A 108816-nucleotide genomic window follows, 5' to 3' on the forward strand; every position below is an offset into this window, starting at 1 on the left:
TCCTGCATTGTGGTCTGGAAGCAGGACATAAATCCTAGGAAAAATAACATACATACCTTGACTAAAGCCAGCTGTTCATGCTAGAGACTGGGATTTTTTCCACTTACAGCCTGAGACTAATGCTGACTGGAAATTCCTTCAATTTTTTTAAGTTAAATAACTTGTTTCTTGTGTTTAGTATTGGAGGGTGTGAACCCAGACCCTTGTACACGTGAGTCATGAGTTTCACCCCAATCTTTCTGCCCTTTTTTATTATAAACATTAAAATCGAACCAAACAATAGCCGCATGTGGGGCTGAGATGGGAGACCGCTGGGTTTTTGGACCTTTCTTTCTGGTTCTCAGCTAGTAAAGTTTACCACCAAATATTTAGTAAAGCGACCCTTTGGTCCTGTGCCTGAAATTTACCTGTTAGCTTGAACGCACTTAAAAAGTACCCACAAGCCGGGCGGTGGTGGCGCACGCCTTTAATCCCAGCACTTGGGAGGCAGAGGCAGGCGGATCTCTGTGAATTCGAGACCAGCCTGGTCTACAAGAGCTAGTTCCAGGACAGGCTCCAAAGCCACAGAGAAACCCTGTCTCGAAAAACCAAAAAAATATATAAAATAAAAAGTACCCACAATTCCTAGTGAGAAAGCATCCGCTGACGTTATGGCTGCGGATTGGTTGGTGTTGGGGGGCGGGGGCAGTAGTTGAGTGGGAAGCTGAGACCAAGGCGGTAGCCATGATTGTCTCTAGGGCTGCTGCAACCCAAAGCTTTAGGCACCTTTTCTGCTTGACCCCACACCACCTCTTCCTGTTTTTAGTTGGGACCTTGGCCAACAAACTCAATGTGCCGCAAGTGTTACTGCCGTTCAGCCGGGAGCCAGGCCGGGTGCCCTTCTTGCTGGAAGCGCAGCGCGGCTGCTACACTTGGTGAGGGGCGCCAGAGGTTCCCAGGATCTTGTCCCCCCACAGTGAAGAGGGACAGGCTTACAGGAATGAGGTGTGGTCCCACAGTGTGCAGGGGCCTGGATGTGGCATCCTTGGAAGGAATAGACCCTAAATTGGAGGCTCTTTAAGTAAGAAAAGTACTAGGATGCGAGTCTGCCTCCCTGCTGAGACAGCCCGTGTAAGCAATGTCGGCACAGGCAAGCCCTATGCCAGACACTGCTGCCATTTATTTCCCCCAATTTGAAGGATTTATGATGGAAACAAAGACAGGTGAAGTGAGAGCCACATTAGAAGACCCTGAGCAACGACAAAACTAGAGTAACAACGATCATCATGCCTGAAAATGAGATCCGCCCGTGAGCAGAGCTCCCTTCCCCTGGTGCAACGGAAGAGGGAAGAAAGCAGGGTAGTTTGTCCTGGGTTAATGACCTTCCTGACTCTAAGAGAACCCAGGTCATGCGGCTACCAGAATTGTAAGGGAGTTTAACTAAAATAATCCTAAATGAAAGAGATTTCCCCATTCTGTATCTTTGCAGACGGAGGGTTGGACTATGGCTCTGCACACGCTAGGCAAGCCCTCTGCCGAGGAACTGCTTCCCCAGCCCCCTTTCCTGCCTTCCATGAGAAGCAGTGAGGTTTTTATCTCAGAGTACAAGAATTTCAAGTCTCATTTCATGAGGAAGGATAAGGAACTTAGGCTTGTAGAGGACCTGTGTGATGGCCATCATTCAGGAATCTGAGAGCTTTTCATCCAGAAGAGGTTTTTTTTTTTTTTTTTTTTTTTTTTTTTATTTTCGAGACAGGGTTTCTCCATAGCTTTTTGGTTCCTGTCCTGGAACTAGCTCTTCTAGACCAGGCTGGCCTCGAACTCACAGAGATCCGCCTGCCTCTGCCTCCCGAGTGCTGGGATTAAAGGCGTGCGCCACCACCGCCCAGCGGAGAGTTGTATTTTTGTTTGGTCTCAGGAAGTAGGCAACCTTTCCATCTTAGATAGCGCCTCAATTTTGGGACTTACAGGAAATCTTTTCTCAAGAGAAGTCCTATCGTGTTGCAAACATAGACCCAGTGTTATTTCCCACTGTGTGAGTCTTTTTGTTTTGTTTTGTTTTGAGACAGGGTGTAGCCCTGGACATCTAGGAACACACTCTATAGACTAGGCTGGTCTCATCTGCCTCTGTCTCCTAAGTGCTGGAGATTAATTGTGTGTGCCTCCACTGACTGGCGAGTCTTTTTATTAGCCATCCTGGGAGGAATATAGCATTTTAGATCTTTGCAGGAGAAACCACCTGTTTTAATCTTGTGTCCTCTGACAGTTTTCAAGAGTATCTTTAGGCATACCTAGTCATATGTAGCATGGGAGAAGTGCGGACCTTTCTTCCAGATGTTGCCTTGACCCAAGCATTTCATGCTCTTTTTTTTCCTTTGGTTTTTCAAGACAGGGTTAGCTGTCCTGGAACTAGCTGTCTTGGAACTAGCTCTTGTACACCAGGCTGGCCTCGAACACACAGAAATCCACCCGCCTCTGCCTCCCAAGTGTATTCAATATTCTGCCTCCATGCATGCCCACATGCCAGAAGAGGGCACGAGATCTCAGTACAGATGGTTGTGAGCCACCATGTGGTTGGTGGGAATTGAACTCAGGACCTCTGGAAGAGCAGCCAGTGCTCTTAACCTCTGAGCCATCTCTCCAGCCCCTGAGTGCTAGGATTAGAGACCTGTGCCATCATTGCTTGGCTCGCATTTCATGCTCTAAACCGTTTGCTTTGGCAGGCATTCCACTCACCACGATGTAGTAACCATTGAGCCTTCTTATGAAAACGGCACCTCTTGTTCCCAAAGAGCTGTTCTTGTTGCTGAATCCACCCAACCAATCCACCTCAGCAGCATTATTCTTGCTCGAGAAGTAGGTATGTTATGGGATTTGTTTGTTTGGTTTTGTGACTGTTGTTTCCTTCAGACAGGGTCTCACTATCTAGCCCTGGCTGGCCTGGAGTTCAGTATGTAGACCAGGCTGGCCTCTGCCTATTGAGTGCTAAGATCAAAGGTGGGTACCACCATGTCCAGCCATTTATTTGGAGTTTTGAAATGGCCTGCCTAGCCCTGGTACACACTGTGTAATCCAGGCTGGCCTTGAACTCACAGGTGCTCATTCATTGCCCTCAGATACGCAGAGATTAAAGATGTACATCACCATGCCAGGCAAGAAAAGGCTATGTTAAAAGCAAAGGTGAGTAAGATAATGTTTTAAGCTGGCCGGTGGTGGCGCACGCCTTTAATCCCAGCACTCGGGAGGCAGAGGCAGGCGGATCTCTGGGAGTTCGAGGCCAGCCTGGTCTACAAGAGCTAGTTCCGGGACAGGCACCAAAGCTACAGAGAAACCCTGTCTCGATAAAAACCAAAAAAAAAAAAAAAAAAAAAAAAAAAGGATAATGTCTTATATAAATGATTGACACAGGGCTGGAGAGATGGCTCAGCAGTTAAGAGCATTGCCTGCTCTTCCAAAGGTCCTGAGTTCAATTCCCAGCAACCGCATGGTGGCTCACAACCATCTGTAATGAGGTCTGGTGCCCTCTTCTGGTCTGCAGACATACACACAGACAGAATATTGTATAATAAATAAATAAATAAATATTTTAAAAAAATGATTGACACAATTGTGCTTCAAGTATTAAGAACCTAAAGAAAAGAGATTTCTGATATAAATCATAATACTGTGGGCCAGTAGATGCTTGCTGTCCATCCTGACAACCTGAGGGAGAAGGAAAAGAACCAAATCCTAAAGGTTGTGCTCTGATCTCTGAAGGGAGCAGGCGAAAACACCTTGGCTTTGACAGGAGACTCCATTTTACCTGTAGGGTGAAACAAAGTTCAGGTTCCCAAGCCCTAGGGGAACTGGGAGCTTTCCAATGACTGATCAACCCCTCCTTAGACACTAGAAACCGTCTGTTATGCCTCTAGTTCTCTAAAACATTACAGCTGTTTCTAACAACAGGAAGAAGAAATGACGCTGATTGGCTGGGCACTGTGTTGGTTGACAGTGATGGAACACAGGGAAAGTCCCCAGTCTTTGGTTCCTGAGGGCGAAAGCTGTGACTGTAACTTGGCAACAAATGTTTGTGGCTTTTCTGCTTATAAACCCCACTTCTGTCCCTGCCCGGGCTGTCAGGGGAAGTGAGGCTCCTGAGTCCTTGTCCTGACTGGTCAGGGCTGCAAGGATCAGAGAGCACTGATGTGGCGAGTTATTAACGTCTTTGAAGCCACAAGTGTCGCTCTCCTTCCTCGTGGACAACAGACATGACATGTGCCCCTGTACACGCTCGTGTGTGCACACACATGTAAAATGAATATGGTTTTAAAACTTCATGGCATAATTTTTCCATTCTATTTATTTTGGCTGTTTTTTTTTTTTGTGTGTGTGTATGTATGTTTGTTTGATTTTTTAAAAATATTTATTTATTTATTTATTTATTATGTATACAATATTCTGTTTGTGTGTATGCCTGCAGGCCAGAAGAGGGCACCAGACCCCTTTACAGATGGTTGTGAGCCACCATGTGGTTGGTGGGAATTGAACTCAGGACCTTTGGAAGAGCAGGCAACGCTCTTAACCTCTGAGCCATCTCTCCAGCCCTGTTTGTTTGAGGTTTCTCCCAAACTCATAGAGATCTACCTATCTCTGACTCCCAGGTGCTGGAATAAAGACATGTGTCATACTTTGCCTAAAAGCATTTTTAGTTACATTTATGTGTGTGGGGAGGTGGTGTGTAGGAAATGACATGCGTGTGGAGGTTAGAGGACAGCTTTAGGAGTTGGTTCTTGCCTTGTACCATGTGAGCCCCCAGACTTGAGCTCAGATTGTCAAGTTGGGGAGCAAGCTTACCTATGGTTTTGTGTGTGTGTGTGTATTGTGGTTTTTGTTTTTTGTTTTTAGACAAGGTTTCACTACATAGCCCTGACTAGTCGAAAACTCCCTATGTAGACCAGGCTGGCCTCAAATTCACAGAGATCTTCTTGCCTCTGCATCCCAAGTGCTAAATTTGAAGGCATGCACACCCACACCTGGGTTTCTTTTGTTTGCTTGGCTTTCGAAGCAGGGTTTCTCTGTGTGTTCCTTTTTTTCCTGGAACTCACTCTGTAGACCAAGCTGGTCTTGAACTCACAAGATCCACCTGCCTCTGTCTCTTGGGACTCGAGGCATGCACCACTACTTTCTGGTTCTTGGGTTTCTTTTTTTTTTAAGTTATGAATACTCAGCCTTGGTTTATGCTTGTTCCACTAGCTCCTTTTTTAATTTTTATTTTTTATACATTTTTTATTGATATTTATTGAGCTCTACATTTTTCTCTGCTCCCCTCCCTGCCATTCCCCTCCCTCCTTCAGTCCTCCCCCAAGGTCCCCATGCTACCAATTTACTCAGGAGATCTTGTCTTTTTCTACTTTCTACTTCCCATGTAGATTAGATCTTTGTAAGTCTCTCTTAGTGTCCGCATTGTTGTCTAAGTTCTCTGGGATTGTGGTTTGTAGGCTGGCTTTCTTTGCTTTATGTTTAAAGACCACCTATGCGTGAGTACATGTGATAATTGTCTTTCTGTGTCTGGGTTACCTCACTCAAAATAATGTTTTCTAGCTCCATCCATTTTTCTGCAAAATTCAAGTTGCTGTTATTTTTTTCTGCTGTGTAGTACTCCATTGTGCAAATATACCACATTTTCCTTATCCATTTTTCGGTCGAGGGGCATTTAGATTGTTTCCAGGTTCTGGCTATGACAAACAGAGGTGCTATGAACATAGTTGAGCACATGTCCTTGTGACATGATTGAGCATCTTTTGGATATATACCCAAAAGTGGTATTACTGGGTCTTGAGGAAGGTTGTTTCCTAATTTTCTGAGAAATCGCCACACTGACATCCAAATGGGTTGTACCAGCTTGCATTCCCACAAGCAATGCAGGAGTGTTCCCTTTTCCCCACAACCTCTTCAGCATAAGTTGTCATCAGTGTTTTTGATCTTGGCCATTCTTACAGGTGTAAGATGGAATCCCAGTGTTGTTTTGATTTGCATTTCTCTGATGACTAAGGATGTTGAACATTTCCTTAAGTGTCTTTTAGCCATTTTAGATTCCTTTGTTGAGAGTTCTCTCTTTAGGTCTGCACTCCATTTTTTTTTTATTGGATTATGTGATTTTTTTTTTTTTTTTTTTTATTTTCGAGACAGGGTTTCTCTGTAGTTTTTGGTGCCTGTCCTGGAACTAGCTCTTGTAGACCAGGCTGGCCTCGAACTCACAGAGATCCGCCTGCCTCTGCCTCCGGAGTGCTGGGATGAAAGGCGTGCACCACTACCGCCCGGCATTGGATTATATTTTGGAGCTCAGACCTCTGTCTGATGTGGGGTTAGTGAAGATCTTTTCCCATTCTGTAGGCTGTCGTTTTGTCTTGTTGACCATGTTTTTTGCTTTACAGAAGCTTTTCAGTTTCAGGAGGTCCCATTTATTAGTTGTTTCTCTCAGTGTCTGTGCTGCTAGGGTTCTATTTAGGAAGTGGTTCCCTGTGCCAATGCGTTCAAGTGTACTTCCCACATTCTCTTCTATAAAGTCAGTGTGGCTGGCTTTATGTTGAGATTTTTGATCCATTTGGACTTGAGTTTTGTGCATGGTGATAGATATGGGTCTATTTTCATTCTTCTACATGTTGATATCCAATTATACCAGCACCACTTGTTAAATATGCTTTCTTTTTTCCATTTGATATTTTTTGCTTCTTTATCAAAGATCAGGTGTTCGAAGATGTGTGGATTGATATCGAGGTCTTCTATTCGGTTCCATTGATCCTCCTGTCTGTTCTTATGCCAGTACCAGGCTGTTTTCAGTACTGTAGCTCTGTAGTAGAGTTTGAAGTCAGGGATTGTGATGCCTCCAGAAGTTCTTTTATAGCTGGGTGGTGGTGGTGCATGCCTTTAATCCCAGCACTCGGGAGGCAGAGGCAGGTGGATCTCTGTGAGTTCGAGGCCAGCCTGGTCTATAAGAGCTAGTGCCAGGACAGGTTCTAAAAGCTACACTGAGAAACCCTGTCTTAAAAAACAAAAACAACAACAAAAAGAAGTTTTATTTTATTGTACAGGATTGTTTTGGCTATCCTGGGTTTATTGCTTTCCCATATGAAGTTGAGTACTGTTCTTTTGAGGTCTTTGAGGAATTTTGCTGGGATTTTGATGGGCATTGCGTTGACTCTGTTCTTGGGTTTTCTTTTTGTTTCAGTTTTGTTTATTTGTTTGTTTTTGAGACAGGGTCTCTTAGTCTTGGCTAGCCTTGAACTACTGATGATACTCTTGCCTCAACCTTTTAAACACAAAGATTGCAGAGTGCATAATGTGTTTGTGTGTGTGTGTGGTATATGCATCTTCATTGGAGGCCAGAGCTTACCTTCTTGTGTCTTTTTCAATTGCTCTTCATTTTATTTTTGAGACAGGGTCTCTCCTTGGATCAGGAACTCAGTGTGTAGGAGCTGCCAAAGACCATCAGAAAACACAAATACATTACAATTCATAACCATAGCAAAATTACAGTTATGAAGTAGTAACAAATAATTTTATAATTGGGGATTACAGGGCTGGAGAGATGGCTCAGTGGTTAAGAGCATTGCCTGCTCTTCCAAAGGTCCTGAGTTCAATTCCCAGCAACCACATGGTGGCTCACAACCATCTGTAATAAGGTCTGGTGCCCTCTTCTGGCCTGCAGGCATACACACAGATAGACTATTGTATACATAACAAATAAATAAATAAATATTTAAAAAAAAAATTGGGGATTACAACATGAGGAACCATATTGAAAGTTTACAGCTTCAGGGAGGTTGAGAACCACTGCTCCAGGTGGATCTTTTTGTTTGTTCAGTTGGTTTTTGAAACAGGTTATCTCACTGTGTAGCCCAGGTCTACCTAGAACTTGTGATGGAGGTGGGTCTTGTATCTTCTCTGTTGCTTCCATTGGTTAATTAATAAAGAAACTGTCTAGGCCCATTTATAGGCCAGCCCTTAGGTGGGTGGAGTAAACAGAACAGAATGCTGGGAGAAAGAAGCCGAGTCAGTGAGTCGCCATGATTCTCCCACTCCAGACAGACGCAGGTTAAGATCTTTCCTGGTAAGCCAGCTCGTGGTACTACACAGAATATTAGAAATGGGTTAGATCAATATGTAAGAGCTAGCCAATAAGAGGCTGGAACTAATGGGCCAGGCAGTGATTAAAAGAATACAGTTTCCGTGTAATTATTTCGGGGCATAAGCTAGCCATGTGGGCGGCTGGGTGCCGGGGACGCAGCCCAGCCGCTCCTATTACAACAAACTTGTAGCAATCCTCCTGCCTCTGTCTCCCAAATACTGAGATTACAGTTGTATACCACCATACCTGTCCTCCATGCATCTTTGTGCTATGCCGTTCAGATGGTCACTTCCTTTCCCTCATCTCTTCTATGTTTAGTGGTTAGTATAATGAAAGAAAGAAGTCTTACATCTTCCATATAGCATCTCCCCATTGAGTACCTTTCTCGGCTGCTTACATCAGTGTGGATTTAGCTATGTGGGGACAGGGTTATAATTCTCCGTTAACTGTCAGCTTGACACGGCTTAAGCGAGTCACCTGAGAAGGGAATCTCAACTGAAGGACTGCCTAGTCAGATTGTTCTGTCTAGGTTGTTAATTGATGTCTGAGGGACCAGACCTCTGTGGGTGACACCATCCCCTGGGCAGTGGTCCCATCCTCTATATGAGCCTGTGAGTCAATGTTCCTTCATGATTTCTGGTTTCAGATTCCTACTTAGGTTCCTGTTTAGACTGCTCTCAATGATGGATTATAGTCTATAAGATGAAAAAGTCTTTCCTGCGCTTTAGTTGCTTTTGGTCTTGGTGATTTGTCACAGCCTTGGAAAGAAAACTAATACTGTGGGAATTCATATTTTCTACTTGTGGTGTCCTGCAGGTTAGCTTCTGTGTGCTTTGAATGTGCCCTTATTTTTGGTATTTTTTTTTTTTATGGAACTGCCCCCCCCCCTTTTTTAAAGATAAGGTCTCATATAGCCACTTCTGGCTTCTGGTTTACTATATAGGGAAACTTGACCTTGAACTTCTGGTCCTTTTGCCTCCCTCTCCCCAGCCCTAGGATTCCAAGTGTGCACCACCGGGCTGTACTTTTGCAGTGCTGGAGATCAAGCCCTTGGCTTCTTTTTTTTTTTTTTTTTTTTTGGTTTTGCGAGACAGGGTTTCTCTGTGGTTTTGGAGCCTGTCCTGGAACTAGCTCTTGTAGACCAGGCTGGTCTCGAACTCACAGAGATCCGCCTGCCTCTGCCTCCCGAGTGCTGGGATTAAAGGCGTGCGCCACCATCGCCCGGCTCCTTGGCTTCTTTCATGCTAGTCAAAAACTCTAGCAACTAAGCTATATTCCTAGCACAGCACTTCCTTGCTTTTGAGCTCTAGAGTTATATTTAGACAGCAAGTTCTAGATGCTAGTGTGCTTGTTGCTAAGGGAGTGTCCCAGTTTCTAGGTTCTCTTATAAGACAGAGTTAAGAGAGAAACATGCACATGCCAGCCTGTGTGTACACGTCTCTATATTTATTTCTGCATGTGTCTAGCTGCATATATATGATTAAAATGCATGTGAACTCATGCTGATAGCTTCAGCTCCAGTCTGGACTCATTCGAGACATCTCTCCTTGTTTATTTGTAACTTTGCTGTCAGAAGGACAGACCTGGGCTGGTGAGACGACTTGGTGAGTAGAGGCACTCGTCACCAAGCCTGACGGCCTAAGATTGATCTCTGGAACCCATGTTAAGGTGGAAGGAGAGAACCAAGTCACAGAATTGTCCACTAACATCTACACGGCTACTATGACACACATGTCCACGCACGTAGGAATAGTTTTCGTCAAAGCCTGACCTTCATCATCTTTTGCATGTCCTCTTGTTGTCCAGCCCCGTCCACATGAAAAGCTGTTATAGGGCTGGAGAGGCAGCTAAGAAGCCAGAGCATTGGCTGCTCTTTTGGAGGCTCAAGATTCAATTCACAGCACTCACAGGGCACTTCAGAGCCTTTCATGACTCCAGTTCCAGGGGCCTTTGTCCTTTTTCGGCCTCCAAGGGTAGTGCTTGCCCATGGCACAAAGCATTTATACGGGCAAAACATCCAAACACATAAAGTAGTTTCAATATGGCAAATTCAATTTCTTTTTTGCACTGAGGTCTTAGTTTATGTCACCAGGGTGACCTAGGATTTATTGTGTGTGTGTAACTCAGGGTACCCTTTAACTTGAGGTCCACCTGCTTCTACTTCCTTGGGTGCTGGAGTTACAGTTAAATTCAGTTCTTAATGTCACTTGTGTTAAAAAAAAAATACATATATATATATATATATATATATATATATATATATATATATATATAGTGTTTTCTGAAGTAAAAGTCTGTTACTGGGCATGGCATCATGGGCCTGTAATCCCAGCACTCAGGAAACAGAGGCAGGAGGATCCTAAATGGAAGCCATCCTGGACCCCATGGTGAGACTGTCTGGAGACCTAAACAACACACGGGGCTCTGAATTCCCAGCCAGCCGGGGCTGCACAATGAGACCCTGTCTTTCTGTTTGTTTTGTTTTGTTTTTCGAGACAGGGTTTCTCTGTGTTGCTTTGGAGCCTGTCCTGAAAGTAGCTCTTGTACCAGGCTGGCCTTGAACTCACAGAGATCCTCCTACCTCTTCCTCCCAAGTGCTGGGATTAAAGCCATGCACCACCACTGCCCAGCGTTGAGACCCTGTCTTAAGGAAATAAAGTAACTAAAAACAAAACAAAATCAGAGTTCAGAGTCCAAAGAGGTGGGAACAACAAACAAACAAACCCAGAGGGCTGGTCAGATGGTGCATTCGGCAGAGGTCTTTGCTGCCAAGCCTGACAGCTTGAGTTTGATCTCAGGCATGCACGTGTGGGAAGGAACCCACGCTCTCAAGTTGTCCTCTGACCACTACACACAGATTAGAGGCTCATAAGTTCAGTTCCCATACAGTATCACAATTTTACTTATCTAAATAAATAAATTAAAAAAAAAACAACCATTGGGTGGTGGTGGTCACCTTTAATCCCAGCACTCTGGAGGCAGAGACAGGTGGATCTCTGTGAGTTCGAGGCCATCCTGGACTACAGGGCGAGTTCCAGGACAGGCTCCATAGCTACTAGGTAACCCTACCTCAAAAAACAAACAAACCCAACCAAAAACCTGTTACTCTCATTTTCTAAAATATTTTTTTTAAATTTCACTTAAGCCAGGCGGTGGTGGCGCACGCCTTTAATCCCAGCACTCGGAAGGCAGAGGCGGGCAGATCTCTGTGAGTTTGAGGTCAGCCTGGTCTACAAGAGCTAGTTCCAGGACAGGCTCCAAAAGCTATGGAGAGGGGAGCTGGAGAGATGGCTCAGTGATTAAGAACACTGACTGCTCTTCCAGAGGACCTGGGTTCAATTCGCAGCACCCACATGACAGTTCACAACTGTCTGTAACTCCAGTTTCAGGGGATTTGAAGCCCTTACACCAATGTCCATAAAATTAAATAAATTATTTAAAAAAAAAAAAGAAATAAGCAAAAGCTATGGAGAAACCCTGTCTCAAAAACCAAAAAAAAAAAAAAAAAGTCGGGCAGTGGTGGCGCACGCCTTTAATCCCAGCACTTGGGAGCCAGAGGCAGGCGGATCTCTGTGTGTTCGAGGCCAGCCTGGTCTGCAAGAGCTAGGAGAAACCCTGTCTCGAAAATCAAAACAAAACAAAACAAAACAAAAAAATTCCACTTAAAAAGACAAGGAATAGGGGGCTGGGGAGATGACTCAGCGGTTAAGAGCATTGCCTGCTCTTCCAAAGGTCCTGAGTTCAATTCCCAGCAACCATATGGTGGCTCACAACCATCTGAAATGAGGTCTGATGCCCTCTTCTGGCCTGCAGGCAGACACACAGACAGAATATTGTATACATAATAAAATAAATAAATATTAAAAAAAAGACAAGGAATATCAAACATTGCTTCTCAGTTCTACCCATCCTCAATCCCTCTACCCATGAGGCTGGCATCTCTTCCCTTCAGATGCTTCACACCCCAACAGGAATCTCAATTTCATAACTATTCTGCATTGCTACGGTCCCCCTAGTCCATCCCTGTGCCTCTTAGCAAATCCTCCTGACAGACCTCGCTGCACTTGCCCACTGCCCCACGTGGGTGACCTAAGTCGCAGTCCTTCCACTAGAAACACTGCAATGACTTTATAAGATAAGATGTCTTTCCCGGGGCGGGGGAGTTGTTTGGTTGGTTTGGGTTTGGTTTAGGCTTGGTTTTTGGTTTTTTTTTTTTTTTTTGAAGCAGGGTTTCTCTGTGTAGCCCTGACTGTCCTGGGAACTCACTCTGTAGACCAGGCTGGCCTCAGACTCAAGAGATCCGCATGATTGAGTGCTGGGATTCGGATAAGATGTCTAATTAGTGGAGCTGCTCCCTTTGATCCCTGCAGCCTGGCAGGTTTGTTTTCAGCTCCAGACCTCTCTAGATCTCAGCTCGGTGGCCTTGCTTTCCCCACCAGGGTCACTCTTGGGTCACTCTTGCTCCCTCTGCTCGTTCCTAAGTCCCCTCGAGCTGGCACCTTGTGGGAAGGTCTGTGTGATCTGTTGTCCGTGCTTCTTCAGTGCCACTAGGAATTCAGTTTTCTACATTATGATTCCATGACATCTTAAGCTTCCAGAAGACTGTATATCCAAACTAGGGAGACCTGACCCCAGAGACAACTGTGTAGACTTAAGCCCCTCAGGAAAGAAGCCACTGCTGCCCCTCCCCCTTACTATTCACGTAGTCCACACCATTGTTAACTGTCACTTCCAAGAGCCCACCTTACCTGGTACATACTGCCCAAAGCCTGCTGCACCACTCTCCACAACCTTGACTCTTCTCCCTCTCTCTCCCAGGACCAGGATCTGGCCCAGGCATTGGTACGGGAGCCTGAACTCAGAAGGAACTCTTGTAAAAATCAGGAACTGTACGGAAACTTCAAAGTCTGGTTTCCTTCAAAACTTATATATATAATTTTTATATATTAGTTTTGACAAACACAAAAGTGATAATAAAGAGCCCCCCTCAACCCAAAATGTGAGCCACCTGTGGCATCCCCTCCCCATTAACAAACCAACAGACAAAATCTGTTGAGTCCTTTGTCTCTTTTAATAATGTGTTATTAAATGTGTGCTTGGGGTTCTGAGGTGTGTGGGATTGAGTTCTCTGCTTTTTTTCTAAGATGTTATATGTAAATGTAAAGTTATTTAAATATATGTTTTTTTTTGTTTTGTTTTTTTGGGTTTTTTTTGGGTTTTTTTTTTTGGTTTTTCGAGACAGGGTTTCTCTGTGGCTTTGGAGCCTGTCCTGGAACTAGCTCTATAGACCAGGCTGGTCTCAAACTCACAGAGATCCGCCTGCCTCTGTCTCCCGAGTGCTGGGATTAAAGGCGTGCGCCACCATCGCCCGGCTAAATATATGTTTTAAAGAACCCTCACCACCAACTTTTGTTGCAAAAGAAAAAAATCACTACTGCATTAAATGAACCACATCATGTGTTGAAGAAAAAAAAGACAAGGAGTAAAACAGGTCCCTCAGTGACACACACTGTGGGATTTTCTGTGACAGGGCCTTGCTGTATAGCAGCTCAGGCTGGTTGAACGGGCAGCAATCTTCCTGCCTTAGCCTCTAAGATGCCAGGATTCTAGGTGTTAGTCACTGCAACCAGTATATCTTTCAGGCCTTTTTGGATTGGTTAGGAACTTGGCATACAAGAAACATTAGCATATAATTCTGCAGGAATTCAGGGATGGGCCTGACACACAGCTCTTAGCAGAGAAGCATCCCTCTCTCTCTCTTTAATATATATTTATTTATTATATATACTGTCTTTCTGACTGCATGTATGCTTGCATGCCAGAAGAGAGCACTAGATCTCATTAGAGACGTTTGGGAGCCATCATGTGGTTTGCTGGAAATTGAACTCAGGACCTCTGGAAGAACAGCCACCTGCACTCCAATTCCAGGGGATCCAAAATCTCCTTCTGGCCTCCTGAGGCACTGCATTAACATAGTACATAGACTTACATGCAGCCAAAACACCTATCCACATAAAATTTAAAATAAAAAAAAATTCAGTTCTCTCGTCCTCAGGCTCGGCAGGACATTTCCCCACACAGCCCTGTCATGAAACGGAGCTTCCTTTTTTTGACTTTTTGAGCCAGTCTCTCTACATAGCTCTGGCTGCTGACCTTGTATAATCTTTAAACTCTGAGTATTTTGAGACATTTAATAGATTGGTGACAAATTTCCTTAAATAGTCAGCTCTTTGTCCCTTGCAGTGACCGACCATGAGCTGCGCTGTGATGTTAAGGTCGATGTTATAGACAGCATAGAAATTGTATCTCGCACCCGGGAGCTGTATGTGGACGATGCACCCCTGGAGCTGATGGTGAGGGCTCTGGATGCTCAAGGTAAGGAGCCAGAGGAGGGCTGAGCTCGGAAACTGCTAGCAGATTGTGGATGTGACCTGTTTTCTCATCTGGGGCTCACATGCAGGAGGGTTGGCAGTGCAGAACATAGTTCAATGTATCAGCTGCCTTCTTGCAAAAACAAAAAACAAAAAACAAAAACAAAACTACTGCTATTATTTCTAGTTATTTCTGGACTTTAAAAGAAATTAGTCAGACTGGGCAGTGGTGGTACACACCTTTAATACCAGCACTCGAGAGGCAGAGGCAGACAGATTTTTTTTAAAAAAAATATTTATTTATTATGTATACAATATTCTGTCTGTATGCCTGAAGGCCAGAAGAGGGCGCCAGACCTCTTTGCAGATGGTTGTGAGCCACAGGACCTTTGGAAGAGCAGGCAATGCTCTTAACCACTGAGCCTCTCTCCAGCCCCCCAGACAGATCTCTTTAAGTTCGAGGTCAGCCTGGTCTACAAGAGCTAGTTCCAGGACAGGCTTAAAGCTACAGTGAAACCCTGTCTTGAAAAACCAAAAAAAAAAAAAAAAAAAAAAAAATTGGTCGGGTCTGTGAAGGCATAAGTCACAAACAATCCCACACCAGTATGGAATTATGATTAATAGAATGGTTATTTATTTAAGTGGGAAAAACTTACAGATCACCGTCCCAGACAACAGCCCTCTGCTCAGTCAGGAAGGGAGCCTATTCGCTGAAGCCAGGGAGCAAGCGGAGGGCAGTGGCAGCTTTTTTAAAGAGAGAGAGACCACGCCCCAATGGGCTGGTATCTCAGCAGCTATTGGCTGAACTGACTACACAGCCAGGCTGTCCTCCAATGCACAGAGATCAGCCCAGTACTGCTTCCTGAGTGCTGAGATTAAATGCCTGTGCCACCACCGCCTGATATGTTGCCTTAAATATGCTATACTGATGTTGTAAAACGATATTTAAAAAGTCATCACCCTTATACTTGTAAATTATTTAGTAAACAGGTTTTAAGATTTCTTTTACTGTGTTGTCTGTGTGAGTGCACATAGGCGCATGTATGCTATGGCATGCACGTGCAGATCAGAGGACAGCCCTCTCCTTTCACCATTACTAGATGGCGCTCAGGCGGTCAGGCTCCCACTGTGAGTTGCCTTCCCACCACCTCATAGCCCAAGACTGGTCTAATTTTTAAGACATGAAAAAATAACTTTTGGAATCTAGTTTTATGACAACTTGTTTTGAAGGAACCAGGGTTAAGTGTGCCTGCAGCTGGCAGTGAGTCTACATGGGTCCATTCTACTTTAGAAAGCCTGTTGGAGCCGGGCCATGGGGTGCACACCTTTATTCCAACACTCAGGGGGCAGAGGCAGGTGGGTCTGTGAGTTTGAGGCCAGCCTGGTCTACACAGCTAGTTCCAGGACAGCCAGGGCTACACAGAGAAACCCTGTCTGGAAAACCTAAATAAATAATTAAATGCCAGTCTGTTGGAAGCCGCACTCACGTTGTCTTGTAAGGGTCTTCATGTGTGTGTTTCCGTCGAGTCATCACTGGAATGTTTTGGATATATGACTCTATCTCACTGCTTTTGGCTTGCTCTGCAGGGAACACGTTCAGCACTCTGGCAGGCATGGTGTTTGAGTGGAGCATTGCCCAGGACGAGTCAGCAAGAGAAGAGCTGTTTAGCAAAATTAGGTAAAGCTGAACCCTGACATAGACCACCTGGCTCTGACGACGACGCGTCCCTGTGAAACCCTGGGCACAGCAGCCGTCTGTGTGGACCTTGATAAGCCTGCTGTCTGGAAATTTTTAAACAGATACATTCACTAGGGCAAATATCTTTGGTAGAAAGACAGAGGGGATGAATGTGAGAACCTACGTGAGAGTTCCTTTGAGCCTCTGTTGGGAAACCCGTGAGCTCAAGCTGTTGGCACAGGCTGAAACTGAGTGAGATCATTAGCCCATCGATTTAGCAAGCACCTTTAGTCCCAGCATTCAGAAGGCAGAGGCAAGCTGATCTCTGTGAGTTCAAAACTAACTTGGCTTACATAGTGAGTTCCAGACCAGCCAGGGCTACATAGTCGGGACACCTTAAGAAAAATTAAAACAACAACAACAAGCATTCTGTTTTCAGTACCAAAGAACAGATCACAGACAGCCTAAATTATAGTTCAATAGCAGTCTTAACCATAGGCTAGCCCTTCTGGAAATCAGAAATTAAAAACTCAAATCAGGCTCGGTGGCACAGAACTATAATCCTAATACTGGGAGTTGGGGGTAGAGGTGCTGAAGCAGGGGGACTGGAAGTTCAGGGTGAGCTGGGCAAGTAGTGGGCACTTTTAATTTTACCACTCAGGAGGCAAAGGCAGGTGAATCTCTGAGTTTGGTCTATAGATCAAGTTCCAGGACAGCCAGGGCTACACAGAGAAAACCTGTCTTGAAAAAAGAAAACAGTAGTCGTTCAGGGCGAGCCTCTGCTACATAGCAAATCCCAGTTCGAGGCCAACCTGGGTTGCATTGTTTCAAATCCAAGTTCGAGGCCAGCGTGGGTTATACTGTTTCAAAAAGCCCACAAGCAAGCAAAGGTATTTCAGAACTATTTACATGAACAGACCTCATAGAAACTAAAGTTTAGAAGACTGACTCCTACTAGAGACAAATCTTACTTTGTGTCTAGGATCCTGAAATTCTCGGAAGCAGAATATTCTCCCCCTGACTATATAGCTGAGATGGAAAAAGAGGAGCGACAAGGAGACGTGGTTCTGGTGTCTGGGATGAGAACTGGAGCTGCTGTTGTGAAAGTCCGAATTCATGAGCCGTTCTACAAGGTAAACAGCTGCGTTAGAAACAGCCTTCCGAAGTCTTCCCGTGGGGAATAGAGTAGACACCGCTAACTCGCTGTTATCTGGGCCGATGGGCATCATTTTGAAAAAGCCGTTTCTCACCTCCTGTGGTGTCACACCCCTTTAATCCCAGCGCTCAGGAGACAAAGCCTGGATCTCTATGAGTTTGAGGCCAGTCTGGTCTACGGAGTGAATTCCAGGCCAGCCGGGGCTACACAGTGTGACTCTGATGCTGAGGATCAAATCCATGCCTTGTACATGGTAGGCAGTGCCTCACCACTGAGCCGCCCCATGTACTGACATTCTCCGTTAAAAATAGCTAACTGCTCCGGGCAGTGGTGGCGCACGCCTTTGATCCCAGCACTATGGGAGGCAGAGGCAGGCGGATCTCTGTGAGTTTGAGGCCAGCCTGATCTACAGAGAGAGTTCCAGGACAGTTCCAAAGCTACACAAGCTGGTCTCCAACTTACAGATCTTTTAGCTTTTGCCTCCTGAGTACTGGGATTAAAGGTATGCACTACCAGGGCTGGAGAAATGGCTCAGTAGTTAGGAGTACTGGCTGCTCTTCCAGACGGCCCAGGTTCAGTTCTCAGCACCCACGTGACAGCTCACAATTGTCTGCAGCTCCTGTTGCAGAGGATTCAATGCCCTCACACAGGCAAACCAGTGGGCGTGAAAAAATTTTTTAAAAAGGTGTGCACTACTATGCCCAGTCCAAAGCTTTTGTTATTTAAATTTTTAAAAATTATTTTAAAGTGTCTTTAGTTTAAAGTTACGGGTGTTTGCATGCACATGTGTGTGCACCACATGTGTGCCTGATGTTCTTGGAAGCAGGAAGATGCCAGCGACTGGAGTTACAGAGGATTCTGGGAATTGAACCCAGGTCCCCTGCATGAGCGACTAGTGTTCTTAACACTAGACATCAATCCGGTCCCCTTTTATTTTTCAGAATAGGAAACATAATTGTTTTGGTCACTAATTGGTTTTAGTCTCCAATCAGCTGGAGAATCCACATTTCTATAGCCTGTGTTGGGGCAGAAGCCGCGACTGGAGGAGAATGTAGTCGGGGGCCTGCCACTCAGCTTCCCAGATAAATACACGGAGACTTATTCTTACTTATGATGCTTGACCTTAGCTTATTCCTAGCCAGTTTTTCTTAAATCACCCCATCTATCTTTTGATTTCTTTTCTTTTTTGAGTCAGGGTTTCTCTGTGTAGCCCAGGCTGTCCTGGAACTCACTCTGTAGACCAGGTTGGCCTCAAACTCAGAGATCCGCCTGCCTCTGCCTCCCGAGTGCTGGGATTAAAAGTGTGCACCACCATGGTCCAGCTCCCATCTACCTTTTGTCTCTGGGTTTTTTACCTTTCTTTGTTCTATATATCTTTCTTCCCTTCTTACTCTGGCTGGTTGTGTGGTTGGGTGGCTGGCCCCTGCCTAGCATTCTCTTTCTCTTCTCCTTTTCTTTAGAGCCTAGTATAGTGTGATGTCTTACTCTTTTGGCAGGGGCCACTACATAGCTCCTGAATAAATCACACACTGAGCTTATTCTTAGTTATGAATGCCTGGCTTTAGCTTGGTTTGTTTATAGCCAGCTTTTCTCATTATCCCAGCTACCTCTTGCCTCTGCACATTTTCCTTTTCTTACTTCTGTATATTTTACTTCACTCTCACTCCGTGGCTGACGGGTCTCTTCAACTTGTTCTCTCCTTGCTCCTCCTCTTCCTTGTTTTTCCTTCTGCTTAGCCTCTCTGTCTTCCAGCCCCGCCCATCCTTGCTCCTGCCTTGCCAGTGGCCGGTCAGCTCTTTATTAGGACCATCAGCTCTTTTAGACGGGCAAAGAATCACAGTTTTACCAAGTCAAACAAATGAAGCATTAACAAAAGTCACACAGCTTAAAATAATATTGCCCAGCAGCCTAGATTGCTCCTCCTATTTATTCTCTGCCTGCCAACCCTGCCTATCCTCTCTCCTGCCTAGCTCTTTATTAGATCAGTCAGGTGTTTAGACAGGCCAAGTGACATAGCTTCAGAGTTAAACAAATGCAACAGAAAATAATGCAGCACATCTTTGCATCATTAAACAAATGTTCTACAGCATAAACAAATGAACACATCTTAAAATAATATCCCACAACAAGAGAGCTGCTTGCTTATGGCATCTGGGGACATTATGAGAGGGAGATGGTAGCCAGCGTTCTACCTTATGTTTTGAGACAGGCTCTCTCACTGAACCTGGGGCTCTTCTGCTCAGCTAGCTGGTGAATTACAGGGAAACTCCTTTCTCCATCTCCCCAGACTGGGATTACAGGAGTGTGCCACTGAACCCAACGTTTATGTAGGGGCTGGGGTTCAAATTTAGGTCCTAATGGTTGTACATCAGCACTCTGCTGAGCTATCTCCTCCAACAGTGTTTTAACCTTGGATGCAGCTTAGAAATCCAGATGATCGTGCCTGGAGAGATGGCTCAGAGGTTAAGAGCACTGGCTGCTCTTCCAGAGGAGCTGAGCTCAATTCCCAGCAACCACATGGTGGTTTGTAACCATCTGTTAGGAAGATCTGGTGCCCTCTTCTGGTGTGTAGGCAAATATGCACACAGATAAATCTTAAAATAATAAATAAATAAAATAAACAACAAATAAACCTTAAATAAATAAATAAATCTTTTAAAAAATAAATAAATATTTATTTATTTATTTATTATGTATACAATATTCTGTCTGTGTGTATGCCTGCAGGCCAAAAGAGGGCACCCATTACAGATGGTTGTGAGCCACCATGTGGTTGCTGGGAATTGAACTCAGGACCTTTAGAAGAGCAGGCAATGCTCTTAACCTCTGAGCCATCTTTCCAGCCCAAATAATAAATCTTTTTTTTTTTTTTTTTTTTTTTTGGATTTTTCGAGACAGACAAGGTTTCTCCATAGCTTTTGGTTCCTATCCTGGAACTAGCTCTTGTAGACCAGGCTGGTCTCGAACTCACAGAGATCCGCCTGCCTCTGCCTCCCGAGTGCTGGGATTAAAGGTGTGCACCACCACCGCCCGGCCCAAATAAATAAATCTTAAAAAAAAAAAACAAATTCCAGATGGTCGACTGCATAGTGAGTTTGAAGTCTGGGCCACATAAGTGAGAGCCTATCCAAAACAAAAGACACAGAAGGGACGTAGACACGCTGTCTCACATGAGTCGCCATCTGGAACTTCATCTTTTCTGGTCAAATGAGAGGACTTGGAACACGGGGCGCTGCATCTTCCAAGAACCCCGTGTTTGCCTGTCTCACCTTTATTTGGTTTGCTGGCATTTATTAGTGACTTGCCGTTAACTTCATTTTTCTTTCTTTTTTTTTAAATTTATATATTTATTATGTATTCAGTATTCTGTCTGCATGTATGCCTGCAGGCCAGAAGAGGCCACCAGGCCCCACTGTAGATGGTTGTGAGCCACCATGTGGTTGCAGGGAATTGAACTCAGCACCTCTGCAAGAGCAGCCAGTGCTCTGAACCCCTGAGCCATCTCTCTAGCACAACTTTATTTTTCTCTAAACTTCTGTTTTAAACATTTTAAAATGTCCTAATTTGTTTGTTTGTTAGTAGCACTTGTGTGAAGGTCGGAGGACAGTGTTGTGGCGTCTGTCCCCTTCTGCCCATCTTTATGTGGGTTGAAAGGCTCAAATTTAGATCCTGCAGGCTTGCTCGACAAGAGCCTTTACTCACTGGGTCAGCTCATAGCTTCATGAGCCTCTTTTGAGTCCTTAGTTTCGGTGCAATGTACTTATATTTACCCAAAGATTGACTAATTGATTTAATGTAGGTGTGTTTGTGCTGACGTGTGTGGATGCCAGTGGTGGATGTTAGGGTGTCTTTCCGCAGTCATTTCTCCACCGTAGTTTTTGAGACAGAGTCTCTCTCACTGAGACTAGAGCTCACTGGGTTGGCTAGACTGGCTGGGTCCTGCAAGGCCCAGACATCCTCCTGACTTTCTACCTCCCTAGCTCTGCAATCCACTGTGCCCAACTGTTTTACATGGGTACTGGGAACTGAGCTTAGATCTTCAAGTTTGCACAGCAAGCATATAACAACTGAGCCATTTCTCAGCCAGTTTTTAGTTTTTCGTTTGTTTTTCTTTTGAGACTGGGTCTCTCTGTAGCTCTGGTTGTTCTGAGCTCACTATGTAGACCAGGCTAGCCTTGAACTCACAGAGAGCCTCATGCCTCTGCCTCCCAAGTGTTAGAATTAAAGGCGTGTGCCTCTGTGTCCATAGGTTTTCCAGACAGTAGTCCAGACTAGCTTGGAATTCACTTTGTAGCCCAGGCTGGCCTCAGACTTAGAGTGATCCTTCAAGCTCAGCCACCTAGTACTGGGATTGCATGCATGTACTCTACTACTAAGCTATACCCTCAGCTCTTTCTTACTTACTTGTTTTAGTGCGGGTTTTCCTCTGGTGTGTTTCTAAAGACCAGAGGCCGTCCTTAGACTTCAAGAGCCACTCCCCTTCTTTCTGAACTCAGAATCTCGGTGACCTGAGGCTCACTGATCAGGTTGTACCTGGGGATCCAGCTGTTCACTCCCTCGAGCTTGGATGACAAATGCACCAGCATGCCCTCGGCTCCTCATGCTTGTCTGCAAGGGCTGTACTGGCTGAGCCATCTCCCCAGCTCTGGGTCTGTTTTGGTTTTTAAGGTAGAGTCCCTCTTTGTAGCCAAACTGGCCTCAAACTTCTGTTCCTCCTGTCTCAGGATCTTAAATCGTGGAATTATAGCCTTGTAGGATCATACCCAGATTCCTGTTGTAATGTATTTATAAATTATAACTAACAGCTAGGCAGTGGTGCTGCACGCCTTCAATCCCAGCACTCAGGAGGCAGAGGCAGGTGGATCTCTGTGAGTTCCAGGAGTGCCTGGCCTACAGAGCAAGTTCCAGGACAGAGAAACCCTGTCTCAAAAGACTATATATATATATATATATATATATATATATATATATATATGAAAATACATTAAGAAATGTATTAGATACATTTAACTTAGATAAGCATTTAATTTCCATGACCAAAGAACAACTGTGTGTGCATCCTACTAAACAACCCAATAAACTGATGCTGGGGTAGAACAATGCTGGCTTTTAATAAGAATCAGGCTGGAGAGCTGGCTCAGCAGTTAAAAGCATTAGCTGTTCTTCCAAAGGACCCAGGTTCAATTCCCAGCACCCACATGGCAGCTCACAACCATCTATGATTTCGTTCTCAGGGGATCCAACACCCTCTTCTCACCTCCAAAGGACTCAGGCACACACATAGTTCACAGACATACATGCAAGTAAAATACCCATGCACATTAAAACTCACCCCCTCCCAGACAGAATTTCTCTGTGTAGCCCTGACTGTCCTGGAACTCATTCTGTACGTGAGGCTGGCCTCAAACTCAGAGATCCCCCTGCTTCTGCCTCTGGAGTGCTGAGATTAGAGGTGTGCACCACTGCTTGGCTAAAATAAACAGTAAACTCTTTAAGAAAGGAAAGGGGCTGAGGGGATGCTGCATTTGCCTTTTGCACCTGCTTCCCTTTTGCTTTAACCTGCACAGCAGGGTCTGTCAGCGGGGTGGGGGGGTGACTGAAGAGAGGGAGAGAGGAAGAGGGAGAAAGAGACAGACAGAGCTAGAGCTGGAGAACTCTGGATTAACAGACTGCATCTCTGTTAGATGGTTTCATGGCCACTTTCAGGTTAACCTGAAATGATTTGTGATTATTAGAAAAATTTTTTTTGCTCTTTATATATTTTTTAAACTTATAAAAAAGGGAGCAGATGCGATCTCTCAGTGGGTAAGAGCACCTGGCTGCCAAGCCTAACAACCTGCGTAAGATCCTGAGCACCACGTGGCGGAAGGAGAGAACTGATTTCTGCAAGTTGTCCTGTGACAGCCACATTTCCACACACGTAAAAGCAAACACATAAGTGTAAAAGCTACTTTTTAGCTTATTAAAAGTAAGCTTTGGGGCTGGAGACATGGCTCAGAGGCTAAGAGTACTGCTATTCTTCCAGAGGACCCGGGTTCAATTCCCAGCACCCACATGGCAGCTCACAACTGTCTGTAGTTCCAGTTCCAGGGGATCTGACACCCACACACGGACATGCAGGCAAAACACCAATGCATATAACATACAAATAAATAAATCGTTTTTTAAAAAAGTAGGCTCTGGCCGGGCGTGGTGGCGCACGCCTTTAATCCCAACACTCGGGAGGCAGAGGCAGGCGGATCTCTGGGAGTTCGAGACCAGCCTGGTCTACAAGAGCTAGTTCCAGGACAGGCTCCAAAACCACAGAGAAACCCTGTCTCAAAAAAAAAAAAGTAGGCTCTGAACAAGGGGTGGGAGCTTAATGACTTTTGCCTATGGAAATTTTCTTCTCCTTCCTCTTTTAGAAAGTCTCGGCAGCCTTGATCCGTCTGCTTGTTCTGGAGAACATATTTCTTATACCATCTCACGATACGTACCTCTTAGTAGGAGCCTATATTAAATACCAGGTTGCAAAAATGATTCAGGGAAGAATGACAGGTAAGACGGCGTAGCTTTCCCTCGGTGCACAAACCACGGCCACACGGCTTCTTTGTGTTTCAGATGTTGTGGGAAAAATGCTTCTAAGTACCTCAAGTCTGCATATTCCAAAGAGCTTATTGACATAATTCAGCTTTAGTTATGACACTTAGCTTCAGCGTTTGTGCCCACTGTTAAGGTGACAGCCCAGAATTTTCAGCTGATAGGGGAAGTGAGAAAAGCTTATCTGGCTGGACGATGGTGGCGCACACCTTTAATCCCACCACTCAGAGGCAGAGGCAGGTGGGTCTCTGTGAGTTCGAGGCCAGCCTGGTCTACAAAGCAAGTTCCAGGACAGCTAGGACTGCTATGCAGAGAAATCCTGTCTTGAAAAAACAAAAACAAAAACAAAAAGGCTATCTGATCTCTGTTAACTTAGCCCTTTGCTTGCTGAGTGGTGATCTGCCCAGGTCACCATGTTTGTTTGCTTTGCTGTTGCTGTTTTTACAAAGATGTATTTTAATCTTAATTATGTATATATGTATTTATCTGTGTATGGTTATGTATACATGTGAGTGTAGGTGCACACTGAGTCCTGAAGAGGGCAGTAGATCCCCTGGAGCTGGAGTGCATGTTGTTGTGAGCTACTTGATGTGGATACTGTGTCCTGAGCCCTGCTCCTTTGGAAGAGCAGTGCACACCTTCAACCACTGAGTCATCTCTTTAGCTCCTATGCTGCCTTGTTTGTTTATTTCTTTTTTAGCAGTAGGGTCTCTTTACTTAGCCATGACTGTCCTGGCACTTTCTCCATAGACCAGGCTGGCCTTGAGCTCACAGATCTGCCTGCCTCCCTCCTGTATTCTTGAATGAAAGGTATGCATTACCGTGCCCAGCTGTTGCTGTCATTTGAGACAGTATCTCAGCTAAACTCAGGGTGACTGAGGCTAGCCTTGAACTCCTGATCTTCTGGTCTCTCCTTCCAGGTGCTGGGATTACAGGGGTGCAGTCACAAACTCAGTGGCTCACTAGTTTTCAAGTGTATAAGTTACCAGTTAGGTCAGAGCATCCCTTCTTCCCAGTGGCCGTGCAGATTCATCCTTGTGAAAAAGGGACCAGAACCCAGGCAGTGATGGCACATGCCTTTAATTCACAGGTGGATCTGTGAGTCCAAGGCCACCCTGGTCTTCAAGAGCTAGTTCCAGGACAGGCTTCAAAGCCACAGAGAAACCCTGTCTTGAAAAAAAAAAAAGCAAAAAAAAAAAAAAAAAAAAAAAAAGAAAGAAAGAAAGAAAGAAAGAAAAAGGAAAGAAAGAAAAGAAAAGAAAAAGAAGAAGGGACCAGAAAGAGATCCTGCTGTGGGTTTAAGGTCTAGGACACCACTGTCCTGGACAGTTACAGCTGTCTGTCTGTCTCCCTCACACTACACTGGACACCACTGTCTTGGACGGTTCATGCGTCTTTCATGTCTTGCAGAGGTGAAATTTCCCCTGGAACATTACACATTGGAATTGCAAGACCACAGATGTACGAATAATTGTTCTACTTCTGGGAAAGTGGCTCTCCTGGATGAGAAAACAGCCACGGTCACCGCTCTCCATCTGGGCCAAACTAACCTTGTCTTTGTCCATAAAAGTATCCTTTTGTCAATTTTAGTGGCCAAACTAAACTTCTCTGAGCATAGAAGGCACGGTTCTTGGTAAAATACCTTATTAAAAATGATTATGGGAGTGGGGCTGAAGGGATGGTTAAGAGCTCTTGCTGCCCTTTCAGAGGACCTGGGTTCGATTCCAGCCCCTTCATGGCAGCTCACAACTGTCTGTAAGTCCAGTTCCAGGGACTCCAGCTCTCTCACACAGACATGCATGCAGGTAAAACACATTAAATAAATAAATTAATTTGGGTGGTGGTGGTGCACGTCTTTAATCCCAGCACTCGGGAGGCAGAGGCAGGTGGATCTCTGTGAGTTCGAGGCCAGTTTGGTCTACAAGAGCTAGTTCCAGACAGGAACCAAAAGCTACAGAGAAACCCTGTCTCGAAAAAAATCCAATAAATAAATAAATAAATAAAAGGATAAATAAATTAATTTTTAAAAAGTGATGATAAGACTGGAGAAATGACTCATCAGTTAACAGACTTGCTGCTGGTCCGGAAGACCTGAGGTCAGCGCCCGTGTCTGGTAGCTCCCAAACACCTGTAACTGCAGTGCTAGGGCATCTGCCTTCTTCCAGGCTCCGAGGGCACCTGCACACACACCCGCACACACACCCACACACACACTCGCACACACTCGCACACACACTCGCACACACCCGCACACACTCGCACACACCCACACACACTCGCACACACACACAATTTTCTTTTTTTTGTTTTGTTTTTGTTTTTTTTTTTGTTTTTTTGAGACAGGGTTTCTCCGTAGCTTTGGAGCCTGTCCTGGAACTAGCTCTTGTAGACCAGGCTGGTCTCGAACTCACAGAGATCCGCCTGCCTCTGCCTCCCGAGTGCTGGGATTAAAGGCGTGCGCCACCACCGCCCGGCTCACAATTTTCTTTTTTGAGACACGGTTTCACTTTCTAATATTAGGATTGTATTCCTTTGTCAGCATGGCCAGCTGTTAGTTATCTTAAAGCATCTAAAATGTCATACCTACAGAAGAATGGTTGCTTCCTGGATGCCATCTGAGTGGCAGGTGTGTCCCTGATTCCCTAGCAGAATTATATATGTATAATTATAATTATACATATATAATTATATATGTGTATATATATGACATATAATATATGTATGTCAAGTTTCTGACTAATCCAAAAACAGCTGAAAGCCTAAGCTGGTTGTGGTGCCAAGCACGGTGCTCCTGGTGGCCAAGGCAGGACTGCTGTTCATTCAGCCAGCCTGGGCTGCTACATTGCAAGACTGTCAAACAAACAAACAAACAAACCTGGGACTAGAGGCGTGGCTCAGTGGTTAAGAACACTGGCTGCTCTTTCAGAGGACCCAGGTTCGATTCCTGTGTATTCTCATGGTGGCTATAACTTCAGTTTCAAGGGATCTGATCATCTCTTCTGGCCTCCTCAGGCACTTCTTGCACACGGGACACAGACATACTATACATGCAGACACCCATACACATAAAATAAAAATAACTAAAATAAGAAAATAAAGGTAAAAGACTAGAAATAGGACGTCTGGGTCACATTGTCAGTAAAAGTAGCTCAGTTTTGAAAAGAAGAAAAGCAGATAGAAATTACAAAAAGACACGAAGAGACAGGCCTCATGTAGCCCAGGCTGGCCTCATGATGTAGTAGGTGATATCCAGGAGTTTTTATCCTCCCCGTCTCCCAAGTGCTGCAGCTGCAGGTGGGTACCACCACTTTGGGTTAGGTGGAGCTGGGGATGGATCCCAAGGTTTCATCTTGCTGGGCAAGTCTGACAGCTGATCGACATCCTCTGTCGACATCCTCTGCCAGAGAAGAGAAAAGAAACTTGCACATGACTGCACGTTGAAGAGGAGGAAGTGGAGCTGTAGGGAGCCGATGGCAGCAAGTTTGCTGATGGAGTATGTGGAGGAGGGCAGCAGAATGTGAGCCAGATGGCCGTGCGTGTTCTCACAGCAGTGCGTGTGCGTGTTCTCACAGCAGTGGAGTGTGTGTGTGCGTGTTCTCACAGCAGTGGAGTGTGTGTGTGCGTGTTCTCACAGCAGTGGAGTGTGTGTGTGCGTGTTCTCACAGCAGTGGAGTGTGTGTGTGCGTATTCTCACAGCAGTGTGTGTGCGTGAGTGCGTGTGTGTGTGCGTGTGTGTGTGTGGAGTCAGGTAACAGCAGTGGGAGCCAGCCTTCTCCTACCGTGTGGGTCCTGGGGATCAAGCTTGGCTTCAGGCTTAGCAGCAGCTGCATGTTTCTATTGAATCTTGCTGGACTGCCCTCAGGCTTTTCTCAGAAGTGTTCATATTTAAGTTTTGGCTTTCCAAAGAAAATGAAACACAGGCGTGTGTGTGTGTGTGTAGTTTTGTTTGTACATTTACTTTTTTCCTCAGTGGCTCATCTTTCTTTTTGTACCCAGTACTGGCTCAGATAACTTCCTTAGCAAAAATTAAGATGTCCATATGCGCTCTGTATCTGGACTGCCAAACGCTACCATATGTGTCGTAGAGCCTGGATATTTAGGTAATTTTAGATAATGACTTTCAGAGAGTCAAATTATTTATTTATTTATTTATTTTGGTTTTTAAAGACAGGGTTTCTCTGTGGTTTTGGAGCCTGTCCTGGAACTAGCTCTTGTGGACCAGGCTGGTCTCGAACTCACAGAGATCCACCTGCCTCTGCCTCCCAAGTGCTGGGATTAAGGCGTGCACCACCACCGCCCGGCTTCTTTCCTTCTTTTGTTTTTTACTTTGTTTTGTTTTTCTAAGACAAGGTCTCTCTGTGTAGCCCTGGCTGTCCTGGAATCTGCTCTGGAAATCAGGCTGGCCTTGAACTCCGAGTGCTGGGGTGACAAGCGAGCCCCATCCTGCTTGGTTTCTCTGCTGCTCTGACGAGACACCATGGCCGTGGCACCTGGCAGGTGTGCGCTGGAGCAGCAGCTGGGCACACACGACTGTGCCCACAAGCAGAAGGTGGAGGTTGTTGGAACCTTAAGTCTGCCCACAGTGACAGCCTTCCTCTGATAAGGCTGCCCCTAGTACTCCTCCCCAAGCAGCCAGGAGTGGGACCACGGAATGTGTGAGACTTGTTGGAGGGGACGTCTCATTCCAACCGCCATGCTTGGCCACGGTGCTCATAACAATAGGAGAGTAACTATGTGATGCATCTTTTGTTGACACGGACCTCTTTCCAGTCTCATGTTTCTTGCTTTGCATGCAGGTTTCACGGTTCATCCTGGTGGCCGATGGAGTCTCGAGGTGGGCCAGGTGTATGTCGTCACAATTGATGTGTTTGATAAAAGCAGCACAAGGGTTCATATTTCAGATGTGAGTCTCTCTTTGGTTTTTGCTCCCTGTCTGAGACAGGATCTTACATAGTCCACACTGGACTTTTAGCTGGCTGTGTAGAAGACAATGACTTTGAACTCCTGACCTTTCTGCATCTACTCAGGAGAGTGCTAGGATTACAGATGTGTGCCCATGTCCAGTTTCATTTGCTTCTAGGCTTCGAATCCAGGGCCTCGAGTACACAAGATAAGCAGTCTCCCGACTGAGCCACACCACAGCCCTCTCTTATTTTCTTAGGTCCTCTGTGAACAGCTTCTAGCGTGGGCCATCTAAGTGGGAGAAAGCCGTCTTTCTTCCTTTGCTCTGAATCTTTGCCTTTGTAAATGCAAGTTATTAGTTGTGATTATTATTATTGCCATTAACTAGTGCTGTTCTTCGGGGATGCTAACCTGGAAATCATAATATGGTCAGGATTACAGGCAGGAGCTGAAGAGCCCAGTAACAGCTGGGGACAAGCCTCTCTCCGCATGCCATACTTCTGTGTCCTGCCCAGGACTGACAGGGTTGAGAGTCAGGCACTATGCATCATGAATACCATCTTAAATCACACCTTTCTGACAGACTTCCCATGAGGGAAAGCAAAAGTTTTGTACTTTTTGAATCAATAGCTTGGCTTTAATCCCAGCACTCAGGAGGCAGAGGCAGGCGGATCTCTGTGAGTTCGAGGCCAGCCTGGTCTACAGAGTGAGTTCCACGACAGCTGTGGCTGTTTCACAGAGAAAAAACTTGGTGTGTACAAGTGGTTTTCTGCATATATGTATTCCTGATACTGAACAGAGGCCAGAAGAGGGCACAGGATCCTCTGGAACTAGAGTTACATGGTTGTGAGCTGCCATGTCGGTACTGGAAACTGAACCTGGGATCTTCTGGAAAAGCAGGACTGAGCCATCTCTCCAGCTCCTGTTTATTTATTTACTTTTTGGATTGGGTTTTTGTTTTGTTTTGTTTTTTTGAGACAGGGCTTCTCTGTGTAGCCTTGCCTGTCTTGGAACTTGCTCTGTAGACCGGAGGTGGCTTCAAACTCAGAGACCCGCCTGCCTCTGTCTCTAGGACTAAAGGTGTGTGCCATCACAGCCCAGCTTCTGTTTATTCAATTTTAATTATGTGTTTGTGGGTGTGTACATGTGCGTGCAGGGGCCCAGAGACCACATGTGTTGGACCCCCGGAGCCAGACCTATAGGTGGTTTGCGCTGCCCCGTGGATGCTGAGAACTGAATTGGGCCTTCTACAAGAGCAACAGTGCTCTTTGTGACTGAGCCATCTCCCCAGCACACACCCACCCCGTTCTTAGGTCTTCATCCCTTAAGTGTGTACCTACAGTCTTATCTGTGGCTTGGCATTAAAATGGTTTTAGGGAAATTGTATTTGGGGAAAAATACATCTTCAGATTTGTTTTGCCATTGAACTGGTTTCAGAATCTCAAGATCACGTTCCAGTTTCTGAAGGAATATTTTGAAGAGCAACTAAGCACTTCCAACGGATCTTACCATGTGTTGAAAGCCCTGAAAGATGGGGTTGCGATGATAAATGCGACCCTGACTTCCAGCATTCAGGAGGTAGGTGTCTCAACAGCCGGCCAATCCCTAGGAGCCCTGGTAGGGCAGGCTGCTGCGATTTAAAGCAGCGGTGACATGCCATCTTCCTCTGTCACGCCACACGGCACTGCGTGCCTCTACAGACTGTCCTGCCAGTGCAGATAGCACACAGTTCCTTTAAGAAACTTTTCCAAACTGGGCAGAGGCTGGTGGCGCATGCCTTTAATCCCAGCACTCGAGAGGCAGAGGCAGGCGGATCTCTGTGAGTTTGAGGCCAGCCTGGTCTACAAAGCAAGTTCCTGGACAGTCTGAGATATTACACAGAAAAACCATGTCACAATCCAAAATAAAACAAGAAAGTGTCTCAGGAGATCTATTTTGACATTTTTTTTCTTGTTCCTGCAGAGCAACAGTGCTCAGCCTAAAAAGTATGAAATCAGTCACCAGCAAGAAGTGAAGATCTATTTTCCCATCCAGCTTGCACCCAGCTTTCTGGCGTTTCCCCATTATCCTCTGGGAACAGCAACTCGTTACAAAGTTCAGGTATGACATCCTCTAATAATGGAATTCACACAGAAATAAATGTTTCCCTAGTAGGTTGCTTTGTTGAAAAAGTTGTGACATGTGGTTTAGAAGGGCCTTGAACCCCCGTGTAACCTCAGGCTGTCCTGACTGCACCACGTGGGATGCACAACCTGGCATTGCAGTGCGGGGATCACACCCTGCTCCACTCTGCCGGTGGAGCTGCATCCCAGTCCCAGGTTTGTTGTTGACTTTTACCTCCCCACCAAACCTAAGAACTGCCATGCTCTCTGTGTGGCCATCTGTTATTTCCTTGTGAGTTTTACGATGCTTTGTCCTATTCCCTGGTGCCCCTGTGACCTTGTGTGGCGGGAGAGCTACTTACCCTCCCTTTAATCCTTTCCTTGTCATTTCCTCCTTCACGGCCAATTCCGGTGGCTTGACAGGTGCAGAGATCATTCATTACATCATTTTATTAGTTTCTAAACTTGACTTCACCAGTCCTACATTGTCACTTAGATTCCCCTTTCTTCCCAGAGAGTTCAACATGGGTTGTGGTTTTTCACAGGTGGAGGGAGGTAGTGGCAACTTCACCTGGACCTCTTCTAATGAAACGGTGGCCATGGTCACCACCAAAGGAGTGGTCACCGCAGGTCAGGTGAGAGGGAACAGTACCATTTTGGCACGAGATGTACAAAATCCTTTTCGATATGGAGAAAGTAAGGTAAGTGGCTCTTGAAAACTGAGTATCTTTGGGACACCACTGTCTAAATTTAGGGGTTAGTTTTGTAAATAAATTATATGTATGAGTGTTTTGCCTCCATGTATATCTGTGCATCTGTGCACCACTTCTGTGCCTAGTACATGGGAGTCATAGGAGGGCACTGGATCCCATGGAACTAGAGTCGCAGGCGCCTGTGAATGGCTATGTGGATTCCGGGAATCGAACCTGCAGCCTCCACAAGAACAGCAGGAACTCTTAAATGCTGAGCAATCTCTCCAGCCCCATGATTTCTGAATTGTTTGTTTGTTTGGGTTTTTTCTTTTCTTTTTTTCTTTTTTGAGACAGGGTTTTTCTATGTAGCCCTGACTGTCCTGGAACTCACTCTGTAGACCAGGCTGACCTCGAACTCACAGAGATCCACCTGCCTCTGCCTCTCAAATGCTGGGGTTAAATATGTGAGCCACCACCACCAGGCTACGATTTCTAAATTTAAGTTCAGGGCATGTTCAAAATTACATCTAATCTAACTTGACTATTTGAAAATTTTACTCAAGGCCTGAGGTCATGGCTCATCTGGTAGAGTGATTGTCATGCACGAAAACCAGGTTCAGTCCTTAGCACCCACAAAACTGGGCATGGAGGCTATGCCTATAATCCAGCACTCGGGAGGTGGAGCCAGGACAGCAGCAATCCAGCACCATCTTCAACTACATGAAACCCTATCTCAGTAAATAGAAGTAAAGTAAATTCAAATGTCATGAAATTCAACCTGAAAGTACATACTCCTTAAATATTTCTGAATATGGGTTGACTCCTACTTAAGAGTCCTGTATTTAGCCGGGTGGTAGTGGTGCCGCCTTCAGTCCCTTCGGTGCTCAGAAGATGAATCTCTGTTAGTTCAAGGCCAGCCTTGTCTACAGAGCAAGTTCCAGGACAGCCAGGGCTATACAGAGAAAGTCTGTCTTGGAAAACAAAACAAGCAAGCAAACAAACAAAAAGACATATACACCAGGTATTGGTGCACATGCATTTAATCCCAGCACTTAGGGGGCAGAGACAGGCGGATCTCTGTGAGTTCGAGGCCAGCCTGGTCTACAGAGCGAGTTCCAGGCAACCAGGACTATTACATAGAGAACCCTGTCTCAAAAAACAAAACAACAACAACAAAAGAGTCATATGTTTGATGTCTGTGTTTGCTTCCTCGGTTGTAAAATGGGGTGGTCTTGGGCTGGGGATGTAACCTGGTGGCAGAGAACACGACCTACCCTGTGCAAAGCCCTGCTTTCTCTCCCCTACACTGTGCCTGGATTCTCTGGGAAGTTTGGGGGTCTAAGCTCAGGTCCCCACTTTGTAAGACAAGTTCTTTACAATTGAGCCCATGTTCCCAGTCCTAACCATTAAAAAATTCACTTTGATACATGTAATCTTTTAATATTCATTATTGCGTGTGCATATGCATGTCGAGGGTGCATTGCCACAGCAGTGCGTGTGGAAGTCGGAAGACAGCTTTGTGGTGTCTTCTCTCCTCCACATCCATCGACAGCCGAGGAAATGCTCCACAGACATGCCCATGGACAACTCAGAGGCCGTTCTTCAACTGAGGTACCCTCTTCCCGAGTGTATCAAGTTGACAGCCATGATTAGTCACAAGAGCTGGGCGGTGGTGGTGCACGCCTTTAATCCCAGCACTTGGGAGGCAGAGGCAGGCGGATCTCTGTGAGTTCGAGACCAGCCTGGTCTACAAGAGCTAGTTCCAGGACAGGCTCCAAAACCACAGAGAAACCCTGTCTCGAAAAAGCAAAAAAAAAAAAAAAAAAAAAAGATTAGTCACAAGACCTGAGTACCAGAAACGAAACTCAAGTCACCAGCAGTGTGCGCGGGGTGCGTCTATCTGCTGAGCCCCTCCCCGGTACAGTCATCAGTGGCTTCCATCTTAGCCTTATTACTAACTAGTCTCATATTTTGGTGAGTTAAGCTACCTGTAAAAGACGGAAAATACTTGCCAGGAGTACACACCTGTCTTCACCCCAATTTCGAGTTAAAGGCAGAAGGATTAGGAATGTGGTCTTTTTTTTTTTTAAGATTTTATTTATTATATATACACAGTGTTCTGCCTGCATGTACACCTGCAGGCCAGAAGAGGGCACCAGATCTCATAGATGGTTGTGAGCCACCATGTGGTTGCTGGGACTTGAACTCAGGACATCTGGAAGAACAGTCAGTGCTCTTAACCTCTGAGCCATCTCTCCAGCCCCCCGAGACCCTGTCTTAAACAAAAAACAAGGCTTTTTTCTTAGACTAATTGTATGACCATTTTTCTGTTTCCTTCAGTGTATGGCTTATGATGGTTTTCCTTGTGTGACTTGACATTGTTTGTTTGTTTTTTGAGATAGGGTTTCTTTGTATAGCAGTCCTAGCTGTCCTGAAACTAGCTCTTGTAGACCAGGCTTCTCGAACTCATGGAGATCCACCTGCCTCTGCCTCCCGAGTGCTGGGATTAAAGACGTGCACCACCACCGCCCAGCTATGATCTGACATTGTGTCATCACATCATGATCATTTACTGAGTGCCTCTGGTACTGATAAGTACTAAGTACCATAGCCCCCCCCAAAAAAACATGACAGCACTTCCTCAGAGAACTAAATCTAGGTGGGAAGATTTCTTTGTTTTTTATTTTCTCTTTTCTTCTTTTTTCTTTTCCTTTCTTTTCTTTTTTCTTTTTTGGTTTGTTTTTTGAGATAATGTTTCTTTGTGTAGAATTTGCTCTGTAGACCAGGCTGGTCTCGAACTCACAGAGATCTGCCTGCCTCTGCCTTTTGAGTGCTGGGATTAAAGGCGTGTGCCACCACCACCGAGCAAGACCCTGTCTTAAAACAACAACGAAAAGTGGAGAGATTGAAAGGATCTTGCAGTTGGAAATTTCTTTGGGCCACCAACCAGCTCCCAATAAAGACACGGAGACTTTATTAGTTATGAAAGCTCAGCCTTAGCTTATGCTTGTCCCACTAGCTCTTCTAACTTAATTTAATCTGTTTCTATTCATCTGTGTTTTGCCTCAGGGCTTTTTACCTTTCTTTTATTCTGTATGTCCTGCTTTCCTGCTTCTTCCAGGGCTGGCTGGCTGGGCCCTGGCATATCCCTGGTGTCTTCGTCTCTCCCTCGTCTCCCTCGTCTCCCTCGTCTCCCTCGTCTCCCTCGTCTCCCTCGTCTCCCTCGTCTCCCTCGAGCCTAGATTCCTGCTCCTCCTCACTGTCCCTGCTCAGAAGTCCTGGCCACACCCCCTCCCTCACTGTTGGCCATGCACCAACAGTGCCTTAGGCAGACAAGGTAAAACAGCAACACTGCTTTACATAATTAAACAAATGCAACACATCTTTAGATAGTTAAACAAATATCACACAACATAAACAAACACAACACATCTTAAATAGTTACAATAATATTCCACAACAGGTCTTACTTGGGGAGAGGGATCGGTTGAGACAGGGTCCTATTCTATGACCAAAGTTTATTCTACAAACTCAGTTATGTAGCTCAGTCTGGCCGCTAACTCTTGGCCATTCTCCTGTCTCAGCCCAAATGCTAGGACTGTAGGATTAAAGATTTGATGAGCAGTTGGATAAGGGAAGTAAAAGATATGAAGCTACAGAGATGGTGTGGAGGTTTCTAGTTCTGACAGCAACGTACATAGGGAACACAGTAAATGGAAGAATTGTGTGTGATTCTCTCAGCTATCTCTGATGCCATGTCAATGCGTTGTTATGCTGTGTTGTGTTTTTGTTCTTGGGTATGTTTTGTTGTTGTTTTTTTTTGTTTTGTTTTGTTTTTTGACAGGGCCTCTATCTGTGGCCCAGGTGGCTTCAAATTCATGGCAGTTCTCTTGCATCCACCTCTTAAGGGCCACTGTGTCCAGCTGTCCGTCACTGTTCAGGGAATCGCGACAAGGGAAGAAGGGCATCTAAGTGCGGTGTACCTGTGATTCCCCAGAACTCAGGGACAGAGGCTGTGGTATCCAAGCCATCTCGGCCACAGAGTAAACTCAAGGCCAGCCTGGGTGACATAAATCCTATCTCAAGCCAAACAAAGAAAAAAGTGTACATTTTCAGTGCAGATGTGTTTTTCCCAAGTATTTTTAGTCAGTTGAGTCTATAGATGCATAACCCATGCGTATGAATGGCTGATTCTCTGTTGTCCTGGTTAGATCTTTGGCAGCTTGATATAGGCTTAGAGTCATTTAGAAGACGGAATCACAATTAAGAAACTGCCCTGACCAGATGGGTCTTTGTGGAAGCCAATGGGACATTTTCTTAACTAATGGTTGATGTGGGATGGCCCAGCCCATTGTAGTTATAGCATTTGGGCTTCTAGTACCTGCGCTGGTGGTCCTAGACGATGTAAGAAAGCAAGCTGAGAAGCCACGAGAGCAAGCCAGTGACCTGTTTTTCTCCGTGGCCTCCGCTTCGGCCCCCTTTTCCAGGCCCCGCCCTAACTTCTGTGTGTGACGCACTTTTCTTCTCAGGCCACTTTCGGTCGTGGGGTTTGTCACAGATGGAGACCCTAAAGCAGGCGTATGTGTTTGTGTTAAATGTATTCTAACTGAAGTTGGTCACTGTTGAAGGAGCTGCGGGCCACGTTCCTGCCGCCTGGCTCCTGGCCGCCAGCTAGCTTATGCCCCGAAAAAATTACATGGAAACTGTATTCTTTTAAACACTGCTTGGCCCATTAGCTCTAGCCTCTTACTGGCTAGCTCACACATCTTGCTTTAACCCATTTCTAATAATGTGTGTAGCCCCACGAGGTGTGGCTTACCAGGAAAGATCTTAACCTGCGTCTGTCTGGAGTGGGAGAATCATGGCGATTGACTGACTCGGCTTCTTCCTCCCAGCATTCTGTTCTGTTTTCTCCGCCTACCTAATCTTCTGTCCTATTAAAGGGCCAAGGCAGCCTCTTTATTTTTTTTATTTTTTATTTATTTATTTTTATTTGTTTGTTTGTTTGTTTGTTTTGATTTTTGAGACAGGGTTTCTCCATAGCTTTTAGTTCCTGTCCTGGAACTAGCTCTTCTAGACCAGGCTGGCCTCGAACTCACAAAGATCCGCCTGCCTTTGCCTCCCGAGTGCTGGGATTACAGGCGTGCGCCACCACAGCCCAGCTTGGCAGTCTCTTTATTTAACCAATGAAATTAACACAAAACAGAAGACTCTCCCCCATCATTTCCCCTTTTTCTGTTTAAACAAAAGCCGAGGCAGGCAATCTCTGAGTTCAAGTGTTGTGGGAGCTGCCGCCCCAGCTCCTGATCGCCTGGCTAGCTTATGCCCCAAAATAATGACACACAAACTGTATTCTTTTAAACACTGCTTGGCCCATTAGCTCTAGCCCTTACTGGCTAATTCTCATATCCCAATCAACCCATCTCTAATAATCTGTGTAGCACTAGTCTTACTGGAAAAGATTCAGCATGTCTGACCTGGCGGCTGGCTGCATCGTCTGCTCTGGAGAGCAGCGGCGTGGCATCTGAGCTCACTTCCTCTTCCTCTTCCAGCATTCTGTTCTGTTTACTCCACCCACCTAAAGGCTGGCCAATCAAATGGGCCAAGGCAGTTTCTTTATTAGCCAATGACCTTCCTCCATCATTCAAGGCCAGTCTGGTCTACATAGTGAATTCTAGGACAGCTAGGGCTACACAGAGAAACCCTGTCTCAAAAAGAACCCAAAATAATATATGTTAGAGAATAACTTTATGTTATCTAACCCAATTTATTATATAATTTGTATCTAATATAACAAAATTATATGTTATATTATATATAATATATATAATTTATGTAATTATATATTTTATCATATATATATACATATATATATATATATAATCACATGTTTTTAACTGGAGGCCTAGCTTGGCATAGTGGGCTTTCCTCTTATGAACAAGGATTTAGGTTCAACCCCTAGCATCGCCACCAAAAAAAAAAAAAAAGGAAGAACAGGGAACCTAAAGTAAACTATGTAAGTAACAATGTAGAGATGTAGAGAGAGAATATACATATGGCTGTTGAGACAGGATCTCACTACAGTAAACTATGTAAGTAACAATGTAGAGAGAGAATATACACATGGCTGCTGAGACAGGATCTCACTACATGACCCAGCCTGCACTTGACTCTATCGTCTGGTCTCAGCTTCTAAGGGCTAGAATCAGTTTTGTGCAACCACACCTAAATGTGCGTGTTTATGTGTATATTACATGTGTATATGCATGCAGCACATGATTATGCATGCATTTACATATCTCTTCTAAGACTTTCCTAAAAGTTAATTGCTTTTCCTCAAGATATATGTCATGAAGCTGAACAAAATGGAACTGTTACCATTTCAAGCTGATGTGGAAATTGGTCAGATTATTGAGGTCCCCATTGCAATGTATCATGTCAATACAGAGACCAGAGAGACCATCGCATTTACCGACTGCTCTCACCTACCCCTGGATCTCAACTCGGATAAGCAAGGAGTCTTCACTCTTTATAAAGAAGGCAAGACAAAGATCTTCCTACTTTTCTCCTTCATCCTTGAATTAAGGGACCAATCACCCCTGTAGATTAATTTATACAATTCCCTCCCTTCCTCTCTCTCTTTAACACACACACAAACACATACACACACACACACACACTCATGACCCTGCTATGTAGCCTAGGCTGACCTTGAATTAATAACCTTCTTGTGTAAGCCTCCTGAGTACTGGCATGAAAGACGTGTGCTTCTCTGTAACACCTGTACCCTACACCTTCTCTGTAACACCTGTCCCCTACACCTTCTCTGTAACACCTGTCCCCTACACCTTCTCTGTAACACCTGTCCCCTACACCTTCTCTGTAACACCTGTCCCCTACACCTTCTCTGTAACACCTGTCCCCTACACCTTCTCTGTAACACCTCTACCCTGTACCTTCTCTGTAACACCTCTACCCTGTGCCTTATTTATTGGCTTTGCTGGTAATTGAACTCTGGGCCTTGTATAGGATGATGAGCAGTCCAGTTCTGGGCTACAGTAGAAAGGTGCACATCAACTCAATGAAAACAATGGGCCCTCGTGGGCACATGAAGGCATTATGTTTGTTTTGTTTGAGGCAGGAGTTGCTCTGTGCAGCTTGGGAGAATACTCTGCATGAGCCAAGTACTAAGATGACAGGCACATGCCACCATACCCAGAGAAGGTTATGGTTTTAAGATTTTTTGGGGGGGATTGGAGAATTTGGAGAGATGGCTCAGCTGTTAAGAGCACTAGCTGCTCTTTCAGAGGTCCTGAGTTCAATTCCCAGCAACTACATGGTGGCTCACAATCATCTATGATGGAATCTGATGCCCTCTTCTGGTGTGCTGAAGATAAAACATCCATACAATAAAGTACATAAATAAATAGATATGAAGGGTTTTTTGAGATAGGGTCTCACTATATAGCTTTTGACTGGCCTGGAACTCACTATGTAGACCTGGCTGGCCTTGAACTTCCAAAGTGATGAGACTAAAGGTGTCATCATGCTCAGCCAAATCTTTTCAGTATTTTCTCTTAGGTGTGTATGTCAGCATGTGGGCATGCGTACTTGAGTGCTGGTCCTACAGAGACCAGCGCTGTTGGGTCCTCCGGACCTGTAGTTCAGAGTGGTAGTAAGTGGACATGTGGGTGCTGGGAACGGAAGAGCAGTCAGTACTCTTAGTCACTGAGACATTTGTCCAGCCCTAGGTTATACTTCTAATGGGTTAAAATTATTCTCTTTCTATAGCCTAATTTCTTTAAAAAACAAACAAACAAACAAACAGCTACTTATTAATCTGAGTTATGGTAAGCTTTGGGGTGGGTATTTGTTTGTTGTTGGGACAGGGTTTCCTGTAGCCCAGGCTTACCTTAAAGTTGCTTTGTAGCTGAGGCTGGCTTTAAACTCTGGATTCTTCTGGAGCCACCATGTCTGTTGAAACCATGTCTTTTGATCGAAAGGTATTAAAAGCCCTGGACCGGAGCACTGTTCTAGTGTGCACGTAGCAGCCATGTCTCCAGGCCACACTGTGGTGACAGTCAGCGTGACTGGGCATGAAGAGCAGGTTGGGAGCAGTGCCACATTTGCCGCGTACGAGCCTCTAAAGGTGAGCTGTCCGTCGCTAGCCTGGTAAAGCCCTGGCTGCTCGCCATCCATTCTCTCCACGAAGGCGCAGCGGTCAGGATCTGTGGCCTCTTTACTGTTGTCTCTGTTTAGATCTCAGCTCACATCGGACCTCTGTGGTGTGGGAATTTATCCCCCAAGCTTCCTGAATGAACTCATTCAGGCACAGCTTTTCTCTTTCTTTCTTTCTTTCTTTCTTTCTTTCTTTCTTTCTTTCTTTCTTTCTTTCTTTCTTTCTTTCTTTCTTTCTTTCTTTTTGTTTGTTTTTAGACAGAGTCTCATGGAGCCCAGGCTGAACTTCAATTAGACATGTATCCAGGATGATCTTGAACTTCTGCTCCTCCTGTTTCTATATCACAAGCTTGGGGTTACAGTAGTATTCAGTCACACTCAGTTCATGCCCTGTGGGCTGGAACTCAGGCCTCATGCATGCTAGGCAAGCTTCCAACCAACCAATGAATAAGCAAATAACCCCACCCCCAACTAAACCACATCCCCCACCTGTCAGTAGCAATAATATAATAATATTATCTTTAGCTACAGAGAAACCCTGTCTCAAAAAACCAAAAAAGTATATATATATATATATTATCTTTATCTTGCATTAGCAAATTTTAGGTATTTAACTTTCTTATTTAATAATGAGGTATAAGCTATAGGAAATTAATCACATGAGATACTAATTTTAAGGTAATATCTGATTTTTACATATGTATATATCTCTGTAGGCACCACTCACACAGACTATTAGCACAGTTCCTTTTGAAGATAGCTACCTCTCAGCAACTTCCTATCCTATGGAAGAGGGGTCAGTCATATTTACCCCTTGTGTTTATGTATTTTCAGAATAGCAGCCAGTATTTGGGGCCATTAGGGTTAGTCCATTAAATATTATGACAAGTGGGTTCAAAATAAAAGCAGGGCGAGCCTTAGAACTGCCCAGATGTGACCTCAGTGAGGGGATCTGTGCTAAGGCAGAAGAGGGAGAAGCTCACAGGGCCTCAGCCCCACACAAAAGCCCTACAGGCAGCTAAGGATGCTGAAAGCGGGAGCAACGGTCCCCTCCATGGAGAGCGCACCAGCTGGTTCTTGTCTTAGTTATGGTTACTGTTGCTATGAGGAAACACCATCATCAAAAAGCATGTTGGGAAGGAAACGGGTTTTTCTGGCTTACATTTCCGCATCATCAAAGGAAGTCATGACAGGACCTCAAACAGGAAGGAACCTGGGAGGCAGGAGCGGATCAGAGGCCCCTGAAGAGGGGCTTCTTATGGCCTTGTTTCCCACAGCTTGCTCAGCCTTCTTTCTTTCAAACCCCAGCACCAGCCCAGGGATGGCCCCGCCCACAATGGGCTGAGTCTTTCCCATCAATCACTAATTAAGAAAATGCCTTACAGCTCTATCCTGTGGAGGCATTTTTTTCTTTCTGTTTTTTTCAAGACAGGGTTTCTCTGTGTCGCCCTGGCTGTCCTGGAACTCACTGTGTAGACCAGGCTGGTCTTGAACTCATAAAGATCCACCAATCTCTGCCCTCTGCCTCCAAGTACTGGATTAAAGGCATGTGCCACAACTGCCCAGCTGTGGAAGCATTTTTTTTTTTTTTCAAGACAGGGTTTCTCTGTGCAGCTTTGATGCCTGTCCTGGAACTAGCTCTTGTAGACCAGGCCTCGAACTCATAGAGATCCACCTGCTTCTGCCTCTCGAGTGCTGGGATTAAAGGCTTGTGCCACCACCACCTGGCTGGAGGCATTTTCTTAGCTGAGTTTCCTCCTCTCAGATTGACATAAACTATCCAGCACAGTCTCCAATGCCAGATGGTCAGCCCTGAAAACACACATTATACAGACTGGACAGGCTGTATTTGTGTACTTAGGAATATATATTTACATATACACAAATACTTACATATATGTAACAGCAAAGAGAAAGAAGCCATGAACTTGAGAGAGAACAAGAGGAATTAGGGGGAGGAGAGGGAAGGGAGAAAACCATATAAATGTGTTATATTCTCAGCCAGGCATGATAGCACATGCATTAATCCCAGCACTGAGGATGCTGAGGCTGGTGAGTCTCAAGTTTGACATCAACCTGATCTACAGAGCAAGCTCCAGGGCAGCCAAGGCTACATAACTGAGAACCTGTTTTCAAAATAAATAAATAGTAGAAATAAAGTTAAAAGATTATAATCTCAAAACAAAAATTATAGGGGCTGGGGAGGTGGTTCAGAGGTTAAGGACACTGACTATTCTTCCAGAGAATCTGGGGTTCAATTCCCGGGACCGACATGACTGCTCATATGCCTGTTATTCCAGATCTAAGGGGCCCTATACCCTCACACAGACATACATGTAAGCAAAACACCAATGCACATAAAATAAAAATTATAATAAAGAAGAGACCCTGTCTCAAAAAAATTATTATAGAGAAAAGGTGTGGGTAACAGTAATCAGAGAAAGGGGTTATGAATTTGAAAGAGAGAAAGGAGAATACATAGGAGAGCGTTGAGAGGAAAGGGGAAGGGAAAGAGGTGGATAGACAGACAGGCAGAGAGACAGACAGACAGACAGGTGAGAGATTTTTTGTTTTTGTTTTTCAAGACAGAGTTTCTCTGTGTAGTTTTGGAGCCTGTCCTGGAACTCTCTCTGTAGACCAGGGTGGACTTGAACTCACAGAGATCCATCTGCCTCTGCCTCCTTGAGTGCTGGGATTAAAGGTGTGCACCACCAGCACCTGACTGATAGATATTTAATCCAGGACTGGGGAGGTGGAGGCAAGAGAATCAGATCCAGGAGTGTGGGAGACCCGACTCTTTCTAAACAGATAGTAATAAAACAAGTCCCTAACTATGTAAGATGAATCTGTTTCAGGCTGTGAATCCTGTGGAAGTGGCCTTGGTGACGTGGCAGTCTGTGAAGGAGATGGTATTTGAAGGGGGCCCTCATCCATGGATCTTGGAGCCTTCCCGATTTTTTTTGGAACTGAGCATGGAGAAGCCAGAGAGTGTTAGAGTAACAGAGGCCCGGCTGCCAGCTAAGAGGAAGCAGAACCAGTATGTCTACCGAGTCCTGTGCCTGGAATTAGGAGAACAAGTAAGGAAAATAGCCCCTTCCTTCCTTCCTTCCTTCCTTCCTTCCTTCCTTCCTTCCTTCCTTCCTTCCTTCCTTCCTTCCTTCCTTCCTTCCTTCCTTCCTTCCTTCCTTCCTGTTTGTTTTTTGAGACAGGGTTTCTCTGTTTATCCCTGGCTGTCTTGTAGACCAGGCTGGCCTTGAACTCAGAGATCCCACTGCCTCTGCCTCTCTGAGTGCTGGGATTAAAGGTGCGCATCATCATTGCCTGACATTGGTATGATGTTGCAATGTTTGTTTCTTTAAGAAACAAAGAGGGGACTGGAGAGATAGCTCAGAGGTTAAGAGCACTGGCTGCTTTTCCAGAGGTCCTGAGTTCAATTCCTAGCAACTACGTGGTGACTCACAACCATCTGTACTGAGGTCTGGTGCCCTCTTCTGGCTTGTGGGCATACACACAGACAGAATATTGTATACATAATAAATAAATAAATCGTAAAAAAAAAAGAAACAAAGATTTGTTTTATTTATGTGTACTTGTATTTGCTTTTATGTGTGTAAGTGTGCTATGCTCTCAACCACTGAGTCATCTCTCCTTCCCCCTAGTTTTTTTTTTTTTTTTTTTTATTATGTATACAACATTCCTTCCATGTATGCTTGCAAGCCAGAAGAGGGCACCAGATCTCATTATAGATGGCTGTGAGCCACCATGGTTGCTGGGAATTGAACTCAGGACCTCTGGAAGAGCAGTCAGTGCTCTTAACCTCTGAGCCATCTCTCCAGCCACCCCACCCCCCCTAGTTTTTTGCTTTTAACTTTTGGATGCTTACTTATCTATATTTTGTTTGGTTTGATTTTTTGAGATAGTCTCGATGCAACCCTGTCTATCCTGGAACTTGCTATGCAGACCAGGCTGCCTTGAACTCACAGAGTCCTACCAGTCCCTGCCTCCCCAGTTTTGTGACTGAAGGTGTGTGCCACCATACCAGACCCATATAACTTTCTTCTGAATTTCACTAGCTTTCTTAGCCTGATTTTCTTCTTCACATGTGCTCTGTGTGCCATGTGTAGATTATATTCAGACATGTGCGGACACACACATGCAGATGCCCATATAGCCTGAAATTGACATTGGGTGCCTTCCCTAATCGAGATAAGGTCTCTTGCTGAGCCTGGATCTTGCTAGTCTAGCTAGCCAGCTTGCTCCTGTGTGCCGTCCCTGGTCCTGGGATTACAGATGGCTTCCATGCCTTTTTGGCTTTTAGGTAGGTTCTAGAGACTCGAACTCCAGTCCCCCACATTTGCACATTCAGCTATCTCCCCAGCCCCTAGCCAGGGCTACACAGAGAAACCCTGTCTCAAAAAACAAGAACAAATCAAAAGACTCTTCTTCCTCCCCTCCCCCAACTATCAAGAAGTGGACTTGCTGACTCCTACAGTATGTGATTCCGTTCACGGTTCTGAGGGTTCTACACTTCTCTGTGCGTCGGAACCACTCACTCCTGCCAGCACTGTGCACTGTCCCTTTCTCTCTGTCCTCACTAGCAAAAGCATTTCCGTTCACTATCGTGTCTGCTAAGGTTTTCCTAACAAAAATAAGCTTCAGGGACTAGAAAAACTCAGGGGTTAAGAGCACTTTCTCTGTCTACAAGCATGAGGAGTTCTGGAGAGTTCTGGTCCCAGTTATGATATATAATGTCCCAGTGCACACACATATTTGTGTGTATGTGTGTGTGTGTATGCATTCATGTGTGTGTGTATATATGTGCATCTGTGTGTTGAATGCTCATGCATTCATCCATTGGTGGACACTTTGGTTGTTTCCATGTTTTAGCTACTAAATTCTTTCTTTCTTCTTTCCTTTCTTCCTTTCTTTCTTTTCTTCTTTCTTTCTTTCTTTCTTTCTTTCTTTCTTTTTTTTTTTTTTTGTGGTTTTTCGAGACAGGGTTTCTCTGTGGTTTTGGAGCCTGTCCTGGAACTAGCTCTGTAGACCAGGCTGGTCTCGAACTCACAGAGATCCGCCTGCCTCTGCCTCCCGAGTGCTGGGATTAAAGGCGTGCGCCACCACCGCCCGGCTTCTTTCTTTCTTTCTTTCTTATATATACAATATTCTGTCTGTGTGTATGCCTGCAGGCCAGAAGAGGGCACCAGACCCCATTACAGATGGTTGTGAGCCAACATGTGGTTGCTGGGAATTGAACTCAGGACCTTTGAAAGAGCAGGCAATGCTCTTAACTTCTGAGCCATCTCTCCAGCCATAGCTAAGTTCTAATCTGATCTGAAGAGTCTGAAGAGCGCTGGTCCCAGCACCCATGCAACAAGCCAGACACAGTCCCTCCCACACCTGTAACCCCAACTTCCGACTTAACTAGAAAAAAAAACCAAACACACACCATCCCACCCTCTTCCAGGGCTCCAGGTTCAGAGGAAGACTGCCTCAAAGGAACAGAGCAGAGAGGTGAGGAAGCTGCCTCTTGCCCTCCAGTGGCCTCTGTGTGAAGTATTGTTAGTTATCCAGTGGGTCCAATTGGTAGCACCCGTAGTCACACGGGTGTGTCCACTAGGGCATGAACAGCCATCTCTCCAGGGAAGAGGGCTTCCTCCTCAGTAGCCTTTAACTGCCAACGGCTCCTCCTATGGAGCTATGGGGCCTTGGGGTCCCGTTCCCATCCACACTGTAATTTTTTAAACCAAAGTAAGTAAATAAGATAAAATACAAGCCGGGCGATGGTGGCGCACGCCTTTAATCCCAGCACTCGGGAGGCGGAGGCAGGCGGATCTCTGTGAGTTTGAGACCAGCCTGGTCTACAGAGCTAGTTCCAGGACAGGCTCCAAAGCCACAGAGAAACCCTGTCTCGAAAAAAAAAAAAAAAAAGATAAAATACAATAAATAAACTTAATAAATTTTTTATTGATACTTATTGAGCTCTACATTTTTCTCTACTCCCCTTCCGGCCTCTCCCCACCCCCTCCAGTCCTCCCCCAAGGTCCCCATGCTCCCAGTTTACTCAGGAGATCTTGTCCTTTTCTTCTTTCTATTTCCCACGTAGATTAGATCTATGTAAGTCTCTCTTAGTGTCCGCATTGTTGTCTAAGTTCTCTAGGATTGTGGTTTGTAGGCTGGCTTTCTTTGCTTTATGTTTAAAAACCACCTATGAGTGAGTACATGTGATAATTGCCTTTCTATGTCTGGGTTACTTCACTCAAAATAATGTTTTTTAGCTTCATCCATTTTCCTGCAAAATTCAAGATGTCGTTATTTTTTCTACTGTATCGTACTCCATGTGTAAATGTACCACATTTTCCTTATCCATTCCTTGGTCAAGGGGCATTTAGGTTGTTTCCAGCTTCTGACTATGACAAAGCTGCTATGAACATAGTTGAGCACATGTCCTTGTGGCACGATTGAGCATCCTTTGAATATATACCCAAAAATGGTATTACTGGGTCTTGAGGATGGTCTATGGAACATGCACCGAGTGGCAGGAGGCATGGGGACTCGGCAGGAAGGCAGGCAGTTGGTGGAAAGACCAGCTGTAGGGCATTCTGAATGTGAAAACAATCCCTTCCCATGATTTGTCCCCTGGGCTAAGACAGTCACAGGCAGATATAGTGAGCTTACAAAGAGCCATTCAGCCATGAGGGGTTGGAAAAACCAATGGCAATACCTCAACTTTCCCAGGTCAGAGGATTCAACACAACACCATGCTTAACGATCTCACCCAGTCAATCCTTTATTTTCAAATGCTTCTTACTGTCGTGTTATTTACCAGACACATCCTCAAGTCGTCCCCAACTCACGTTCAGGTCTCCCTTTTATATAAGAAATTTGGCCTATTAGGGTCACCAGTATATGCAGCAGTCAAAAGGACATCAGCCAATTATAACTACTGCAGAGGCTGCTCTTCCAAAGGACCTGGGTTTCTTTGGAACCCAGCACCCACATGGCAGCTCACAACAACCTAGATTCCAGGGAATCCAGTGCCCTTATCCGGCCTCTGCAGGCACCAGGCATGCATGTGGCGCACACACATACAGGCAGGCAAAACACCCACACAAAGTAGTAAGTTACAGTACAGAAGTGTTCCCTTTCCCCTACAACTTCTCCAGCATAAGTTGTCATCAGTGTTTTTGATCTTGGTCATTCTTACAGGTGTAAGATGGAATCTCAGAGTTGTTTTGATTTGCATTTCTCTGATGACTAAGGATGTTGAACATTTCCTTAAGTGTCTTTCAGTCATTTTAGATTTCTCTATTGAGAGTTCTCTGTTTAGGTCTGTACTCCATTTTTTTTTTTTTTTTTTTTTTTTTTTTTACTGGATTATGTGATCTTTTGGTGTCCAATTTCTTGAGTTCTTTGTATATTTTGGAGCTCAGACCTCTGTCTGATGTGGGGTTAGTGAAGATCTTTTCCCATTCTGTAGGCTGTTGTTTTGTCTTGTTGACCGTGTCCTTTGCTTTACAGAAGCTTTTCAGTTTTTTTTATTTTATTTTATTTTTATTGTTATTGAAAAAAATTTCTGCTTCCTACCCGCCTCCCATTTCCCTCTTACTCTTCTCCCCCTCCCCCCACTCCTTTCCCCCTCCCTCTCCAGTCCAAAGAGCAGTCAGGGTTCCTTCCCCTGTGGGAAGTCCAAGGTCCTCCCCCCTCCATCCAGGTCTAGGAAGGTGAGCATCCAAACAGGCTAGGTCCCACAAAGACAGTACATGCAGTAGGATCAAAACCCAGTGCCATTGTCCTTGGCTTCTCATCAGCCCTCATTGTCCGCCATGTTCAGAGAGTCTGGTTTTATCCCATGCTTTTTCAGACCCAGTCCAGCTGGCCTTGGTGAGCTCCCAATAGATCAGCCCCACTGTCTCAGTGGGTGGGTGCACCCTTCGCAGTCCTGACCTCCTTGTTCATGTTTTCCCTCCTTCTGCTCCTCATTCGGACCTTGGGAGCTCAGTCTGGTGCTCCAATGTGGGTCTATCTCCATCCATCGCCAGATGAAGGTTCTATGGTGACATGCAAGATATTCATCAGTATGGCTATAGGATAGGGCCATTTCAGGTTCCCTCTCCTCAGCTGCCCAAGGAACTAACTGGGGACATCTCCCTGGACACCTGGGAGGCCCTCTAGAGTCAAGTCTTTTGCCAACCCTAAAATGGCTCCCTTAATTAGAATATATACTTCCCTGCTCCCATATCCACCCTTCCTTTATCCCAACCATCCCAGTCCCCCAAGTTCCCCCATCCTCCCCTTCTCACTTTTCTCTCCCCATTTCCCCTTACCCTCATCCCACCCGACCCCCAAGTTCCCAATTTTTGCCCGGCAATCTTGTCTACTTCCAGTATCCAGGGGGATAACTATATGTTTTTCTTTGGGTTCAATGTTTAGCTTCTCTAGGATCACAAATTATAGGCTCAACGTCCTTTATTTATGGCTAGAAACCAAATATGAGTGAGTACATCCCATGTTCCTCTTTTTGGGTCTGGCTTACCTCACTCAGGATAGTGTTTTCTATTTCCGTCCATTTGCATGCAAAATTCAAGAAGTCATTGTTTTTTACCGCTGAGTAGTACTCTAATATGTATATATTCCACACTTTCTTCATCCATTCTTCCATTGAAGGGCATCTAGGTTGTTTCCAGGTTCTGGCTATTACAAACAATGCTGCTATGAACATAGTTGAACAAATGCTTTTGTGACCTGCCCAGCAGGTCCTACGTTACTCCAGGGTCTTGAAGAGGCACTATCTGAAAGACATGGGGGGAGAGAGAAACGGACGCCAAGCAGTATTCCTTGTCAAGGCATCCCGTTTATTGAAGCAAGTTTCATGTCTTAAATACTCCTCAGAAAGGAGCTAGGGCAAGGGGGAACTGAGGAAAGGGGGAAGGGAAGGAGGGGCTCAGTAGCTAGGCAACTAAGTGGGGCAGTTTGGCAGCTAAGCAGGGCAGTTGCAAGGTCAGTGGCTAGAACACCTACTGTTAATGATAAGCAGGAAGCCATGAAGACACTCTGTGGTGCTTTCCAGAGCTTGAGTCTCCATGGTCAGTACGTAATGTTTTGGCTAACTTTAAGTTTTCTTGTCTCAAGATTTTTCCTTCAAGGCCCTGTGAGATATGAGAAAGGAAAAGCCTGAAATGGCTCCTGACACTTTTGTAGTATGATAGGGCATCTCTTGGGTATATTCCCAAGAGTGGTATTGCTGGGTCCTGGGGTAGGTTAATTCCGAATTTCCTGAGAAACCACCACACTGATTTCCAAAGTGGTTGCACAAGTTTGCATTCCCACCAGCAATGGATGAATGTGGATTGGGAGGATCAACATAGTAAAAATGGCAATTCTAACAAAGGCAATTTATAGATTCAATGCAATCCCCATCAAGGTCCCATCAAAATTCTTCACAGATATTGAGAGGATAATAATCAACTTTATATGGAAAAACAAAAAACCCAGGATAGCCAAAACAATCTTATACAATAAAGGAACTTCTGGAGGCATTACCATCACTGACTTCAAACTTTATTACAGAGCTACAGTATTGAAAACAGCTTGGTATTGGCATAAAAACAGAGAAGTTGACCAATGGAATCGAATAGAAGACCTGGATTTTAACCCTCAATCATATGAACACCTGATTTTCGATAAAGGAGCTAAAAGTATACAATAGAAGAAAGAAAGCATATTCAACAAATGGTGCTGACGTAACTGGATGTCAGCCTGTAGAAGAAGCTTTTCAGTTTTAGGAGATCCCATTTTATTAATTGTTTCTCTCAGTGTCTGTGTTGCTGGGGTTCTATTTAGGAAGTGGTTCCCTGTGCCAATGCATTCAAGTGTACTTCCCACTTTCTCTTCTATAAGGTTCAGTGTGGCTGGCTTTATGTTGAGGTTTTTGATCCATTTGGACTTGAGTATTTATTTATTTATTTATTTATTTATTTATTTATTTATTTATTTATTATGTATACAATATTCTGCCTGCGTGTATGCCTGCAGGCCAGAAGAGGGCCCCAGACCTCTTTACAGATGGTTGTGAGCCACCATGTGGTTGCCAGGAATTGAACTCAGGACCTTTGGAAGAGCAGGCAATACTCTTAACCACTGAGCCATCTCTCCAGCCCCCCTCCTGTCTGTTCTTATGCCAATACCAGGCTGTTTTCAGTACTCTAGCTCTGTAGAATTTGAAGTCAGGTATTGTGATGTCTCCAGAAGTTCTTTTATTGTACAGGATTGTTTTGGCTATCCTGGTTTTTTTGTTTTTTGTTTTTTTTTTCTTTTCCAAATGAAGTTGAGTACCATTCTTTCGAGGTCTTTGAAGAATTTTGCTGGGCATTGCGTTGAATCTGTAGATTGCTTTTGGTAAGATTGCCATTTTTACTATGTTAAATCTGCCTACCCAAGATCATGGGAGATCTTTCCACTTTCTGGTGTCTTCTTCAATTTCTTTCCTCAAAGATTTAAAGTTCTTGTCATACAAGTCTTCCACTTGTCTGGTTAGAGTTACTCCGAGATATTTTATGCTATTTCCACACTGTAATTTTGACTGCACAAGTGACCATGGCTGCTGAGTAACTGTGGTTCACAATTGCCTGTAATTGCAGCTCCAAGAGATCATCCCATGATCTCTGTGGGTTCCTGTATACACAGGGCTTACATTCACACACACACACAGGTCTTCGTGGCTAGAGAGTTGTCTCAGTAATTAAGGAGGGCCTACTGCTCTTGGCTCACAACTGCCTATAGCTTTAGCTCCAGAGGATCCCTACGCCTATGGCCTCTGTGGGCACATCCACCCACTGTGCGCGCCCGTGAACACACACACACAATTTTAATGTTGTAATAAGAGCGGCGGGCTATGTCCCCGGCACCCGGCCGCCCGCATGGCTAGCTTATGCCCTGAAATAATTACACAGAAACTGTATTCTTTTAAACACTGCCTGGCCCATTAGTTCCAGCCTCTTATTGGCTAGCTCTTACATATTGATCTAACCCATTTCTAATATTCTGTGTAGCACCACCAGCTGGCTTACCAGGAAAGATCTTAACCTGCGTCTGTGTCAGAAGGGAGAATCATGGCGACTCACTGACTCGGCTTCTTTCTCCCAGCATTCTGTTCTGTTTATTCCACCCACCTAAGGGCTGGCCTATCAAATGGGCCAAGGCAGTTTCTTTATTAATTAACCAATGAAAGCAACAGATTAGAAAGAAATCACTCCCACATCATTTTAAGAATCTTCTTCTTTTTTATTTTTTTGGTTTTTTGAGACAGGATTTCTTTGTGTAACAGTCTGTCCTGGAACAAGCTCTTATAGACCAGGCTGGCCTCGAATTTACAGAGATCCGCCTGCCTCTGCCTCCTGAGTGCTGGGATTAAAGGCGTGTGCCACCACTGCCTGGCAAGAATCTTTTTAAAAATATTTTTTGCTTAACTTTTTTTTATGTACATTGGTGTTTTGCCATGGGTGTCAGGTCCCCTGGAACTGTAGTTACAGACAGTTGTTAGCTGCCATGTGGGTGTTGGGAATTGAACCCAGAATCTGTGGAAGAGCAGCTCTTAACAGCTGAGCTATCTCTCTAGCCCTAACTTTAAAAATCTTAAAAACAAAAATAATGATTTTTTTCAAAAAGACAAAAAACAAGAAGTTCCAAAGAGTAGAGGAATGAACGGCTTGTCCATCCTGAAGTCACAAACTTAGGTATTTTCATTCTTCCTACAAGGAAATGAACCTGCTGTTGTTAGCCACACCAGAGTCACTGATAGTGGGTGGTCTGCTCTGACTTGGAGGGAGTGGGCAGTGCTTTCAACACTTTTTTAAAATGCAAATTTATGCTTCATTTTAATTTATATTATAAATTAAGACTTTTTTGGTTTTGGTTTTTTGAGACTGGGCTGGGTTTATCTGTGTAGCTCTGGTGTCTTTCTTGATTGCTTTCTGCCATTTAAAAAGTAGATTATTTGGGCTGGAGATTTGGCTCAACAGTTAATAGTACTGGCAGCTCTTCCAGAGGACCCAGGTTTAATTCCCAGCACCCACATGACAACTCACAGTGTTGTAAGTCCAGTCCCGGAAGATCTGGCTCTCACACATACATACAGGCAAAACACTGCACATAAACATAGATTATTTAATGTGTAGTGGGTAAGGCGCATACCTTTAAGAGATTTGTCTGATTATTATATTCAGAAGGGCTCCTCTACAGTGGCATTAGGTTCATTCTGATTTACGTAGTTGGACACAGTGGCCATCGAGAGTCCACATGTAAATAACCCTCTGATGTTTCCTTAAAGGTCCTCACTGTACGGATTGGGAATCACCCGGGTGTCCTGAACCCTAGTCCCTCTGTGGAAACAGTGCAGGTGCGCTTCATCTGTGCCCACCCTGCCAGCATGCTGGTGACACCAGTGTACAAGGTGGCAACAGGCACTCAGCCGTGTCCTCTGCCACAGTACAACAAGCAACTGGTAAGTGCAGACTGTCCTCCAAAGACATAGGCGCTTTTGTCTAAGTGTCTGCAAGATAAGGGATGAAATGCAGCTTCCGGCTGTCAGGTGAGAGGCACTGCTGTCCTTGTACTCAGATGACAAAGGAGGAACTAAGTTACAGTTGGGAACATTTAGTAGCACAACTGTCTACTGTACTAGGAAATTATGGCCGAAGACAAATGAGCCCCTGAATAGTGTCTAAATTGTTTTACCGACATCTCCCCTGTCAAACCTTTTGCTAGCATTATAAATAAGTAAGGGAAATTACTTCTGCGGCACAAGTACCTCGACGACCCATGGTAAACAAAGCCCAGCACGGTGACACAGAGGTGAAGTCACTCTCTAGGTGAACCAGGCACTGAAACATGCACTCCTCCTGCCTCAGCCTCCTGAGTGCCGGGATTACATGTGTATGCTACCGTGCCTCCCCCCCGTTCCTACTCTCCAGTGCCTGACAGCCCTGTTACCACGGCTCCCACTCACACCTCTCTTCCTACTCTCCAGTGCCTGTCAGCCCTGACAGCCCTGATGGCCCTGTTACTGAAGCCAGTTTGAGTGCAGGCATTGTCTCACATCTAGAGCCCTCCTCTCGAGTCAAGTTGACATAAAACTAGCCAGCCAGGGACTAAGTGTCCTTACATGCAGTCAAATCAGGGCTAGAAAGGTGGTCCAGCAACCATGTCAGGAGGTTCATTCCTGTAACCATAGTTCACAAGATCCAACACCCTCTTCTGGCCTTCTTGGGCACCGGCACATACATGGCTCACACACACACACTTAGGTGTACATGAATACACATAGATAAAGATGAAGTCCTTTTTAAAAAAAAAACATTTATGTATTTATTATGTATACAATATTCTGTCTGTGTGTATGTCTACAGGCCAGAAGAGGGCACCAGATCTCATTACAGATGGTTGTGAGCCACCATGTGGGTTCTAGGAATTGAACTCAGGACCACTGGGAGAGCAGCCAGTGCTCTTAACCTCTGAGCCATCTCTCCAACCCCAATGAAGTCCTTTTGAAAATAATGAATCAACAAAAATCCTAAAAAGACTTAAAAAACACTTGGTGGAATATATAGGGAAAATTGAGACTCTGTATTTAGTGATGCTACATTAATGTGTGTGTATGTATGTGTGTGTGTGTGTGTGTGTGTGCATGCACACGCATGCTTGGGCTGTGACATACAAGTGGAGGTCAGAGAGCAACCACAAGTATCAGCCCTTTCCTTCCATCATGTTTGAAACAGGGTCTTTCTTCTTCACCATTGCATGTGCTAAGCTAGCCGCCTTCCTCCCATCAGGGAGTCTCCTGTCTCCACCTCCCACCTTGCTGTAGGGGCGCTAAAATCACAGACACATACTACAAGGTTCTGGGGATCGGAACGCAGGTGCTCATGCTCGCAGCACAAGCGCTGTAAAGCCCTCTGAGCCCTCTCCCCAGAACTTATGTCGGCATTCTTAAGCACAGAGGGGTTGGAGAGATGGATAAGTGATTAAGTTCTTGGGCAGACCTGAGTTCAGTTCCCAGCACCCACATCCAGCAGCTCGTAATCACCTGTAACTCCAGCTCCAGAAGATTCGATGACTCCTTCTGATCTCGGCGGGTGCCTGCAGGCATGGGCATGGATACACACATGGACATACATGGGCATACACATGCACATAGCCAGTGGGTGCCTGCATACATGGGCATGGATACACACATGGACATACATGGACATATAGCCAGTGGGTGCCTGCATGCATGGGCATGGATACACACATGGACATACATGGGCATACACATGCACATAGCCAGTGGGTGCCTGCATACATGGGCATGGATACACACATGGACATACATGGACATATAGCCAGTGGGTGCCTGCATGCATGGGCATGGATACACACGTGGACATACATGGGCATACACATGCACATAGCCAGTGGGTGCCTGCATGCATGGGCATGGATACACACGTGGACATACATGGGCATACACATGCACATATCCAGTGGGTGCCTGCATACGTGGGGATGGATACACACATGAACATATACAATGCACATAGCCAAAAATAAAACTAAAAGATATTTTTCTTAAGTACAGTATTATTGTTTTGTTTGTTTACATAGAAAATGTTCTCTTTCATAGGAAATACATGATGAAATATTTGGGGTGGGATAAAGTGCCATATTAGTTACATCATTCAGAAATCAAAATGCAGCTAACAAATACCTGCCCTGTCGGAAGAGGGAGCCACTTGCTGGTCACAGCTGCCCAGCCACGAAATAATCACACAAAACTGTGATGATTAAATCACTGTTTGGCTCATTCGTTCTAGCTTCTTATTGGCTAACTCTTATATTAATTTAACCCATTTCTATTGATCTGTGTATCACCATGTGGCAGTGGCTTACCTGCAAAGTTTCAGCATGTCTGACTCTGGCGGCTCCATGGCATCTCTCTGACTCTGCCCTTCTTTATCCCAGCATTTAGTTTAGTCTTTCCTGCCTACCTAAGTTCTGCCCCATCAACAGGCCAAGGCAATTTCTTTATCATTAATGGTAATCACAGCACACAGAGGGGACTCCCACATCACTGCCCCCAAGCCCTGAAGCTGAGGAATAAAGGGAAGAGGAAGAGGAAGCACACACACCCCATGTTAACAAGCACTGGGTCAGGTCAACTTAAAAACTGTCAAAGTGGAAGTCTGAGAGGAAATGTAATTCCTGTTTTCAAGCATAGCTTGCCACCCCTAAGGCTACTGAATTAACTAAATTATTGTGTGTGTTCATGTGTTTTGTGTGTGTGTGTGTGCAAATATGTTTGCCATGGTTTGTGTGTGGAAATCAGAGGACTACTTTATGAAGCTGATTCTCTCTTCCCATCTTTTGTTAGTTCCAGGGATAGAATCCATCCCAGGATTTTATAGCAAGGGACTTAACCCACTGAGCTGATCCAATAGCCTTTTTATAAAACGTCCTTTCTGACCTTTTCTTTTCATGTAGATTCCTGTGTCCAGCCTGAGGGACTCGGTCCTGGAACTGGCAGTATTTGATCAACATGGGAGGAAGTTTGATAATTTCAGTTCATTAATACTCGAATGGAAGTCTTCCAATGAGACGCTAGCCCATTTTGAAGATTCTAAGTCAATGGGGATGGTAGCCAAAGATGATGGCAGTGGACAGACCCATTTGCACGGTACTGTAAGAGCTTGTGGGTGTAAACCAGGTATTTGCTACATGGTTCACATGCTGCCTGTGGGCAATTGTTTCCTTCCAAATTTCATCATGTTGCCTTTCATCTTTGATATATGTGCTTTTTTGTATTTTGTCTTTCAAGACAGAGTTTCTCTGTGTAGCCTTGGCTGTCCTGGAACTCACTCCGTAGATGAGGCTGACCTCCCTCAAACTCAAAAGAGATCCGCCTGCTTCTGCCTCTTGAGTGCTGGGATTAAAGTCATGAGCCACCACTACCCATCTATTTGTGCTTTTTAAATAGAAAAACATAAAGGTAGGATTGGCAGTGCCACTCAGTGAGAGACCATATATGTAGCCTGTGTGAGCCCCTGGGGCCTGTCGTTTCCCTCCCCCACCCCCCAGTGCTGAGAAATCCAGAAGGGGTTGGTAGAAAGGAGAGAAAGAGAAGTGGGACTATCTGGGAACGTTGCCTGTTTGGTAGTGTTTGCCTAACTGTGAAGCCCTAGATTCAGTCTTTAGCACTAGATAAACAGCCTGGTGGCTCTCATACTTTGGAGGAAGAGGCAGGAGGATCACTGGCCTGGGCCCATAAGATGCCTCTGTAGTTAAAGGTGCTTGCCACTGAAGATTGGAGACCTCGTTTGAACCCACAGAGCCCATTGAAGTGTGGAAGGAGAGAGATGACCCCTCAAAGATGTTCTCTGACCCTACAGTCCCATTCCCTGTCTCTGCAGAATCACTATGGTGGCAGAGGCTGTACATACATATCCTGAAAACTAGAGGTCCCCCGAGGCCCTCATCGCCACTAGCGAGGCTCAGGTCAGTGTGCCCTTTGCACCAGACACTTCACTTTGGGCAAAGCCACTGCGCAAACGTTTTCCCAGGTTTCCTGCTGGCAAGGCTCCAGCATTGAGAGGGACAGCGAAGTCTGCGCTTTGGAGCAATGCTGCCACTATGTACCAAACAAGGAGATTCGGAAATACTTCAGAGGCCACAGCTGAGTCTGTCATGGTTGCACTTTGCTGATGGTGACATTGTCTCACCAGCCTTGGGCATCCTACCCACAATAGACTGAAAACGCAGAGGAGGTAGGGGAATCCTGAGGCCGCAGTGTGCTCGCATGAACATGAGGACTTTTCTAGCGGGTGCCAAGTGACACTGGCTGATTTCACAGCTGTTTATACCCTGCTGTGGCTGCCCTAGAGTTCACCACTGGTTCCTTACTTATATTAACCACCTCTGCAGAGCTGTCTTAGGGGAGGCGAAAAGATGACAAATGGACCAGTGTGATGCTAAGAAGTTTGCAAATAGCCTGCCTACAAAAGGAAAGGACTTATGGGCAGAGAATCAAGAGCCCCCGCCCAGGAGTGCTTGCTGCCCCGGCTCCTGAGACTCCACCCAGGAGTGCCTGACTGTAAGTGCTGTGTTTGGGGAAGTATTTGATGAGGATGGCTGGTCCCTGTGCTGCTCTGAGCACCTTCTCTGAAGAGCTCTCTCCATGAGCTGCAGCTTCATTGCTGGAACGCTCCAGCAACTGGACTCTTTCCTCCTTGGCTCCCTCTCCGGACTGTGGGTCTTCCAGGGTCAGAAGCTTGCCTTTCTAGAGTACAATTGGCAGGTGGACTTTGAGTCTATACGTGGTAGAAACTGCGTCCTCACAGCAAAGAGCCCCAGCCCAGTCCCAGAGTACTTTTCCTGGGAGGGGCTTCCAGCACGTCTGCAAAGCCGCCAATCAAGGCAAACTCTTCAAGTGAGTATGTCTCACTGTTATCTAGCTGCCTGCACCCCCCCCTTCAGGGAGTCAGGGGTCATCAAAGGAAACTGAACACTGGGGAAAAAAGTCCTCTGAGGTCCACAGTGTCCCATGGCATGTCCCCTCACACACTTCAAACACACAGGTAAGATTAGATAAGAAGAAGGAGAAGTTGAGGTCATCCTGGTATAACAAAAACCAAAAGAAGGAAGGAAGGAAGGAAGGAAGGAAGGAAGGAAGGAAGGAAGGAAGGAAGGAGAGAGAGAGAGACAGAGGCATTCGGGAGGCAGAGGCAGGCAGATTCCAGTGAGTTCAAGGCCAGCCTGGTCTACAAAGTGAGTTCCAGGAGAGCTACACAGAGAAACTCTGTCTTGAAAAAGAAAGAAAGAAAGAAAGAGAGAGAGAGAGAGAGAGAGAGAGAGAGAGAGAAAGAAAGAAAGAAAGAAAGAAAAGAAAGGAAAAAAGAAAGAGGAGGAAGGAAAAAAGAAGTGTGAGATAGTGAATATGGAAAAGAAAAAAGAAATGAAACCTCAGTACAGAATGTATCCAGGGAGGTAAAACAACCCCTCCTTAAGACAAAAAGTAAACAACTCAGAATAGCTTCAGGAAGTTCCTAAAACTGACCAGGTTCATTAGAACCCTCCCTTCCCAAGAATAAGTAATAAAGACAGCTGAAAGCGACTTCAGACAAGCTGAGCTGCTTGGAAGAGGCAAAGACCAAACAGCCCGGGAGAAGCAGAGATAAGCCAACCTGTGAAGGGCTGAGACCTAGTGAGCGCCTGGGTCAGGACACTCTCCAGCCTGTGTTGCAGACCGGGCATACACTCCAAGTTTCCAGCGTCTGGGAGCTGTCATCTATGCTGGGGTGGGCTTTTTGATACAACTGTCTTCAAATTATTTCTACTCCTATAAGTAACTCCTCATCAATATTCATGTAAGAAATCCCAATAAAACTCAGTGGTCCACCAAGGTGGGCTTTGGTGGCATCATGCTTTGTGGTCTGTTGTTGGGTCTGTATCTGGAGTGAGTGGATCTTTGTTTCCACATCCCCTTGAACAGTGCCACACAGATGGTGAGGGAGTCTGAATGGGTGTGGACCCCATAGACTCTTATACCTGAATGTTTGGTTCCCATTTGGGGGCTACTTGTTTAAGTAGGGTTAGGCAGCATGATCTTGCTGGAGGTGTGTCACTAGGGGACTTAAGGTTTTCAAAGCCCACACCATCCCCAGTTAGCTCTCTCTGACTCATGTTTGTGGATGAGATTTAAGCCCTCAGCTACGACTTCAGCACCCAGCCTGCCTGCTTACAGCCATGTTCCCCACTGTAGTGATCATGGAACCGTGAGCCCCAGATTAAATGCTTCTTTTATAGATTTTCTTGGTCATGATGATAGAAAAGTAACTAAGCCAGATGGGGAGGAGAAGAAAGAAACCCAGGCATGGTTCCTCACAGCTCTAACCCCAGAACTGGGGTCTATAGCAAGAGGCAAGCCTGAGCTATCGGGTAAGACCATGTCTCAAAACAAACAGGAAGGGAAAGGGCAGTGAGAAAGCTCTGCGGGGAGCCTGACAACCCAGGATAATACCATGTGGCAGAAGGGGTGAACCTGTTCCTGAAGCGGTCCTCTCACTGTGAGTCCACCAGACAAGAATAGAGACTGTCCCCAAAGTCTTTTAGTAGAATTAAACAAGGTTCATTTTCTATCAGGCAGAACTGTATCTTTAAGGCAGGTTTGAAAGAACAGCCCGGAACACAGAAGAAAGTGGGGCTCATATAGATCAAAACCTGCAAAACTGGAAAGTCCCAAGGGGTTTTAGTTGTGCAGGAACTTGGCAGAACATCTCCTCAGGGTGGAGATCAGGGTCTGGTCAGAGTGTAGGCTGTGAAACATGATGTCAAACTCCAGAAAATGGATCAAGAGAAGGTCAAACTTGAGTTTTACAGAAAACAGAGATGAAGTGTTTTTGACTTTGTAACAATATAGCCTCTTAAATCTTAAACTGGAGTCAGGTCAGTCCATCACTTATCTGTGTACACACAAAATAAAAAAGTAAGCAAATAAATGGGGTCTGGAGAGATGGCTCAGCTGTTAAGAGCACTGGCTGTTCTTCCAGAGGACCCAGGGTTCAATTCCCAGCATATACTTGGCAGCTCACAACTGGCTATAACTCCAGTTCCAGGACACCCAACACCCTTACACAGACATACATGTGGGCAAAACACCAATGCACATAAAATAGAAAGAAAATAAACAAATAAATGTAAGAAAAAAAACATTAAAACTGGGCATGGTGACACAAACCTTTATTCCCAGCACTCAGGTGTCTGAGAAGTGCAAGATGATGCATATTATGTTCAAGGCCAGCCTGAACTGCATGAGACCCTCAAGACAACAAAGAAGAAAATTAATTTTAAAATGGCTTGAACTATGCCCATCAAAATCCCAGCAAAATTCTTCAAAGACCTCGAAAGAACGGTACTCAACTTCATTTAGAAAAGCAAAAAACCCAGGATGGCCAAAACAATCCTGTACAATAAAAGAACTTCTGGAGGCATCACAATCCCTGACTTCAAATTCTACTACAGAGCTACAGTACTGAAAACAGCCTGGTATTGGCATAAGAACAAACAGGAGGATCAATGGAACCAAATAGAAGACCCAGATATCAATCCACACATCTTCAAACACCTGATCTTTGATAAGGAAGCAAAATATATCAAATGGAAAAAAGAAAGTATATTTAACACGTGGTGCTGGCATAACTGGATATCAACATGTAGAAGAATGAGAATATACCCATATCTATCACCATGCACAAAACTCAAGTCCAAGTGGATCAAAGACCTCAACATCAGAGATCTGATCTCCAAAATATACAAAGAACTCAAGAAATTGGACACCAAAAGATCACATAATCCAATAAAAAAAAAAAAAATGAAGGGGGCCGGAGAGATGGCTCAGTGGTTAAGAGCATTGCCTGCTCTTCCAAAGGTCCTGAGTTCAATTCCTGGCAACCACATGGTGGCTCACAACCATCTGTAATGAGGTCTGGTGCCCTCTTCTGGCCTGCAGACATATGCACAGACAGAATATTGTATAAATAATAAATAAATATTTAAAAAAAATGAAGTACAGACCTAAACAGAGAACTCTCAACAGAGGAATCTAAATGGCTGAAAGACACTTAAAGAAATGTTCAATATCCTTAGTCATCAGAGAAATGCAAATCAAAACAACTCTGAGATTCCATCTTACACCTGTAAGAATGGCCAAGATCAAAAACACTGATGACAACTTATGCTGGAGAGGTTGTGGGGAAAAGGGAACACTCCTGCATTGCTGGTGGGAATGCAAGCTGGTCCAACCCCTTTGGATGTCAGTGTGGCGATTTCTCAAAAAATTAGGAAACAACCACCTCCATCCAGGAGCTCATCCCTTCCTGACAGCATCCTCTCTGCCGTCCTCTGCCTCACCTTCCACATTAATGTCCTCAGTGATTGTCCTAAAACACGGGTCTGGGATGGAGAGCAGAGAGACTGCCCTCTCAACCTGCACAAAACCTGGGTTTGATCTCCAGCACCACGTAAACAGGGTGTAATAAGCTCTGCCGTCCCAGTGCCCAGGCCAAAGCAGGAGATCAGAGTTCCTGGCCATCTTCCAGCCTCCAAGTTCAAGATAAGCTCCAGCTGCACAAGACCCTGAGTCAAAATAACAAAACTATGAAACAGCCAGGCATGGTGGATGCACACCTTTAATCCCAGGACTCAGGAGGCAGAGGCAGGGGGATCTCTGTGAGTTTGGAGGTCAGTGTGATCTACGGAGTGAATTAGTTCCGGAACAGTCAGAGCTGTTACACAGAGAAACCCTGCCTCGAAAAACAAAACAAATCTTTGAAATAAAATAGAAAATGAACATGAAGGAGCTGCGGATAGAGCTCAGTGTTACACACTAGCCTCAGACGTTACATAAGTGCTCCAACACCGAGCTGCCCCACGCTCCCAGGAACTCTGATCGCTAACTACGGCAGTATCTCTCTCCTGCCCCTGGCTTTATACACAAACACCATGTTCCTTTAGATGTTCTCATCACTGAACTATAAACTGTCTCTTGGGAGACTGGGAACTTCCGGTCTTTCTCTGCTCCTAGTCTGAAGTAGACATTCTGAGCATCAGGTGGGAGCATATGCTATAATCTCAGTGACAGGAGGCAGAGGCCGGAGCGGCTCAAGTCGTGGGACAGCCTAGGCTATAGCAAGTCAGGGCCAGCCGGGGGATGTGAGACTTTGTTTAAGGAAAGGAAAAGAAAGAGGGTCGGCCATGGTGGCACAGGTCTTTAACTGGGCACTCAGGAGACAGAAACTGGTGGATCTCTGTGAGTTTGGGGCCAGCCAGGGTTATGCAATGAGAACCTGTCTCAAAAAGAAATGAAAGAGAGAGCAAGACAGACAGACAGACAAATAGGTACAGCAGATTGGCTCAGCAGTTCAGTCCCCACGACCAACGTGTTGGAAGGTAACTGAGCCCACAAATGCCCTCGGACACATGTACCCCACCACCGCACCCACACGCACGCACACACACACGCGTTAAGCTAAAAACAGTAGCGATGCACCTTTTCAATTTTTCGAGTGACTGATTGTCATGTGGAAGAAGGCCCCAAAAGACTCCCTGTCACTGCTATTTATAAATTGAAAACTTATACAAAAATGTCCCCATGCATTAGCTTTCTATCCATTTTTGGAATTATAGGCCATTACAGGAAGAAAGAATTTTAGGTTTTTGTCTGGCCCAATTTCTCATTTAATAAAGGACATGAGGGGTCAATTTTTGCTTGAAGTCATGCAAACCCAGTGTTCTCTCTTTTTTTTTTTTCAGAAGGACAGATGTGAAAGTGTTCTCTTTTTTTTTTTTTTTTTTTGACTTTCCCCTTTCAGTGTTTTTCTCTCCACAGTAAATGTTGGAAAACACTGAGCCAGACTCTGGTTTTCCGGAGACCGCTTTGCAGAGGGTGTTACTGTCTCTTACAGTGTTTTTCTGCTTTAGGCCATCAGACCCTTAAAGTCCATCGAATGAAGGGGACTGTGCTCATTGCAGTCAACTTCGTGGGCTATTCAGGAAAGAAAAGCCCAGAGGTGAGTGAAAATTCTCATTACAGGGATCTAGATTAGGGCCTGGCATGGCCGCCGCACACGCCTGCAATGCTTGCCTGGGCTACGTAATGAGATCCTATCCCAAAACTCAACAGTTTATAAAAAAGAGAGAGTCTACAAAGTTAAGCGGGCAGGGAAAGAGGGGGTCTAGGAAGAGTTGGGGGAGGGGAGGATATGATCAAAATATGTTGTATGAAATTCTCAAAGAACTAATAAAATTAAAGAAGGACCAGGCGGTGGTGGCACACACCTTTAATCCCAGCTCTCGGGAATCAGAGACAGGCTAATCTCTGTGAGTTCAAGGCCAGCCTGGTGTACAGAATGAACTCCAGGACAGCCAGAGCTACACAGAGATAATAATAATAATAATAATAATAATAATAATAATAATAATAATAAATAAAAATAAAGTAGGAAGGAGCAAAGAGGGGAAGAAGGAAAGGGAGGAAAAGGGAAAGAAATAGAATGAACTCAAATGTAAAGCTCCTCTCTAGAAGTCACTAGCTGGAATTTTCTCCTTGGGTCAGTCTCTGCTGTCCTCTGTGCTCACTCCCTGGTTAGGAAATTTCCCACTCGCCCAGATCTGCAGTGGCGGAGCTGCTCCTGGTGGAGGATGTCACCGTGAGGCCCGAGAACGCTACCGTCTACAACCATCCTGACGTGAAGGTGAGGAGACTCCTGTGGCAAGGCGGCGAGGGACTTCACCTGCTGTTGACAGTCAAGCGCACAGGACGTGGAAGGACGAGCTGCAGTGCCCTTAAGGCCAGTCTGTGGCGGCCCTGTCCTGTTGTCTTCCGTCTGCACACTGCTCTTTTGTTACATAGAAGTCACCTCCTGGGGGGCTGGAGAGATGGCTCAGTGGTTAAGAGCATTGCCTGCTCTTCCAAATGTCCTGAGTTCAATTCCCACATGGTGGCTCACAACCATCTGTAATGAGGTCTGGTGCCCTCTTCTGGCTTGCAGGCATACATGGAGACAGACTATTGTATACATAATAAGTAAATATTTTCAAAAAAAAAAAAAAGAAGAAGAAGAATAAGTCATCTCCTGTGGGCTATAAACCAAAAGAATGGAGCATTGTTTGTCTGATTTTTCTACAGGAAGTATTTCACCTTGTGGAAGGGTCTGGCTACTTCCTAGTCAACAGCAGTGAGCAAGATATAGTCACCATTCTTTACGCAGAAGCAGAGAGCTCTATCCAGGTGGGTTGGTGAGCTTTCCAAGCTCAAGGTCTCAGGTCAAAGTGCTTTTTTGTTTCGATTTGGTGTTTTGAACTTTTTATCACATTATTTAGTGTGTGTGTGTGTCTGTCTGTGTATATGTGTCTGTGTGTTAGTGTCTGTGTATATGCCTCTGTGTGTGTCTAATCTATATCTTTATACATCTTTACAAATGAAGCATAAACAAAAGCAACACACCTCTACATAGTTAAACGAATATTCCACAACAAGAGAGATGACTCAGTGGTTAAAAGCACTGGCTGCTGCCGGGCGGTGGTGGCGCACGCCTTTAATCCCAGCACTCGGGAGGCAGAGGCAGGTGGATCTCTGTGAGTTCGAGGCCAGCCTGGTCTACAAAGGGAGTTCCAGGACAGGCTCCAAAGTTACAGAGAAACCCTGTCTCGAAAAACCAAAAAAAAAAAAAAAAAACACTGGCTGCTCTTCTAGACGACCTGGGTTCGAGTCCCAACACCCACATTCACAACTGTCTGTAACTCTGGGATTCTCTGGCCTCTGAAGATTATACGTCACATGACAGTTTATCAATATAATTCATATCACAGCTATTATCATGAAGGAATATTGGATTTTGTCAAATGTTTTCTGCATGAACTGAAATAATTATATGATTTCTGTCCTGAGTCCATGTAGATTATGTATCACATCTATTAACTTGTATACATGGAACAGCCCTGCATCTCTGGAATGAAGCCAGTTCAGTTACAGGGAACAATCTTTGTTGTTGTTGTTTTGTTTTGTTTTTTGTGGTTTTTTGTGTGCTGGGATTAAAGGCGTGCGCCACCACCGCCCGGCTGTTGTTGTTGTTTTCTTTTTTACTTTGGGAGACAGAGTTTCTCTGTGTAACAATCCTGGCTATCCTGGAACTCACTTTGTAGAAGAGCCTGGCCTCAAACTCAGAGACCTGCCTTTGCCTCCTGAGTGCTGGAATTAAAGCTGTGAACTACCACTGCCTGTCTCAACAATCTTTTTGATGTGTTGGGATTTCTTGTTGTTGTTTGTTTTTTAAATTCCTTTGTTTTAATTTTTGTTTTTCTGAGACAGGGTCTACCTATGTAATCCTGGATGTCCTGGCACTCACTGTGTAGACCAGCTTAGCCTCAAACTCACAGAGATCTGCCCGCCCCTGCCTTCCTAGTGCTGGGATTAAGGCATGGGTTACCGCTTCCAGTTTGATGTGTTCTTGAGTTTGGTTTACAAGGTTTTGGGGTTTTGCTTTTGGGCTTTTTTTTTTAAGGTAGTTTTTAAGACACAGTGTCACTGTTTGCCCTGGGTAGCCTGGTACTCAGTATGTAGACCAGGCTGTTCCTAGAATTCAAGGCTTGTCTCATCTCTGCCTCTATCCCACGGGTACTGAGAGAAGAAACATGAACCACCATGCCTACCTACAGTATTTGTTTTGGTGTTATTTATTTATTTATTTATTTATTTATTGTTTCTTCAAGACAGAGTTTCTCTGTGTAGTCCTGGCTGTCCTGGAACTCGCTCTGTAGACCAGGCTGACCTCAAACTCACAGAGATCCGCCCGCCTCTGTCTCACAAGTACTGAGATTAAAGGCGTGCGCCACCACCTCCCAGACTTGTTTTTAATAAATGTTTTATTCTACTAGTTTTTAGATTATGTGTATACGTGAGTGCAAGTGGCAACCAGGGCCAGAGAAAGGCATCTGGTCCCCCGGAGCTGGAGATAGTGGCTGTGGCACGTGGGATATGGGTGCCGGGAATTGAACTGGGTGCTCTGGACACAGTGATCACGGCCACTGACACTGGGAGGGGACACAGGGTGATCACGGCCGCTGACATTGGGAGCGGACACAGGGTGACCACGGCCGCTGACAGCGGACACAGGGTGACCACAGCCGCTGACACTGGGAGTGGACACAGGGTGACCACGGCTGCTAACAGCGGACACAGGGTGACCACGGCTGCTGACAGTGGACACAGGGTGATCATGGCCGCTGACAGCAGACGCAGGGTGACCACGGCTGCTGCTGCACAGTAAGTAGCTTTGGTACAAAGACAGAAGCCAAGTGCCATCCATTTTCACCGCCACCTCCACCCGCAGTCATAGCCCATACATATGTGTTTTCTTCATGAAAGCTTTCCCTGCTGGTGACTAAGGAGCTGGGGGGGGGGTGTTAGAGTCTGCTAATACAGGTCTGATTCTGCCTCGCACTAAACACCATCTACTTCCTTCTAGGTGGTTCCAGTCCATCCTGGATTTCTAACCTTGGAAGTGTACGACCTGTGCTTGGCTTTCTTGGGTCCAGCAACTGCCCGGCTCAGGGTGTCAGACATACAGGAAGTGGAGCTGGATCTGATCGACAAGGTGAGCGCAATTTCATGTCAGGAGCGGCACAGGCCTGATTCACTCCCCCAGCACATTTAAGACTATCTCCTCAACTCAGCTCCTGCAGACCTTAGACTAATGAGACACTTTTAATCCAGCAAAGAGACAGAAGGATCTCTGTGAGTTCGAAGTCAACCTGGTCTAAAGAGTGAGTTCCAGGACAGTCAAGACTACACAGAGTAACCCTGTCTCCAAAAAAAAAAAAAAAAAAAAAAAATGTGCACATCAGACTAGAGAGATGGCTCATTGACTAAGAGCACTGGCTGCTCTTCCAGAGGTCCTGAGTTCAATTCCCAGCAACCACATGGTGACTCACAACCATCTATAAGAAGATCTGGCACCCTCTTCTGGCCTGCAGCATACATGCAGGCAGAACACTGTATACATAATAAATAAATAAATCTTAAAAAAACAGTGTCTGCCATCATCACCTGGCTGACTTAATTTTTTAAAAAAGAGTAATCCCAGCACCCAGGAGGCAGAATCAGGCAGATCTCTGCGAGTGTGAAGCCGACCTGTGCTACCTCATGAGCTTCAGGCCAGCCTGCGCCACATAGTGGGGAGGGGAGAAGAGAGGCTGGGGTGGAGAGAGCCAAGTAGATGGCTCACTGGGTGAGAGTGCCTACTGCCAAGTCTGAGAACCTGACTCCCCTGGGACCCACGTGGCGAGAGAAGAGGGCCAACTCCTGCAAGGCGTGCTCTGACCTCCCTGGCACACTGCGGTATATACAAGTGTGCACACAAAAATAAACATATAAAGAAAGGAATGAATTGGGGGAGGGCTACAAATATCGCACACAGCTTCAAGATCATTGATCAGAGGCCTACCAGGAACATCTGGATGCATAGAAATGTCTGTCCCTCAGAAATGTAGCCGTCCTTACTCAGTGGAGTACATATGCTACATGCTACCTTTTTTCAACTGCTAGGTTGAGATTGGCAAAACCGTGTTAGTGGTTGTGAGGGTTCTTGGCTCTTCCAAACACCCTTTTCGGAACAAGTACTTCAGAAACATGGATGTCAGACTTCAACTGGCGTCTGCCATTGTCACCCTGAGGTAAGTTCTGCTCAGTACCGACAGTCTCCCTCCTGCTGGCCTGGTCAGCTTCCCTCACCAAAGGGTTCCCTCCTGTCCTTTCGGTAGTTTACCAGTCCATGCTCTTTCCCACAGTCTGTGTCTGTATTCATTCAAGCTGGGTGCTATGGTGTGTGCCTGCAAGCCCAGCATTCGAGAGGCTGAGACACAAAGATCACAGGTTCGAGGTCAGCCTATGCTCCATAGGACTCTCTCAAAAAAATGAAAGTCGGGGCTGGGGAGATGGCTCAGTGGTTAAGAGTTTGATTCCTGCCTGGCGGTGGTGGCGCACGCCTTTAATCCCAGCACTTGGGAGGCAGAGGCAGGCGGATCTCTGTGAGTTCGAGACCAGCCTGGTCTACAAGAGCTAGTTCCAGGACAGGCTCCAAAACCACAGAGAAACCCTGTCTCGAAAAACCAAAAAAAAAAAAAGTTTGATTCCCAGCACCTACATGGTGTGTCTCACGACCTCACGACCATACATAACTCCAGTTCCAGGGGCTCCAACGCCCTCTTCTGGCCTCCGTGGGCACCAGACACACGAGTGGCCCACAGACATGAGCACAAACTCATAAACTAAAATTATAAAATTAAATGTTAAAATTTAAAACGTCAAGAGCCCTAACTGTCTTGTTTGAGCACTAAAGTAGGTCATTTTTTTTCTGAAACTCTCTTGGGATGTTATCTTTTGGGAGTGCTTCTGCCTGGTAGACCTTCGAGACTGTGTTGGCCAACGAACACTTTTGGTATTCCTCTTTGAAAACGAAGAGATACAAGGATTTTCTGGGCATAGTAGCTTACTTCTGTCATCCCAGCACTTGGGAGACAGGATTGGGAGTTCAAGGCCAGCCTAGGTTATGCGAGCTTCTGTCTTAAAATACGAAGAAAAGTGCTACAGATTTAGTATTCCCAGTTCTGCTCCTCTGTTTTCATCGCGCTCACTCCTTGTCAGCCTTAAAAAAGGCTTTGCTCCCCTGGTACATCCATCATTGCAGGAGCTTAGTTATGGAAGGTCCCTCTAGCCAGAATTAGAATGTATTGAGCATCTTAGAAAGAAGAATTACTGGTCTTTCTCAAAACCAGATCTTAGTAGGACTTAGTGTTGCATGACTTAAACCCAGCATTGGAAAAGCAGAAGATCTCTATGAATTCAAAGCAAGTCTGCCCTATGTAGTGTTCCAGGACAGCCAGGACCATAGAGAGAGACCCTGTTTTGAAAAACAAAATAAACCGCTGGGCAGTGGTGGCACACGCCTTTAATCCCAGCACTTAGGAGGCAGAGGCAGCAGATCTCTGAGTTTGAGGTCAGCCTGGTCTACAGAGTTAGTTCCAGGACAGTCTCCAAAGCCACAGAACTCTGAAGCCTGTCTCAAAAAACAAAACAAAAAAAAAAAAGAAAGGAAAAGAAAAAGAAAGGAAAGAAAAACAAAATAAACCAAGCCAAACCACTACGAGAGCCACCTGATCTTCCTCCCCCACACACTGACCTTTGCAGGTTAATGGAGGATCAGGACGAGTACTCTGAAAACTATGCGCTCCGTGCTGTCAGCGTTGGGCAAACCACACTTGTGGCCACTGCCACAGACAGGATGGGAAGAAAGTTCACATCCACACCGCGGCACATCGAGGTGAGTAGACGCTGCCGTCTGTGCAGGTCCTCCCTTCTGTTTACACATGGCAGGCTTTCTTGAGATTTTTCTGTTTACAATTAACTGTCTTCTTTCCCCCAAGATTAAATAAATATATGGGATCCAGTTCTTGTAGAAAATTTAGAAAGCACAAAAAAATGTTAAAGATTTAGAAATGTCAGGGTAAAGTGGGCATACCACACACATATGTGTGTGTGTGTGTGTGTGTATGTGTGTATGTATTCATGGGCTGGTGAGACGGCTTAGCTGGTACAGTGCTTGCTATGAAAGCCCCATTGTCCCGTGAGCTCGATCCCTGAACACATGGTGGAAGCAGAATCTGATGCCTGAAAGCTGTCCCCTGGCTTTCACACACATAACATGCACACACACTAATAAAAATAAATTAATAAGCCCAGTATGGTAGCACACACCTTTAGTCCTAGCCCTGGGGAGGCAGAAGCAGGTGGTTCGCCACGAGTTTCAGCTGGACTACATAGCAAGTTCCAAGACAGCAAAAGAATCGTAGTGAGACCTTGTCTCAAAAATCACTAAAAATAATTCATCAATAAATAGAATAAAAAATCTGTGCCAGGCAGTGGTGGCGCTTGCCTTTAATGCCAGCACTCAGGAGGCAGAGGAAGGTGGATCTCTGTGAGTTCAAGACCAGCCTGGTCTACAGGGCTAGTCCCAGAAGAGTTAGTGCTGTTTCACAGAGAAACCCTGTCTCACTGTGACTCTACCATTATCAAGCTTTTCTTTATGGTAGCGCTTCCTGTAACATCAGAACTCAGAAGGCGGAGACAGGAGAACTGTAGCAAGTTTGAGACCAGCCTGGTCTATCTAGAGAGTTTAGGACTCATGCCCCTCCAGAGCTTCACAGTTAGACCCTGCTTTAATAAGCAAACATACTAAAGTATATTTTCTGGGGCTAGAGAGATGGCTCAGTGGTTAAGAGCACTGGCTTCCCTTCCAGAGGACCTGAGTTCAGTTCTCAGCAACCACATGGTGTCTCAGAACCATCTGTAATGAGATCTGGTGCCCTCTCCAGCCTGCAGGCGTACATGCAGAGAGAGTACCATATACATAAAATAAATCTTTAAAAAAAATTTAAAAAGTAGCTGGGCGGTGGTGGCGCACACCTTTAATCCCAGCACTTGTGAGTCAGAGGCAGGCGGATCTCTGTGAGTTTGAGGCCAGCCTGGTCTACAAAGCAAATTCCACAATAGTCAGTACTGTTACACAGAGAAACCCTATCTCGAAAATTCAAAAATAAATAAATCAATCAAAATTAAAATAGTAGGGTTTCTTCCCTTTTTAATTCTATTCACTTCCTCTCAACTTTTTTTTTCCTTTTTTAAAAATTTTGTGTAAGTGTTTTGCCTGTATGCCTGTATGTCTGTGTACCATGTAGAAAGCAGAGAAAGTAGGCCCAAGATGGCGTCAGATCCTCAGGGACCAGTCACACACAGTTGTGAGCCACCACGTGAGAGCTGGGAACCAAAGCCAGGTCCTCTAGAAGAACAGCCAATGCTCTTTTTTCTTAATTTAGTCTCCTCTTTATAATACATCCCGACTGCAGTTCCCCACACACACACCTGCCAGGCCCCACCCACCCAGATCCACTCTTTTTCTGTTCCCTCCAGAAAAGAGCAGGCCTCCCAGGGATATCAACTTCACATGACAGCAAGATACAATAAAACTAGGCACAAACTCGCATATCAAGGTTGGACAAGGCAGCCCAGTAGGAGGAAAAGGGTCTCGAGAGTAGGCAGGAGAGTTAGAGACACCTCCCCACTCCCACGTTAGGAGTCTCAAAAAAGATTAGCTACACAACCAGAACATACATGCAGAGAACCTTGCGCAGACCCACATAGGAGCCCCGCCCAGTTTATTCTGTGGACCATGTTCTCCTACAGTTCTTCCTCCTGCCTGTGGAGTTCCCCAAGCTCCAGGAGGAGGGCACCTGATGGAGATGTCCAGGTTGGGCTCTCTCTGCATAGAGCTTAGCTGTGGGTCTCTGTAGCTGCTCCCATCCGCTGCCAGAGGAAGCCTCTCTGATGACAACTGTAGCCAGTGCTCTTAACCAGTGACCTGTCTCCCCAGTTTCTCCCTCCCCGTCTATCTCCTGGCATCAAACTCCTAAGCTCAGTGGTTCTCCTGCCTTGGGCTTCTGAGTACACAGTGTAAGTGTATAGCGGCATTCCCAGCTCCTGAGTACACAAGTATGTGTAACAGCATTCCCAGCTCCCCTGAGTACACAAGTGTGTGTAACAGCATTCCCAGCTCCTGAGTACACACGTGTGTGTAACAGCATTCCCAGCTCCTGAGTACACAGTCTAAGTGTGTAGTGGCATTCCCAGCTCCTGAGTACACAGTGTAAGTGTATCCTCAATCTTTTCAATTCTATTCACCATTGCCTTCTGCAATGTCTGAATCTCCTGTCCAGAATTATGTTCTAAAGCCTTCATTGAGGATTCTAAAGTATGAAGTTTGTCCATTAGAGATAACATCTCATCTTTGGACATAATTTTTATAGCATAAACCGTGCCTTCTTGTATTGACAATCTTTCCGCCAATCTGTCATAAGCTTTAGACAAAATCCGATTGTCACATTCAGCAGTTTTGATTCTCTCAGTTAATGTTTCAGTTCCTACTGAAAGGGACTGAAGCTTACGATCCAAATCAGCTGTTCCCTCTTCCATAGTAATGAATTTCTCCTTAACATCAGCCTGTACCTCTTCTAAATTTTGTTCAGTTTGTCGAGTTGTGTTAAACAAAGATCTGTTCTCTGCCTGGAGAACTTCAAACTGATTTTTGAGAAGATTGTTGTCATTCTCAATTGTTTTTAAGCATTCAACCTCGTTTCGTAAAGACTTTATAATATTTCTATTATCAAACCATATAGTACCAAGGAAAACTACGAATCCCAGAAAGATCCATATCTGTGGGCTGACAGACACTTCTTGTAAAATCTCGCACATGGTACAATTGAAAAGGCTGTTAAAGTCTTGAATGGTAATGTTTTCAGACATTTTTCTTATTTATAAAAGAAAATTATTTACCTGTAATGACGTTTTCCTGCCAGTGGTGGCGAAAGAAATGCACCTGAGTCCACGTGGTCTAAACCAGAGCCGGTCTGAAACAATTAACTCAAAACGAAAATTATTGTACTGCCTGAGAAATTAGATTGGTCGCGGAAGGGGTCACTTTGCTGCTGTGGTGGCTTTTGCTTCAAAACCGCAGGTGCTTCCGTTAATTCAGGCAGTGTGGCTTAGCCAAGCCAAGCAGGGAGCGGTTAACTGCTCTGGCCTGAGTAAGTCTGAAAGAAGGGGCAGGCCCACCAGCTAAGCGGCTAAGCGTAAGGAGCCGAGTGGGGGTCTCTGCTCTGCGACTGTATCGTGGCCTGGAGTGGGGGAAGGGAAAGCGAGCAGGGAGCGCGCTGTGAAAGCTAGCAGGCTAAGCTCGCCCAATCGCACTTCCTGAGCTCAGGTAACTAACTTGCTCGCAAAGGCTGGGAAAGATGGAGCTTGCGCCCCCCTCCCCCGTGCCGGGGTGGGGGCAAAATAGCCCGACGTTGGACGCCAAAATGTAAATGAATACAGACAGATTATAAAAATATATACAGCTTTAATGAGGAAATAGACTTATAGGACCACAGGTTCCCGCGGAGAATAGGAAAGCAGAAAAAAAGGGCTGCTGGGATCATGCCCGGCAGATTTATCAGTAAATATTAGCCCGAGGCGAACACGCCCCCCAACGGGTGGGGCTTATCCCTACACTCCTGAGTACACAGTGTAAGTGTGTAACAGCATTCCCAGCTCCTCCTGAGTACACAAGTGTTTAAGTGTTTAGCAACATTCCCAGCTGCTCCCAGATGGATATTTTGTTTGTTATGATAGGGTCTCACTTTGTAGCCCAGATTGGCCTGAAACTCACTATGTAGACTAAACTGGCCTTGAATTCTGAGATATCTACCTACTTCTGCCTTCCAAGTCTGGTATTAAAGACATGCATCACCTTGCCTGGCCTCTTTGACTGTTTTAACATAAATAAGTAATACTACCTTGTTTGTTTTTGAGATAGTGTCTCATGTACTCCATGCTGGCTTTGAACTCATTATCCTGGGGGCTGAGACTACAGGCACCTGCTATCCAAGTCCCATTTCGTACGGTAGTGGAGCCTGAGCCCAGGACTCTGTACTAGTGCAGTGGCAAGCACTCTACCAACTGAGCTACAGCCCATCCCTATCCAGACTCTTCATCTTGGTCTGTTTTATTTTAGATTTATTTATTTATTATGGATACAGCATCTGCCTGCATGTATGCCTGAGGCCAGAAGAGGGCGCCAGACCTCATTACAGATGGCTGTGAGCCACCATGTGGTTGCTGGGAATTGAACTCAGGACCTCTGGAAGAGAAGTCAGTGTTCTTAACCACTGAGCCATCTGGGTCAGTAAAATGATGACAGCACAAGCATGGGAACAAAAGTAGGAGGAGTGTTGCAGGTTCAAAGCCAGCCTAGTCTGCATATTCGGGCAAACCACAACTACATTGTGACATCATCTATGAAAAACAAGAGAAATCAGACGGTGGTGGTGCACACCTTTAGTCCCAGCACTCAGGAGGCAGAGGCAGGCGGATCTCTGAGTTTGAGGCCAGTCTGGGCTACAGAGGGAGTTCCAGGACAGCCAAGGCAAAGAAACTCTGTCTCAAAAAAGACAAAAAACAACAGCAACAACAACAACAACAAAAAAAAAACATGAATAGATAATCAAAAGATAGGGGCTAAAGTTGGCTAAACAGTGGTAAAGTACTTGTGTAACATCTCTAAGACCCTAGGTTCTATACCCAGCATGGAAAAGAGTAAGATGGTTTACAAATATAGCTCTACATTTTTAATTTTTTTTTCTTTTTGTTTTTTGGGGGTCTGGGGGGTTGTTTATTTTTTGTTTGTTTGTTTGTTTTCTGAGATAGGGTTATTCTGTGTAGCTTTGGACCCTGTCCTGGAACTAGTTCTTGTAGATCAGGCTGGCCTCTAACTCAGAGAGATCCACCTGCCTCTGCCTTCCCAAGTGCTGGAATTAAAGGTGTGTGCCACCACTGCCCAGCCTAATTTATTTATTTTTATTTCATGAACATTTGTTGTGTTTTGCCTGCAGATATGTCTTTGTAAGAGTGTTGGTCACCTGGAGCTACAGAAAGTTGTGAGCTGCCGTGTAGATGCTGGGAATTGAACCCGGGGTCCTCTGGAAGGGCAGCCAGTGTTCCTAACTGCTGAGCTATCTCTTCAGGTCCCATATCTTTACATTTTTGGCACTCGGTGGCATATGCCCAAGAATGAGATATTTTGTTTTCTATAGTTTATGTTCAAAAAAGAAATTAAAAATATAATCTTAACTGTTTTTTACATTTATTTTATTTATTTTGTGTGTGGAGGGTACTAATGCCACAGCCAGGATGTGAGGTCAGTGGAATCAGCCAGGCTTGTCAGGCTTGGTGGCAAGCAGAGTAAGCTGCTTAAACGAGTTGAGTGGTTTACTAATGTAAGTCAGACCACAGTGCATATGTCTGTGTTTCTAGTTCGTGCACAGCAAGCAGTGTTCCTTAGGATACGACCACAACAGCAGAGCTGACAGTGGCTACTGTCGCCTTTTGTTCCCCTCTAGGTATTTCCTCCATTCAGACTTGTTCCAGAGAAAATGACACTGATTACAACTAACATGATGCAGGTGACTCTCTTGGGGTTTTTCTGGGGGGTTGGGTGTTTTATTGGTTTTGTTTTTGTTTTGTTTTGTTTTTTGTTTTTGTTTTGTTTTGGTTTTTGGTTTTTTGAGACAGGGTTTCTCTGTGGTTTTGGAGCCTGTCCTGGAACTAGCTCTTGTAGACCAGGCTGGCCTTGAACTCACAAAGATCTGCCTGCCTCTGCCTCCTGAGTGCTGGGATTAAAGGCGTGCGCCATCACTGCCTGGCTTGTCGGTGGTTTTAGCTTTGGGTTTTGAGACAAAGCCTTACTGTGTAGCCCACACTAGCTTTGGACTCCTGACAACCCTCCGGCCTCAGTCTTTCATGTCCTAGAATTACAGGCATATACCAATAGTATATGCCAATCTATATCAATGATTTAGATGATTTTTATTGTTCAGATTTTTTTGTTTTTGTGTTTGCTTTTGTCTTTTGAGACAGCCCTGGCTGTCCTAAAACTAGCTCTGTAGACCAGGCCGACCTCAGACTCATCTCCTGAGTGCTGGGATTAAAGGTGTGCGCCACCACCACCTAGCTGAGATTTAATTTTATGTGCATGAGTGTTTTTTCTGTATGTATACCACATGCAATACTCAAGGATGCCAGAAGAGGGCATCAGGTCCCCTGAACTGGACATAAGCACTTCCTGTGATGTGGGTACTGGGAATTAAATCTGGTCCTCTGGAAGGGCAGCCAGTTCTCTTAACCACTGAACCATCCTTCAGACCCCAATAGAGGTACTTTTAAAGCATAGCATGATTTGCTGTTTCTATTTTCCATGCATCCACATCTCCTGTCCACCCAGGGCAGCTGGGTTGATGAAGAAGAAAGTCAGGTCTCTGCTCCACGATACATGTGGTATTCTTGGGGGTCCCGTGGGCCATTTGTAGCACACAGTTCTTCTACACACATTTGAACTGATGTGGTGTATGCTGTCCAGGAGATGCTCGCTGGTGTTTGACTTGCAGATAATGTCTGAAGGCGGCCCTCAGCCGCAGTCCATCATCCACTTCTCCATCAGCAATCAGACGGTAGCTGCTGTTACCAGGCGGGGACAAGTCACGGGGAAAGTGGTTGGCACAGCCGTCGTGCACGGCACCATCCAGACAGTGAATGAAGACACTGGCAAAGTCATCGTGTTTTCCCAGGTATCTCTTGCTGTGCGGTGCTCTGCTCTTGAATCTCGGGGTGATGGGCACAGGTGACGAGGAGGATGCCAGCAGACCAGGAATGCCCTTCCAGCTCCCCTCATCTGATGTAGAAAGCACATGGGCTCTGGCAGAGAACCCACAGAGCTCTTGGCATTGTTGTAATATGTGGTCCCTAGCCCTTCAGAACTTTTTTAAAGAACAAAATCAAACATATGTGGTTGGGCTTTTCGTTGCCGTTGAAGATCAGGAACAGTGTGTATAACGAGCTAGCGCAAGCATCTCTGTCAGCGCGGAAACTCCCTTAGCTAAGCTTGCTCTTCACTTGTCATGCAGGATGAAGTCCAGATTGAAGTTGTCCAGCTACGGGCTGTGAGGATCCTGGCAGCCGCAACCCGACTCGTCACAGCCACTGAGGTCAGTTGTACAGAGCATGTGGGTTCTCCTTCGTTTCTCTCTCCCTCCCCAAATCTGGTTTTATTTTTTTTCTAGGATTTATTTATTATTGCCAGGTATGGTAGCTCACATCTTTAATCCAGCACTCAGGAGGCAGAGGCAGAGGCAGGCGGATCTCTGTGAGTTCAAGACCAGCCTGGTCTACAGAGCAAGTTCAAGGACAGCCAGGGCTAGGACAGCCAGGGCTACACAGAGAAACCGTCTCATGGGTATAGTGCCTGCACTGTAAGGCAGTATGCAAGCCGGGAACTAGGCTGGAGACTTAAACACACACACACACACACACACAGAGACTTGGGGCGGGTCATCCTTGAAACAAGAATGCTAACTTTAGCCGGGCGGTGGTGGCGCACGCCTTTAATCCCAGCACTCGGGAGGCAGAGGCAGGCGGATCTCTGTGAGTTCGAGGCCAGCCTGGTCTACAAAGGGAGTTCCAGGACAGGCTCCAAAACTACAGAGAAACCCTGTCTCGAAAAACCAAAAAAAAAAAAAAAAAAGAATGCTAACTTTATTGTACTCCAGGGAAGCTTATATAGGGATCCTTAACTGATAACCACGCCCCAGCTCTTGGGATTTCCAGCTGTAAAACCCACCAGAAGTCACTCCCCTGCCATCAGGAACTCCTGAGGGTCTCGTGCTCAGAGCAGCTGCAGACACAGGAAAACAAGTTGTTTTGCTCAGTTCACTCCAGCAGGCACAGGGTCTGAGGCAGGCAAAGAAAGTCAAGGGGTCAGGGGTCTGCAGCCTCCAACATATGGATGTTTTCCTGCATGTGTGTCTATATAGCACATGCGTGCCTGATGCTCATGGAGGCCAGAAGAAGGCATTGGATCCCCTGAACCTGGAGTTATAGACAGTTGTAAGCAACCATGTGAGTGCTGGGAATGGAACCTGGGTCATTTTGAAGAGAACCCAGTGCTCTTAATGGCTCTTAGCTCCTATGTATGTGGTTTTCCTGATACAGAATCTTGCTGTGTAGCCTGGGCTTGCCTGAAACCAAAGAAAATCCTGTGCCTCAGCCTCCAAAATTCTGAGATTCCGGGTGTGTGCCGCCATGCCCAGCTCTGAAATTCCGGGTATGTATGTGCTACCATGCCCAGCTCTGAGGCTGGTATGAGAACCATGTTCTGGGCTCACTGCTCTGATAATGCTGGGTAAGCAGGATACAAAGCACAATATCACACTTTGTTTTCAGATGCCAGTTTACGTCATGGGAGTGACTAGTACCCAGACTCCTTTCTCCTTCAGCAATGCCAGCCCCATGCTCACTTTCCACTGGTCCATGAGTAAGCGGGATGTGCTGGATCTGATACCCAGGCATTCAGAGGTATGGACTTATCTGTTTATATTGCTGTGGGAGTTTTAAGATTTATGTTTAATTATTAGTTAAGGGAGTATACATGTGTGCAGGTGTCCTTGAGGCAAGAAGTATGGGATCCATCACAGGCACTTGTGAGCCAAGGTTCTCTGAAGGAGCAAATGCATCTCTCCAGCCCTTCACCTGAACCCCCACAAGTGTTTTTGACAGGGTTCCATTATTTAGTACTGGCTATCCTGGAACTTACTGTGGAGACCAGGTTGGCCTCAAACTTGCAGTGAGCCCCCTGCCTCTCTCCCATCATGTCTGGCCTGCCTTAGGAACCTTCTTGCTGTCTAGGTTTTTCATGACTTGTTCATTCTTCCATTACTTAGTTCTAAATTGACATAATTTTATTCATGCAAAAGTTTATCATTTAGCCAGACAGTGGTGGCGCACGCCTTTAATTCCAGCACTCGGGAGGCAGGGGCAGGCAGATCTCTGTGAGTTCGAGACCAGCCTGATCTACAGAGTGAGTTCCAGGACAGCCAGGGCTACACAGTGAAACCCTGTCTCAAAAAAACAAAAAAGTTTATAATTTAAAAGTAGAAGCAGGAAAATGTAATTCATTTATACTTCAAAGGAAAGACAAAAATCAGGAAAAAAATAATAAAAGTGGCACAAGTGTCCTGTGTCCTGGATTTATTTTTGCCCAGGAATTTATAATTCAGTCTGGAATGACGGAAATCTCAGTTTTTCTAAATTTGTTTTGTTTTGTTTGCAGGGTTTCTCTGTGTGGCCCTGACTGTCCTGGAACTCGCTCTGTAGACCAGACTGGCCTCAAACTCACAGAGATCCGCCTGCCTCTCAAGTGCTTGGATTAAAGGTGTGCGCCACCTCCACCTAGCTCTTTTCTAGATTTGTACATTCACACCTGAGAGTCTGCATTTTCAGAGTCTTTTTTTTGTTTGCTGAGGGCATTTCATGGCATCTCGAGAACGTTAATACTTTGGTACCATCCATAGTGCAAGCATGTGGCCCTGCTTTGGAATCCCAGGATCCATGTAAAAAGTCCCAGTGTTGGGGCCTCTGGCCAGCTAGCCCAGTCCAGCTGATGACCTCCAGTCTCAGTCTCAGAAAGTCAGGTGGAGAGCCATTGAGGAAGGTGTTCAGCATGGACTTCTGGTTTACACACAAGGTAGACAGGGAGGAACAGCTGTGTAAGTTATCCCGTGACCACACGTGTGTGCCCAATTTATGCATATTTACAAACCACATTCACAGATACAGATTTTGAGCCTGAAACCCCTCCGCGGGGATGTCAGGTACCATGGGTGCCATCCAGCTGCTATAGCCCACTGCTTGGCAGTGGGATCTGGGTTGAGTTCCTTGCTTTATGGGTGGCTAACCAAACTGCCCCTCCATGGTTGCCTCCGGTCTCTGGTGGATCTGGATGGACACAGAGAAATTGAGCAATACAACTTAAGACTATGTCTCTCACCAGCAGAATTGGCTCAGCAGTTAAAGCACTCACTGCTCTTCCAGAAGACCTGGGTTTGATTCCCAACACCCACTTGGCTGCTCATAACTACCTGTAACTCCTGCTCAAGGGGATCCAACTCCCTCTCCTGGCCTCAGGGGGTACTACATGCAAATGGTGTACAGATATATATGCATGCAAAACATTAATGTCTATAAAATTAATATTTTTCTTTGTTTATTTCTGTTGTTTTTAAAAATTTATTTATGTATTATATATATATAGTGTATGTATGCCTGCATGCCAGAAGACGGCACCAGATCTCATTATAGGTGGTTGTGAGCCACCATGTGGTCTGGAATTGAATGCAGGACCTCTGGATAAACAGCCAGGGCTCTTAACCTCTGAGCCATCTCTCCAGCCCTCTGCTGTTGTTTTTGACACAGGGTTTCTCTGTGTAATAGTCCTGCATGTCCTGGAACTCCCTCTGTAGACCAGGTTGGCCTTGAACTCACAGAACTCTTTGGGAGGCAGAGGCAGGCAGGTCTCTGAGTTCTAGTCTACCTGGTCTACACAAATTTCACACCTTCCAAGACTATACTGTGATACCTTGTCTCAAAATTAATAAGAAGGCCGGGCGGTGGTGGCGCACGCCTTTAATCCCAGCACTTGGGAGGCAGAGGCAGGCGGATCTTTGTGAGTTCGAGACCAGCCTGGTCTACAAGATCTAGTTCCAGGACAGGCTCCAAAACCACAGAGAAACCCTGTCTCAAAAAAACAAAAAAAAAAAAAAAAATAATAAGAAGAACAAGACTTGTAAGTTTTTGAAAATGGTTTTCATGCCCGTTCCATCAGACTGCTCACACTGAAGTCTGAAAGACAGAAAAGGGGCTGGAGAGATGGCTCAGTGGTTAAGAGCACTGGCTTCTCTTCCAGAGGACCCAAGTTCAGTTCCCAGCACCCACCTGGCAGCTCACAACTGTCTGTAGCTCCAGTTCCATGGGATCTGACACCTCCACACCAATGGACATAAAGTTAAATCCATTATTTCAGCGAATCCCTTTACTGTCTAGGTGTCTCTGCAGCTTCCAGCAGAGAACAACTTTGCCATGGTTGTTCACACAAAAGCAGCTGGCAGAACGACGATCAAGGTCACGGTCCGCAGCCAGAGCAACTCCTTTGGGCAGTATGAGGGGAGTGTGCTGGAACTGTCTGACGAGATCCAAATCCTGGTAAGCACCCACCTAAGTCCTGCATCTGTCAATCCAGAAGCTGCTGCTGGCAAGAGCTGCAGCCTGCAGCTCTAAGCGTGCCCGCCTTATCACACAGTGCAGAAGAAAACCTAGGTGGGGGCCACAGAGATAGCGCAGAAGCCTGGGGACCTGAATTTAGTTCCTAGAGCCTACCTAAAAGAGACAGAGATGGTGGTGCACATCTCTAATCCTAGGGCCCCTACAGGCCCTGGGCTGGCGCATACAGTGGCATGGCGGAGAGGAGAGACACACTGCTGCAGCTCTGCCAACTTTAGAAAGCTCTCCTCCTGCTTAAAATTAAAAAAACCTGTTGTCCTCGGACCACACAAATACAGTGGCACATGCAAGCGTGTGCCCACGTGTCTCACACACACAGCATGTGCCCACGTGTCTCACACACACAGCATGTGCCCACGTGTCTCACACACACAGAATGTGCCCACGTGTCTCACACACGCAGCATGTGCCCACGTGCCTCGCACGCGCATGTGTCCATGTGTCTCGCACACGCAAGCATGTGCCCACGTGTCTCACACACACAGCATGTGCCCACGTGTCTCACACACACAGCATGTGCCCACGTGTCTCACACACACAGCATGTGCCCACGTGCCTCGCACGCGCATGTGTCCACGTGTCTCGCACACGCAGCATGTGCCCACGTGTCTCGCACACGCAGCATGTGCCCACGTGTCTCGCACACACGTGTCCATGTGTCTCGTACATACACACACAGTAAGCGTAAAAAACCCTAAGAAGGAAAAGTAGAAAAAAGTCCAATTAGTGGGTAAATAAGTAAAAGACCAGTGTTCCCCTTTATTTTGTCCTTGGTTCCGTGACTCGGTATAGAGACAAGGAAAGGCCCCTTAAGTAGGAATCAGAGGAGCTGGACTGTAGTGTGGTTGTTTTGTTCTTTTACTCTTTGGCTTTTGGGGGGCTCACCACCCAGCTCCCAAATAAATCACACATGGAGGCTTATTCTTAGTTGTGAGTACCCAGCCTTGGCTTGGCTTATTTCTTGCTATCTTTTCTTAATTTAAATTATCACATCTACCTTTGGTCTCAGGGCATTTATCTTTCTCTATTCCTGTATACCTTTTCTTTCCTCTTACTCCGTGTATGCTTGTGTAGCTGGGCAGCTGGCCCCTGAAGATCTTCCTCCTTCCTCTCTCATTCCTAGATCCTCAGATCCCCATCCAGATCTCTCCTCTCTGCCTGCCAGTTCGGCCTACTCCTCTCTCCCTCCTCCTGTTCCTCCCCTTACCCTTGCTCCTGCTTCGCTATTGGTCCTTCAGCCCTTTATTAGACCATCAGGTTGTTGGACCCTAGCATCCAAACACCGAGGAGGAGTCGCCCCCAGAGACCACCTCACACACCACAGCCCATGCAAAAGCATGAGGACTTTATTAATTCCGTCATGACAGGGTCCCCCAGCATTCGGGAAGCTGAGAGACCTGGAATAGCTGGCACAGGCTACTTTTACTTTTTTTTTTTTTTTTAAATATTTATTTATTATGTATACAATATTCTGTCTGCGTGTATGCCTGTAGGCCAGAAGAGGGCACCAGACCCCATTACAGATGGTTGTGAGCCACCATGTGGTTGCTGGGAATTGAACTCAGGACCTTTGGAAGAGCAGGCAATGCTCTTAACCTCTGAGCCATCTCTCCAGCCCCCACAGGCTACTTTTAAAGGAGAAGGCCACAGAAGCAAGGGGGGTTGTTCTTTGACTATTATGATTGGCTTATTCGAAAGGACTATTACCAATAATTAGCTGGAGAGCGGCTGCCAGATCAGATGAGGTAAGAGGTCATTTTGACCCCGTTTCCCAGGGGACTGAATCAAAACATACGTGTATCCGTAATTGTTCAGAAACTGAGTCAAAATCTTAAAGGTTATCTTGCCCCAATTTCTGGAGAACACACATGCATGTGTAGCTGTTAGGTCCTCGGTTCCCAGGGGAGGAGGGGAAGCACTATGGCACGGAGGCTGAGAGGGTTCATAATTGTCAGAAATGGCTACAGAATTGTCTTAAAATTTTATAAGGTGTTTTAGACTGGCACAGTAACACAGCTTCACAGAGTTAAACAAATGCAGCGTAAACAGAAGCCACATGCCTTAACACAATATCCCTAACACTGGATGGCGCCTCTCCTGACTTAGTATCAGTCTTTGCTCCCAGACCTCAGTTCAGTGAGTAGAGCTGAAACTGGGCCTCTAGTGACCTTGATCTGCCGCAGAGACTTGTAGCCAGTGAGGTCTGCCACATGGCCAGTACTTCAGGAATAGAGCTGTGAAAATATACTTTAAATAATATATTATTTTTAATAATATATAATGTATAATAATATCAATTTTAATAATATTTTTTGGAGACAGGATCTCTCTGTGTAGTCCTGGCTGTTCTGGAACTCCCTAAATAGATCAGGCTGGCCTCAAAGTCACAGACTCTGCCACGTGCCTCTGCCCCCAGAGGGCTGGAATTAAAGGTGTGTGTCACGAGCCCAGGTGTAGATTGTATACTCTAAACTACCACACATGTAGCATGCACCTGACTTGTTGTAGGGAGGGGTGTGGAAGGCTGTTTAGACTAATTAGAAACCAGGTGGACTGTTGCTTCCTAGTTACCGCATGTTCAGTGCACAGTCCCATTGCACTGTCCTGAAATCCATCCATATGTGAATAAATATTATAACCTGTCTTCTCCTGAAATGAGGGGAAATCATTTTCTCCCTATAGGTGTTTGAGAAACTCCGACTCTCCTATGCGGACTGCCAACCTGAGCAGATTCTGATGCCTATGAATTCTCAGCTCAGGCTCCACACCAACAGGTAAGGAAGAAGAGTGAGTTATGACATGAGGGAACCCCAGTAAGATGTCATACACGGGGCAGGATGCTGCGGGGGGGCAGCTCATCTGGACACCGCCCTGCAGGCCACTGGAATACAAACTACAAAACTGTCCTCTGACCTCCTCTGTCCGGACATCCGAGTCTCTCTCTCTCTCTCTCTCTCTCTCTCTCTCTCTCTCTCTCACACACACACACACACACACACACACACACCCTCTGATAAATAAAGTTTAAGAGCTGGCAAGATGGCAAGACACTCAGTTTATAAAGATGCTTAGGGCACAAGCCCGATGACCTGAGTTCAATCCCAGAACCAAGGGAAAAAGCAAGATGTGAGCCATCTGGCTTGAAGTAGGAAGTGCAGCAGAAAAAACAAGAGGCCCCATCTCAGCAAGGAGGCAAGTGCACACCTGCACACACACATTAATAATAATTTTAAAAACATTCTTAAAATTCAAATCGCATATGGAAAGAACTACCTGTAGTGATATTTCATTTGTATTTTAATAAATAAAGCTTACCTGAAGATCAGTGAGTAAAACAGCCGCCCTGGTCAGTCAGCCTTAGAAACCAGGCAGTGGTGACACATGCCATTTGTAGACAGAAGTTTCTGTCCCACCCCAGTCCTGCAGCCATTCAGTCCCAAATAAAAACACAGACTTACATTAATTTTAAAGTGTTGGGCCTATTAGCTCAGGCTTATTACTAACTAGCTCTTACAACTTAAATTCACCCATAATTCTTACTTATGTTGAGCCACATGACTTGGTACCTTTTCTCAGTAAGGCATTCTCATCTTGCTTCCTCTGCATCTGGCTGGTGACTGACTCTCTGCCTTTCTTCTTCCCAGAATTCTCCTAGTCTGGTTGCTCCGCCTATACTCACTGCCTGGCTGCTGGCCCATCAGTGTTTTATCAAGCCAGTACAAGTGACAAATCTTTACTGTACACAAGAGCATCATCCCACAGCAGCTACCGTTTACTCTCAAGTGATTTTTCTAATCCGAATAGTTTTTCAAAGATGAAATAGCTGGGCAGTGGTGGCGCACGCCTTTAATCCCAGCACTTGGGAGGCAGAGGCAGGCGGATCTCTGTGAGTTCGAGACCAGCCTGGTCTACAAGAGCTAGTTCCAGGACAGGCTCCAAAACCACAGAGAAATCCTGTCTTGAAAAACCAAAAAAAAAGATGAAATAATTCATACAGCATAAAAGTAACCAAAAGGCTCACTTATTATTGCATGTATATGTGTGTGAGAGTGTGTATGAGTGTGTGTATATGTGTGTGTGTGTGAGTGAGTGAGTGAGTGTGCGTGTGTCCGTGTCCAGGCACACACTGGTAGCATGTGGAGGACAGAGTTCAACCTTGAGCAGTCAGTTCTCTTTCGCTGATGGGATCCTAGGATCAAACTCAAGGTGGGCTTTTGTGACAAATACTTTTACCCAATTTGCTATTTCAACTCCTTATGAGGGCGACTATGGCCTCCTGCTGTTCCTGTTTCTACCTCCTCAGTGCTAAGAGTACAGGTATGTGCAGCCATGCCTGACTTTCCACGTATGTGTTTGGAAGAGGGTCTCAACATCTTTGTCCCTCTCCCCAGCTCCCTAGGTGTACACCACCACACCTCATGTATTTTTGCTTTTTGACTATTGTGAATATTGATGCTGTAGACATTCATATATGAGTATTTGTTTGAATATCTGTTTTCAGTTATTTTGTTCAAAGAATTTTCTAATATACAACAGGGTTTGTTTTTAAAGAGAAAAGCATAGGCCTGTTGTCCCAGTGTGTGGGGAGGTAGAGACATGGGCTGGCTAATTATAGAGTCATCTGAGAGGAGGGACCTTCAGCTGAGAAATGCCTCTGTACAATCAGGCTGTAGGCAATCCTGTAGGACATTTTCTTATTTAATGATTAATGCAGGAGGGTCCAGCCCATTGTGTGTGGTGCTATCCCTAGGATGGTGGCCCTGGGTTCTATAAGAAAGCAGGCTGAGCAAGCAAGGGGAACAAGCCAGTAAGCAGCTCCCCTCCATGGCCTCTCTGCATTAGTTCCTTCCTGCCCTGCTTGAGTTTCTTCCCTGCCTTCCCTCAATGGTGGACTCTTGCTGAAAATGTAAGCCAAACAAACATTTTCCTCCCCACATTGCTTGTGGTCGTGGTGTTGCCTCACAGCAACAGAAACCTAAGAAACAAACATGAAGGTCGGGAATTCAAGGTCACCCTTGGCTGCTTAGGAAGTTTTGTTTTGTTGTTTTTCTGAGACAAGGTTTTTCTGTGTAACTTTGGAGCCTGTCTTGTAACTCGTTCTGTAGACCAGGCTGGCCTCGAACTCAAAGAGATCCTCCTGTCTCTGCCTTCCAAGTGCTGTGATTGAAGGCATGTGCCTCCACTCTCAGCGTCTCAGTTTTTATAATAAGGTTTAAAATGTAAAATTTTTATAAACACAGAAGCTGGGCAGGGTGATGCATAACTTTAATCCCAGCACTTGGGAGGCAGAGGCAGGCAGATCTCTGATCTCTTGTGAGTTTGAGGTCAGCCTGGTCTACAAGACCTAGTTCCAGGACAGGCTCCAAAGCTACAGAGAAACCCTATCTTGAAAACAGAAAAAAAGAATAAAAACAAGGAAGAAAAGGAGAAGGAGAAGAAGAGGAGAGGGTAGTGAAGTGGGAGAGGAAGGGAAAAGTTGGAAAGCCCAAGCCTTAGCCATGGCTGCCTTTTCCTGAGGCGCATACAACATGGAGAATGCACACAGCACCAGAGCGCAGACTCCAACAGTAGTCCTCCAAACTGTCTGTCTGCTTGAAAGTTTTAGTGTTCTAAGACAGGGTTTCCATGTAGAGCCAAGCTAGGCTAGAGTTCACTCTATGGACTAGGCTGGTTGCAAACTCAAAACAGTCCTCTTTTTCAGCCGCCAATGCCGGAAGTGCCGTGTGCCAGCACTCATCTCAGCCTGGTCAGTCTTCACCTGCTTCTATCTGGTCAGACAGCCCAGAGTGCACACTTGTTCTGTTTGTCTCCTAGAGAAGGCGCAGCCTTTGTGAGTTCCCGTGTTCTCAAGTGTTTCCCGAATTCATCAGTCATTGAAGAAAATGGCCAAGGGCTCCTGAGATCTGGGTCCATCGCGGGCACTGCAGTGTTAGAAGTCACTTCTATAGAACCTTTTGGAGTCAATCAAACAACCATAACTGGAGTCCAGGTGAGTCCGGGACTAAACCAATAAAATAATGGGGTCCGTGATATAGCTCAGGAGTGGAGCATTTGCCTAGCGTGCAAAAACTCTGGATCTGATCCCAGCCCCTCAGAAACCTACAAGTAAAATAAATAAGTATAACTAAGTGGGTGGAAGGCCCTGGCGCTGAAAGGCAGTGTCCTCCTGAGAACTAGGCGCTTCTCTGGAAGACAAGGAAGCCTCTAAGAGCAGATTCCAACATCCTGAGAACAGCGTCAGGCAGCATAATGGAGGGACGGTGCTGGCCTGAAGAGAGGGGTCAGCCTCCGCTAGTGTGGCAAGAGCAGACAGAGCACAGAATTGCTGCTATCAGAATCTACTTCTGAAGCTGGGTGTGGTAGTGCTCGACTTCAAAGTTCAAGGCCAGCAGGAGCTGTGGAGTGAGACTGTGTCTCAAAGAAGAAAATGTCTGACTTTGTATAGAATTAAACATTTTAGGGTGGAAAGAGGTTTCAGAATGCTTCTTGGCCTTTCAGCTAAGATTAAATGTAGAAAAGGCCTCAGATGCATGTTAATCTAACAAGAATCTTTTAGACATTAGATATATACTATATTCCAGCCCATATCTAGTCCTGCTGTGTGCACTCCTCTTCTTAGTACTTTAAGAACTGTACAGGTTGCGTGTAATTGAGAAGGAAACTGAGACCCAGGACTACACAACACTATGAACTGACAAACTGGGGTCAGATTGTGTTTCTTACTGTAGTGTAGCCTTCACACCACAGGGAAAACGAGCCGTATTCCTGACAATCATGTAGTGATAGATCCCAAGTACTACCCTCTTCACCTGACAGTTTGGATAATGAAGTAGCCATTGCCTGCGCCGTCGTAGCCTTCGCCACAAGCGTGTCAAGTCCAAAGCTCTTTCCTGTAAAGGAATGGGGCACGGGTACAAGCCAGAATTCAGATCCCTGTAACCCACAGAAGAACTCGGTGCAGAACGCAAGCTTATGTAATCCCAGTGGCCCACAAAAAATGGGAGGCAGAGACGGGAGAAAGTCTAGAAGCCTAAGGGCCAGCTGGCCTGACTCACACAGCAGTGAGGAGACCTGGTCCAGATGGGAAGGCGGTGATCAACAGCAGACAGCCATGCTCTGCTCACACACACACACACACACACACACAGGCACGCACGCACGGGCTGGTGACCTTGACTACAGGTTGTGGGTGTGACCGCAGCCCTTCTCCAGAGCTGCAGTCCCTGGACCAGTGGTTTTGTCTCTTGCAGGTAGCACCAGTGACATACCTTCGAATGAGCAGCTACCCCAAGCTGTACACAGGCCAAGGAAGGACCCTTTCAGCCTTTCCCTTGGGCATGTCTCTCACCTTTATCGTTGAGTTTTATAATAACATTGGAGAGAAATTCCACACCCACAATACTCGACTTTCTATGGCTCTGAACAGGTATGGAGGTGAGGGGTGCTGGGCCGTGTTGGCAGCCTTCAGTTAAGGGCGTGTCTGACAGCAGTTTCGGCGGGCGTCTCTTCACTCGGAACTTGGAATCTGGTCTCTATTGTTTTACTCAAAATTAAAGCCTGAGCCGGGCGGTGGTGGCGCACGCCTTTAATCCCAGCATTTGGGAGGCAGAGGCAGGCGGATCTCTGTGAGTTCGAGACCAGCCTGGTCTACAAGAGCTAGTTCCAGGACAGGGTCCAAAACCACAGAGAAACCCTGTCTCGAAAAACCAAAAAAAAAAAAACAAAAAAAAAAAAAAAATTAAAGCCTGAGCCATGTGCCCATGTGCGGTGTACAACCCTCTAATAAGGAATATAAAGAGGGAAACATCTCAGATGCAGAGCCAGCCTGGGCTCCATCAGAGCAGATTGTTCCAGGCTGGTGTGGGCTAGAGTGGACCCTGTTTTAAGGCAGAGGGGCTGAGGGATGACCAGGGACATAGATAAGAGATAGAACACTCCTAACATGTGCAAAGCATTTGGTCTGATCCTCAGCAACACAGACACACTCACATACTCTCTCTCTCTCTCTCTCTCTCTCTCTCTCTCTCTCTCTCTCTCTCTCTCTCACACACACACACACACACACACACACACACACACAGCCAGACCAGTTAAAAAGTAGTATTGTCAGCTGGGCTTGGTACCTGTAATCACAGTCCTTAGAAAATTGACCTAAGAGAATTGTCCTAAGATCAAGGAAGCTCCAGGCCAGCCTGGACAACAAACTGAAACTCTCTCCACAAAGTGGCTAGAGAGATGGCTCAGCAGTTCAGCATGCTGACAGCACTTGCAGAAAGCTGAGTTCAGTTCCCAGCCCAGTTCTAACAGATCCAACCCCCTCTGGGGCCTCTGAGGGTATACACACACAAATAAAACAATTTTTTTTTTTTTTTTTTTTTTTTTTTTTTGGTTTTTCGAGGCAGGGTTTCTCTGTGGCTTTGGAGCCTGTCCTGGAACTAGCTCTGTAGACCAGGCTGGTCTCGAACTCACAGAGATCCGCCTGCCTCTGCCTCCCGAGTGCTGGGATTAAAGGCGTGAGCCACCATCGCCCGGCTACACACACAAATAAAACAAATTTTTCTTTGTTTGTCAAGACAAGGTTTCTCTGTGTAGCCCTGGCTGTCCTGGAACTCACTCTGTAGACCAGACTGTGCTCAAATTCACAGAGATCCACCTGCCTCTGCCTCCCGCCAGTCAGGCTTGGTAGTACACTCCTTTGTTCCCAGCACTCAGGAGGCAGAGAAGACAGGTGGGTCTGTGTGAGTACCAGGTCAGCCTGTCCTACACAGCAGGAGCTGGGCTTCCTAGGGCTCCATAGTAAGACCCTGTCTCAGAAACAAAAGAAAACTGATAATTAAGGAAGTTTCCGCTGGGCAGTGGTGGTGCAAGCCCTTAATGCCAGCACTCAGGAGGCAAACAGGCAGCTCTCTTTGAGTTCCGGGCCAGCCTGGTCTACAGAGAGAGTCCCAGGACAGGTTCAAAAGCTACAGAGAACCTTTTCTCAAAAAAAAAAATAAAATAAATAAAAAAAAATAAAAAAATAAAAAAATTAAAGGCACACGCCTTTAATCCCAGCACTCGGGAGGCAGAGGCAGGCGGATCTCTGTGAGTTCAAGACCAGCCTGGTCTACAAGAGCTAGTTCCAGGACAGGCTCCAAAAAAAAAAAAAAAAAAAAAATGGGCTAGAGAGATGGCTCAACAGTTCAGCATGCTGATAGCACTTGCAGAAAGCTGAGTTCAGTTCCCAGTATCCACAGTGAAAAAGTCCAGTTCTAAGAGATCCAACGCCCTCTGGGGCCTCTGAGGGTATACACACACAAATAAAATAAATTTTTTTTTTAAATCTCTGAGACAAGATTTCTCTGTAGCTTTGGAGCCTGTCCTAGAACTTGCACCACTGCTCGGCTCATTTTACAGAAATTGTTTGTCTGTCTGTTGCTCTGGCTAGCCTAGTACTCACTATATAGCCCACACTGGCTTAGAAGTTGGCAGCATGGATGCTGGGCACACAGGAGTGAGACTTCTCACTGGCAGCCAGGGCCTTATGCATGCCGGCTAAACAACCCACCACCGAGTTACATGCTCAGCTATCCTGCCTTTTGTGTCTTCCTTAGAGATGACCTGCTGCTCATTGGACCAGGAAACAGAAACTATACATACATGGCCCAGGCTGTGAACAGAGGGGTGACGGTTGTGGGGCTCTGGGACCAGTGGCGTCCTGGCATGGCGGATTATATTCCTGTTGCTGTAGAACACGCTATTGAGCCAGACACCAGCCTTACCTTTGTTGGCGATGTCATCTGCTTCAGCACTCACCTGGTCAATCAGCATGGTAGGTGTGCCTTTCCTTACCACACAAAAGACACTTCTGTCACGTGTGGTGGTGCACACTTTTTAAAAAAATATTTATTTACTTATTATGCATACAATATTCTGTCTGCGTGTATGCCTGCAGGCCAGAAGAGGACACCAGACCTCATTACAGATGGTTGTGAGCCACCATGTGGTTGCTGGGAACTGAACTCAGGACCTTTGGAAGAGCAGGCAATGCTCTTAACTGCTGAGCCATCTCTCCAGCCCAGTGGCACACACTCTTAATCCCAGCACTGGGGAGGCAGAAGAAGGCAGATCTCTGTGAGTTTGAGGGTAGCCCGATTTGTTGTTGTTGTTGTTTGTTTTTCAAGACAAGGTTTCTCTGTAGCTTTGGAGCCTGTCCTGGAACTAGCTCTCCTCGTAGACCAGGCTGGCCTTGAACTCACAGAGATTCAACTGCCTCGGCCTCCCAAGTGTTGAGATTAAAGGTGTGCACCACCACCGCCCGGCTAGTCTCATCTTATAACCAGTACCAGGTTAGTCAGGGCTACATAGTAAGACCCTTACCCCTACCCCCAAAAAAGTATTCTTTTATTTTATTTTGACTCTTTTTTTTTTTTGGTTGGTTGGTTGATTTTGTTTTTTCTTTTTTTTTTGGTTTTTCGAGACAGGGTTTCTCTGTGGTTTTGGAGCCTGTCCTGGAACTAGCTCTGTAGACCAGGCTGGTCTCGAACTCACAGAGATCCGCCTGCCTCTGCCTCCCAAGTGCTGGGATTAAAGGCGTGCGCCACCACCGCCCAGCTGTTTTTGTTTTTTCAAGGCAGGGTTTCTCTGTATCTTTGGAGCTTGTCCTGGAACTCCCTTTGTAGACCAGGCTGGCCTCGAACTCACAGAGATCCGCCTGCCTCTGCCTCCCGAGTGCTGGGATTAAAGGCGTGCGCCACCACCGCCCGGCTATTTTTGATTTCTTATGACATTTTGTTTATTTGTGTGTGGGAACAAAGAACATGGATGAGTTAGTTCTCATCTTTTACCAGTTGGGCCCTAGGGATTGAACTCAGGTCATCAGACTTAGTAGCAGGACCCCTTACCTGCTAAGCCATCTTGATGGCCCCAAAGCGATTGTCAGGTTAGCTGATAATTCTCAGCCGAATGACCATTCTTCTCCATAGCCAACTAGAAGTTGACTCGTAGCACTTACCATCTGCCTATATACAACTTTGTGTTCTATAATTAGCTGATCTGGAGCACTGTCTCTCCATCCCAGCTTTTGAAGGAAGGTAACTAACTGCTAGGTGAAGAGTAATAAAAGCTGGACCAGAGAGATGGTTCCGTGGCGAGGGCACTTCTTCTTGAGAGACCCTGGGTTCGATGCCCACCATGCACATGGTGGCTCACAGCCATCTGTATACTCCTCTTCCGACCTCCACAGCAACAGGCACACATGGAGGGCACATGTGTGCATATAGGCAGAACATATAAAAATATTTAAAATTTAAACTTATAAATGTAGATGAAATATAAGAAAGAACAAAATGCAATGAGGCTGGGACACAAGTATTAATACCCTGTTCTCTGAGGCAGCAGCCACGGCCTAATCTAATGTCCAGTAGATTACTGTGTCAGTCTGTGTGTGTGTGGGGGGTGCATGTGCCATGGCACACGTCTGAAGGTCAGAGGACAGCTTTATGGAATTGGTTCTCTCCTTCCACTGAGGCTTCAGGGGATCAAACTCAGATCACCAGGCTTGCACGCAAGCCCTTGTATCATTCGAGCTCAGCCATTTTGCCAGTCCTAAACTATTCTGATCAAGAAAACATTTCTGTTAGAAAAAGTTCTATTAAATTCAATTAAAATGATAGAAAACTGTCCTTAGTTTGAAACCCTAGACTCAAAAATAAAAAGAAAATTTATTCTTGGCAAGAAAATGTGAATTCTTTGACTTTACAGATACTATGTCCCAACATGATACATGTATTCCACTAGTCGTCTGTGTGGAGCACTGTTCTCCAAGCACACAGCCGTCATGCGCATCAGAGCATGGCGCTACTAGTAGACCCGAGATCGTAGAAGGAAGGATGGAGAGGCTTGCAGGACACTCAGCCTTTGCGCCTCAGTTAGCTGCATGTGGTTCTGTTCTGATTGCATACAGCTCCCTGGTCTTGGGAGGTGCTAGAGCACAGACACAGTGTGTAAGTCTAACTGAAGGAGGGACTCCGTCTGTGCAGCTATGGCCGGGTGAGACTTACCAGTAGTGTGGCAGCTTTGGGGTCACCCATACTCCCGTAACCCCTTAACTGTGCTCTATAATAAAGCCCAATAAACTTATTAGTTTCCCAAGTTGGACTTTGATTTGGTTTGTCACTGGTAGCCTATAAGGAGGTATCTGTCTTCCCAGGGAAGAATTCTAGCATCCTGCAACCATCTACATACGACTGACTCGCTGGGGGTCTAGGGCTCTGAAGGACTTTGGTCTCTTTTCTGGGAACGTGCTGAGTTAGGTGACAACACTGCAACTGATCCTGGAACTCTCTGTAGACCAGGCTGGCCTCAGACTCACTGGGACCCACCTGTGCCTCCCAAGTGCTGGGATTAAAGCTGTGCACCACCACTGCCTGGCTACAAAGGTAGTTCTAATCAGCCTTGGAGCTGACTTGCGGGGTGACCAGAGCTAAGCTGCCCTCAAGGCCAGGAATGAGAGTTACACTTCCACAGTTAGAAACCTCTGGATGAAGCAAACTTTATCTTTAAGCATTTATGGTCATGGGGGTATACATGACATGATACACATATGAAGGACATGGAGCACACATGTCATGATACACATATGAAGGACATGGAGCACACATGTAATGATACGCATATGAAGGGCATGGGGAGCTGGGCGGTGGTGGCGTGTAGTAGGGAGCTGCAGGCTGGCATTCCTGCCACCCAGCTCCCGCACGACTAGCTTTACCCGGAATAATTACATGGAAACTGTATTCTTTTAAACACTGCTTGGCCCATTTCTATTCATGTGTGTAGCACCCCAAGGTGCACTTACTGGAAAGATTCTAGCCTACGTTCATCCTGGGTCGGAGCTTCATCGCATCTGCCCCAGAGAGCAGAACTATCAAGTCTGAGCTCACTTCCTCTTCCTCCCAGCATTCTGTTCTGTTTATTCCACCCACCTACGTTCTAACCTATGAGGGCCAAGCAGTTTCTTTTTTAATTAACCAATGACCTTCCTCCATCAGTGGCGCACACCTTTAATCCCAGCACTCAGGAGGCAGAGGCAGGCGGATCCCTGTGAGTTCGAGGTCAGCCTGGTCTACAAGAGCTAGTTCCAGGACAGGCTCCAAAGATACAGAGAAACCCTGTCTCAAAAACCAAATTTTAAAAAAAGGGCATGGGCCGGGCGGTGGTGGCGCACGCCTTTAATCCCAGCACTTGGGAGGCAGAGACAGGCGGATCTCTGGGAGTTCGAGTCCAGTCTGGTCTACAAGAGCTAGTTCCAGGACAGGAACCAAAAGCTACGGAGAAACCCTGTCTCGAAAATCAAAAAAAAAAAAAAAGGGCATGGGGCAGACATGTCATGACACACATATGAAGGGCATGGGGGCACACATGTCATGATACACATATGAAGGTCAGATATGATACACACATGAAGGTCCTGGAGATTAGCTCAGGCTGTCTGGCTTCGCAGCAAGTGCCTTTGCCTGCTGGCTTGCAGGCTGCAGAGGCGAGGCTTTTTAGTTGGGTTTGTGCAAGGACAACCAAGTGCATACTAGTAAAGATGAGGAAGCAGAAGGGCTACGTTAGGATCTGAAATCTGGTAGGTGTCAGGTAAAACAGACATTCAGGAAAGCTACTTACATTCTTGATAAAGAGTGGTCATGACTGCCACTGCTTGAGACTTCGACTGAAGTAATTTATTAATTTATATTGAAAACTGCAGCCAGGCACATGCTCTCGTCTTTTCTTAGGTGAGCCTGGGCTGTGGATGATTTCTCCCAACAATATTCTGCAGACAGACACAGCCACTGGAGTAGGAGTGGCTAGGAGCCCAGGAACTGCAACCATCTTTCATGACATCCCTGGAGTTGTGAAGACATTTCGAGAGGTACAGCACGTGCACCACAGCTGAAAGGACCAGGGTGTATGCATCTATAGGTTATACATGCAGAAACATGCTAAGATGGAAGTACACTTTATAACATGCATGAATTCCTGGGTTCATTCCCACCACATAAACCAGATGTGTCTTTAATCTCAACACTAGAGATGTGGCAGTGGAGGCTGGAAGATTAGAAATTCAAGGTCATCTTAAGCTATAGAGATTCTGGCTAGTCTTTTTATACCCAAGACCTGTCTCAAAATTTAAAAGAAAAAATAAGGGGCTGGAGAGATGACTCAGTGGTTAAGAGCACCGGCTGCTCTTCCAGAGGTCCTGAGTTCAATTCCCAGCAACCACATGGTGGCTCACAACCATCTGTAATGAAATCTGGCATCCTCCTCTGGCGTGTGGACATACATGGAGGTAGAATGTTGTATACATAATAAATAAATCTTTAAAAAAATTTTTTTACAATCATTTCACAAGTAAATGATTTTGTAGACAGAAGCTTCTGTCCCACAAGCCACTCCCAAGTAACCACACAGAGACTTAATATTAAATATAAATGCTTGGCCAATAACTCAGGCTAATGAATAGCTAACTCTTACATTTAAATTAACCTATATTTCTTACCTATGCTTTTCTATGTGACTTAATACCTTTTCTCATTACAGCATGCCAATCTTGCTTTGCTCTGGGTCCACTCACCACTTCTCTGACTCTGCCCTTCTTTCTGCCAGCATTCTCAAGTGTGGTTCTCTTGCTTAACACTCCCGTTCAGCAACTGGCCTGTCAGCTTCTTTATTAAACCAATCACAGCAACATATATTCATATAATGTAAGAAATATTTCAAAAAATTAAAAAAATTCCACATTTTTTCTAATTAATAACTTTTTTATATAATTTTACTATGTTGAAGTTAAAACCTTTTTTAATTAAGCAAAAGGGGGAAATGCTGTGGAACAACCTTTGTACACTGTAAATATGTATTTCTCTCATTGGTTATAAAGAGCTAACTGACCTATAGCTGGGCAGGAAGAGATTGGGCAGGAGAACCAGAGTAGGAGGATGCTGCAAAAAAGAAGGGCCGAGTCAGGGTCACCAGCTAGATGGAAAGGAAGCATATATAAAAATGAGGTAATAAGCCATGAGCCATGTGGCAGCACAGATTAATAGAAATGGGTTAAGTTGTAAGAGCTAGTTAGTAATAAGCCTGAGCTATCAGCCAAATATCTATAATTAAGTCTCCATATTGGTTATTTGGGGTTTTTTGTTTGTTTGTTTGGTTGGTTGGATTTTTGAGACAGGGTTTCACTGTAGTTTTAGAGCCTGTCCTAGAACTAGTTCCTGTAGACAAGGCTGGCCTCAAACTCACAGAGATCTGCCTGCCTCTGCCTCCTGAGTGCTGGGATTAAAGGTGTGTGCCACCACTGCCTGCATATTGGTTTTTTGGGAACTGGTTATCAGGAAAGAAAAGTCTGCCTACACAAATTTTTTTTTTTGTTTCTCAAATAATCAGAATGCCAATTTGTAGTTGTATAAAATAGATACTCTTGGTTGAAATAAGTTATTGGGGGTAAGGATGGAGGGAACCAGCTTTCCCCTTGGTTTGCTGGCAGGTGGTAGTCAATGCTTCGTCAAGATTAACATTCAACTATGACCTCAAGACTTACCTCACAAATACCCCCAATGCAACTGTGTTCAAACTCTTCATCAGTACTGGCAGAAATGACGTCAACCTTAAAGGTAAGGAACCTCTCTGCAGGTCTCCTGATTATGTCCGTCTTCCTATGTGTCCCTCAGTTATTTTATTCCTTTAGATTAGTATGTTTTCTTTTATTGGCTGTGCATAGTAGCACATACCCGTAATGCTAACATGTGAAAAGCTAAGACACAACCTTTGAAGCATGTTCAAGGATACACTGATTCTCTCAAAAAACTAAAACAAGCCGGGCAGTGGTGGCGAACGCCTTTAATCCTAGCACTCGGGAGGCAGAGGCAGGCGAATCTTTGTGAGTTCTAGACCAGCCTGGTCTACAAGAGCTAGTTCCAGGACAGGCACCAGGCACCAAAGCTACAGAGAAACCCTGCCTCGAAAAACCAAAAAAAAAAAAAAAAAAAAAAAAAAAAACAACAGCTGGGTAGTGGTGGCACACACCTTTAATCCCAGCACTCGGGAGGCAGAGGCAGGCGGATCTCTGTGAGTTCGAGACCAGCCTGGTCTACAAGAGCAAGTTCCAGGACAGGCTCCAAAACCACAGAGAAACCCTGTCTCGAAAAACCAAAAAAAAAAAGAACTAGTTTCAGGACAACTAGGAGTGTTACACAGAGAAAGCCTATCTCAAAAAAAAAAAAAAAAAAAAAAAAAAAAAAAAAAAAAAAAACCCTAAAGACAACAAAAAAATTCATTTTACTTCAAAATTGACTCCAATTTTTATAAAGGTTTTTATTATTTTTACTTGTGTAGGTATATGGGTATATGCACATGGGTGCAGGTGCCCTTGGTGGCCAGACAGCTGACATGGGTGCTTGGAACTAAACTTGGTCCTCTAGAAGAGCAATAGCTTATGTTGAGGAATCCCTCTAACACAGTGGTTCTCAACCTAGGAGCTGGGACCCCCTTGGGGCCAAACAACCCTTTCATAGGGTTGACTAAGAGTCGTGGAAACACAGATAATCCACATCACAATTCATAACAGTAGCAGAACTACGGTTATGAAGCAGCAACAAAAGTAATTTTAGGATGGGGGTCACCACATGAGGACCTGTATTTTAAGGGCTGCAGCACTGGGAAGGTTGAGAACCACTGCTCTAGCCCTTAACTCCATCCTGGCACAGAAACTGAAATCAATGAGATTTCAAAAATTATGACTGGATTAAAGTTTAGATTTTTATAGTCGGGTGGTGTGGTACATGCCTTTAATCCTAGCACTTAGGGGGCAGAAGCAGACACATCTCTGGCACTGATGTCATGTTAGGTTTCTTTTTCTTTTTTTTTTTTTTTTTCGAGACAGGGTTTCTCTGTGGTTTTGGAGCCTGTCCTGGAACTAGCTCTTGTAGACCAGGCTGGTCTCGAACTCCCAGAGATCCGCCTGCCTCTGCCTCCCGAGTGTTGGGATTAAAGGCGTGCGCCACCACCGCCTGGCTAGGTTTCTTTTTAAAGGATTTTTATTCATATGTGTGTGGCTACCTTGTGTTCAGGTTACCTTGAAGACCATAAAAGGACGTCAAATACCCTAGAACTTGAGTTGCAGACGGCTGTGAGCTGCCCACAGCGGGAACTGAACTCAGGTCCTCTGTAGCTAGTCTTTCTCTGTCCTGCCAGCCAGCTCCCAAATCACAACGCAGATACTTTTTATTAATTATGAGAGCTTGGCCAATAACTTCGGCTTGTTTTTTTAGCTAACTATTAGAATTTAACTTAACCCATTTCTATTGATTTATGTACTGCCATGAGTCTCACGGCTCTTCACCTCATCTCCTACATGTTACGTTTATGTTACATCCGGGTCTCTGCCCTTCCTCTTACCAGCATCCTCTGCCCTGAAAATCCTGCCTACCTATTGGCTGTTCAGCTTTTTATTAAACCAATCTGAGTGACACATCATCTTCACAGTGCACAAAAACATTATTCCACAAGCCCAGCAGTGGTGGCACATGCCTTTAATCCCAGCACTTGGGAGGCAGAGACCCATGGATCTCTATGAGTTCGAGGCCAGCCTGGTCTACAAGAGCTAGTTACAGAACAGGCTTCAAACCTAGAGAAATCGTCTCAAAAAACAAAAACATAACAAAAAAAAAAAGAGAGAGAGAGAGAGGAAGGAACGAGGGAAGGAAGGAAGGAAGGAAGGAAGGAAGGAAGGAAGGAAGGAAGGAAGGAAGGAAGGAAGGAAGGAAGGAAGGAACAAACATTATTCCACAACAGTCCTCTATAGGAACAAATGCTCTTAAGCACTGGGCCCTCCCTCCAGTCCGCCTAATTTCTCCTTTTACAAACCTATGTTGATAATGGTTATTTAACTCTCTTCTTCTTAGGGTCCTGTACCCCAAGTCAGGCTTCCGCTGTTGCAAAAGTTCTTCTTCCCGAGACACTCATGCTATGCCACGTGCAGTTCAGTAATACTTTACTAGACATCCCAGCAAGTAAAGTCTTCCACATCTACTCCGAGTTCAGCATGGAGAGAGGTAGGATCCAGCAGCTCAGTAGCTTCCTTTTGCCGGTTCTACAATTGTCGCCCTCCTGTGGCGACAGCTTTTTGCTTTTCCTCTACCTCTAGAGCCTTTCTCAATTGGTCCAACAAAGGGCTGTTCTCTGTTTGGGGTATCATGTATCCCTGGCTAGTCTCAACCAAGAACGACCTTGAATTGATGCCTCCACCTCCAGAGAGCTAGGACTGCAAGCTGTGCCCCCATAATTTACCCTTTTCTTTTTTGTTCCTGCTCTAGGAAAGATTAGATTGTGTCTCACTGTTTTGTGTTTTGAGACAGGGTCTCACTATGTAGCCCTGGATGGCCTGGAACTCACTATGTGTATGCTAGGCTGGCCTCGACCTCAGAGGTCCTGAGTGCTGGGATCGGAGTCATGGACCTCAGCCTCAGAGGTCCTGAGTGCTGGGATTGGAGGCATGAACCGTCATGCCCAGGCTTACTCTTCTATCTCCAACAGCATCGCTGTGTTTGAGTATTCCAGACAAATGTCATAACAAGAAAACAGTATGACATTCCTAATACTTGGAAGAACTGAGGCAGGAGGATCACAAAGTCATGGCCTGCCTAGTCTACAAAATAAATTCAAGTTTATCTGGGAAGGCCGGGCGGTGGTGGCACACGCCTTTAATCCCAGCACTCGGGAGGCAGAGGCAGGCGGATCTCTGTGAGTTCGAGGCCAGCCTGGTCTACAAGAGCTAGTTCCAGGATAGGAACCAAAAGCTATGGAGAAACCTTGTCTGTCTCGAAAAATCCAAAAAAAAAAAAAAAAAAGAAGTTTATCTGGGAAGTCTAGTGTAACTGTTCAAACTAGAACATAAAAAGGCTGGGGACGCTCAGTGGGAGAGATCACCTGGCACGTGGCAGGCCTAGTTCAAATATTGCAAACACAACTGTGGGGGGGGCAGGAAAGCAGGGGAGAGGGAGAAGTAGGGAAGGAAAAGCAGGCTAATGCTACACTATTTGAGCTTGGAATCGAGGTCTCACAGCTTGAATGGCATAGCTAATGGTGAAGCACTGAAGGAAGGTTCCATCACACTAAAGCTGTACACTGTAGAAAGTTCCAGAACAAAATGCAGATAGCACGGCACTGGACCAGCAACCAAGGGGAGCTAGGGAAGCGGTGTCCACGAGACTTTGCCTCCACTTCTTAGCTGCTTGGCCATTCACCGAGCGCTGACTTTCTGGGAGCAGCACTGTTGAGTCCAGCTGGGCTCCCTTAGGACAGTTTTCCTTCTTGGTATTTTCCCCATAATGGCAACAGTGTGCCCTTAAACTGAACTGAGCTCACAGGTTTTCTTCTACTTTACCTTGGTTATCTTCGTAAAGCCTCTCAGCCTTCCTGCTGTCTTTTTTTTTAGGGGTCTATGTCTGCCTAATCAAGGTTCGACAGAATTCAGAGGAGCTGCGCCAAGCCCTAAGTGTAGCCGACACCTCGGTATATGCGTGGGCAACTCTGGTCAATGAACGAAGCAAGAATGGAATGCAAAGAATCCTCATCCCTTTCATCCCTGGTTTTTACATGAACCAGTCAGAGCTGGTTATTAGCCACAAAGACATTGGCGAGCTCAGAGTCCTGGGAGTGGAAAGAGTTCTCGAGAGTCTAGAGGTAACAGCAGTACTGGGTCGGGGGTCTAGGTTGTGCTTTTTTCCAGCATACTCTCGTTAGGCTGGCAGTGAAGTCCCTACATAGTCAAGATGGGCCTCCTGCCTTCCAAGTGCTGCAATTAAGACGTGCCGCTAACCTGGGTTTGTGCAGTCATGAGAACTCAACCATGGACCATGTGCATGTGGCAAGCACAACTGAACATCCCTAGTCCTCAGTTTTGCTTTTAAGACAGTGTAACCCAGGCTACCTTGAAACCGTGTACCACCTATCTTCCAAACCTGGAGACCACTGGACATGCACTACCATGTATGGCTGAAAGACAAGGGATTTGAAAAGACTTTTCATTCTCATTCCAAGGGTAAAAATGTTACTGCGTGGCCGGGCGGTGGTGGCGCACGCCTTTAATCCCAGCACTTGGGAGGCAGAGGCAGGCGGATCTCTGTGAGTTCGAGACCAGCCTGGTCTACAAGAGCTAGTTCCAGGACAGGCTCCAAAACCACAGAGAAACCCGGTCTCGAAAAAGCAAAAAAAAAAAAAAAAAAAAAAAAAATGTTACTGCGTAACCTAATTAAAGTTACTATGGGGGCTGTAGAGATGGCTCAACAGTTAGGAACACAGGTTGTTCTCGCAGAAGACAGAGTTTGGCTGCTGGAACCCACATCAAAGGGCTCAGAATCCCTGAAACGCTAACCCTAGGGAACCTGATGCCTTCTTTAAAGTTACCACTGGAAAATAGCTTAAATACTTGGAGATACATTTTTATTTATTTATTTATTTTATTTATTTACTTATTTATTTATTTATTTTTTGGTTTTTCGAGACAAGGGTTTCTCTGTGGTTTTGGAGCCTGTCCTGGAACTAGCTCTTGTAGACCAGGCTGGTCTCGAACTCACAGAGATCCGCCTGCCTCTGCCTCCCAAGTGCTGGGATTAAAGGCGTGCGCCACCACTGCCCGGCCTACATTTTTATTTTTAACCATGTATGTCTCTCTGTGCATCACATGTTCTTAACCTCTTAAGCTAGGTCTCTGGCCAACCACTGGAGACTCTTATGTTAAATGAACTCTCCTCACAAGGCTGGACACAAGTTTGTCGACCACTGTTAATTTTATTTACTTTTTAACATTTATGTTCATTGGTATTTTACCTGTATATGTGTCTGAGGGTGTCAGAAGCCCTGGAACTGGACTTACAGACATTTGTGAGCTGCCATTTGGATGCTGGGAATTGAACCCAGGTCCTCTGGGAGAACAGCCAGTGCTCTTAACTGCTAAGTCACCTCTCCAAGCCAATAAATGTTGCCAAAACAAACTGAAGGCAGATACAGTGTCGTGAGCCTACAATCCCAGCATTGAAGAGGTTAAAACAGGACCGCTAGGAGCTCCAGGCCAGCCTGGGCTACACAATGAGACCGACTCCAAGTCTTCTCACTGACTCCTTGCTGGCAATCTACCTCACTCACATCTCTAACCCTCGTACTCAGGAGAGGCAAGTCTCACCCCTAGCCTCAAAGCACATTCAAAGTCAGCCTTCAACACATCCTCGCCTTTAGCTCACATGACTTTATTCTTTTTTAATTATTTATTTATTATGTATACAATATTCTGTCTGTGTGTATGCCTGCAGGCCAGAAGAGGGCACCAGACCCCATTACAGATGGTTGTGAGCCACCATGTGGTTGCTGGGAATTGAACTCAGGACCCTTGGAAGAGCAGGCAATGCTCTTCACCTCTGAGCCATCTCTCCAGCCCCGACTTTATTCTTTTGTACAGTGTGGAGGCCAGAATTCTCCCTCAATTGTTCACATTGTTTATGTTCTTAGCTTTGGTTTCCCAAGACAGGGTTTCTTTGTACAACCTTGGCTGTCCTGGAACTCACTCTAGGCCAGGCTGGCCTCTGCCTCCCAAGTGTTGGGATTAAAGGTGTGTGCTCCCGTTCCTAGCTCACTACCTTTGCAGACAAATCATTATGTAGCCCTGGCTGGCCTGGACCTTACACATGCACCTACCTACCCCCACCCTTGAGTACATACAGGGAGTCAAGTCTGCCCATGCCCACCTGCACCTTGTTTTCCTCAAGATGTAAGTGCATGCGCACGTGTGGAGACCAGAAGAGGGCTGGTGACAGTCTGTCACTCTCCAGCTGTCTCTTTCTCCACATTTTAAATCACATTTTTATTCATCTTGTATGTAGACATATCCATGCCACACAGCACGTATGGAGGTCAGAGACTTTCTAAGGGTCATTTTTTTTTCTTTTTGTCATGCAAGTCCCTAACTCATGGCATCAAGTTTGGCAATAGGCAACTTTACCTGAGCCACCCCATAGGTTCACCACCCACTCTTTGAAGCTGACTTTCCTTGACTAGGCTAAAAATGAGCCCCAGAAAATAAACCTGTCTCTGTTCCTCTCAGAGCCAGGGTTACTGATATACATGGGAGTTACCTAGATGCTGGAATCCAAACGCCAGGCTTCCTGATTGTACAACAGGGACTCTTAACCGCTGGAACCTTCTATATAGCCCTCCCCCACTTTTTGGTGGTAGAGGTCTTAGTCCTGGAGCTTGCAATGTAGCTAGCCTCAAACTCTGACACCCTCCTGAGTGCTGGGACTCAATACATAGCCACCTTGCTTTTTGAGATGACCTCATTGAACTAGAGCCTGCCTCAGGAATCCTGTCTGTGGCCACAGGCACACACAGCCAGCATAGAGCTTCTCATTGCCCTGGCTGTGTAAAGCAGGCTGCCTCTGCTAGGATTAAAGCCATGCAGCACAACCATGACCAGTTTTGTTTTTTGGTTTGTTTTGGTTTCTGGAGACAGGGTCTCTGTAGAACACAGAGATCTGCCAGCCTCTGCCTCCTGAGTGCTGGGATTAAAGGCATGAGCCCGTCTATGACCAGCTTTTTAAATGAGTACAAAGCAAGCTCTCTCTCGTTCCTTTCTCACTGCATGGTGAAAAAGCTAGTGATTTATCAGCTGGATACCGGGATATTCTTGTACTAACTGAAACAACACTGATTTATCTTCTTCTAAACAGGTGTCATTTTCTCTTTTCTCCAAGGTCTTTTCCAGCTCCCCATTTCTAGCAGTCTCTGGCCACAGGCACTCTACCCTCATGACAGGCCTGGTTATCTACCTAGTAAGAGCAGTCAACTTCACCGCCTTCCAGCTGTCCTCACCAGTTTTCATTAACATTTCCTGTGCACTCACCAGTCAGCATGAGGCTGTGGTGGTCAGAGCCAAAGACCTATCTGGTTCAGGTGAGCACTGGGGACCATTTTTAATCTACACGGGAAAGAATGTATTAGGAATGGCGAACCCCACCCCAACAATACTTTTGGCCTACAGTTTGGCCAGCCCTCTAGCTCCCTAGTCTACACCCAGTCACCTTTTTACAGTAACAGATATTGGATTATAGGAAGGCTGGATCCCCTCTGACTTCTCATCTCCCCACCTCTCGCACTTGGGAAGGCAGCAAGTATCTCTTGAGTTCCAGGCCAGCCTGGTCTACAGGAGGTGGGGGGTGGGAAACCTGCATAAATCAAGTGTTAGGTCACAATACGTGGGCACAGGCAAATGCTACAAGTAACATTATGTCCATATCTTACTTAGACCCAGATGCTACAAGTAACATTATGTCCAAATCTTACTTAGACCCCATCCAGAAACTATCTACATAAACAGCAGGGTATGATGATCAGATTACTGCAGTGGTTTGTTGTTCATGGCAGGGTACACACACTAAGTGTGGACTGAAGCAGTCACCCTCCAGTGCCACCCCAGGAACCATCAACCTGTTCTCACTTGGCTAGAAGGAAATATAGGCTAGGATGGCTGGCCCATGTGTAACTGGAATAAGAGGAAACCACATGGGCCTGTGCGTATATACAAAACTCAGCTCTTAGCTGGGCAGTGGTAGCACAAAGAAATCCTGTTCCTTGTGCTTGACCAAACACTACTTCAATTATCTCCCAGTACCTTCAACAACCCAGGAAAAATAAGATGCTTGAGGAAGACTATGCTAAGAGCTGAGGGCCTCTGAAATCAAATATAAACCAAATGTGCTTAACAAAAAACAAACATGGTGGCACATTACTCAGGAGGAAGAGGCAAGAAGCTGAGTTCAAGGCTAGGACAGCTAGGGCTGTTAGAGAAACCACCTTGAAAAACCAATGAAAAAGAAAACAAGCTTTGGCTAAGGGTGTATAATTCACGTGGTACAAGCTAAGTGTGCGTGAAGGCCTGGGCTCAATGCCTAGCTTGTAACCCTCAGGCCTATAGTCCCAGCACTAAAGGTGGGACAAAAGGATCGATCAAGACAACAAGGTCGTTCCTCACAATATGGTATCTAGGACGTTTTAGTATGGGGGCAAACCCTACACGTTTTATTATGAACAGCTGAGACAAAGACAGAAATGGCATGCATACAAGTGAGAGAGAAGGGTCAGAAACTGAGTCAGCAGGCTGGCAAAATGGTAGAAAGTTCACTAATAAATATCCATTGACGCACCAGCATTGGGTCTTGAATTCCATGTGCAGGGCGGCATGGGATTTGAGATATCACTGTCTTCTAACTTCAACTTCATCATCCCAAGTAGGCAGTATCAGTACACTGGGACCCTGTTTTTTTTGTAGCCTTGAACTAGTCAAAAGATCCAGCTGTCTCTGCACTAGGATTAAAGCCACCATCTCCTCTGGATGTTATTAATGTATGATCTCATCCCATTATGGCAATGCAGATCACTGTGAAGATTCAGGTGTCTTCAAGAATGTTGCTGGTTCTTACCAGATCCTCCTATTTACCCTCTTTGCTGTGCTGGCATCAACTGCTTTCATCTTCCTAGGTAAGGAGTCTACATGGTAGACTTTTGACTCTTCACAAACCAATCTATGACATGTAGTTAACACTGAGTGAGCCTAGTCGACTAAAGGTCAACTTGCTGGGCATGATGGTCCACACATTTAATCCCAGCACTCAGGAAGAAGCAGGCAGCCTGGTCTATGAAGCAAGCTCCAGGACAGTCAGAGTTGTGTTACAGAGAAACCATCTCAAAAAAAAAAAAAAAAAAAAAATCAAGAGAGATAGCACTACTGTCTACACATGCACTTTTAGCCAAAAGTGCAAAGAAAATACCTCTAAGATGCATATCGTCGGCATCTCCTTCAGTACTACAGAGAGGCAGTTCCAGGACCCATAGCAATTACTGAAACTTCCAGCATTCAAGAGCATTGCCACTTAATCTATACATCTACTCGTATACTTAAATCATCTTATACCTACAGCTACAAATGTCATAGCTGCACTGTACTAGTTAAAGAATTACAAGTATTAGTACACAGGGCAGTGTTTTTGAAGGCAGACTAACTGGAAACATAACTTTTTTTTGTTTGTTTGTTTGTTTGTTTTTTGAGACAGGGTTTCTCTGTGGTTTTGGAGCCTGTCCTGGAACTAGCTCTTGTAGACCAGGCTGGTCTCGAACTCACAGAGATCCGCCTGCCTCTGCCTCCCGAGTGCTGGGATTAAAGGCGTGCGCCACCACCGCCCGGCCGAAACATAACTTTTATACTAATACTTAAATTTCATTTTATTTATTTCTTACATATTTGCTTGGGTTAAGGAGGAAGGAAGCACAATCATGCCCTGACTCAAGTGTGTAAGTCAGAGGCAACTTGAGGGAGTCTGTTCTCTCCTTCCACTGTGTAGGTTCTGGGGACTTAAGACAACTTGTCAAGAGTCTGCTGGCTCAATCATCTTGCCGCCCCTTAAATCTCATTTTTGATTGGACTTTAATCTTCAAGGCCTTCCTGCAATCAAAATCACATAAAACTTTTTGTGGTGTTTCCTTTTTCCAGCATACAATGCCTTCCTGAACAAAATACAGACTATTCCAGTTGTTTATGTACCAACTATAGGAACAGCTCAGCCAGGTAAAGAACCACCGCCCTTATCTTTCAGAACTTCAGGCATGTGCTTCACTTACTTGCCTTGTTATTTCTTTTCTTCCAGGTTCTTACACAACATGTTCTCCCCCTCACTTCCTGAGGCCACAACCACCTCTGGTACAGAGTCGGCTACAACACTGGTTATGGAGTATAAAGCACTAACCTCAATATGGACACATCCCCTTTACTGCAGAATGGAGAAGATACCTAATTCTGCAGAAGCCTAGTAGCCAACTTTACACTAAAGCTCCAAAACAAGTTTTCTATGTGCTATAAATAAAGAATCTTAAATAGTTTTATTCAAAGTCATGTTTTGTAAAGTTTCTGGGGCCACAACAAGCCCTGGGTTTCTGTTCCTAGCACCACATAAATTGATATGGTGGTGCTAGAGGAGGGGGGATCCCCTGCTACACAAGACTTGAAGCTAGGTAAGACCCTGTCTAATCTAAAACAACACACCTACACCAGTAACCCCAGCTGTTCTGAATTTGCCTGCTTCTTCCAAGTAGGAGTGTGTACCACCACTCCCTGAATGGTAAGACCCACCGTCACACACCTTTGTAGGACACAATTCTTCCTGTCCTTGTGTTCCTCTACCCCACCCTACCTTACCCCCCCACCCCCGACAGGGTTTCTCAGTGTGACAGTTCTAGCTGTCCTGGGATCTAGTTCTGGTAGAACAAGGCTGACCTTGAACTCACAGAGGTCAGCTTGTTTCTACTTCCCAAGTGCTGGGATTAAAGGAGTGCACCACCCAGCTAATGCTTCCTGCTAAGAACTAGTGTTTCCCTAAAACGGTAAATACCAAAAAAAAAATTACAAGAACACAAAGCCCAATTATAATTATACAGTATCACTAGCTTTAAACTACGGTCTAAGATTCTCCCAGTGAACCTAGCTACAAATGCCAAAATGAACACTTGGGTATTTGGTCACTTACTTGACCTAAAAGGACCACTCTTCTGGTTGCCCTGGGATACGTGAGGCACAACTTCCTACCAGTTAAACAAGACAAACACTATATATCCAAAATGTGTTTATTGGGATGGTTCCCACTCATCTCGAATCTGGTGCTTTTCAGTGCTGCTTCCTCCTGAAGGAGCATCCTGCAAGAAACAGGTCCAAAGTATTAATTACCCCATAGCCTGCACTGACCCTTCACCTGAGCATCTGCTCTCAGCCCCACTGGCTACTTCCCAGTGATTCAAGTCCCTTTCACGACACTCATTGCCTGGAGACAACTGAAAAACTTTCAACAAAACCACCCCACCCTTAAAACTTTAAGCACTAGGGCTTTGGGAGCAATACAGTGAGTGACTAGCAATACCGAGCCTGTCACCATAGGATACAAAGGCCAAAAGACCAACATGAAGGCCACTTACCTTCTGTCAGTCTTGCTTTCCCGCCTGTAGGCTGACAGAGGACAGTGGAGCAGCCGACACACAGGACTACCGTCTGTGCATGGCTAAAGACCGTGGTGATTTTATAGCATCCTGGAAATAGACAATTCAACAAACACGGTCATTGCTTTTACTGCTCGCCATGTTGCCATCCCCGTAATACAAACTGCACGGTTTCTATCGCTAATCGAAGCACGCATCCTAGGATGGAGCTCCAAGTCTTCCTTCTGAGTTCTAAGTAAGAAATACCATGCTACAAGCCCAGGACTAGCTCTTCCCCGGGTCTCCAAGTCGGCAGACACTCCTCACCTGGGCACTTCACATCCATAAAGTAGGAATTGGGGCTCTGCACCAGGCGCTTTTTCTTGTGTTTCCTCTTTTCCTCCTCTGGAGAGGGATGAAGGAGATCCTTTGCGAGCTATGAGGGACAGAAATGCAGAGCTAACGTGAAAAGAGATGATGGAAAACGGTCCCCAGTGTCACACACCGAGGAGAACGCTCCCCTCGCCGCCCCTGGTGTCTGCGTAGCTGGGCCGCCATCTTATCTCCTCTCCGCTCCCGTCTCCGCGGGTGGCTGGCTGGCCGCCGCGGCTCCGGAATTACCGTCCTACGACAACGCGGGGCGTGAGTGAGGACCCGCTACGGTCTGCAATTAGCACGAATGGGGAGTACAGACACCAGAGCGAGCGCTCTGCCGAAACCCGGGCCAAGCAACTCACAGGCATGTTCTCGTAGGGAGGTCGTCACCGCCGGAAAGGAGCGAAAGCGGAAATCCTGTTCCTTATATCCGCTACGGCACAGGAAGTGACGAGAGCGTGTTGTTCTGCCATCTTGGGAAGGTCCTGCTTGCCGTTCGAATGCTAGGGGTTGAGCCGTGGGCTGCCATTTTCTGAAGGTCTGTCAAGGCTCCTCGTGTCACGGGTGCACAACCATGGTGAGAGAGTTAGCTTCTATTTTGAGTTCATGGTTTTGCTGCTGTCAAAAGAAAAATGCATAGGTTAAAATTTTCTTCCTGAGCTTTGACAGCCGGAGTGGAATGGGAACAGCAGAGGTGAACACCAGCCAGGAGCTTAATAAAGGACATCATTAACTGGGATTCCGTACGATTTACCATGGTTAACAAATGTTTTCTTGGAGTTGGTGTACTACGTTATACTGATTCCTTAGCATGCACAAAGCCCTGGATTGAATTCCCAGCATTTTGTAAACCGGCCAGGACAGGGCAGGCAGTGCATAGTGGTGCCGTCAGGAACTCAAAGCTGTAATCGCAGCGCTTCGAAGGCGGGAGAATAAAAAATTCAAAATCACTTTCATAGATTTACTACCTGCTTCTTGAAAACATCTTCATTTGCTGTTAAATTACTCCTCTTCAACCATAGTACTGCTACTTGACTGTGGTTTTGTGGAATTCATTGAAACAAGCCCGGATGCTCCAGCCCATGCATTGCGTGTTAAAACCTGAACTGTAGTCAGGTGTGGTAGGTATAAAACTCTGGTGACTGGAAATCATAAGTTTAACTCCAGAATGCAGTATGGAATGAGATCTTATCATCAAAGTAATTAGAATGATAAATGATCAACCCCCAAACATGAATAGGTTCAAAAGGCATCTTAATAAACTGTGGAGGAAAATCCATAATAGATTGTTATGGGAGAAAAGAACCCTTTGAAATGGTTCATTA

At 45.6% G+C, this 108816-nt stretch overlaps 2 protein-coding genes across 2 annotated transcripts; one reads left to right on the plus strand and one right to left on the minus strand.

Moving 5' to 3' along the window:
- The first annotated feature begins 723 nt into the window (after window positions 1-723).
- Window positions 724-106047, plus strand: Nup210l (nucleoporin 210 like). The gene is made up of 40 exons (XM_057793822.1): window positions 724-914; window positions 2703-2839; window positions 14330-14461; window positions 16045-16135; window positions 17118-17268; window positions 23696-23828; window positions 25281-25439; window positions 27902-27970; window positions 28667-28773; window positions 30210-30350; window positions 30735-30872; window positions 31420-31575; window positions 37908-38106; window positions 39570-39715; window positions 42600-42821; window positions 52070-52243; window positions 55261-55453; window positions 62251-62339; window positions 62919-63023; window positions 63458-63559; window positions 65796-65924; window positions 66875-67002; window positions 68516-68648; window positions 74317-74379; window positions 75361-75540; window positions 75877-75957; window positions 77192-77323; window positions 79847-80005; window positions 82766-82857; window positions 85898-86072; window positions 87334-87509; window positions 89677-89894; window positions 93844-93980; window positions 95595-95721; window positions 98011-98160; window positions 99543-99790; window positions 102853-103051; window positions 104531-104635; window positions 105645-105719; window positions 105799-106047. Exons 1-40 carry the CDS (start codon window positions 724-726, stop codon window positions 105894-105896), a joined length of 5640 nt encoding a protein of 1879 aa, XP_057649805.1. The 3' UTR covers window positions 105897-106047.
- A 636-nt stretch (window positions 106048-106683) lies between these two features.
- Rps27 (ribosomal protein S27) lies at window positions 106684-107894 on the minus strand. Its single transcript, XM_057793256.1, has 4 exons — window positions 107854-107894; window positions 107444-107552; window positions 107117-107227; window positions 106684-106840 (listed from the first exon to the last, which is right to left on the minus strand). Exons 1-4 carry the CDS (start codon window positions 107857-107859, stop codon window positions 106812-106814), a joined length of 255 nt encoding a protein of 84 aa, XP_057649239.1. The 5' UTR covers window positions 107860-107894; the 3' UTR covers window positions 106684-106811.
- Window positions 107895-108816: the final 922 nt, after the last annotated feature.

The sequence above is a fragment of the Chionomys nivalis genome, chromosome 18 (assembly GCF_950005125.1).
Source record: "Chionomys nivalis chromosome 18, mChiNiv1.1, whole genome shotgun sequence".
Lineage (NCBI taxonomy): Eukaryota > Metazoa > Chordata > Mammalia > Rodentia > Cricetidae > Chionomys > Chionomys nivalis.

Excerpts from the sequence above, each read along its gene's own strand:
- Nup210l (XM_057793822.1), top strand. The coding sequence starts at position 724 with ATGATTGTCTCTAGGGCTGCTGCAACCCAAAGCTTTAGGCACCTTTTC. Across the intron at positions 63,024-63,457 it reads ACAACCATCCTGACGTGAAG|GAAGTATTTCACCTTGTGGA; the intron begins GTGAGGAGACTC and ends ATTTTTCTACAG. Across the intron at positions 98,161-99,542 it reads CGAGTTCAGCATGGAGAGAG|GGGTCTATGTCTGCCTAATC; the intron begins GTAGGATCCAGC and ends CTTTTTTTTTAG.
- Rps27 (XM_057793256.1), bottom strand. Across the intron at positions 107,228-107,443 it reads TATGGATGTGAAGTGCCCAG|GATGCTATAAAATCACCACG; the intron begins GTGAGGAGTGTC and ends GTCTATTTCCAG. Across the intron at positions 106,841-107,116 it reads GAAAGCAAGACTGACAGAAG|GATGCTCCTTCAGGAGGAAG; the intron begins GTAAGTGGCCTT and ends TGTTTCTTGCAG.